Source organism: Alnus glutinosa, chromosome 9 (assembly GCF_958979055.1).
Source record: "Alnus glutinosa chromosome 9, dhAlnGlut1.1, whole genome shotgun sequence".
In the NCBI taxonomy this organism is placed as follows: domain Eukaryota; kingdom Viridiplantae; phylum Streptophyta; class Magnoliopsida; order Fagales; family Betulaceae; genus Alnus; species Alnus glutinosa.
In genome coordinates, this window is record NC_084894.1 from 28674668 (window position 1) to 28795161 (window position 120494).

Genomic DNA, 120494 nt, shown 5'->3' on the forward strand with positions numbered 1-120494 from the left:
GGAGAGAAAGCTGTAGGAAACGAAATAAATGAGAATGAAGTAGGAGGTATGGGAAACAAAAATGAAAGAGAAGCTGTGGGAAATGGAATAAACGAAAATGGAGGAGAAGCTATAAAAAACGAAATAATTGAAAATGAAGGGGAAGTGGTAGGAAACGAAATAAATGAAAATGAAGTAGGAGGTATGCCAAACGAAAATGGAGGAAAAGTTGTGGGAGACGAAAATGAAAGAGATGCTATGGTCGGAGTCGATGCCGAAAACGAAAATGGAGGAGATGAAATTGGCAAATGGAATTATTATGTGCCGAGTTTTGGGTTTTTAATTCACCTATATGACTTTCTTGAACGGGACGATCTGCCACCTTGGGATGAGCCTCGGAATGATGATGATGATTATTATGAACCAGAAATTCCTCTTCATTACGACAACTATAATGAATACCACGAGGCCATGAACGCATTGAACGTAGAATATGATGAAGACGTCGAGGATGAAAATGATGAAGACGTGATGGATGAAGATGAGGATGGAGCCGGAGTTGAAGATATTGGCGGAGATGAAAATGATGTTGGAGGCGAAGAGCTTGGCCAACCCAATTAGCAAGAAGCTCCAAGGACTCTACCCATAGAAGATCAAATTTCAGTGAAAAGAATATCGAATTTTGATGATGATGATGATGATGAGTAAATTGAGTAAATTGAGTATCTTACTTTGTTAATAAATTGGAACTTGTGTTCTCCTATGTTAATACATCTAGGTTGAACTAACGTAACATTTGTTCAACTTTGTATTTCTTACTTTGTTAATAAAGTTCGAGTTTGTCCAAAAAAATTAATTTTTATATAGAGAGTACAATACTCTATATAAAAATTAATTTTTATATATTATCACTATACTCTCTGTATAAAAATTAATTTTTTTTGGACAAACTCGAACTTTATTAACAAAGTAAGAAATACAAAGTTGAACAAATGTTACGTTAGTTCAACCTACATGTATTAACATAGGAGAACACAAGTTCCAATTTATTAACAAAGTAAGATACTCAATTTACTCATCATCATCATCAAAATTCGATATTCTTTTCACTGAAATTTGATCTTCTATGGGTAGAGTCCTTGGAGCTTCTTGCTGATTGGTTTGGCCAGGCTCTTTGCCTCCAACATCATTTTCATCTCCGCCAATATCTTCAACTCCGGCTCCACCCTCATCTTCATCCATCACGTCTTCATCATTTTCATCCTCAACGTCTTCATCATATTCTACGTTCAATGCGTTCATGGCCTCGTGGTATTCATTATAGTTGTCGTAATGAAGAGGAATTTCTGGTTCATAATAATCATCATCATCATCATCATCATTCCGAGGCTCATCCCAAGGCGGCAGATTGTCCCGTTCAAGAAAGTCATATAGGTGAATTAAAAACCCAAAACTCGGCACATAATAATTCCATTCGCCAATTTCATCTCCTCCATTTTCGTTTCCGGCATCGACTCCGACCATAGCATCTCCTTCATTTTCGTCTCCCACAACTTTTCCTCCATTTTCGTTTGGCATACCTCCTACTTCATTTTCATTTATTTCGTTTCCTACCACTTCCCCTTCATTTTTAATTATTTTGTTTTCTATAGCTTCTCCTCCATTTTCGTTTATTCCATTTCCCATAGCTTCTCCTTCATTTCCGTTTCCCATACCTCCAACTTCATTCTCATTTATTTCGTTTCCTACAGCTTTCCCTCCATTTTCGTTTAGGTCACCTCCTCCAACCATAGCTCTTGCTCTTCAACTTTCTCCTCAACTTCTATTTTTTCCTGCTCTCAAGTTTCTCTTCCACTTCGTTTCTCCTCCACTTTATTTTCGAATGCATGCAGACTATGCAGTATTTATAGAGGTTTGCTGGAGCGAATTGTGAAATCTTTATAAGCGTGACGTCAGTCGACTGACGTCACTGTGACTCCGCGTCATCTAATTTACACGCTGGCGGTCCACGTGAATTCCATTCATCGAATGATAGGACAACATGTTCCTTCGCGTCGACCACTCCCATTGGAAAACAAATCCCGGAATAATACAACAATAGTGTTTCCAGCGAGAGAAACATCTTCTTTTTTTTTTTACTAGGGAGAAGTATGTTAGATTAATAATTAGTTCTTTCCATTTTTTTATGGGTAGTCTAGCTGGGATATGCATGTTAGCTTCCTAACTAGGTTGAATGCGTATTCCCTGCAGATTATCTTTTTCTTCATCGCATAATTTATCTCTGTTGCTTCGCAACGGGAAAAGTTGTTTTCTAACTTTTCAACCTCATCCTCTTCACGTATTCCGTTACAGAGTATGCTTGGCACATGGAGCCTTCCCAACAGGAGGGTTAGCACTTCGTGCTATATATATTGCTAAAGTCACTTCTTTAGCTCTGCAGGCTATACAAATTCTATAAGGGATTCCTCACAAAAGCACCTTGTATCGGCAGTTCTTGACCAGTGAAGTTTCACGAATTAATTACTTAGGCTATAGACTTTATCGTGCTCTGCCCTTCGTATATGAATTGTGATGTGTACTGACTTGTCGTTCTTGTTAATGGAAGCTTTTTATCCCATGGGAGTTCTTGTTCGAAACCAGGGCAAAAGCTGCTACATATGTAATGCCTTCCGGTGAGAAACTGTGACAAGGTGTTTCCTTATAGATTGAAGAGGGCAAGGATAAATAAAAAATTAAAAAAGTACAATAAAATTATTTGCTACCAAAATGAGACCTAATTATCAGAAGTACATGACACAAGTTATTATCACTTTAACAACCCATCATCAAATGTGTCATTGACCAAGTGCACCATGATTTCATATATCTTGCCGAAGTGTAGAAAAATCAAGATGATCATCTCTCACAATACTAACTATTGAATAGAAAAATTCAGGAAAGAAGAATTTTCTTTTGGAAATGCAGTAATTATAATCTTGAATTCTCACCTGTAGGTATTAAGGCAAACAACACTAGTTTTCATAAGTGATCAAGTTCCCAGCTTGATCTTTTTGTATTGGTCCACAGCAGTGCATGTGTCCATTCATTTGTTCATGTGGTCAGAGTTAATAGTTTAACTCTTATAATCTTAAAACAAGATAAAGGATTACCCAAAACTAAAAGAAATAAAGGGGGGATATTGCATACCATGCAATAGTGTAGATAAGCTGCCACTAGGGACATAGTCATAGACAACAAGCTTCTCATCTTTTGAATAATAATAAGCATGGAGTGGCAGAACATTTGGGTGCTGCCCAACTCTACCCACAATTTCCATCTGCTGTTCAAAGTCCCTCTTCCCAACCACTACTTCCTTCAACCTTTTCACCACTACTGTCGTCGCCTCCTCCAAAACAGCCTTATATGCTGTGCCATAACTACCTTTTCCCAGCACTTCAGCTGAAGCCCTCAATAGATCCTCAAGATCAAAATTATAAGAGCAACCTTCAAAAAAAACAAGCTTGTTTTTCTCTGGCTCCTGCACCCCACTCCCAAACTCCTCTTTGGGCTTCTCTCTCCTCCCGCCACTTAAACCCTTTCCTTTTGATACACCAGTGCCCTCACTACGTTTCTTCTTTAGACAGCAGCAGAGAACAATAATTAGAGCTGACAGACACAGCAGCACAAACCCTCCGACTGAAATGGCAATTATAGCTCCCATAGACAGTTTCTTTTTGGAGCTTTGATTTGAAGGAACCAATGGTTGGGGTGGAGACAAAGCAAGAGACGGAGATGGTGGTGGGAGGATGAAGGAGCAAGATTTTAGAGGGGGTCCACATAAGAGAGAGTTTCCAACAAAGGATGAATTAGAAAATGTTTGAAGGGGTGATGGAATAGAGCCATTAAGATGATTGGAACTTAAATTCAAATGCTCGAGTCCAGGGAGATCAATTTCAGGTATGGATCCAGAAAGGGTGTTGTTTTGGAGGTTCAAACCAGTAAGCTGCGTCAAATTTTGTATTGTTTGAGTAATCTTTCCAGAAAAGGAATTAAATGACAGATCTAGTACATTGAGTTGAAGGGAAAAGGAGGTAGGAATCTCACCAGAGAAATTATTGTGTTGGAGGTAGAGGTAGTGGAGTGAAGGGAGGTAATGTCAGAAGAAAGATTACCATAGAGAAGGTTATATCGAAGGCTGAGAATCCTGAGGGTATCAAGCTTACCAAGGGTGCCTGGTGGGATGTGTCCCACAAGCCCTACCCCAGGGAGCCGGAGGGCAATTACACGGGTGCCATCCGGTGAGCAAGTGATGCCTACCCAAGATTTGCAGACTGCAGCAGTACGGCTCCAGCTGAGGTTGCGCCGATGGGGAACAGCAGCAGCAAAGTCAAGAAGTGCTTGCTTATCTGAGTTCAGGTCAGAAATAGCCAGGGGTAGAAGATTGATAATGATGAAGAGGAAAGTAAATGCCGCTGTGGAGGAGAACCTCATGGGGAGTTGTTTGGCACGGGGTTGCTGAAACTGGCTGTAGAAATGAGAATGTAACCTCTGCAGAACTTGATGACTTCTTGTTTCAGCACAAAGATCACAGAAAATGATTATGGAGCCAGCAAAAGAAAGCAAGAAAACCTGATCCCACCCAAGCATGAATCGTCTGCAAATACTATCACAAAGTTCACAACAGAAGAGGGAAAACTAACAAACACATCTCCTACATTGGTTGCAGTGCAGTAAACAACAGGAAGAAAAAAATAAATAAATAAATAACAAATGCAACCTCTAGCAAGGGTAAACTACTCTGTTTCTGTTTGCCAAATGCAAATTTTCATGAACAGCAGAAAAGGATGACAAGGAAGTCCCCCTTTCATTTCATTAAACTCATAAAAGACTTGTCCACTATAGTACAGAAATGTATATTCAAAATAGAAATGGAAGCCAATTTCACCCGTGTCCTTCTCTAAACAACCACATATGGTTAGAGTTCAGAGACATGTATATCCATATGCTAAGAGGCATTGATATAGCTCTGCGTCATATAAGAGCTCAAAATAAGTGAGCCTAGTGGTCAAAGTAGCTGTAATTCACAACAGAAACAGACTCAAATTTTCTATGTTATATAACAACAAAATGACTTTTCTTTGAACAAGGGTACTTGAGCCTGGTACTTAAATGACCATTGGAAGTTTTGGAAGCTTGGAAGATTTCTCACTAAAATATATTATCAACTGGAAATTTTCTCAAACTTTCTAATTAAAAAAGTTGAGCCAATTCTTTTCTTCTTTTTCTCTACATCCAGCACCATACACGAAAGTTCATAAACAACTGCAAAAAGTAATCGACACCCAAAAGCAGCAGGTAAAGACATTTTACTGATTAAAGCAAGGGAACCTTTTCCTTTTGTATTCTAATATCCGTATTGAAAAAAAAAAAGTATTCCAACTTATCATTCTACCAGACAGGGATTAGGAAATAGATTCAATACCAAACAGAAAAAACAGAAAATTATATGAGACAAAAGGGTGACAAGGCACACAATACGGCCATACGGGTGTTTGTCCAATGTAGAGCACCAACAGCATAATTTACTTTCTAAATTGTCAAACTTAATAAAAAATAATAATAAAAAGAATACCAAAATCTGGAGAAAAAGATTCAGGAGACAGTAAGCGTATAAAGAGATCAAGAATAAAATGTAAAGTAGCAGATTTTTCTTCAAATTTTTAGCTTAAAGAGGAAGCAATTCCTAATTCTTTGATAGCTGGAGTTGTTCAAAAACCCAAGTTGTATCCAAGAAAACTAATTTGACAAACTTCTGGAAGTATCTCGATGTCTTAACCAAAAACCAACCTACTTGAAATATAATGTACCAAGAAAACACGAAGTGTCATTCTTGAAGAACATTCACTAAACACAAGAACGTGTGCCATGAAGAAGTTCAAGAAGATAATCACACGTTTTAACAAAAGTTCCCATTACTCTAAAATGAGGGCAGGAGCGCACATTAACAAAGAAGGAAATCGAAATAATGCCAGGGATTCACAACCATTGTCTGCAATGACCCAGATCTAGAAAAGGCTCAATCAGTTGGTACGAAAATGCATGTATGAAAAAGAAAATATTAGACCCATTAAGTAGGAAACAAAAATGGTCCGAGCTAGTAAAGAAGGCGAACCTGAAGACATGACGGAGCAGCAGCTCTCAGCTAGCTCTTCACCAATGGCGTTGCTCAGAAGCGGGCATTAGAGCTTGAAAGAGGCCCAACGCTAATGGCATTTGCGCAAGAGTCAGGGTACCCTAGTGGGAGCCTCAGATCCAATTTAGCTGAAGCTCATGGATTTGGTCCCATAGGCTAAAACATGGCGAACGATACACACGTAAGGATTCTGAAGCAGACGGTTCAAAGAAAACAAGAAAATTTCTCAGAAGCAAACATTTAGAGGAATTTTTGTCGGAGAGAAAGAGATTAATAATATTATTATTGCATAAAAGGGAAAGAAAGGAAAGAAGAGTAAAGAAGAATAAAGGAGCAGAGAGAGAGACAGGGAGTCAGCTTAAAGCAATGACCTTTTTTGGTCTTGCAGTGGCAGAGAGAGAGAGTGATCCAGAGTCCAGACAGGCAACGATAATAAAACACTCTCTTTCTCCTGCCTACGAGCTACGACGATGAAGGGCGTGATCGGCAAACACATGTAGATAACATAGCAGCGGGTTGTTAGTTTTGAAATTAATAAAAAGTGATGATGTGATATAAAATAAAAAGAATTTATATAAAAATGTAAAAAAAAATTATACTGTAATGAATTTTTTTATTTGAATAATAATAAAAAATTATTGATGTGATATAAAAAGTGAGAATGTTTGGATGTTAATTGGTGGTAGAGAATATAAAAAAGTGATAAAAAAAAAAAATTACATAAACAGTAACAGCATTATGCTGTTCTGTTCCGTAACCTATCAAACAAGCCCAAAATTGGATCAAATTAACGTGTACAAGGAAAGGAAAATTAGTGTAAAAATATTTCTGAATATCGAATAAAAAAAAATAATGCATGCAATTGATTGATTGAGGTTGTGGTAACTATTTTTTTTTTTTTAATCACTTATCAAATATGGAATGATTTTGTTATGATATGGTCTTGACGTGGATAAAGAAGTAAGGCAAGAGTCTTGTAGTGAGTCTGGGTTTATTCAAGTATATATAATTAGGAGTCTTTCTCTATGAAGTATAGGTTATCAAATCATAGAAGATTTCAGCTCTTAGTAGAAGTATGTTTTCATTTACAAGTTATTTACAGTCTTATGTTATCACTTTCTAGTAGATTAGTTTGAATTTTATGTTACTGCTTTCTACTAGATTAGTTTGAGTGGATGTTTATCCCTACTTTGTTGAGTCATGATAGGAGTACATTGTTTTTCGAGCCGTGGGAGTTTGGAACTTAACTCTATATAGGTTATGTTCATCTATTTAAATAGATGAATTTATTAACAAAGGTAAACAGAATTAATCTCAAACCATGTGTTTGAAAAGATTTAGATTCTCTCAAATTATCCCGTTGCGTGTTCAAGAAATCATTCACATAACAAATTTTAAAGACTTGAATAGTAAGTTATTGGGAAATAATGAAATCGGAGAAGAAGAGAGGAATTCAAATTTGAATAAGACTTGAATAGGAAAATTGTAAGAAAAAATGGAAACTTATAAAGAGAGGGGTTTGTACTTGAATAAAATATTTGGGGAATGCTAGAACTCCTTCTAGTGTTCTTCTAGTGTCGATCTAAAATGATATAAATGTAATAAAAAAATTGCATTCATGTCATCCAAAAGGGCATAGATCTAATTTTTTTATTATATTCATGTCATTCCAGATAGACACCTGAAGAACACTAGAAAGAACTCTAACATTCCTCAAAATATTTAGACTCTTCAAAAGTAGGGCTGGCAAAATGGGTCACCCGACCCGACCCGTTAAGACCTGTGACCCGTTTAGCCTAGACACGAACACGACCCGTTTATGTTAACGGGTCGGAGCTCCAGACACGACAGGATACGCTAATTTTACTAGGGGTGTAAATCCAGAGCGGGTTCCCAGGTATTGGGTAAAAACCGGGAACCGGCTCCGGGCCCCAGGGTTTTCTGTTTTAAACACCCGGCCCCGGACCCGGGTACCCCGGTTACCCGGGGTGCCCGGTTTTACCCTGATACCCGGATAACCCGGGTATCCGGTCCGGGGTCTATATTTAAAAAAAAAAAAAAAAAAAATTACCACTTTTTAAAACTTTTTTATGCTTGTTCTGGCCTACCATTAACTGTTACGTTTTCTTTGATCTAGTATCCATCAAGAATGTTTAAAAATTATTTGAAGCTGATATATATATATATATATATATATGTTGTGTTTGAAAGAAAAAAATTAACCTGAATAGACATAAGTAATGGTTTGGGTGGTTTGTGTTGGGATTAAGGTGATCAAGAAATGTCGGTATCAATTCACAAGACGAGTAATTCTCTAGCAAAGTTTCCAATAATATTGCTGCGTTGTGCATCCATGTGTGTGTGTGTCTGTTTGTTTGTATGTATGGGGGTATATTAAGGTGGAGCCAACAGTGTATGTTGTGCTGGAAAGAGGAAATATAAACGTAGAAAGACAAATGCCAACTATTAGAAGCAGCAAAAGCATTTGCAGTGACAGAACATAATTGGCAAAGAAAGGGGTGCAAGCTGATACATATTTCAATAATAAATGAGGATAAATTACAGAATAAATATGATATTGAAGATCCGAAAGGAAAAACATGTACAAGCAAGTGCGTTCATAAATTAACATCATTTACACAAACTAAGATGACAAACACATGAGCATTACCCAAAAAAAGAGGTCTGAGTTTTTCAACCATGCATTATATCCAAGTTTGAAAGAACTCTAAACCGTTCCTACACATAACATCCTTGGGCGCCTCTCTCTCTCTAAACTATCGCTGCCTCTCTCTCTCTCCAGTTAATTGGGCGCCTAAACATCCTTCTTGTTCATATTTTCAAGCTCTCTAATCAAAACCATGATGTTTGCTCACATTATATAATTGATGGTTGGTACAAGAAAAAAGCAAAAGATAAAAACCCTGTCCTACCATCCTATTCATCTTTTTGTTATTCGATCCTATTCAACTTTGACTAGTAAAGAATATGAATTTTACTGAATTTTGTTCACCATATAACATAGAAATTGGGCAACATCAGATCCGACCTTATTGTTATCAGCCAATTCTGTTACAAGCCCAAACAATCTAGAAATTGAACAAAACTAACTTCCAAGAATTCCGGAGCCCTATGTATCCATAATCCAATGGTCAAAATGTCATAACATGCTTATGCTCCTGAGATAAAATTTTCCCAATAACTGAACTAGGCATGCAGGCAACACCAAAAGCAGTTACTATCTTGAGTAACGATCAACAAGTGCCTTAGCTTTCTTTGGTGCAAAGAACCGTGCATGCACATAACATTGGATGCACACTATCTTATATCTTACGGCAAAGTTGATCTACGCTTTACCCCTCAAAATTCAACTTTGCCGGACAATCATATCTGCCAACCAGCCCGTCTACCATTTCAAAAACCCTACAGTTCTTTCTCTGTTTCAAAACCCAAATCCAAATCCCTTAATCCCATCTAAATTTTGGCCACCAATATCAAAAACTAACAAAAATCAAAACACCCAGTCCCTAAACAAATCAAAACACCCGGTCCCTAAACAAACAGAGAAAGATGAAGAAGAATGAAGAATGAAGAACTAAGAACAAAGTCGGTTACCTGGTAGGCGACGAGTCGGTGAAGGAGAAGAGTGAGCCGGCGAAGTGACCGAACGCCGAACGCCGAACGAGAAGCCGTGAGTCCGTGAGAGTCCATTGTCCAGTGTCGAGTGAGAAGTGAGAAACGGCGGCTTGGGCTTAGGGGAAAACCGGAAAAGCTAGGGCAACAAAATTCTTCGTACAAAGACGAAAAACCCCCTTCTTATTTCAGTTCCTAAACCATGTAATTCAAGTGTAAGGGGTAATTTTATTTTATTTTAGTTGCAGAATTTGCCCGGAGCCAGGTACCCGGTTATACCCGGGATTTTGTAAATAAATACCCGGCTCCGGCTCCAGGTACCCCGGTTTCCCGGAGCCGGGTACCCGGGTTCCAACTGGATTTCCCGGTTTTCCGGAGCCGGTTAATGCCCAGATCCGGTTTCCCGACCGATTATACCCGGTCCGAATTTACACCCCTAAATTTTACGGGTCACCCGACACGACCCGTAAAACCCGTTTAACATAATGGATCGAATTGAGTCGACACGACCCGTTTGACCCGTCTATTGTAATGGTCCTAATGGAGTTGCTTCCAAGCGATTTTCGTAGATGCAGGCTATGCAGCAATGTTGAGTAGTGGGCAAAGTATCCTTCATGTGTTTTCCCAACAGGTTTTCCGACACTCATTATTTTAGGCCCATAAAATCAATAAGATACAAGAGAGATTAATATTTACAAATAATCAAATCATTTCATCATTTCATGTCAAAATGCTGTAAAAAAATTAAAAATAGAAATCAAGTTAATCAACTATTCTATTAACATACCGGATGTGACATGGCAATTTGGCGGAAGAGGGAGACACCGAGAGAGAGAGAGAGAGAGAGAGAGAGAGCAGCAGAGAGACGGGGAGAGGCTGCTCCTGGGCCTCCTGGCTGGAGAGTGGAGAGCGTTGGAGAGAGCCGAGAGACCGAGAGAGAGAGGGAGCGGCAGAGAGAGTCGAGAGACGGGGAGAAGCTGGAGAGTGGAGAGCGTTGGAGAGACCGAGACAGAGAGAGCGGCAGAGAGACGGGGAGAGGCTGGAGAGTGGAGAGCGTTGGCAGTCGGGCCAGTCGGCACTCGACATTTCGGTGGTCGGCACTCGAGTGGGTCAAGGCATCCAGCGGTCTAGACTCCAGCCGACTCCAGCGGGAGTTACAAGACTGCGGGAGGAAGAAGAAGGGGCGACGGTCGGCGACGACGAAGCAGGGAGCTGAAGAAGAAGAGAAGGGTGGCAGGTGGCAACCGAAGGAAAGAGGGAAATTTTGGGAAAAAAAAGCTAAGTTTTCACTTTTCAGATTCAGTTTTGATTTTTGAAGTTTCAACTATTGTGTAACTTGTGTTTTTAACTTTTCAATTCGGTAATTCCCAAACCCTGAATCCCATTTTCTAATTTTTATTTTTCATTTATTTTTCCTTTTTTTTTATTATTATTATTTAAAAAAAGAAAGAAAGAGAGAGACTTAATCGTGTCTGGCGGGTCTAATTTAAACGGGTCATAACCCAAACCCGTTTAAGGTAGACCAAAACTTGTTAATTTCGTGTCGTGTTCGTGTCGGATTATCGGATCGTGTCAAAATTGCCGGCCCTAGACTCTTGCATCTTTTTCACATTTAATTTTTTTTTTCCATCCTATTTTCAACGTTAGACTCCAATAATAAATGCACATGTAAAAGAGAAAGAAAGAAAAAACCATATATCTAATGTAATAATATTAATGCCTTTTATAATTACTTTTCTATCATAATTTGGGGCCTTAATTAAAAAATATTGAGGGTAAATAAGGGCTAATTTTTTTTTTCAAAAACAAATTTCCATTAATATTTCTTAATTGAGGGTCTTAATTAAATAATATTGAGGGTAAATAAGGCCATAATATTTTTTTTTGGAAATAAATCTCCATTAATGTTTATTAATTAAAAAATATTGAGGGTAAATAAGTTTTTTTTAGAAATAAATCTCTATTAATGTTTCTTAATTGGAGGCATTAATTAAAAAATATTGAGAGAAAATAAGGCCTTAATTTTGTGTTTTTTTTTTTTTGAAATAAATTTTCATTAATGTTTCTTAATTGGAGGTTTTAGTGTTTTATTAGAAAAAAAAAAAAAGAAAAAGAAAAAGGAGAGCTATTCGGCCGGCAGTATATATATATATATTATACATATTTTATACAGAAGACAGAAAAGGCAGTTTCTTCTTCTTTTCTTGATCGATTAAAACCGAAAAAGCAGAAATATGCCTCTCAATTGGGGCGTAATTAAAGAATCTTGATGGTAAATAATTTTTTTTTGGAAAAATAAATCTCTATTAATGTTTCTTAATTGGGGCTTTAATTAAATTATATTGAAGGTAAATAAAGCCTTAATTTTTTTTTTTGGAAATAAATCTCTATTAATGTTTCTTAATTGGGGCCTTAATTAAAAGAATATTGTGAGTAAATAAGGCCTTACTTTTTTAAAAAAAATAAATTTTTATTAATGTTTTTTAATTGGAGCCCTTAGTGTTTTATTAAAAAAAGAAAGAAAAAAAGAGCTATTCTGGCGGCAGCATTAACATACATATATATATATATATATAGAGAGAGAGAGAGAGAGAGAGAGAGAGAGAGAGAGAGAGCTCTTCGGCCCTAGTGTTTTAACAGAGAGGGAAAAAAAAAATAGTGAGCCGCAAATGCAGCTTGTATGGTGTACAGAAGACAGAAGAAGCAGTTTCTTCTTCTTTTCTTGATCGATTAAACTCTTCTCAAGTCTGTGTTGTTGTTCCAGTATCCATGGAACCGAAGAACCAGAAATATGCTGATGATAGATTCAGCAACCTTCCAGACGAAATCGTTCATCACATTCTTTTTTTCCTTAGGAGGATGAAGGACCTTGCGAGACTAAGCGTCGTATCAAAAAGATGTAAAGAGTTGTGCATATCAAACCCAAATTTGTTTTTGAGTAACATGAACGACAAATCAGTTGGATCTCACTTCAACAGCTTTGTGGATAGATTCATGGCTCTCCGCTGCTTGTATGGGGTGAGGACGGAGCGATTTCAGCTCCGTTGGTCTTTCTTCGATCAAGACGAAGGAAACCGGGTGGAGACGTGGTTGCAGCATGCAGTAAACTTGGGTGGTGTTGCAGTAATTCGCCTCAAATTCATTCACCCCCACCCCGCAAAACGCTTCGCCTTGCTACTTTGTGTTTTGCGTTGTAATTCTCTAAGGTTCCTCGAGGTCGATGCCGGGAATGCCTTTCTCACATTACCCTCTACATTATCAACGGATCCTTATTTTGCTACAAAGCTCCAGTTCTTACACTTAGCCTCCATTAAAATTGAAAAAGACTGCAATTTTGGAGAATTGATTTCATCTTTCAAGTCCCTCAAGGTATTGATGCTTAACGAAATACGCAGGGTAAAGAGCATGACTATCACCAGCTCGTCTATTGAAATTTTATTCATTAGAAGTATTGGTTGCCTCCTCTGCGATATTGACATTCAGCAGACAGACAAACTCTACAACCTTCAACTAATCTGGTTTACCAGATCTTCTACCAGTAATTCACTTAAAATCTCTGCTCCCAATCTCCAAAAATTTGGCTGGAGTGGATTTGTTGTCGATTACTACTGTATGAGGGATTCGCCACATCTGTTGCATGCCGTAATTGGTCTTCATCTACCTGCTCAACCGAGGGGGAATCAAGCTTCTACCAAGGATACCTTGGTTAAGCTTCTTCACAGCCTACGAAAGGCTAGACATCTAAAACTACTGGATTGTTTTGCTGAGGTAACGGCACAATTCCCTCTGTTATATTTCTCATTGTTCAATGGAATTAAATACTAACAATAATTGATTTTTCATTAGAATTTGGATAGTTAATACTATTATTGTTTGGATTTATTTAGAATTTGAATCTAGACCCATTTTAAATGTATACTTGTTTCATCCATATATATATATATATATAATCTTATGTATACTTGTTTCATATATAGCTACAAAACTAATAACTAAGCTTTATATATATATATATATACTCACATCATAACTTTTTAGATGTCCTTAGGAATTATAGTTCATAAAAAAATTTTGTCAAATGAACTAAGCTTTTTACAAATCCATGTGAATTGACAATTCTTAGTCTAAATTTTTGTGTGTGAACATGCCCTAAAGTTCTTTTTTTTTTTTTTTTCTTTTAATTATCAAAACCTACTTTACAATTCTCTTCAGTAAAACTATGAACAAATGCAGAGCATACTCTGCATCATAACAACTGCAGGACCGTATACAAACCCACCGAAAGCAGAATGAAAAAGAACGTACAAAACTTAAAGCATATCTAATCCAAAGACTATTCAATACAAACATTGTTCAGGTATTCCCCAATTTTCACAAAGGGCTTCATGTTCCCGAGTCCTTTTAAACTTCCCAATCTTTAACCTCACTTCCCATCTGATTTGAGCAACAACTCTCTCTTCAGAATAAACTGGATTCCCATGCCTAATATTATTTTGATGTTGCCAGATGTGATAAATTGTAGCTTCCCATCCAATTCTGCAGAGGGTAGACTTGAGGGTATTCTTCCAAGTTTTTATACCCTAATACATCATATCATCCCAGCAGGTATGAACCTCATCTACTAAGCAGGTAATAACCTTACATACCTGCCAGAAAAGCTTACTAAAACCACATTCGAAAAATAAGTGGTCTCTCCTCTCTACACAACTTCTGCAGAAGACAAAAAGTACATTGCCATTATAGCCCCATTTTTGCATCCCCTCTCCAGTACCAAGACTATCTCTAACACCAAGCCATGTAATAAAAGCATGTCGAGGGATAACAATTGGAGACCAAACCATCTTCCACCAACCCACATCCATACCCTTCCTTCTTATTGCATTCGAGATCTCAGCACAGGTATGGATTCCTTTTTTTTTTTTATGCAGTCCAAATTGGTTCATCCTTTACTCCTCCTATTGGCACCAACTGGAGAGAACTTTGGATAGAGACCAAATCCTCAGACCTTGCTGGTTTCCAGCACCAGTCCTGATCTCTTAAAACAGTTGAGAGTTTATGATCAAGCTTACTTCCTGCATCATAGATAACCCGTGAGCCATATGTTTGATAAAGTACCCCAGCTGGATGCCAATGATCAAGCCAAAGGTAGATGTCCTTGCCATCCCCCACTTTGAATTGAATAAATTGTCGAGCAATGTTCCTCAATTTCGAATATTTCCTCCAGCACCACGAGCAGTTTTGGAGATATTAACTAACCAGAAACTCCTCCCTCTAATATTTGAAAGTTCAATAATTGTTTTTCTTCAAGACTAATATTTTTGAAAGTTTTGAATGTTACAACTCTTGTTCATTACTTTAAGAAATTTTTATTTCTTCTTTTTCTTTGAAATTATAACAAATTTAATTTACTTTGGAGTGAGTTATTTTTGTGTACGTTAAGATATGCCATTTAGCAATTTTTTTTTTTTCGCTTTGCATTGATTTTACTTTTATGCTAAGATTTGCCTTGTGACGTTGTAGGCTTTACTTAAGCAGGGTTGCTTGCCATTTTCATTTGATAATGTTGAGCATTTAACTGTGGATAGAACTTCAAGTGGTGACCAAGTCCTACCATTGTCCTCCCTTCTCAGAGGAACACCTAATCTAAAGCTTCTCAATCTACATGTTCATCCTAGTGTAAGTAAAAGAGCATCATATATGCCTTTTCAAACTATTTTTATAAATTGTCCGTCTCTTTACTCAAATCAATTTCATGTTCTCTCGTTTTGTTCTTTAATCAGGTGATAAACTCAACACCATCGTCTTCGAGAGATCTTCCATTTAAGATGGAATATTGGCAATCTCAAAACTTCATGTTTACTCATCAACTGAAAACAGTAGCTGTGCAGCTTTTCGATAGAGAGAATGAAATAGAACTCATCAAATATTTGCTCAAGAACGCAGAAAAATTGGAAGAGATGGTCGTTTTGTATACATCTCAAGTGTCATCACATGTCATTTCTGAGTTAAGGAAGTACAAGAAGCCTTCAACAAAAGTGTTTCTACGTTCAAAATCATACAATAAATTGGGTCGTGTTTGTGCTATTCGTGGTAGAAGACTCGTGTAATTAAATTTCCTATGATGTTAAAGATATGAGAGATGGTTGACCTTTCTGATAATCAAATGGTGTGGTAAATGTTTTTTCAACCCTTTTGGAGTTTTTACTCTTTTGGCATTGTTTACGTAATCAATTGCTATTGAGATTAGGGGTATACACAAACGGTTATAACCGGTGATGATTGCATTTTATCAACCGCCTAGGCGGAGGCGATTATTTTTATAACCGCCGGTTAATGGTTATTGAGTAGATAACCAGCAGTTGTATAATTGCTTTTCAATTTGGGCTTTGGAGCGGTTATTAACTGCTTTTTCCGAACCCTATAACCGTCTCCGCCTAGGCGATTAACTGTTATTTATAACCGCTTTCAAAAGCGGTTATATGGTTTTAAATCGGTTATAACCGCTCTGTTTGTATACTCCTAATTGAGATATGAGCATCAAAACGTTCCCCCGGACAATTGAGATATTTTCCTTAAAAGCTATAGTCCGGTAGTCCCCTCCCTTCTCGAATCATAGAGTTGGCTAGCTTGTAGTTGAACATTAAGCAACAGCCAGCACCTTTTTTTTCCTGTGCAAATACATCAGCACAAACGAAGAAACTAGACAAAGAACAGACGGGAAACACAAGAAAACTAAACAAACAAAATAAAGAAAAGGTGGGGAGGGGGGAACTATGGGGTTTGAGTTGACTTAAGAGGGGCCACATCAATAGAAAAAGAGAAGAAATTGGAATGCTGTCACTGATCATAATTGAGGCCATACAAAGGAAACTCTGTGTCACGAGGCAAAGGTCCAGTCATCATTGATGATTCATTAGACAACATTCATTGGCATGACCAATCTTATTACTCAAGGTTCTTTAATCATATAAGTTCGACTCAACTCGTTATCTTGTTCGTATATATATTTATATATATACATATACACATATTCAAGTAACCTATATAAAATACTTTTTACTTACTAACTAATATAAATATAAGTATGTACATTACAAATAGTACATATAGTTTAAACGGACTCTTTGAAATGTTCTTAAGACTATATAATAAAAATGGTGTTCAACATAGTAATAGGATTTTGTGCCCCTCTTTTTCATTTTTGATGATATGAAAAGTAGTGTGATATTTGATACCATAAGCCTGATTTGTGCTGAAATAAGGAGGCCAGAAAGGCTAACCTAACTCTATTTGCCACATATGGCATTGGCTTGCATTCACTAATATTTTCTTATTTTTCTTTTCTTTTTCTTGAAATTTAAAATAAATAGCCAAAACTTTAATTTCTCTGTAGGAAAAATAGTAAATTTGTAACTTGCTTGGCGAAAATTAGTGCAATCCAAAGTAAGGGTTCAAAATTAGTGCAATCCAGATTATATAAAGCTACTTCAGAATGATTATGTCCCTTGAATTTCTTTATAATCAGGGACATAGGTCATCCCGAAGACCAAAGAGTAGGTTTTAACAGAAAATTGGTGCCTCAAAAAGATTTCTCTAAATTGAATTCTTACTGTAATAGTGACGTATAGGCATAGAATAAGCGCGAGTCACATTGTCAAAAGCTCTTTTGACTGTACCATTAGGTAAGTCTCGATAAAGTAGGTTGCATCTCTCGTTCTCCTTTTGTGTTGAAAACTATATAGATCAATTATAACCCAACTCATTTAATTAAACATGTCAAACTCCAAAACCCTAACCTGTTAGATTCACAAATCGCATCAAAAAATTCCAACCCTATAAGCTACCCACGGGCTGCTGTGAAAGCAGCAAGTAAATAGTGACAGAGGATGTGTTGCAATTCATTTTGAATTAATAGGGGGGCTACCGAATTACAACCCCTCCACTTCCACGATTCCTTAAATCCAAGTGTAAATTTTTGAGAAAACAGATGGGTTCTAAAATGAAATCACTTAAAATCATACATCAAACACTGTAATTTTGTGAAATCCTACAAGGTCTTTCGAACGGTCTTCCATTTCTCATCATTTGTAAAACTCAAAGTCAGTATCGGGCTTCTTCACATTGGTTCTGTAACCCTTCTCAAAGTCCTTTGGCAGTATCACATATCTGTTTTTGCGAACTGCATGCATTCCTGCCTCTTGACAAATAGCAGCAATCTGTGAACAGCCACAAGTCATTCAGTAAAAACAAAAAGGGACACCCAAAATAAAAATGTCATTGTTACAGCAACCACAACGCTTTTCCAAATTGGAAAAATATCTGCTTCTTGTCCGGTAAGATATCTGGGTTTTTTTTTTTTTTTTTTTTTTTTAAATTTATTTATTTATAATTAATGCCAATGAGCTTTAGCTCAAATGGTACTTCCTTCCTTTGTCGCAAGGTGGAGGCCGGAGGGAGAGGTCATGGGTTCAAGTCCCACAGGATGTGTAACTCACAAATTTTTTTTAAAAAAAAATAGAAATCTGGTTGCTTTCATAAGAAAATGAAATAAACGCAGGATACTGCCAATCACACTATATCCTAAGAGACCCCCCATTATAATCAAATAATATTTGAGATAAGATCAGAAAAGGGAAAACTAAAAAAACCTCAGCAGCACTAATTTTGTCTGGACGAGAAACATAATCCTCCAGGTCCACTTCATCACCGAGGTTCATTTTAGCAGTGCAAACCTGTAAAAACATAGACCAGCTTAAAATGAATTTAACTAGCTTAGAATCCTGAAAATCCACAAACCCATACAAATAAATAAGAAGAATCAGTCTACATAAATGACAATCTTGTCACTATACAATTTAAAATTATGGGGCAATTTTTTCTGGGTAAGTGGGATGTCACAGTGAAGAGAAGACATGGAATTACTACATATGACAAAAAAGACATTAGTAACATTACAACTATATGTTTGCAAGACTTACCTGAAAGACAAGCCTCTTTTGTCGTCTATCAGGCAAGGGAAATTCAATTTTTCGGTCAAGCCTTCCAGGACGTAGCAGTGCAGGGTCCAAAGTATCTGCTCTATTAGTTGCCATGATAACCTTAACGTTCACTGTCTGATCAAACCCATCCATCTAGAACCAGGAAATTACAAAACCAAACATAAGAGAAGCCGACAAGGTGGGGGGGGGAACACAAGGTTAGCAACCTAATGGTTGCCGTCTAGAGGCATTTCCTCACTAGACCCAAAACAACAATATGCCTATCGAATTCCCAGCAAGTCTTATGTAAGCCGGAATTCTTCATATTCCTATCACTTTGAAATTTACAATTCCTCCTTTGTTTTTTTTTTTTAAAAGAAAAAAAAAAATCATACCTGATTCAGGAGTTCCATGAGAATCCGCTGAACTTCTCTATCAGCACCAGTTTGAGCATCAAATCTAGCTGTAGCAATGGCATCAACCTCATCAATGAAGATAATTGCAGGGGCATTCTCTTTGGCAAGACGAAAAACATCACGTACCATTCGTGGGCCCTACAATGGGGGAAACAAAAGAACCCAGTGCACTCAATTGTCCATCCAGAATAATGCAACTAGAAGACAGCTTTTTTCTATCACTAAAACCACTAGTTTCTCCTAAATTCGATGGGAAGTTAAAAAAAATACACGCAAATGACTTAAGATATGTGATAAATCACACAAACGAAAGAAAACATACAGGTATACAAACACTAGAATGATACATCATGATTCAATAAAGTGAAATAAATCAACAAAATTGAGGGACATAAACTGACTTTTAAGACAAGGAACATCAAAGCATACCTCACCCAAATACTTCTGAACAAATTCAGAACCAACAACTCTAATAAAGGCTGCGGTTGTATGATTAGCAACAGCCTTGGCAAGCATAGTTTTGCCAGTTCCAGGGGGACCGTAAAGCAAAACACCACGAGGAGGATCTATGCCAATTTGTTTGTATAGCTCATGGTGAGTCAGGGGTAGTTCCACTGCCTCACGAATTTCCTGCTTTTGAATATCGCATCCTCCAATATCCTAACAAAGTCATTAAATTTGGGGAAAATGCCCCTACATTAAACTCCAACGGGGCCAAAGAAAAGGTAATGAAAATCATACAAATTGAAAGTAGAGATTTAATACTGCCTAATAATTGCAAACAAGCAATCTCATAATAGCATTTGAAATACAACTTTATAAGTTTAAGATTATTTTTTCCCTTTTTTGGTGGGGGGGTTGATCAAAGGCAATTTTAGTTACTAGATCAACACATTAGCACTTCCCAGGAGTGCAAAAAAGCCACAAGAAAACTTAATCCCGGGCAGTCACAAATACAAAGAGCAGTAAACAATAAGAAACAGTAAACAGGTCGGACCCTACTAACTTCAAGCACTGGTTTCAAGCCTTCCCAAAAAAATAAAACAGAAGAAGTTAATGGTACGTCTGTCACAGAAAGTGGCAACCTTGGGTAATTTTTTTTTTATATATATATAAATAATGCATATCATTAATAAGAGCAGAGGGCAGAACCATACTATAGTACACATGATGCATGCAAGGAAGACCCCATTAATGACTAAAAGAAGAACAGAAATCCACAAATTTAGAGAACTTAGAAACATGAGAAATATTATACGCCCTTGTCCATATATAGAGCAATTTGACCAAGATTTTCTTGAGTTCTTCCACTGACTTCTCACGATCTTCAAAACATCTTGTATTCCGCTCTCTCCATATGCTCCACATTAAGCACGAAGAAGATATCCTCCAAGCGGCTAAAACTGAATGATTTCCCAACTTACATTGCCAACAGTCTAACAACTCCAACCGGCATTGACTCATTCTACTCCGAAAAGGCTATAACCACAACCTTTGGTAGTTGCACTCATAGGTCTCTGGCTTTCACTGAAACCTCACTACCTCACTCTCTCGTTCTGTCTCATCTCTTTATCTAACCCCCCTGCGACCGCCCTTATCTCTCCCTCTCTCTGCAATGTGAGGATCATTAACATGTGCGAATCCACTATCTTTGTTTTTCTATTTTCAAGATCCTTGGGTTATGACATTTGCAGCAAGCGCTACAATTGTAACCAATCTTCACTTAACTTTGGAATAACCCGTGCATCTAATGATTGATAACTGCATAATAAGCCCCCCTCTCTTTCACAAAGGACTTCTTCTATATGTGGCTTGCTCTTTACGTGACAGAATCGCCAAATTACTTATAACCGATATGGAATCCCACACACTTAGAAAATCCGTTCGAAAAAAATACTTAAAACTTGAAGAAAAAAAAATGTTCCTCTGACAAAACCCTAAAAAAAAAACAAGCAAATCTACCATAGATTCCTAATTAATTCGATGTTTCTGTTAGAAGCGTCAAATTTCACAAATCCCTAAATCAAATTAAACCCTAATACATAAGAAACAAACCCCAATCAACCGCAAAGTAAAGCACAAAAAATTTCCGTCAAATTGAGCTTTGTGGAACTGAACTCACATTATAAGTGACATCAGGCTTCTCAGACTGGCTGAGCAGCGAGATGCTGGAGTCGGCTTCGGGGGGCAAAACATCGACGAGGGCATTGGAGTGGCGGTGCAGAGCAACCGAAGCGGAGGGCTTGAGAAGCTCCCGATTGATGGTGCTGAGGATCCGCACGTAGTAATTGGAGCCGGTGGTGGAGCCGACGATTCCATTGTTCTGGTCGACCATCTCCATGAACTGGCCGATAACGAGCGGCACCGACTGGATCCGCTTGACCTCCTCCTGGGCACGGAGGAGCTCGCGCTTCAGATTCTTCAGCTCATCCTTCACGTACTCCTCCTGGATGTCGATGAACTCCAGCTGCCGCTGCAGCGACTTCAGGCGGCTGTAGAGGTCGTCCTCGTCGGCGCTCTGCTCCGTCCAGCCACCGTGGATATCTGATCTGGTGCAGGGGAACGACGGCGGTGGTTCCAACGAAGGTTTTGGGTCCATTACCATAGCCGAGGCTGCCATTCTCAGACGCGATTTGCTGTGGTCTTTGTGTTTGTAGAAGAGAAGGAGATTGAAGTGTGGGGCAAGAAATTCCGAGGCCTTTATATTTAATTAGGGAGAGGCTGCGAGGTCCGAGAAATACGGTGTCGTTTAGAGGAGAAACTGCCTTTTTTTTTTTTTTGGTGAAATCTAAGCATTAGTTTGGTTTATGATTTCAAAAAATGTGATTTAAAATAATGATTTGAAAAAATAATGATTTAAAAAATGTAATTAAGTGTTTGGAAAAATTGTAATTTAGCCTTTAAAATCGTAATTAGCATTTAAAATTATGCGTTTTCAAAAAAACATTATCTTACCTGCGATTTGAAAAAACAGAAGATTTTTTACGTTTTCAAATCTCAATTTTTAAAAATGCATTTCTCAAACAATTTATGTTCTACGATTTAGTTTAAAGTCACATTTATTGTCTACGAAATCCAATCCCAAACGCACCCTAAATGCACCTTCTTTTGGATTTTTTTTTTTTGGTCACTCTAAGATAACTCCCAAGTAGGAGTGAAAATGCGAATGCGAAATTACCAATGCGGTTATTAGCAAGAGATATGTTATTTGCACACAATTTATACACAAAATGTACACACATTCCGACGTGGTTGTGTTTTTTTTAAAAAAAAAAGAAAAATGACAAAAGGCGTTGTGTACAAATTGTGTGCAAATAACATATATCTATTAGCAATATATGCATCCACAAAATACGGCTATTGCTTTTAAGTATCTGCATTAAGCGATTATTATTCATATCTACACGGTTATTACAGTTATAAAATGTGGTTATTACCTGTTATCCGCATATGAGGTTTGAACATTCAAATTTAATATCTACTTCTAGTAAATACAAAAAGGCATTTATTTATTGTTGAACACTAAAATTCATATCAAACTTGCTAATCATTTTGCAATGAAATTTTCATTTCATACATTATTTAACTTCCTGCATCATCTACTTATAGTTGGTAAAGAGAAAAAAAAAATATTGAAAAACTGCTATCCACATATGAGGTAATGCCAAAATGACGTCGTTTTGATAAATTTTATTAAATATATATAACATATGTTATATATAAAAGGCACGCAGATGTAATTAATAACAGCATTTGTGACGACCCATTTTTTTTTTTTAAACATACAAATGAGTCATCACAGTGGCATGACTACGTGTCACTAAGCCAACTCATAGTACACATTTCTTAACATGTACCTGATATATCAGAGTTACATAATACATGCAGCGGAATACAACATCTAACTGCGGAAGTCAACATCATAATCATAAATTGTCCATTACACAAAAGAGCATGTTAATGTCTGTCTGTTTAAGGCCTAAGCATAAGTTATGCATACAAAAGAATGGCTACATCTACGTGTTACAAGTCGCACTAGCCATATGCAAAATACACAAAAGGAGCCTAAGCATTAATTATGCATACAAAAGAATGGCTACATCTACGTGTTACAAGTCGCACTAGCCATATACAAAATACACAAAATGGACTATCCAAGTCCGACACTCCTACGACTCAAGTGACGTGCTTAGTCGTAGTACTCCACATAGTGTGCAACGGAGTCATCCTCCGCATCATCAGCACCTGCATCCAAAGAAGCTTCATCTATACGGTTGTGGTGGTAGCCACATCTGTATAGGTGAAGGTGTGAGTTCACCGCTTCAAAAGAAGTATCGAGGCCTCAGTAGTATGAAACTCACTAAGTATACTGTATGCACGAACATAAATGCATGCAGAGTTCAACAACGTTATCCACAAATCATTAAGTTCATACTACAACATATTATCAAGTACAAGTCACGGTGTTCATCAATCACCTATATATTATTATAGTTTCTATTAACAATATTCTACGCATACTATAAGCAATATTTTGCAATTTTTACCAACTCTGTAGCTAAGGGCTACAACTCTCGGCTTACGCATAGAACCCAAAAATACTAACTCACCTGTGCTAGAGCCATATACCCTTGGCTTACCTTGTACAACACCGCTTGTAAAGCCGCATACCTGCAGGGTAAAAAAATACACGAGTGCTAGAGCCACATACCCTAGACTTACCTCTAACACCACCGGTCAAGCCACATACCCGCAAGGCAAACATACACAAGTGCTAGAGCTACATACCCTAGACTTACCTTTAACAACACCGCCCGTAAAGCCACATACCCGCAGGGCAAACAAATACACGAGTGCTAGAGCCACATACCCTAGAGTTACCTCTAACACTGCCCGTAAAAGCCATATACCCGCAGGGCAAACAAATACATGAGTGCTAGAGCCACATACCTTAAACTTATCTTTAATAACACCGCCTGTAAAGCCACATACCCGTAGGGCAAACATAGACAAGTGTTAGAGCCACATACCCTAAACTTACCTTTAACACCGCTCATAAAGCTATATACTCGCAGGGCAAACATACACAAGTGCTAGAGCTACATACCCTAGACTTACCTTGTATACTAAGTACTCATATACTACCATTATTACAAGATATTCAATTCTCACGATCCACAACTCAATCACATTATTCTCATTCATCTTCCTTCCAACACATACCACATTCATAATATAATTTCATGTTACTCAATCCCCAACGATTCCAAATATATCAATTTCAATTATCTCAACATTAACTTATCATCGTATTCTCAATTCAATAATTCTCATTTCAATCACATATATATATCCAACATCATGTTATTCATTCCCTAATAATTCCCACATATCAATTTCAACCCAATATATCACAACTCAATCACGAATAATTTTTATCAACAATTCCATAATCGCATAAAACTAAGATTCATCAACATCTATTTATCCATACAATTTACAATTCAATATAACACAACTCAATCACAATTAATTTCTATCAACAATTCCATAATCATATACAACCAAGATTCATCATCATCCATTTATCCATACAATTCACAATCCAATACATATCTCAACTCAATCATAGATACTTTTATCAACAATTCCATAATCATAAACAACCAAGTACCAAAAATGTAAATCTACGTTCTTAGGATCCCTCACTAAGTAGAATACTCACCTTAGGTCGTTCGCACACCAATCCGACGACTCTAAGTTCGACTTGCAAAGCGCCACTAAAACACAATATAATGCACTAATTTAGCTTTATTTTTATTAATTGCACTAAGTAGCACTTTGAATCACTCAAAGGCTATGTCATAAATTACCCATAAGATTCTAGGGTTTCTAAACACATACCCATAATTTAAAAATACTAATCTAACCGCAATAATATTAACCATTGGGTATTCACTTAAGGTTAATCACATAAAACATTACTTAAATAATTATGCCCAAAAGTTAGGGTTAGAGAAATCTTATCCAAAATTCATCAAATTAAAATCCAAGGTTTGGGTAGCCTCAAGCAACCTCCTAGTAGTCCAATACCTAAAGAACAATAGGATTAAACTCACATTTTATGAGATTTTACCCAAAAACCAAAAAATATAAATTTAGCAATTTACCTCAAAACAATCGGTCAAAACGTAGATCCACACATGTAGATCATGTTTTCGGAGTTAGATTTGAGATTGAGAGCTTAGATCTTCGTAGATTTGAGAAAAGTCTTGAAACTCTCTTCCTCTCTTCTCTCTTCCTTTCTTCTTCTTCTTTTTTTTTTTTTTTTTTTTTTTTTTCTCTCTCTTAAGGTGAGGCGCCTCACCATTTTATTTTAATATAATTTTCTTTTTCTTTTTCTTCATGTGGGGCGCACACCTGCGCCCCACAGTTTCAGATGAAGGGCCCTTCATCCTTCTTATATATATATATATTAATTATTATTATTATTATTATTATTATTATTATTATTATTATTATTATTTATTTATTTTCTATTCCTTTTTTTTTCTTTGCATTTTTAATAACATTAAATTAACTGCTATCAATTATTTATTTAAATTTTGTATTTTAATTACTATAAAATATCTAGAACGTTACATCGCTCTCTCTTTATAAAAATTTCGTCATCGAAATTTGAATGTTAAGACATCTAACACATGTTAATCTAGCTTTTTTTAATTCAAAGATTAGAATAAAGATGATATGAATCCGATGTTCCTACCTAAGTTTACTCGAATAGGTGGGGATATTTCTCTCGCATATGCTGTTCGAGCTCCCATGAGGCTTCCTCAACTCCATGATTCTGCCATAGAACTTTCACAAGTGGGATGGTTTTGCTTCTCAACCGTTGTTCTTTGCGATCCAACACTTGCACAGGCATCTCCTCGTATGTCAGGTTTGGCTGAATATCGAGAGACTCGTAGTTTATCACGTGCAACGGATCACGAACACATCTTCGTAGCTGAGAGACATGGAATACGTCATGGACACCCGATAAATTTGGAGGCATTTCAATCTTGTAAGCAAGTGGGCTCACACGTTTCAGCACTTGGAACGGTCCAACATATCTTGGACTAAGCTTTCCCTTATTGCCAAATCGCCATACATTCCTCATTGGTGACACCTTGAGGTATACTAAGTTGCCAACCATGAACTCTAACTTGCGGCGATGCCTGTCCGCATAACTTTTCTGTCGGCTTTGGACTGTGAGCATCCTCTTCCGAATGAGTGTAATCTTCTCCTTCATGTCTTGCACCATTTCTGGGCCTAGCAACTGTCTCTCACCCACATCATCCCAATACAACGGCGACCGACATTTTCACCCATACAAAGCTTTGAACGGCATCATACCAATAGTAGCTTGAAAGCTGTTGTTGTAGGCAAATTCAACCAAGGGTAGATGGCGTATCCAATTTCCCTTGAAGTCCAACACACATAACCTGAGCATATCCTCGAGAGTTTGAATGGTTCTCTCGGATTGGCCATCGGTTTGTGGGTGGTAGGCGGTACTGAAGTTCAATTTAGTCCCCATCGCACTTTGCAATCTGTCCCAAAACCTCGAAGTGAACCGTGGGTCACAGTCTAACACAATAGAGACAGACACCCCATGTAGCTTCACTATCTCACGTACATACAACTCAGCTAGCTTATCCAATCTGTCTGTAACTTTGATAGGGAGGAAATGAGCACTCTTCGTCAATCTGTCAATAATCACCCATATAGCATCTTGCCCATTTGGTGCTTTTGGAAGACTAACAACGAAGTCCATGGCAATTTGATCCCACTTCCACATAGGTACATCAAGTGGCTGAAGTTCCCGAGCTGGTATTTGATGTTCAGCTTTCATAAGCTGGCAAGAAGGACATTGTGCAACATACTCAGCAATATCCCTCTTCATGCCATACCATAAAAACTTATTCTTCAGGTCTTGATACATCTTGTTATTGCCTGGGTGAATAGTGTACCGTGTCTGATGAGCCTCATCAAGAATGTCTCTTCTTAACTCTGCATCATTAGGAATGACTATTCTTCCATTACCAGTCTTCAATATCCCATCCTCAGCCAGGTAGTACCCAGATGCTTCACCATGCCTGGCCCCATCAATAGTGTCCTATAATTCAAGATCATTCTCTTGCGCCTTTCTAATTCTGTCATTACATAGAGGCTGAATCACGAGTGCCACCATAATCAGAGGTCCACCGGTCATTACCTCACTAATTCGCACAATGGCAAACTGCTGCGACATCTGTTCTATGAGCTCCTTCGGCTCGACCTCACCACCACAAGACTTCCTACTAAGAGCATCAGCCACAACATTAGCTTTAGTAGGATGGTAGAACATCTTGCTATCATAGTCCTTCAACACCTCCAGCCATCTGCGTTGCCTCATGTTCAAGTCTCTTTGTATGAAAATATATTTAAGGCTTTGATGATCAGTGTAGATTTCACACTTCTCACCATAGAGATAATGTCTCTAAATCTTCAAAACATACACAACTGCTGCCAACTCTAGGTCATGGGTAGGGTAGTTCTTCTCATGTTCTTTCAACTGTCTAGAGGCATAGGCCACAACCCGGCCTTGTTGTATAAGAATGCATCCCAACCCTTTCTTTGACGCATCTGTGTAAACAACATATCCCACAGATTCCATGGGTAGTGTAAGTATGGGTGCGGTCACAAGTCTTCGCTTTAACTCTTGGAAACTTTACACTCCACACTCCATATGAACGGGGCATTCTTCTTTGTGAGAGTGGTGAGTGGCCCTGACAGTGAGGAGAATTTCTCAATGAACCTTCTATAATACCCAGCCAGCCTCAAGAAACTACGGATCTCCCTAACATTTGTCAGTCTTTCCTATTCAACCACTACCTTCACCTTGGCTGGATCAACTGCTAGTCCATTCTTGTTAACAACATGACCCAAGAAGGACACTTCTTCAAGCCAGAACTCACACTTCTTAAGTTTGGCAAACAACTTCTTTACCCTCAGTTTTTCCATCACTGTCCTCAGATGTTCTTCGTGCTTGACACGATCAGCCTAATAAACTAAGATATCATCTATAAATACCACCACAAAAGAGTCCAAGTACTTTTGGAATACTCGGTTCATTAAGTCCATAAACACTGATGGAGCATTAGTCAACCCAAATGGCATTACCAAGAACTCATAATGACCATACCTTGTTCGGATTACTGTGTTTGGTACATCTTCTTCTTGCACTTTCAACTGGTGGTAGCCTGAAAGAAGGTCTATCTTCGAAAATACCGAAGCTCCCTTGAGTTGGTCAAACAAATCATCGATCCTGAGTAGGGGATACTTGTTCTTGACAGTCACCCTGTTCAGCTCACGATAATCTATGCATATTCGCATAGAGCCATCTTTCTTCTTTACAAACAACACTGGTGCTCCCCAAGGTGAAACACTAGGGCGAATGAAACCCCTATCCAACAACTCTTGGAGCTGCTCCTTCAATTCTCTCAATTCTGGAGGAGCCATGCGGTAGGGCGCTTTGTGAATAGGCTGAGTTCCTGGCACCAAATCAATAGAGAACTTTATTTCCCAATCCGGAGGCAACTCCACGACTTCAGAAAAAACATCTGGATAGTTACATACCACCGGAATATCTTCCAACTTAGGCTGAGTTTCGGGTTTGAATTGAACACAAGCCAAATAAGCTTGTGCACCCTCTCTGACACTTTTTATTGCTTGAATGACAGAAAGAAATGGCGGTGTAGCACGCTCTCAAGACCCACAGAACTTGAATTCATCATTATCCAAAAGTCGGAAGGTTACTTCCTTCTTGCGGCAATCAATGCTTACATTATACCGCGATAGCCAATCCATTCCCAGAATGACATCAAAACCTAACATGCTGAAAACTGCTTGTCTTGCTGGCAACTTCCTCCCTTCAAGATTATTGGACAATTGTCTACACATTTTCTACAAGTCACTGTGTCACCTACAGGGGTAGCTACACATATGCTTTCATCTAATAATTATGTACTTAATTGGCACAACTTCACATAAGCAGAGGAAATGAAAGAGTGGGTAGCACCTGAATCAAACAAGATGCAGGCTACACAACCAAATAAAGGAACTGTACCTGTAACTACATCAGTGGCATTTGCGCCAGTTGCCACATTGTCAGGTGTGAGAGAATACACCCTTGCTTAAGCGGGCTATCGAGGTTGATTATTGCTTGCTTGTGACCTTTGGCTTCGTGCAGCGGCATTGGTGCGCTGTCTTGCAAAGTGGCCAACCTTGCCACATCGGTAACATGTCGCCATAGACAAACACTCTCCACTATGAGCTTTTCCGCATCTACTACACTGTGACACGCTAACACTGACACGGCTGGTAGGGGCACTTCTTCTCCCAACCAATCCAGAACCACTATCACTTGCAAAATGCCTCTTGGGTGGAGGTGGAGATGGAAATGTTCCTGAAGATGTGGTTTGCTTCTTACTTGCATATTCGGCTGCTGCTTCACTGATCCCTTTCTCGGCCAGAGTGGCTGTGTGTACCATTTCAACATAGCTAGGGATTTTGAGGTAAATAATTTTCTCACGAATACGTGCTATCAAGCCGTCTCGGAACCTTTCAGCCTTGGTTTCTTCATCAGGGATGAGGTAGGCTGCATACCTCGATAACTTCTGGAACTCAGCTGCATATCGCTCAACCGTCATGTTTCCCTGCTTTAGATATTGAAATTCTAGTGCACATTGTTGTCTTTGTGCGCGAGGGAAGAAACGGTCATTGAATTCTCTTTTGAAACGTTCCCACGGGATGGGAACCCCTTGCCCTAGTTTTTCTACAATAGCCATCTTCGTGGCTTTCCACCAATACCGGGCTTCACCCTCTAAGCATCAGTGCACCCAACTACCTCAGCAAGATCCTCAAAGCTAGTGATCCAATTATCAGCTACCAAGGGCCCTTCGTTTCCATCAAATACAGGGGGGCGATGTTTGAAGAAAGTGGTCGACGAGCAACCAACCACATTACGCACACCCCGTACTTGTGCTGCAGCCATCACGGCTGCCCAAAACTGTGCTAGGTCAGGCATCAGAGGAGGAAGAGGAGGTGGTGGAGGTAGTGGTGGTGGTGTGTCATTGCCAGCTCGATCACCCACAGAGGATTCCTCTCCCTCATTATGCGATGGAGGTCTTAGTCTAGGTGGCATAGTTCTGCACAACAACATAGGAGTTTAGCCTACATGTGAGCATATAAATATTGCTATACAAACAAATGCAAGTCATAACAAATGCATTGCAATAGTCATGTAGTGCACACAAATAAGTCTTGGTTATAATTTTTTTTTTTTTTTGAATGTCCTAAGGCTCTTTTGTTTCACTTAGACTCTAGCAGACTAGCACCAATCTAAACTTCCGCTTTCCCTATGTCCTTAGACCTAACTGCTCTGATATCATTTGTTGTGACGACCTTTTTTTTTTTTAAACATACAAATGAGTCATCACAGTGGTATGACTACGTGTTACTAAGCCAACTCATAGTACACATTCCTTAACATATATCTGATATATCAGAGTTACATAATATATGCAACGTAATACAACATCTAACTGCGAAAGTCAACATCATAATTATAAATTGTCCATTACATAAAAGAGCCTGTTAATGTCTGTTTGTTTAAGACCTAAGCATAAGTTATGCATACAAAAGAATGGCTACACCTACGTGTTACAAGTCGCACTAGCCATATTCAAAATACACAAAAGAGACCTAAGCATTAGTTATGCATACAAAAAAATGGCTACATCTACGTGTTACAAGTCGCACTAGCCATATACAAAATACACAAAAGGGACTATCCGAGTCCGATACTCCTACAACTCAAGCGACGTGCTTAGTCATAGTACTCCACATAGTGTGCAACGGAGTCATCCTCCGCATCATCAGCACCTGCATCCAAAGAAGCTCCATCTATACGGTTGTGATGGTAGCCACATCCGTATAGGTGAAGGTGTGAGTTCACCGCTTCAAAAGAAGTATCGAGGCCTCAGTAGTATGAAACTCACTAAGTATACAGTATGCACGAACATAAATGCATGCAGAGTTCAACAGCGTTATCCACAAATCATTAAGTTCACACTACAACATAATATCAAGTACAAGTCACGCTGTTCATCAATCACCTATATATTATTACGGTTTCTATTAACAATATTCTACGCATACTATAAGCAATACTCTGCAATTTTTACCAACTCCGCAGCTAGGGGCTACAACTCTAGGCTTACGCATAGAACCCGAAAATACTAATTCACCTGTGCTAGAGCCATATATCCTTGGCTTTCATTGTACAACACCGCTGGTAAAACCGAATACCCACAGGGCAAACAAATACACGAGTGCTAGAGCCACATACCCTAGACTTACCTCTAACACCGTCCGTCAAGCCACATTCCCGCAGGGCAAACAAACACAAGTGCTAGAGCTACATGCCCTAGACTTACCTTTAATAACACCGCCCATAAAGCCACATACCCGCAGGGCAAACATACACAAGTGCTAGAGCCACATACCCTAGACTTACCTTTAACATCGCCCGTAAAGCTACATACCCTAGACTTACCTTGTATACTAAGTACTCATATACTACAATTATTACAAGATATTCAGTTCTCACGATCCACAACTCAATCACATTATTCTAATTCATCTTCCTTCCGACACATACCACATTCATAAATATAATTTCATGTTACTCAATCCCCAACGATTCCAAATATATCAATTTCAATTATCTCAACATTAACTTATCATCGTATTCTCAATTCAATAATTCTCAGTTCAATTATATATATATATATATATATATATATATATATATATATATATATATCCAACATCATGTTATCCATTCCCTAATAATTCCCACATATCAATTTCAATCTAATATATCACAACTCAATCACAAATAATTTTTATCAACAATTCCATATTAATTTATTTTTTATTAAGAGTGACACGTGTCATCTATTAGTACTGACGTGGCACAGTGACGAAATCCGTCTAATGTTTTGACTGCATGACCTAAATTGTTATTTTAGCTAACCCCGATGATCTCTAAATTATTTTTTATACAGTAAGGAACGATTTTTAATTTTGACCAACATAATAACTGATTTTGCATTTGTAACCATTTAAGAAAAATTAATTTTTTTCAAGTATACTTTGTCCATATTTCTATTCTCTTGGTATTCTTTTGCCAATTGATGTTACTTGGCAAAGCTGGGTTTATGTTTCATTATATTGTCAACTATTTGTTCACACACAAACACAAACGTTTGTTACATTTCTATATACGTCTTACAGTTTTTGAGTGTTTTGGGAAGAAGAAATTATTCTTTGGGTTGTTGAATGTTTTAGTGGAGATTAGTGCAGCATTAGGGCAGTTTTGGTGGACGACTAATATGGCATTTCCTGTACTATGTAATGTGTATGTTTTATTCGTACTTATTTTCTCTCCTTTTCTATAATCAAAATTCTCTTAAGATATAGAGCATTATTTGCTTCTTAATATTGACTATCATCATCTTTCTTTGTTGTGGCTCCATTTTAGTTCTTACAACATAATAAATGAACGCCAAGAAAAAACAACAAAGCATAAAAGACGAACAGCTTGCTTAGTCATTCGAAGAAATTCAAATGAATGGAAGAAATAACAAAATACTACGTAATTCAACTCTTAAGATCATTGGAATATTACAGTACTTTTGATAAATCAAAGTACAATTGATAGAGCTTTTTTTTTTTTTTTTTTTTTTTTTTTTTTTTGTAATAATAGTTAGATAAGTATATCATATATTATCATTGTACTCTCTATATAAAAATTAATTTTTTGGACAAACTCAAACTTTATTAACAAAGTAAGAAATAAAAAGTCGAACGAATGTTACATTAGTTCAAGATGTATTAACAAATGAGAACATGAGCTCCAATTTATTAACAAAGTAAGATACTCAATCTACTCATCATCATCATCATCAAAATTCGATATTCTTTTCATTGAAATTTGATCTACTATGGGTAGAGTCCTTGGAGCTTCTTGTTGATTCGGTTGGCCAGGCTCTTCGCCTCCAACATCATTTTCATCTCCGCCAATATCTTCAACTCCGGCTCCACCCTCATCTTCATCCATCACGTCTTCATCATTTTCATCCTTGACGTCTTCATCATCTTCATCCTCGACGTCTTCATCATATTCTACGTTCAATGCGTTCATGGCCTCGAGGTATTTATTATAGTTGTCGTAATGAAGAGGAATTTCTGGTTCATAATAATAATAATAATCATCATCATCATCATTTCGAGGCTCGTCCCAAGGCAGCAAATCATCTCGTTCAAGAAACTCATATGGGTGAATTAAAAACCCAAAACTCGGCACATAATAATCCCATTCGCCAATTTCATCTCCTCCATTTTCGTTTTCGGCATCACCTCCGACCATAGCATCTCCTTCATTTTTGTCTCCCACAACTTTTCCTCCATTTTCGTTTCACATACCTCATACTTCATTTTCATTTATTTCGTTTCCTACTGCTTCCCCTTCATTTTCAATTATTTTGTTTTCTATAGCTTCTCCTCCATTTTTGTTTATTCCATTTTCCACAGCTTCTCCTTCATTTTCATTTCCCATACCTCCTACTTCATTCTCATTTATTTCATTTCCTACAGCTTTCCCTCCATTTTCGTTTAGGGCACCTCCTCCAACCATAGCTCTTGCTCTTCAACTTTCTCCTCAACTTTCATTTTTTCTTGCTCTCAAGTTTCTCTTCCACTTCGTTTCTCCTCCACTTTATTTTCGAATGCATGCAGACTATGCAGTATTTATAGAGGTTTGCTGGAGCGAATTGTGAAATCTTTATAAGCGTGACATCAGTCAACTGGCGTCACCGTGACTCCGCGTCATCTAATTTACACGCTGGCGGTCCACATGAATTCCATTTAGCGAATGATAGGACAACACGTTCCTTCGCGTCAACCAGTCCCATCGAAAAACTAATCCCGGAATAATATGACAATAGTGTTTCCGGCGAGAGAAACGCTTTTTTTTTTTTTTACTTGGGAGAAGTATGCTAGATTAATAATTAGTTCTTTGCATTTTTTATGGGTAGTTTGACTGGGATATGCATGTTAGCTTTCTAACTAGGCTTAATGTGATTCTGCCACTAGTTTTCACTACCGCATGCAAGCCAAATCCTAATAAATGAATGACAAGGAAAAACAACAAAACATAATAGATGAACAACTTGCTTAACCGTTCAAATAAATTTAAATGAACAGAAAAAATAACAAAATATTATGTATTCAACTCTTAAGATTATTGAAATATTATGGTTGGGATAAATCTAAGTTTTATTGACAGAGCTTTTTTTTTTTGTTAATAATAATCAGATGAGTTTATCATATATCATCACTGTACTCTTTATATAAAAATTAATTTTTTTGGACAAACTTGAACTTTATTAACAAAGTAAGAAATACAAAGTCAAACAAATATTACATTAGTTCAATATGTATTAACAGATGAGAATATGAGCTCCAATTTATTAACAAAGTAAAATACTCAATTTACTCATCATCATCATAAGAATTCGGTATTTTTTTTTATCGGAATTTGATCTTCTATGAGTGGATTCCTTGGAGCTTCTTGCTGATCAGGTTGGTCAGGCTCTATGCCTCCGGCATCATTTTCATCCTTGCCAATATCTTTAACTCCTGCTCCGCCTTCATTTTCATAGCTGATCTCTTCATCAACATCAATTTCATTACTGCCAATATCTTCAACTTCAGCTCCACCCTCATTTTCATCCATCACGTCTTCATCATCTTCATCTTCGACATCTTCATCATATTCAACGTTCATATTGTCAACGTATTCGTTATAGTTGTCATATATTTATATCATTTCTCATTTTATTGATATCTCAATTTTAACAAGTTCTTGTTGAGATCTCAGTGGAGGCGTAGATCAATCACTTTACAAATTTTCTTATAAAATATTTATATCATTTTTCATTTTTTTGAGTTGAGATCTTAGTGGAGGCGTAGTATAATTACTTAAAAAATTTTCTTATAAAATAATTTTTTTAAAAACCAATTACAGGGGCCACAACCCCTGCTGGCCTTAACGTAACTCTACGATTAGTTTTCACTGCTGCATGCAAGCGAGATCCTAATAAATAAATGCCAAGGAAAAGCAACAAAGCATAATAGATGAAAAACTTTCTTAACCGTTTAAAGAAATTTAAATGACCAGAAAAAATAACAAAATAATACGTATCCAACTCTTAAGATCATTGAAATACTACGGTTTGGATAAATCTAAGTACTATTGATAGAGTTTTTTTTTTTTGGTAATAATAATCAGATAAGTCTATCATATATTATCACTGTACTCTCAGTATAAAAATTATTATTTTTGGACAAATTCAAACTTTATTAACAAAGTAAAAAGTATAAATTCGAACAAATGTTACATTAGTTTAAGATATATTAACAGAGGAGAACACGAGCTCCAATTTATTAACAAAGTAAGATACCCAATCTACTCATCATCATCATCAGAATTCGATATTCTTTTCATTAGAATTTGATCTTCTTTGGATGGAGAGTCCTTGGACCTTTTTGCTGATCGAGTTTGCCAAGCTCTTTGCCACAGGCATCATTTTCCTCTCTGCCAATATATTTAACTCCTGCTTCGCCCTTATTTTCATATCCGATGTCTTCATCAACATCATTTTCATTTATTTCGTTTCCCACACCTTCTGCTTCATTTTCGTTAATTTCATTTCCCATACCCTCTACTTCGTTGCTCCTCAGAATTTGTGAAATCTTATAAGCGTGACGTTAGTCAACTGACATAATGTTATCGTAAAAAATGATATATTTATATCATTTCCCGTTTTATTAATATCTCAATTTTCACAAGTTCTTATTGAGATCTCAATGGAGGCGTAGATCAATTACTTTACAAATTTTCTTATAAAATATTTATATCATTTCTCATTTTTTTGAATTGAGATCTTAGTAAAGGCGTAGATCAATTACTTAACAAATTTTTTTATAAAATAATTTTTTTTAAACAAATTACAGGGGCCACAACCCCTGTTAGCCTTAACGTAATTCTACCATTACTTTTTACTACTGCATGGAAGTGAGATCCTAATCAATTAATGCCAAGGAAAAACAACAAAGCATAATAGATGAACAACTTTCTTAAACGTTCAAAAAAAATTTAAATGAACAGAAAAAACAACAAAATAATACTTATTCAACTCTTAAGATCATTGGAATACTACGGTTCGGATAAATCTAAATACTATTGACAGAGCTTTTTTTTTTTTTTTTTTTTGTTAATTATAATCAGATAAGTCTATCATATATTATCACTGTACTCTCTATATAAAAATTAATTTTTTTGGACAAACTCAAACTTTATTAACAAAGTAAGAAATAAAAAGTCGAACAAATGTTACATTAGTTCAAGATGTATTAACAGATGAGAACACGAGCTCCAATTTATTAACAAAGTAAGATACTCAATCTACTCATCATCATCATCATCATCATCAAAATTCGATATTCTTTTCATTGAAATTTGATCTAGTATTGGTAGAGTCCTTGGAGCTTCTTGCTGATTTGGTTGGCCAGGCTTTTCGCCTCCAACATCATTTTCATCTCCGCCAATATCTTCAACTCCGGCTCCACCCTCATCTTCATCCATCACGTCTGCATCATTTTCATCCTTGACGTCTTCATCATCTTCATCCTCGACGTCTTCATCATATTCTACATTCAATGCGTTCATGGCCTCGAGGTATTCATTATAGTTGTCGTAATGAAGAGGAATTTCTGGTTCATAATAATAATAATAATAATCATCATCATCATTTCGAGGCTCGTCCCAAGGCAGCAAATCATCCTGTTCAAGAAAGTCATATGGGTGAATTAAAAACCCAAAACTCGGCACATAATAATCTCATTCGCCAATTTCATCTCCTATATTTTCGTTTTCGGCATCACCTCCGACCATAGCATCTCCTTCATTTTTGTCTCCTACAACTTTTCCTCCATTTTCGTTTCACATACCTCATACTTCATTTTCATTTATTTCGTTTCCTACCGCTTCCCCTTCATTTTCAATTATTTTGTTTTCTATAGCTTCTCCTCCATTTTCGTTTATTCCATTTCCCACAGCTTCTCCTTCATTTTCGTTTCCCATACCTCCTACTTCATTCTCATTTATTTCGTTTCCTACAGCTTTCCCTCCATTTTCGTTTAGGGCACCTCCTCCAACCATAGCTCTTGCTCTTCAACTTTCTCCTCAACTTTCATTTTTTCCTGCTCTCAAGTTTCTCTTCCACTTCATTTCTCCTCCACTTTATTTTCGAATGCATGCAGACTATGCAGTATTTATAGAGGTTTGCTGGAGCGAATTGTGAAATCTTTATAAGCGTGACGTCAGTCAACTGGCGTCACTGTGACTCCGCGTCATCTAATTTACACGCTGGCGGTCCACGTGAATTCCATTCAGCGAATGATAGGACAACACGTTCCTTTGCGTCGACCACTCCCATCGGAAAACTAATCCCGGAATAATATGACAATAGTGTTTCCGGCGAGAGAAACACTTTTTTTTTTTACTTGGGAGAAGTATGTTAGATTAATAATTAGTTCTTTGCATTTTTTATGCGTAGTCTGGCTGGGATATGCATGTTAGCTTCCTAATTAGGCTTAATGTGATTTTGCCACTAGTTTTCACTACCGCATGCAAGCCAAATCCTAATAAATGAATGACAAGGAAAAACAACAAAACGTAATAGATGAACAACTTGCTTAACCGTTCAAATAAATTTAAATGAACAGAAAAAACAACAAAATAATACTTATTCAACTCTTAAGATCATTGGAATATTACGGTTCGGATAAATCTAAGTACTATTGATAAAGCTTTTTTTTTTTTTGTTAATAATAATCAGATAAGTCTATCATATATTATCACTGTACTCTCAATATAAAAATTATTATTTTTTGACAAATTCGAACTTTATTAACAAAGTAAAAAGTATAAATTCGAACAAATATTACATTAGTTTAAGATATATTAATAGAGGAGAACACGAGCTCCAATTTATTAACAAAGTAAGATACCCAATCTACTCATCATCATCATCATCAGAATTTGATATTCTTTTCACTAGAATTTGATCTTCTTTGGATGGAGAGTTCTTGCACCTTCTTGCTGATCGAGTTCGCCAGGCTCCTTGCCACCGGCAACATTTTCCTCTTTGCCATTATATTTAACTCCTGCTTCGCCCTTATTTTCATATCCGATGTCTTCATCAACATCATTTTCATTTTTTTTCGTTTCCTACACCTTTTGCTTCATTTTCGTTTATTTCATTTCCTATACCCTCTACTTCTTTGCTCCTCAATTTTCGTTTCTACATATTTATTTTCGAATGCATGCAGTATTTATAGAGGTTTCCTGAAGCAAATTTGTGAAATCTTATAAGCGTGACGTTAGTCAACTGACATAATGTTATCGTAAAAAATGATATATTTTATCATTTCTCGTTTTATTGATATCTCAATTTTGACATGTTCTTGTTGAGATCTCAGTGGAGGCGTATATCAATTACTTTACAAATTTTCTTATAAAATAATTTGTTTTAAATTCTCATTTTTTTTGAGTTGAGATCTTAGTAGAAGCGTAGATCAATTACTTAACAAATTTTCTTATAAAATATATATTTTTTAAAACCAATTACAGGGGCCTCAACCACTGCTGGCCTTAACGTAACTCTACTATTAGTTTTCACTACTGCATGCAAGCGAGATCCTAATCAATGAATGCCAAAGAAAAACAACAAAGCATAATAGATGAACAACTTTCTTAACCGTTCAATGAAATTTAAATGAACAGAAAAAATAACAAAATAATGCGTATTCAACTCTTAAGATCATTGGAATACAACAAAGAATAATAGATGAACAACTTGCTTAGCCGTTCAATTAAATTTAAATGAAAAGAAAAAATAACAAAATACTATGTATTCTCAATGGAATACTATGGTTCGGATAAATCTAAGTACCATTCATAGTAAGAAATACAAAATTGAACAAATGTTACATTAGTTCAATATGTAATAACATAGGAGAACACGAGCTCCAATTTATTAACAAAGTAAGATACTTAATTTACTCATCATCATCTTTATCCCCGACGTCTTCATCATATTCAACGTTCATTTCGACATCTTCATTATAGTTGATGTAATTAATGATGTATTCATTATACTCCGGTCCATAATCATTACCATTGTTCAAACTCTCGTCCCAAGGCGCCCATTGCCCAATATCATATGGGTAATTTAACCAATAATTCGGGTAATACTAATACGACACTTCCTCAGGCTCTTCAAATACGACGTCTTTATCATCTTCATCCCCTACGTCTTCATCATCTTCATCTTCATCTTCGAAGTTTTCATCATCTTGAGCGTTCATGTCAACGTCTTCATCATTTTCAAGGTTCATGTCGACGTTTTCATTATAGTTGATGCAATTAATGAGGTATTCATTATCTTTTGGTACACAATCATCGCCATCATTCCAAGGCTCATCCCAGGTGCCCAATGCCCAATATTATCTCGGTTAAATAACCAATAATTTGGGTAATACCAATACGGCACTTCCTTAGGCTCTTTATCCACGACGTCTTCATCATTTTTATCCCTTACGTCTTCATCCCCGACGTCTTCATCATTTTCAACGTTCATTTCAATGTTTTCATCATATTCAACGTTCATGTCGACGTCTTCGTTGTAGTTGATGTAATTTATAAGGTATTCATTATCTTCTGGTCCATAATCATCACCATCGTTCCAAGGTTCGTCCCAAGGCCCAATATCATCTTGGTAACATAACCAATAATTCGGGTAATACCAATACGACACTCCTTCAGGCTCCTCATCCACAACGTCTTCATCATCTACATCCCTGACGTCATCTTTATTAGCTTTATTGCCGACGTCTTCATCATATTCAACGTTGTTGTCGACGTCTTCGTCATAGTTGATGTAATGATGTATTCATTATCTTTTGGTCCATAATCATCACCATCGTTCCAAGGTTCATCCCAAGGCGCACAAGTCACAATATCATATGATTAATATAACCAATTCGGGTAATACCAATACAACACTTCCTCAGGCTCTTCATATACAACGTCTTCATCATCTTCATTCCTGACGTTTTCATCATCTTCAACATTCATGTTGATGTTTTCGTTATAGTTGATGTAATTAATGAAGTATTCATTATCTTCCGGTCCATAATCATTACCATCGTTCCAAGGCTTGTCCCAATGCGCTCAAGGCCCAATATTATCTAGGAATATAACCAATAATTTGGGTAATACCAATATGACACTTCCTCAGGCTCTTCATCCATGACGTTTTCATCATCTTCATTCTCGGCTTCATCATCATCTTCATCCACTACGTCTTCATCATCTTCAACGTTCATGTTGACGTATTCATCATATTCAACGTTCATGTAGACGTCTTCATTATAGTTGATGTAATTAATAATGTATTCATTATCTTCCGGTCCATAATAATTACCATCGTCCCAAGGCGCCCAAGGCCTAACATCATCTGGGTAATATAACTAATAATTCTGGGTAATACTAATACGGCATTTCCTCAAGCTCTTCATATACGACGTCTTCATCATTTTCATCCCCTACGTCTTCATCATTTTCATCCCTGACGTTTTCATCATCTTTAGTGTTCATGTTGACGTCTTCATCATATTCAACGTTCATGTCGACATCTTCATTATAGTTGATGTAATTAATGACTTATTTATTATCTTCCAGTCCATAATCACCACCATCGTTCCAAGGCTCGCCCCAAGGCGCCTTAGGCCCAATATGATATGGGTGATATAACCAAAAATTCGGATAATACCAATACGGTATTTCCCCAGGCTCCTCATCCACAACATCTTCATCATCTTTATCTCCGATGTTGTCTTCATTATATTCATCCCCGACGCCTTCATCATATTCAACGTTCATATTGACGTTTCGTTATAGTTCATGTAATTAATGACTTATTCATTATCTTCCGGTCCATAATCATAACTATCATTCCAAGGCTCGTCCCAAGGTGCCTAAGACCCAATATGATATGGGTAATATAACCAATAATTCGGGTAATATTACGACACTTCCTTAGGCTCTTCCAAATTCCTGTCAATACCTTCAACTTTGGCTCCATCCTCATCTCATCCATTTTTGTTTTTGGCGTCGCCTCCAACCATAGCTTCTTTTTCATTTTCATTTCCCATAGCTTCTCCTCTATTTTTGTTTCTGTCGTCACCTTCGACCATTGCTTCACCTTCATTTTTGTTTCCCATAGCTTCTCCTCCATTTTCGTTTCCAATACCTTATCCTTCATTTTCCTTTCTTTCGTTTCCCACAGCTTCTCTTCCATTTTCGTTCCCCATAGCTTCTCCTCCATTTTCGTTTCAGGCGCCTCCTGCAACCATAGCTTCTCATCCACTTTGTTTGCTGCTCATCAACTTCTATTTCATGCAGATTTAGTTTTTCGAATGCACGCAGTATTTATAGAGGTATCCGATGGAGCGAATTCGTGAAGCGTTATAAGCATGACGTCAGTCTGACTCCCCTATCTGATGTCATTGTGACTCCGCAAGGACCACAAGGTAAAAGCTTATGAAATGAGTATTTGCTCCAATGAAGTGCTTTGCTTTCAGGCTGAATACGGACAAATATGGGCTTGACCCAACTTATTTGATGGGCCTAATTTCACAAATGCATATTCCAACTGACGTAATGGACTAATGGGGCATGGCCAAGTTCTCGTTGGGGTGGGAGAGAGAGAGAAGGAACATGTAAAGAAGTGACAAGAAATTTATGAGACTAGTATGGTTGTTGGGTACGAGTAGCAATTTTGTGTTCTTTAGATAGATTTCCTTACTATATAAATATTTTAATTTATAAGGAAAATGAGTTTCTTACTTATATATTTTAGATTATAGATGTTTTGGTTGACAGGACACGGACACCATCGTTCTAAGGCTCGTATAAAGGTGACTAATTATTAATCTGCTTCCTTTCATTCTGTAAGTATTCCCTTTCCATTAGAATACTCATACTGTAAACCAAATAAGACCTACAAATAATGGTGGCCTAATTTGATAATTTTATTTGGAAAAGCTTTGATCTTTTAATCAAATATTTCAATTATTTTATACTCACAAATTATTTAGAACTACTTTCACATTTTGAGTTCCATCATAACACCTTTTTTTTTAAAAAAATAAAAAATAAAAAAAATACATAAGCAAGTCTCTCCTAGGCTTATTTTATTTAACTGCACAAAATTCACCAACTTCTCCCAAAAGAAAGCCCAAAAAAACACACAAATCGTTTAATCTACAATTAATACAGATTAAATAATAAATAACACGCATAAGTTACAAGATGCACGTAATTTTAAGAGATGGAGAACCTTCTCCTCCTAGGCTTACTAAGATCCACTGCCCCTTCGTCAATATTTGAAGTGTCCTTTGACCCGTGCCGGAAGGGGTTCAACTTGCTAAGTTTCTTCGACACCGACGAGAAGAACGTGGGCCTCTTGGAGGAAGGCTCACCCTTGGCTGGCGTGGACGACGTCCCACGACCATTGTTTTTCTGAATGTCCGAAATGTAAAGCTTCATCTTCATCAGCTCCGAACGCAACGACTCGTTCTCTCTGATCAGTGACACGTCGGTCTGCAACTGGGTCCTCGTCGCAACAGCGTCTGGCGCGGCGCTAGAATCGTCTACGCCGCTCCTCAGCTTCAGCTGATCGTAGTAGAGCGCATGGAGGACGGTCTGTACGGGCAACCGTTTGTTCTGGGAGGCGTGCACCCTTGCCTCGTAGGACAGCTTCAATGGGTCCATCACACTGCACACCTTCTCCCGCTCTATCTCGTCCAGGTTCGGATGCGCCTACAAAAAAGAAAAAGCCAAAAATAGCAGCCGTGAGTGAGCACCGACGGACCGACCGACGTCGTTTAGTGGTTCACTAAACCTTTTTTGTTATTTTTACCTTCAAATAGATATCAACGGCCCGATAGAGATCATCGTCTACTTTTCTAGCGGCTTTCGGCACTAGATTAGCGATACCGTTGAACTTGGAAATGCTAAGATCCACGTAGGTGGCGATCTCGCCTAGATACGCGTCAACGGTCTTGGCGACTCTCTGCATCGCTGTGGAGCAATGCTCTCCGAAATCACCGGCGTTAAATACGGCCACGCTCTTCTCCTTCTCCGCGAATCCCGAGATAATTCTCCTCACGCTCTCCAGGTCGAACAGCCTCTCTCCGTCGTAGGTGAAAGAGAGCACCAGGAGGTCGTCGACGGTCACGTGCTCCAGGATCGCCGAGATCCGCTTCTCGAGCTCGTTCTTGCACTTGGTGTTCGAAGCCTGGAGGAATATCGCCGATCGGAGAAGGCAGCAGAGGAAGTTGATCGGAAGAGCGGCCTTCTCGGAGGGCAAGAGAGCTACAATCAACTCCAGGAGCTCGCGTTGCTGGATTCTGAGTGGAGAGTCGCCGTCGGAACCCGTGGACTTAGTGCCGTTGCCGGAGTGGTCCCGGACTAGATCTCGGAGCGATCTCTCCGTGTACGTTATCAGAGCGCTCGATACGATGAGCGCTTTTGCGCCGCGTTGTTTCATTGCGGTGATGATTTTGCCGAAGAAATCAATGTCTAAGATCGATAATTCCTCTGTCCACCAGTTCGGCGGTGACCGGCTCGGAAAGTTGGCCTCGCAACACGCCTAGCTAATTCAAATGTCAAAAAAATCAGACGCTCCCTTCAGAGATCAGAGATGAGAGAGAGAGAGAGAGGGAAACAGTGATTTACCTTGGAACTGGCAACGTCGACGGATCTTTGGACGAGACGGAGGTGTTCAGCCATGGGAAGAAGATCTTGACACGATTTCAAGACGACGATGGCGCCGGAGAGGCTGGTCAAGGCAACCTGTGAGAGGAAATCTTCGGTTCGGCCGGCAAGGTTGCTGTCGCAGTACTTATCGGTCATTTGGAGGTACTCGGCGGCGCAACGGAGAGCTGCTACGTTGTGCACTGTGATCTCGAAGTTGACACCGTAGCAGAATTTGGCTGCTTTCTCGAAGATCTCGGGACCTCCAGGGATGTCAGAGAGATCGATCCTCGTCAGATCAGGTTCTTTCGATTCCATTATCAGTTTTCTTATGTAGTTGCTCTTGGCCACCAGCATGAACTGCATGCATATATGCCAACTGAAATCAATCAATCATTCTTCCTTGTCTAAACCCCACTCACACACACAGGTTAAGAAAGATTTTCAGACCTTGTGAAGAGAGAAGTTTGCTTCACCAACTACAACTACAACATCAGTTGGAATATCTTGAGAGAAAACCCTGCAAAAGTGTAGCTGAACATAGTTACTTCTTGTTGTTAAAACTTAAAAGGAAAAACACTTTTAACTGAGTACGCATAGAGAATATCGATCAGTAGGATCAGATTCATAATCTTTCTTTATTTATTTTTGAGATTGAGTGAGTATATTACCATTGGCCGGTTCTTTCCATGGCCATGGAGAGCCTGCTGCTGTTGCCCTTCACAGAGGCAGCCATGTTTAATTAATGGCGTTTGGCTTTAGAAGAAGGAGATTCGGATGACCGTAGGTCCTCTTACGGTTTTTTATATACTGGTTTTTATTTATCTTTATTCCTTGACCACGTGTGATGTCACTTTTTATTGCCCTTTATCTCTATTACTTTTGCTTTTTGAGATCAATTTCCACGCTTCCGGTGATTGTTCATTGTTCCATGGACCATTCTGCCCCAATTCCACTTCCTGCCAAGCGAGAATTAATGACATTAGCTTTCCTGTCGGCTCCCCTTCGGCGGCAAATGAGTAACATGCACCGATTAATTCCATAAGTAAGATTAGAGTCCTTTTTGTGATTTCGTTGTGGCTTTTTAGTCCACCTAACCTAAGTCTCAATTATTATTTTTTTTTTTAAAAAATATATTTATAATTATTTCAAAATCTTAAATTTTTATTTTTATTTTAGTTTTCTTTTCCTCTTTCTTAAAATTTTAATTTCACACCTAAAATGTTTTTGTACTCGCTGCGAAAGTTTTAGCTATCAATAAATAATTCAATATAAGAAAAAATGTAAAATGGATTCATGCAGTTGTCTTAATTTATAAATCGTATTCTATAGTATAAAAAATAATTTAAAGGTCACTGTAGTAAGTGAAAATGATAATTTACTTCATAAAGTCAATTTTCATTCACAACTTAACAGAATCTGTTTAATTGCCACATCATGCTCAATAAAAACGCAATATGTGTTACTCTTTACTAAAAAGAATATAAATACATAAAACTTAAAAAATTATTAATTATTTTAAAAAAAAGGAAGGGATGGCTGTTGGGTGGCAACGAGCGACCCCAAAGGTGGCCGGCGCCACCTGTGGGGCAGCCACCCCCCTTTTTTTTTTTTAAATAATAATAATAATAATATTGTTTTTAGTTTTATATTTCAATATATATATATATATATATATATATATATATATATATATATATATATATATATATATATATATATATATATATATATATATTTATTAAATAATGACACATGTTTTGTTTTTATTGGGCTTGACGTGAAAACGAAACGGATTATAGTAAATTATGTACGAAAATTGACTCCGAAGAGTAAATTGTCATTTTCGTTTACTATAAAAACCTTTGAATTACTTTTTATACTACATAAATTGATTTTTAAATTAGGTCACATTAACCAATTTTACATTTTCTTCATTTTACTATATATAAAAATGTTAAGTCATTTAAAATCACATGACATTAGATAAATTACTTCATAGGCATTTCAAAACTCAAAAGCATACTAGGACGAGATTTTTATCTTGAAAGAAAAAGGAAGGGGCCGGGACGACGATGGGTTACAGAAGCTTCGGCTTGAATTGCACCCCACGCCCCATGTTATCAGCCGACAGCCGAGGATAAAAGGGGGAATTCATTTGACATTTTGCCACGAGTTTCATACTTATTACAACAATGGCAGACATTATTAATCCTCGGTGGCGGGGAGAGATGCGATTTGTCAGGGTCGTGGTCACGACTCACTGGTCAGGTCTGAAGATGAAGAGACGCCTCTGCCACACAAAACAAGTGGCTAGGATGTGTCGAGCAAAGCAAGACATCAAATTTGGTCAGCGTTGCACCACGTCATCTGCTAGTGTAAATTTACACGCTGGCGGTCCCACTCCCTCGACTGGCATTTTTGACTAAATATTGGATAATAAGGTGGCCCACGTGAATCTCCTTTCCATCCAATCAGTGAATGATAAGACAACACGTGGCATCATCCTTCTCGTCGACCCCTCCCATCGGAAAATAAAGAAGCATATTATTGAAACTTGAAAGCATAGACAATGATTGCCTTACAATATTGTGAGAATATTGTAATCGTTTACATTATATTACGCTATTTAAAAATTAAAAAAAATTGTGAGAATTATTATGTAGTATATATATATAACAAAATCTCTAAAATTTTATTTAGAACATAAATATATATTTATTGTTTCACTTGAAATAATAAAAAGATCTTGATACTTGTTATTACGGTAACCATATGGTGTTCACTAGGAGGAGAATCCGTAAAAGAGAAAGAAAGTTTGAGGAGTTCTTCGAGATTGAATCTTATAATATCACTTTGACGTTAAAGTCAATTTGATGAAGACGAGAGGAAAATTCAATAGAAGAAGGGTTGATAAGGCAAATTAAGCGTACTTGAGTGAATACCATCTTTTTCAATATATAAGTTATCATTGTTGCTCTTCCTCTTTAAGGTTTTAGAACCTCTTGCCAATAATTTGTTATTAACATAGAGATTCTTTCTCAAGTTTGTTGGGAGGGAACGCATGGCGTGAGCAGGCAATTGGTTGAGTTGGCAAAGTGAGGAATTAGTTGTTAGGTATTTCATATTGGTACTAATGTACTCGGATCCTTGCTGGTAGTTTGGGCCGTGGACCATTGAGCCTTCCAAGCCCTTTGATTGTGGGTCGCTAGCCTTCTATACTCTTAAATTGTGGCCGTCAATACCTAGGTCGTTAAATCCCTATCCAAAAAGCTCAAGGAAAAAAAAAATAAAAAATAAAAAATAAAAAAAATAACCAGATTGCCTAAGAGAGGAAAATACCTTTTTTTTTTGGTAGATTGCAAACGTTTGATGGATAGTTGTGATTTGCACTCTGTAAACGTTTGGACACAGAATTCATGTGATTGAGAATTCATCCTTTTACTCCTCCATGGCTCTTCTTTAGAGAGGACATGTAAGAGGAGCTCCTTTGTCCGAACATGAGAGGCTTGAGAGCTCTATCCGAAGGGCCATTTGCACCGGCAAAAGCTCTCCTGCTTAGACAAGAAAATCCCTACTTATTACTATGCCACTCTTTTTTGTGTAAAGAAACAATTTATTTCAAAAGCTTAAACTTATAATAATAGGTAAATTTAATCACTTAATCAATATTTTAACACTTTTCTTCCCGTGTGAGTTCAAACTACATTTTAATAGTTATGTCTAACACGTAAAATATTTAATTAAAATTGAAGATAAACGACGGAGTTAAGGTTCAAGTTCAAGACATTTGATTATGAAACTATGTTAAATCACTATTTTTCCCAAAATATAAGCTTATAAGAAGAGTCTTATTCAATACTTTAATACTTTGCTTTCGGACAGGATAAGAAGTGATCCAATCACAAACATTCACGGAATCCTCGTGAAAGCTAAGAAGTTCAAAAGGGCCGGGATGGATAGGTATGATTCTGAGGCCGATCGAATGTGTCCACAAGCGTGTGTTCCCTCCCATCTCAGACAAGATGGAATGAAATCGAACGCCAGCAGCTCGAAAAGCCCAGAAGTAACTTCATCGAGGGTGAGGGAGTTGCGTGAAAGTTGCGGAGATGGAATTTGGCGACAAATGCATCTGGACAGAGGTGATGGAGATAGATCATAGATGGTTTGGTTTCACATGCATGCCAATTCCGAGGGCTCCAACTGGTTGTTTGTTTGGTTGGTTGGAACGTGCAAGTTGGGGTTTGAACCAAGAAAGAATATTGGTCCCCCACTGAGTCCTGACCATGCTCGTTAGGGGAGAAGAATGTTTTGTCTCCTCTGTCCACGTCCACGCTTTACTGACCAAATTTGTGGACTGGAATTAAACTTAACATTATCCATTCGCAAGAAGGTACGGTCCAGTGCCATTTGGGCCGTTTGGGCATCGACAGCGTCTCTGTGACGTGACCCGGTGGAAGGTTGGCCCGCTTGGCCTGGTAGGCTTTCCAAATTGATCATCACTTCATCTCACCCATTTCACGGTTGATGACTAGCAAGCTTAAAATTAGGATCAGACAATTTTTAACATGATTCTCAAATTCAACATAAAATTAATGTGTTAAAGTTAAAAAATTTGACCCGTTTAATTAAAGGGGTTATATTATAATTAAATTTTATATAGTTTTAGAGAAATAATTCTTGTACAACTCTTAACACAACTTTTGTCCAACTTTACCTACATAGCTTTTTTTTTTAATTATTATTATTTTTTTTAATTTTTTCTCTTTAAAAAAAACGGTGAAACTACTGTAGATAAAAATGTTATGTCATTTTATTGAAAAAAAAAGATCATATAGGCAAAGTTGAACTATAATTTTTTTTTTTTTTTTTTTTTTAGTTTTATATTTATACATCAATATGACTCAAATTCTTATCCTTACTTAAAATACGTAGTTGATTGATTGATGGAACACAAGGGCCCAATATGATTGAAGCTTTTAAGTGGGCTTCGTGGGACTAGGCCCATTGAGAATATCGTTCTTTAATCTTTTTCCATATTTGGGCTAGCTGTCAAATCCCTTCAAAATTCAATATAAAAAATAAGGTAGTCGGGTACAGATAGTATGTCACATCTGCACAATTTGTTGGAGATAGTTACGGAGATGAGAGGGCCATGGAGTGGCGTATGATTTATCACAAAAGCAGGGTACACCATTTTCCCTGGCATAAATTGATTGATTGGATCCATAATTAATGGTCGATTTGGTTTAGTCAAAAGTATATAATTATGATAAGAAATAAGAAAGCTACTTCTCTTGGTATATATATATATATATCCAACGCTATCCATGCTTGGCTAGACTACATGGATCGGATTTTCCAACCTTAGCAGAAGCAGGGCAAAGAATCATTTCCCCATCTCCGTAAGCCGGCCACGAAACTCTCAATATTATTTTATTATGCCAATTGATGATATATGCACAAGAAATTCTAAACTTATCTGGTCTCAGTAACTCAACAAGACAACATTAAAAGAAAGACAAAAAAAACTAGAGATAAACAGATATCGGTTTCGTCGGCTTGCATTAATTAACCCTTGCCGTTGGAGCCATTGGTGGCTGCGAGTTACTATATACTAGCCGTTGGAGATTCAAGTTGTTACATTAAATTTTTTTTTTTTTTTTTTAGATAGACGGTTCTAAAAAAACCGTCAATAATTCTTTTTTTTTTTTTTTTTTTTGTTTGTAGTGTCTCCTCTTTTCTCTCTATTGCCGTGCAGCTTTTATAAGGGAAAAGAGAACTAATTCATATAGGTTTTGTACTCATTTTCCTATTCAACTTCTCATCTTTGTCTTTCTTTTCCTTTCACATTAGGGCATCTCCAGCAGGAGTGCTATTTTAACCAAAAGGTTAAATTTGACTATTTTTATCTCTTTTTCTTCCTCCAGCAGAATAGCTACTCTAGCTTTTTTCCTAACTTCATGAACAGTGAATAGTCACTATTGGCTATTCACTATTCATCTGTTTACACATTTTTTATTAATACTCTCTCTCTCTCTCTCTCTCTCTCTCTCTCTCTCTCCCTCTCTCTCTCTCTCTCTCCCTCCCTCCCTCCCTCTTCGTCTCTCTCTGCTCCGGCCCTCTCCATCCCTCCCTGTTGACGGACATAACTGGAGAGATGGATCCGGGAGATCTGGGAGGCCCAGCACCACAACCACGAAGATCCCTCCGTTGAAGGACATAACCGCCGGCATCAACAGGTACGCGATGGCCGAGTTCACCTCGAAGAGCACAGCCCCGCCGATCCTCGCCACCGACCACATCCCCCCTCCTCCGAGGGTCTTCCCCTGTAGCAAAGGGGCCTCGATCTGCGCCAGCAGCTTCCCGGATGAGACGAGCTTGAAGCGCACGCGCCAATCCTCCAAGTACTGGTAGAAGGCGGAGACGATGAGGAAGGTGAAGAGGATGAGGCAGGCGAGGAGGGAGATGAGGCAGTACTAGTCCACGATGACGTGCGCCAGAAGTCGAACAGTAATCGCTCGGCTCTGTTGGGATTGGGGAGACGGGTTGGGGGTTGGGGGAGATCGGAGAGTGAGAGGGAAATGAAAAAAAAAATAAAACAAAATAATTAAAAAATAATATTTAAAAAAAAGTAGAGAGTGAACTGTTGGAGAGAATATAGGATAAACAGTGGTTAAAGTAAAGATTGGTACTTTTTGAGTAGCTATTTTAACTTCAACTGCTGGAGATGGCCTTAGAACTCTATCTTCTTTTTGGTTCCTTTTACGCATGGGACAACTTCATGCAACAACGCATCATCTCCAGGCCGTGGACCCCACACATTGGTTCCTTCATTTTCCTTTCACATTAGAAGAGCCGTATCTTTTGCTCTTCTGCACCTGCTTCCATTTTTACCATTCTTTCCTTGTTAACCAGGCTTGTTAAATGAGGGTCTCTTTTGTCTTCTTTGTATTTGATCCCATGAATTGTTTTTCTTTGTTTTCACGCACACACTCTCTCTCTTTCCTATTTTTGTTTGCTTTCCTTTCATTTATTGGCTTGGCTTGGCTTGGCTTGTGCTTTGGTATCTTCTAGCTTTTAGTATTTTTCTTATCCTTTTCAATTCCTACAAAAAATGCAATTACTTCCATTAATACTTCTTTTAAGTTTAAGTTTAGTAATTAAACAATATTCTGTAATTAAATATATAATAAAAGAATTAAAACACAATAAGGCACGATAATGTTTACTTTAATAGATAAAATATGCACATTTAAGTTATTATCAGTAGGCAATATCAGGCTGAGTTAGAGTACAGTACTACAAGACAATAACAAAACTTTTGTACTCAAAAGCATCAGGGAGAGTGTCACCCTCATAGTGAGAGAGTTTGGAACCGGGTGCACAAGGAGAAGAAGCAGGCTTAGCATCGGCCATATGCATACGGTGAAGGAGATCAACCACATACTTGGATTGGCACAAGTGAAGGCCAACAGAATTGTGAGATACTTTAATACCCAGAAAGTAGAGGCCCGAGGTCTTTAACTAGAAATTCTTGTTGTAACCAGTGGATGAGGCCACTGAAAAGGTGAGTGTGAGTACCTGTAACAATTATATCATCAACATAGATTAGTATGAACAATTTGATACCACCTTGGGCAAGGATAAAGAGGGAAGTGTCAACAAGGGACACGGTGAAGCTGAGGTCGAAAAGAAAATTGGATAGCCGAGTATACCAAGCTCTATGAGCTTGTTTCAAGCCATAGAGGGTTTTGTTGAGCTTGCACACAAAGTTAGCATAAGAGGGATCAACGAAGCCCTGATTCTGCTCCACGTAGACTTCCTTATTCAAAGATCTTGAGTAATCATCTACAAAGAGTGCATAATATTTGTAACCACTCATGGATAGGACTGGACATGTCCAAATATCAGTGTGGATTAAATGGAGTGGAGATTCAAAAATCCGATTAGAAGAATGAAAAAGCAGTTTCTTGGACTTTCCCAATTGACAAGAAGTACAAAGAGAAGTTTTATTAATGTCCACAGTAGAGATAGGCAACTTATTTTCCTGAACTACCCGGTTTACAACTTCAGATGAGGGGTGACCTAGTCTAAAGTGCCACACTAAAGGGGTAGTTTTTATTCCTAGAGCAGTCGTAAAAGCCTTGCTGCCTCTGTGGGACTTCTTGCCTCGCCGGATGGGGTACATGCCATTCTCACTCTTCCCTTCTAGCAGGAGCGCTTGAATCTGCATTTCAAGAATATAATAGTGAGTGGAAGTCAATATGAAATAGCAATCATTGTCAAGGCAAAAGCGTTGGATGGAGATAAGATTAACTGCTGCCTTAGAACAGTGTAACACGTGTTTGAGAGAAAAATCAGAACAGGGTGAATGGAGAGTAGCAGAACCTGAATTGGCTATAGCAAGGGTGTAGCCATTTCCAACAGCAATGGTGTCAAAATTCTGAAATGGCTGCTGAAGGTGTAGGTTGTCCACATCATTAGTAATGTGTGCCTTTGCAGCACTATCAGCATACCATTCTTGGTCATCATAAAGGGATATTGCTATTTTGAGCAACCATGACATTAAGTTGAGGAGGAGGATGTCTGCCTTGAAAAGCATAGTCCATCCTATGGTAGCAGTCAATTGTATGATGGCTGAGTTTGCCTTAGATTTGGCAAGGAACCCGGGGACCTTGAGATGCTAGAAATCGAGATGGTGCTGGATACCAAGGTGGTGTAGAATATCTTGCTGGAGGTGGTACTGGATTATACCTCTGAGTAGGTGCTTGTGCCGTTGCCTTAGGTTGAGGGCTAGAATTGTGAGAAGAGAACTTGGGGAAGGATGGTGCACAAGGCTTGGGAGAGAAGGTGCGGGTGCTAGATTTGTGGTTGAAGAAGGCAAATGTAGAGGTATAGGCTGCTTTGGACTGTTGGTGATTAAGAAGAGTTTCATGGTTCAAGAATTCTTCTTGAAAGTCTTCTAAACTCAAGGTATTGTCACGGGTGATGATAGAGATGATTGTAATAAAACTGTTGAAGGTGGGATTCAAGTCATTCATAAGATAGGTAATCAAATCTTCATTAAGGATTGGCTTACCAGCTGCAACCAATTGGTCAGAGCAATCTTTTGCAGCCTAGATGTAGTCAGAGCAAGTCTTGGGACCTGGTGAAGGCTCTATTGCTGCTTCTTCAAATTTGCAATCAGAAATTTGGACTGATTTGCAAATTGGTTGGCCAGGGTTGCCCACACTTGTTGGGAAGTATCAAGTCCATAGATGGTAGAGAGAACCTTTTTTGATAAGGTTATGTTGATACAGCTAAGCATAGTCTGGTCCTTTCTTTGCCAAAGAACAAAATCAGGGTTGAGGATTGGCTTGTCACTGTCATTGGATAGGAATTTTGGAGGGCATGGTTCGAATCCATCGATGATGCCCATGGAATCAGTGCTGCGCAATATGGGAAGGAATTGGGTAAGCCAACTTAAATAGTTGGGTCCTTCTAGCTTTTCATGAAAGGTAAGATTTGGTGAGGGCATAACAGGTATAGTTGTGGGAATGATAGTTGTGGAGGTGGCAACAGTAAGGATAGCAGTTGAGGATGAATCGGCCATTGTAAGTATGAAGAAGGGAAGCAGAAAAACAGTATGAGGCGTATGCCTAAAAGTGCTCTAATAACATGAAAGAAATTGTAAATGGCGAAACTTTTGCTTAAGTTTTATTGAATACAATGTATAGTATATATACTGGTTTTACACGACAAAACATAAGGAAATACATCATTACACTTAAGGTAGAAATACAGAAAATAATCTATGTTAGGAAAGTCTTCTCCAAGCTTTCCTCAAACATGTTGTAATGTGAATGTGTGCGGGGCACGTCTGTAGTCTAGTTGTGAAGAGTAGGACACGTGTAGATTTGCTGTGCTGAGTCTTGGAAAGTTGCCTTTGATGTCATCATGACTCATGACTTTAGGTGAATTGTCTTTGGCTCCGTGCATGAATGAGTGATATGCGTGAAAGTATACTGCATGGAATCTTCTAGGATGTTGCCTTGATCTATTGCCTTCAACAGCATTGCTGATTGAGCGATGGAAACTTAGCATGATTCACGGCTAGTAGGATCTTGGCATGATTGGTGGCTGCAAGTTACTGTATACTAGCCGTTGGAGCTTCAGCAAATACAACTGATGTGGCAGCTGTATCATAAGGTTTAACAGGTTTTGCCTTTCTTATCGCCATTATTGTGGATTATTTAAACCCTCCCGACAACCACCCCGCTACGTCAAACCTGCCAAGCCCACCACGACAGCAAGGCTTCTTCTTCTTTTCTTTATATATATTTTTATGTTTATATATGCTAATTTTTTTGTATTCAGAAGAGTGACAACGACGCCGATTGCCTGCCTTAGCAGAGAATTTGTTATGAGCCTGGAGACTAAATAAATGAATTTTGATTGATATTTTGGGTAAAAGACAATAAAAGTAATAGTTTTGGCATTTTGATGAGTTAAATCCTCATTTTTCACTCTAACAGGCAGTTAAGAAATGAAATTTTGGGTAATTTTTCTGGTTTTCTTTAATTAATAATAAAGTTGCCTTAAATACAAGAGACATTCTAAGTTAAATAACTACCCACTAACCCACTACATAACTCATTAGGGCATTTCTAATAAGCTCTCAATTTCAAAAATTTTACCAAAATTTGTTAAAAAACTCTAAAAGTCTACTTTAATAAACTCTCTATTAAAGTCTACTTTAATAAACTCAAAAAATTTCTCCAAATTTTAGCTAAAAAATCTACTCTTATTATTTTAACTACTACTTTTAATAAACTTCCTACATTAAACTCTTCAAATATTTCTCTATTTCAACTAAATATTAATTTTTTATTAGTTTTAAGCAACCACTCTTGACAAAATTAGGAGAGAGAAAAAGTAAAAAGTGAAGTGAAAAGAGAGAAAAATGATTAAATATTCAATAGTTCATGAAATTTGTGAGCCAAATTTAGAGTGAAATTCTGACAAAAGTCAAAATAAAGAAATTATAGAGAGTTTGTTAGAGCATTCTTAGTAGTCTCACCAAATTTTACACATCAGTAGCTAAAAACCTCTTTTCTATATTATTGTGAGCCACCTTTTTAAAATTCCATTTAACTATTCACTATCACTATTCTATTTAAATATTATTTTTTTTTTTCAAATTTTTTTATTCTTTCTCTATTTAATCTTTTTATACAACAAGCTATCATACATCTCCATCTTGATATAAGATCATTACTAAGAAATTCACAGAAATTTTTATTTGCTTCTTGTTGTGAAATTTTAATGTACTCGCAAGTGCATGACTCGTTTGCAATATAACGTTTTGCAAGTATAAGGTCGAACCCACAGGAACTTGTATAATTGTAGGAAAACTAATTAAATCTAAACTAAATAAATCCTAATCTAGCTTAAGAAAAAATAAGGTTATTTAGAAATAAAAATAAATTCAAACATGCAATTAATCAAAACAAAATAAATAATAAAAACGGTAAACTTTAGAGATTAAAAGAAATGAGGCTGTGAAACCCACCTCACCTCTCTTCACTCTCTTCAAGTGTAGGGCAAGCTTTTCTTCTTACTTTTCTTCTTGCACTTTCTCTGCTCCTTCAGTACGGCGCTGTACTTTTTCTTTTCTTTTTTCTTTTTATTTTTTTCTCCCCTTTCTTATCTTCTCCAGATCGTTAACAAAAGTCTTCATATATTATTTAATGCATTAGACTTCTTCTTTTTTTGGGTCCCGCAGGTGCTGCAGTTCGGTTTCGGTGCCCGGCCGGTAGCCTGCACTGTGCACTGCCTCTTTATTTTCCACTTTGACCTTTCTCTTCTTCTTTTCTTCAATTTCTTTTGCTTTCTTTTGTTCTCCTTTTCTCCAGTTTTGTCTTCTCTCTTTTCTTTGGTCCCAAGGAGACTCCAACAGCCATGCTTTTCATTTTACTTTGATTTCATTTTCATTCTCTTACTTTGCTTTGTTTTTGTTTTTTTTTTTTTTTTTTTCCTTTTACCTCCTGAAATTATCATAAACATTAAAATAAGGCAAAATATTAAATTACAGTAAGACTAAGAGTTTAACAATAACAAATTAAGGAGTTTGAATGTGTAACATTCAAGACCTATCACTTCTCAACCAAATTCAAGAAAGAAATAAGTAAAAGATAAATGAAAGAACTACAAAGTTTATGTCATGGACAAAGAAACATTTATGTTCTTGAAATAAGGACATCATCGTGTGTGAGAGTTGGGAGATGGGAGAAGAAAGGAAAAAAATGTGCTATGATCATGTGAAAGAGAAAGGAGAAACAAAATTTGTGAGAAAGTTGGTGAGTGAATATTACTCATTAAAATTGATGAGTATTTTCACTCACTAAAACTTGTTGGTTAAAGTAGTGAGGCTGTTGGGAGTAATTTTTTTTAGTGTTTTCATTAAATTGGCTAACCAAAATAGCTAAAAAGATATTTTGGTGACATTACTAGGAATGCTTTTAAAATATACTTTTTGAGTTTTTTACCAAATTTTGGTGAAAATTTTGAAATAGAGAGATCATTAGGGATGCTCTAATTTCTCTATTTTAGCTTTTGCCAAATTTTACTCTAAATTTAAAAAGTTTGATGTAGGAAGTTTATTAAAGATAGTAGTTAACATAATAAAAATAAATTTTTTAGCTAAAATTTGAAAAAAATTTAGAAAGCTCACTATAAATGCTCTTACATTGAAACTTCCCGTTTACATGATAACTACAAGACTAAATAGCCATCCACTAGCCCCATTACATAACCTACCCAAAAATGGCCAAGGATAACTACCTACTAACCTGACCTGCTGACATAAACATTGATGGATTAAGACACATACCAAACACCTTTTGGGCTTGTTTGACAAAGTAATGTACAGGATAGAGTGGTAGGTTGTTAATTTTGAAATTAGTAAAAAGTGATGATGTGATATAAAGTAAAAAGAATTTGTATAGAAAAAAGGAAAAAATTTTGTATTGTAGTGAATTTTTTTATTTGAATAGTAATAAATAATTGATGTGATATAAAAAGTGAAAAAAAATTGAAATGTTTTAATGTTGATTGGTATTAGAAAATATGAAAAAGTAAAAAAAAAAAAAGTACATGAACAGTAACCCACATTACTGTGTTTTGTTCAAGTGTTTAACAAACAAGGCCATTAATAATTAATATTAGGCCCATAGCAGAATTCTCGAGTGTCCGTAATGCCAACCTAGTCAGAAAGATACCACCGTTTACGTGTACTCAGGGCTAGTTTGGCAAGCTATTCCCACTCTTTTTTTATAAGAAATGATAAAAAAAACTTCAAGCGCACAACAACCATTTGGACCCCACCTCATCTGCCTTGGGAAATGTGGTTGTTGTGCACCTGAAGTGCAACAATTACTCTCCTTTTTAATTGTCTTTTTTCTTGTCATGAACAGTAACTCTAGACATGCAGGCCACCTATTGAACCAAATCCTGCTGAAAATTTTCTCTCTAACTCGCTGTTGCCTTTCAATCTTCAACTTCACTTTTTGTTATTTTTTTATCTTTCGTTTTTTTGAGTCAAGGTCTTCTATCTGACTTAGTCTTCAACTTCACTTTTGCTTCCTTTTTTTTTTTTCTTCACTTTTTCGTCGCAATACAAGAGCCACGCCTTCACGCCCTTCACAATGGTCCATAATACCTTTGCAGTAAGCTCGACATATCTCCCCTCATTTCTCTCGTCACATCTTCTCCAGTAGGTGGCCAGTGGTAGTCCTGACCTACCGGGGCTTGCTGCGAAGGTATTATAGACCATGGTGAAGGGTGTGAAAGCGTTGCTCTTTTATTGCGACGAAAAAGTGAAGCAGGAAAAAAAAAGAAAAAAGAAAAAGAAAGTGAAGCAGCTCTTGCATTGAGACGAAGAACGGAAGAAGAAAAAAAAAAAAAGGAAGCAAAAGTGAAGGTGAAGACTAAGTCAGAGAGGAGACCTTGACTCAAAAAAATGGAAGAAAAAAAAATAAAAAAAAAAAAAACAAAAAGTGAAGTTGAAGACTGGAAGGCGAGTCAGAGAGAAAATTTTGAGCAGGATTCGGTTCTTGGATGGTTTCTCGCCCAAGCTGCCCCAAGGTAAATATTAAACAGTAGCGGCCATAACGTAGATGCTTCCATCATTCTAATAGAATTTCAGCTTTTCAGATGTTGTTCTAGTATGGGTTTCTCAGTTTTTCTCTCTTGTCAACCTTAATTTGCATGATTTGATCCAAGTTTGGATGGTTTGTTTTTCTTTAATTATTTTGTTGCCTAGTAGTTGGAGCTTTTTGCTATTCATACTTGAATGTGAATTATTTATTTGATAATTCATTTATTTCCCAGTGCTAAAAGCCAGTAATCATTTTATTTTTTGGAATTCAATTGCTTAAGTTCTTTTAGCTGTTTCCTGTTAACAGGTGGTTCCCAGTGTTGGGTACTAAAACAAATTTGAGTGTTCTGGCCTTCTGTTCTGTGCGTTATGTTGATGTATCATCCTTCAAGAGCTTGGACGTATGGACTGCTTATTGTGGCATGCTTGTCTTGGTCTTCACTGCTTATTGGAGCACAGTCGAGTACCGATCCCTTGGAAGGTCTTTTTTTTTTTTTTTTTTTTTTTTTAAGTTAATGATTCACAGCTTCTTTTGGTAATCAAACTCTTGAGGGGATGCTTGTTTAGAGGTCTGACACTCTGCATGGAGCCGTGCTTTATTTATTTATGTACCCTGTAAGCTGAAGTAGCTAAGTAAAAGTTCAACAACCGCTACACCGCCGAAAATGAAGGATTTCTCTTTTTTATTTCCTTTCCCTCCACCTTTCCCTTTCCCTCATCTTCTCTCTATTATACGCTTTCTTCTTCTACGCGCGCTGGTACCTCGTCCGCACGCGCCGCCTCCAAATCCGACGACACCGACGTGGCACCAATCTCGTCTTTTACATGGGCTCCGCCAACCCCGACTCGGACGCGACCGTCCCAGCTCCCACGCACGGCCTCGAAGCGTCCGTCCCTCAAGTCCACACCGGTCTTCGTCTCCTCTTCGATTTGTAACCAGACTGATAAAAGCGTCCAAAAATAAAAAATAAAAAACGGTGCGATTCACATGCTATAGAAAGCTCAAGAGAAAAGACGCATCCGCAAAGGGGGCTGATTACGGTTTTTGCACCGACACCTTTCCGAGCAGCTTCCCGGAGCTTACCCCACAGGTGGTGCCTCTCCGGCCGGTGTACATGGAGATCTTCACGGATAGTTTCCCGGCGACTATGTACTTCCCGGAGAGCCTCTCGATATCGGACTTGCTCAAGTGAAACGTGGCCGCTATTGTCTGGACGTGGCCGTCCGGGAACTGGTTCTCCGGCGGAATGAACGGAACAACGGTGGTTTGCAGAAACACAGCGACGACGACGGGTGCACGACGGAGCGAGCCGGCTTGGACGCGACAGGGATCGTAAGGGCCAGATTCCTGACGATGGGGCGCACGAAAGGGCAGGGATCCATAGCTCCTTTGTGAGTAAAAAATTGGTAGCTTCCTTCAGTCTAAAGCACATTGCGCACTGCCAACAGAAGCACCAAAGCCTGCCTTCCTTCTATTTTTCGCCCTTTTTGTTTCCAAGTGGTGAAACGGGAATGAACAGCTCAAAGGATATTAGACTGACGTCAGGGGGTTTTACCAAGAGCACCACTATTTTTCTTAAAATAGAAAAAATTTAAGAAATTAAACCATTTTTTTTTCTTATACAAAATTTCCTTTATCTTTTCCTATAGATTAAAATATTATTTTCTTTTACCTTTCATTTATTTATTTTTGCCTTTTCTTCATCTTGATTAATATACTCAAACCCATTGATCCAGGAGATAAAAAGAGCGATTTCGTGAAACCCATGCCCAATCTCCGTGGGTGTTACTGAGCCGTCCCTGGCAAAGCCAGAGGAGCCGATTTCCAGTGAAATTCGGCGGTTTAGTGACGGCGAAACAGAGGAGATCTGATCCTCCGATGGGTTGTTGCCGACGGTGACCAAAAGACGTGATTTTGTGGGTCGTCGGTGGGCTGTCGGAGGACGCAATTTTCGACGGATCGAGGCTAGCTTCCGACGACGACGTCAAGCACCAATTCCTCTACCCCCATCGCTCTGCCTTCCACATCAACGGTTCCGTGTCCGAGTCTGAAGCCGATTTTCAAGATCCAATTTTCAGGTACCTCATCCGCCCTCCTCCTCGGGATCGCCATCTTCCTCTACTTCTGGCGTCGGAGGAGCCGTGAGTTCGCCAACGACGAGTAGTGCGTGTTTTCTGGACGCGTGAAGAGAGAGCCAAAGAGGAGAGATGAGAGAGAGATCATTTTTTCATATTAAAATAATGCATTAGGAAGCTACAATGCTACCCAATGTATTGGGAAGCACTGTTGCTTCCCAAGAATGGTTATCTAAGATAGGGTAGTTGCTGTGGCTTGATTTTTTGTCACTTTTTTCAAATTTTCCTTATTTTAGGGAATAGAACTACTTATAGGGAATCTGCTACTAGTGCTCTAAAGGAAGAGAATTAGTTGCGAATAGGCTGGATTTTTTTGGGAGGGGTTGGAAGACAGCTAGTAACAGCCTGGCAGCCTACTGCCGGTGGGATCGAAGTTGATGCTATCTGCTAATTAATTCATCTTTTTGATTTGTATATGCTACTCATGGAAGGAGGGTCGAAAAATATGACAGTTAGAAAAATGGCCAACGATAAAAAGTGAATGTTGAAAAATTTGTGTTAGAACAATGACACCGTTTGAAAAAAAAAAAAAAAAAAAGAAACAAAAAAAAGTAACAAAAAAATAAAGCATATTTAGATAATATAAAATTAAAAATAAATTATCAAATGTATTGTGCCTTTTAAATTTATTTGCTAAATTAAATAAAGTGAGTTTTGATTAGGTATTCTAAATTGAGATATACATAAGTATTGGGAGTCCATATATCAAATATTTGAATAGTGATGCGTATGTTTTAGGGTTTTTTTTTTTTTTTTTTTTAAAAAATTTTTACTTTACTTATTTATTTATATTTTTTTCAGCGTTTGAGCTGTAGTTGTTATTTGAGTGTGCATTCTCAAACTTGGTTCTGCTAACAATATTGATATATATTTTTAAAATAACTTTTCTTTCGTTTAATGCGAAACCCTGATAGTAGAATTGGAAAAACATGAGAACCAGCAAAGCTTATGAACTTTTTAAATGTTTATGTTGATGAATTGATCATTGACATTTGTATTAATTTGCAGTGACAGCATTGCGGGCCATCAAGGCAAGTTTGATAAATCCAAAGAATCTGGGTAATTGGGATCGAGGAGACCCATGTACATCAAATTGGACAGGGGTTGTCTGCTACAGTGCTATATTTTCATATGATGGTTATCTACATGTTGACCGATTGTATGATTTTAACCTTTCTTTAGCATCTAATCTATTAGCCACAAGTATCCTGATTTTGCTAGAAAAGATCACCGACACGTCTTAATGAATTTGAAAATCTATCTCCATGATCTTTTCATTTGTCCAGAACTAATCATTTGTTATATTATTTATTGCCTACAGACTTGTTAATTAAATTAGGCCAAGCATTATATAGTATTTATGCTAGCCAAAAGTCCAAATATAAGATTATCAAACTTCGATAAAACTTGGCCTTAATTTCATGTGGGCGTTTTCGAAGAACTGGCATTGGTGCTTTAATAATTTTCCTTCGGATCTCTTCTCTGCAGGCAACTACTAAGAATGAATTTGTCAGGAATTTTATCACCGGAGCTTGGTCAATTGTTGAATATGAGAATATTGTAAGGCAAAGCATTTCTACAAGCCACTTTTTGTGCGACAAAAATCTTTATCTAGCTGCATCAAAGTTTTCAGTTGCCTCTTTTACTCGATATTCTGGTACATTGTTATTTTCCAGCCTGTGATGGCATTTGATTTACTTATCCTGCTGATATATGTTTCTCTATCTATTCTGTTGAAGGGACTTTAGGTGGAACCAAATAAGTGGGAATATACCGAAGGAGATAGGCAATATCCAATCTTTGGTACATTTGTAAGTTGATCAGCTTTTTCTGTTGGACAGGTTAGATAGTCAATATTTTTATTAGATGATTACATGCTTATACCATTAAGAAATGAAGACATGCGACTAGTTCATATATTTAATTTTAAAGCATTTGATTCTAAATTATATAGGAGTTAGTCCTCATGTGTGAAGTAATTTACTTTATACGTTGGCATTGTTCTGAATACTTGGTATTTTGATATTGAAGAATAATTTCATATTTAATATTATTTGTTTTCAGGTTTCTGAATGGAAACCAATTAACCGGTCCCTTACCTGAAGAGCTAGGTTATCTTCCAAATTTGGTCAGAATACATATTGACGAGAACTCCATATCAGGACCAATACCCACATCATTTTCAAACCTGAACCGAGCGAAGCACTTGTGAGCATGTTTTTGATGTTATCTTGTCTAAAAGCAATTCTGCAATGATCCCTTTTTCTTTTTTTTTTTCTTATTTTTTTTTTCTTTTGTCTTTTTATTTTATTTTTTTCTTTTGCCTCTTGTGAACAGTTACATGAACAACAATTCGATTAGCGGGCAAATCCCACCTGAGCTATCTAGATTACGAAATCTTTTTCACTTGTAAGTCGGTACTTAATCACATTCTCATATTTTATAATTAGTCATACATCAGTACAATCTCTGAGATTAGTGACTTTCATCAACTCTGTTACATGCAGCCTTCTTGATAATAACAATTTATCAGGGTATCTTCCACCAAACTTTTCCGAACTGCCAAATTTACGAATCCTGTATGGTTTCTACTTCCATGAACATAAGTACATTTATCACATAAATGTTATGATATTTAAAATACATGAATTGTTGTCTTTTGCTTTTGCTTCTTATCTCTAAAAAGTTAATAATTTCTAAATTTTCCTTTTTCTACGCTGTAATAGTACTTAAATACTCTTTTTGTCATGTTTCTTAATGATTTTATTTTTGTTTCTTTTTGCAGTCAGCTTGATAACAATAACTTTGATGGGGCTTCAATTCCACCTTCTTATAGCAACATGTCTAATTTGCTAAAGTTGTAAGTGCATATTGTGACGACCCGTTTTTTTTTTTTTTTTTATACAAAACGTAAAACGAGTCATCGCAGTGGCACGACTACGTGTCGCTCAGCCAACATATGGCACATGCCCCATAACATGTACCTGATAATCAGAGTATAACATACATCTATCTATGCAGCGGAAAACATAAATCTGAATAGCGGAAATTACAACTTTTACATCTATCACAAGTTAATTACAACAAAGAGCCATTTAACATCTATCTGTTTGAGTCTTATTAACACTATAACAATAATGGCTTAACAAATAATAAGTGACACAAACGTCACAAGCCATACCAAACCTATAAAATAGTGGACAACCCGTGGTCCGACCATTACAACTGTCGCGGCGAGCTTCAGTCATAATATCCCAAGCACACTGCTATCGACCCATCGACTATACCGAAGTACCTGCAGCCAAAGAAACATCATCTACACGGTTGTGGTGGTATCCACATCCGCATAGGTGAAATAATGAGTTCACCGCCTTAGTATACCTCATACTAAGACCTCAGTGGTATAAGACTAACTGAGTTTTCACAAAGAACCAACATCTATTTATTTTTAGTCGTGCGAGCACTATATTAGCCACAATTTACCAATAGCTAATGCAGCAAACACCGACTATTTAGAAAACATTTAAAACATACTATATAGCTGTGAACATATGTAGAAGTTCCAGACATCCCTCCTTGGAAGTTTCTACATATAGACCCCTCTATAATAATACTTTTCACCGGTCGCTTGGACATATGTGCACACGATCACTCCATCACAGATATCACGTATACACATAAGTCTTCAGCAAAGAACATGGCATCTTACCCTTCCATACTAGGATAACATTGTCAACGGCACACTCGCAACACCATCCCTAATCGTATTTCAGCTTCATGCCTTGAACGTCAGTAGATCATGAAAGCACTAGAGTTAAAACTCAATCATGCTAACACGTCTTTCCTGAAGAACAAGAACAGTCAACCTTCTTACTCATAGACATACCATTACTCGCGCCTGGACAGTCATGTATCCATGTACTTTCAAGTTCAATGTATGCTATTAACACATCTAGCAAAACTACTCATAACATAAAAACCTCTCTCACAAAACAATGCTATAATGCTATGCATGAACTGGGGCTGATACTGTTGTGCTGCTGATACTGATACTGCTGATACTGATACTGTTCTGCTGATATACTGAGACTGCTGGTATGTATGCTCTATACTACATGCTCAATGTTCCGTGCTTGACCAGTATATATTTCCTACTGTGTCACGCTGAAATTATGCAGTTGTTAAATCACGCCCTCTCAAAACAAAACAAATCCAGCATTTTACCCAACACTTTGAAATCATTCAAAACTTAGTTTCTTTATCAAATCTACGCAGTTTCAACATTTCATGTTCTCAAACAATTTGCATAATTTAGATCTCAACCGCAAAGCATACTCAAAACACTTTAAATCAATTAACACCTTTCCCTCATGCATCAATTCTTAAACATCATTGATAATATTTGAACATAATCGAAACTAATAAATCATCTCAAAGCATATACATTTCATCATATGGTTGGTTCGGTTTCATAAACCATATATATTTTTATCAATCCAATACATATAAAAATATATATTTTCTCAGTGAGTGGAATACCCACCTGGCTGCATTGGACTCCAACTCGAACACTCCTTGGACTCTAGTCACTTGGACTCTACATTGGAGAACCCATTGAAGTCTCCAATATAACACGATCCTGCAAACATTGGTAGCATTAGACTATGCTATTGGATCACATACTCTATGACATCCTAACTACCCGCGTGCTCACACGTCACATCACTCGCTCCTAAAGCTATCTAGATACTTTAAGCTATTATTAGATTAATCATTCATTGTTGTTGTACTACCTTAATATTACTAACAATTTTTATGGCTTATCATGCACTTACTAAGTTAACAATATTTATACTTAAGCCATATCCACGTATTTGTATACATATATACATACACATTTACAATGCTTAAGCCTAACCAATAATACACTAAAACACTTAGTGTACATGGATAGATGAATTACGTAATAAGTTGTCTTGTTATCGTTAGTAACTATTAAGTTTTATAGTTAGTTTATCCATTTGAGCTAGCTAAGTTTATTCAGCCCGTATACATATATATGTACACATATATGTATAAAAGGCTACCGAGCTATGCACCACTTCATAACGTACTTAGGTATTTTATATTACATAGACAAACGCATTAATTATCTACTTACACTAATAGATGAATTTGAAGCCTATTTATGTATTTCCATAATATCACTATTTTATATTTGTTGTCTTAAGGCTATTTGGATAATTTACCATTTTAAAGCATTCTCATCTAAGCATTACACTTAACACTTAATCCTTGCTAATTACTAGTTATCTATGAAACTCTTATACTTTCATTACATAGATACTTGAGTACTTAAACTATATAGCTCAATCTTATTCAACATGTTATCTTAATAACCCTTATTTCAATTTATGTGAATCTATGTATTTGATTTTAGCCCTCATCTCATTCGGCCTTACCAATATCATGTAATCCAATTTTAACTTCTATCCATAGTTAGTCCTATAACAAGTCTCTATATACACTAACTTCAACATTAAAACTTCAATTATTCTTTAACAACCAACTTAACCAATCTAAATAAATTCAACCATTAAACATCACTGTCAACAATTACCCAAATCAAGACTTTAACTAACATAAGCTACCATAAGTATTAAACTCATTCTCTAACAAATAACCACCAAGACCTAAACTTAATCAACCGATTCCTATCAAAACCCATCAAATCCATAAAACCAACTCCAAGGATACTCATTCGATAATCCTCAACAAAGTCTCTTAAAAATTAATCTCCATATAACACCTAAACAAACTTTCATCCTCATTTAACACAATCTTTAAATTATTAACATCAACAACTCCTTCATCAAAATCATCAACCCAAAATCAGATTTGGATTCCACCAAAACACTTATCCAAATCATCAAAAATTCCAGAACTTACCCAATCAAAACAACTCAAATCATTTGATGAACTCAAAGGACTAAAACACCAACTAAACTACAAAAACCGAAACCACATAAAAACCCAATCTTCACCAACACTTCCAAAATCCATCATAATATCGCTATTTAAAACACTAATAACACTAACCCGTAAGATTTACTTAAGATTAGACACAAGAAATCGCAATTAAAATACATAACCCAAAAGTTAGGGTTTAAGGAAACTTACCAAAATTCACCAAACCAAAACCCATGGTTTGGGTAGTCTTAAGCAAGTTCCAAGTAACCCATTACCTAAAGAAAATATTAGATTAAACTCACATTTCAATAATTTAACCCAAAATTACGAAATCATGAGTTTAGTGTTTTACCTTAAAACGATCGGTGGAAACGTAGATCCAAGTGCAAGGATCACGTTTCCGAAGACGGATCGAAGATCGGACCGTTAGATCTTCGTAGATCGCAAAAATGAGAAAATTTCTCCATCTTTTCTTTCTCTTCTTTCCTTCTCTCGGTTCTGAGAGGAAAAGAGGCATTGCCTCTTATTATTAATATATAAATATATATATATTTCATTGGAAAGGGCCAGATGGCCTTTCCTTCATTTTTCACGTGAAGGGCCACATGGCCCTTCACCTTTGTCTTTCAAAGTGGGGCGCAGGTTGCCCCACTATATATATATATATATATATATATATTTTATATTTTATATTTCTTAATTTCTTTTCTAATATATTTTTCTTTTCTATTTCGTTTTATTTTATTTTATTTGAACTTAAAAACATCACTTGTATTTTCTTTTCATGGCCACTATTTACAAGCCCATAGATTAAAAATAAAACACTCTATTTTATTTTACCCCACTAAATAGACTTATCTTTATTTAATCCTGATAAACTCATTTTATAAACTTTAGTCTCTAACAATTTTCTCTTGCATTTTAAATGCACCTAATTAAGTTTAATTAATTATTTACTCTTTCTATTATTTTACCTCAAGCTTATTTTATTTTGGTAATATAAATATCATCACCTAAAATATAATCATTAGTCTCACCATTTAATAAATACAATTTATTAAATGCTAAATTCCTATTATTTTTTCTGGGTCTTCACACATATTATTATTCAATTTTTGTAACTAGGTTTCAAACGTAATTAAAGGCAGAGCAAGTTGCTAGCCTTGATGTAATGACAGAAGAAGCTATTCCACCCCCCCTCCTAAAACGAAAAATAAAATAAAGAAGAAAGTATTGTCTAAATAAAAATAATATAAGATAGGTAGAGTGGTATTTTGTCAAGAACAACGTATAAATTGGTCAAATATCAATTGAAAAGGAAGAGAAATGGGAATGTTACTCAACTCAGATGTGGAGTGGCTTAAGCTAATTAAGGTGGCATGAAGGCATTCCATTGCAATTTTTGAAACATCAAGTCACTGCTACACCGAACAAGTCAGGGTTTTATATGATTTATCCTTTGTTATTTAATATTTCACATCACTTAATGTAATTTGTTCAGAGTCTTAAAGAGGCAATGTTATCTTAATCAGCTATCACAAACCTTTCATGTTCTTAGAAGCTTTATATTCTTGTGGGATGGCAACCAAGAAGGACCCGCAGTGACACTTCCATGTGAAAGATTGAATATTTGTGTTTTGGTTGACTTTGCCAGGAGCCTTAGGAACTGCAACTTGCGCGGACCAATTCCAGATTTTAGCCAAATACCAAACCTTTATTATTTGTAAGTTGCTTTATTTATTTATTTATTTTTCCTTTTTATAAAGAATTTTCTCTTTATTTTGTCAAAGACAATTCCGCTAGGTACTTATACGTTTTTTTTAAAAAATATTTTATTTTATATAAATTTCAGAGACCTCAGTTCAAATCAGCTAAATGGATCCATACCTCCAAATAGGCTTGCTGAGAATGTCACGACTATGTAAGATTCTCCATCTTCTGAATGACATGTCATCTTCATTTTTTGTATTTTATTTCCATATATTATAAGGACGTGTCTCAGTTTTCAAAGATATATAATTTACACCAGCAATTCCCTTTAATATTGAAATCTACTATTTGAATAATATGCTCAGCTATTTATCCAACAACAAGCTTGAGGGACCAGTTCCCTCCAACTTTTCAAGTCTTCCTCGTCTTCAGAGACTGTGAGTAGTCTCCCACTTACTCTTTCATCATATTGTGTTTATTTCTAGGTTCAATGCTACTGTAAATTGCTTCAAATTTATCTAAATCCAAGTTTCGAATGACTAGTTAATATCGGCCACTGTATTCAATGGTTAATACTATAAATGGCTTTATTTGGTAAATTATTTTCCATTGCAGGTCAATTGCGAACAATTCATTGAATGGCTCCATTCCATCCACCATTTGGCAAAATAAGAATTTGACTTCAAATGAAAGCCTTATAGTGTAAGACCGGGTTGACAATGTCACTGTTTCGTGTGCATGGCTTTCATTCTTCTAAGCTCTGGTTTTTGGCACTTTGATGTTGCAGGGAATTGCAGAATAATAAGCTTTCGAATGTTACAGGCACTACTAATCTACCTCAGAATGTCTCTGTCTGGTTTGGTTCTATACTTGCTCCCCAATTTATATGTCCCAATTTTTCATATGGAAGTTCAAGTGTAATGAAATGCATCTTCAAAATAACGTCCCAATGTCACGTTTTAATTGTTTATTTGCAGGCTTCGAGGGAACCCCTTATGCTCAAACTCCAACCTACTCCAGTTTTGTGAATCTGAAAGTGATTACGACTATAAAAGTCAGGGATCAATAAATGTCACTTTTAATTGTTCAGACTGCCCACCCTCTTTTGAATATTCCCCTACATCTCCTATACCTTGTTTATGTGCTGCCCCTCTGCTTGTTAGATATCGATTGAAAAGTCCTGGATTCACAGATTTTCGTCCGTACAAAGATGTGTTTGAGCAGTACCTGACATCTGCTCTTGGGTTATTTCCTTACCAGCTGTACCTCGATTCATTTACATGGGAAAAAGGACCTCGACTTGGAATGTTCTTGAAGCTCTTTCCTGATTATAGCAAAAATTCATTTCTATTCAATCAGAGTGAGGTTCAGCGAGTCATGAGCAAGTTCACATCATGGGGTATTGTTGATAGTGACTTATTTGGACCTTATGAACTTCTGGACTTCACTCTATCGGACGTTTATAAAGAAGGTTTGTCTCAAAACCTTATCTGATTTTGTTTGCGACAGAGCTTTGTTGAAGTTAGAATTAATGCTTTTTACCAATTGAAGAATCTACAACTTTTTATCTCTAATTTTTGTAACTTATACCTTGAAATCCTTTATACTTGATACATAAACTTAGGCATTTGCATGGCATTATTCTCCGTTATTGTGGTTGTGCATACCGGTTTTGTGTATGTATAAAGCATACCTTTTCTTGTCACCCTGAGTAACATGTGGCATGTGCCTTTGCGTGCAACATTTAAGCGGAGTTAGCCTTTTCTTGTGCTGCCAAATAGCGTTCAAGATAATTTTTAATTTTCTGGAAAATTAAGTTGTGTTTTATATTGACCAAGAAGATAACTTCAAATTCACACCATGTGGCCCTTATGACTTGATCCCACACGTAGATGAACTATGCCTCGATCAGTTATATCTTATTTTCTTGCATGTCCTCATATATGAAATGTATATTGTTGATTGTTTTGATTTTATGTATGCTCATAGTTTTCAATAATTAAAAAAAAGTTCTCATAGTATATATTATATGTATAAGTTGTGTTTTATAGTATGATGTACGTATCGCCTTGTGGGTTTTAGCGATCCAAATTTTCTAGACATCAAAAGAAGGAAGTCTTGGAGCAAGAATTTTGATTTTGAAATTTTAGTAGATTGGGGTTCACCACCAGTTTACGATGTTTAACCTGATCATCAAATTGGATGCGAAATGCGTCATAAACATGTATCGTACACTGTTTGGCTGTGATTGTAGTCAAAAGTATGACGGATATATACCACATGTTTGATAGATTGTTTTGTCAAAACAATATTGGTATTGAAGTTAAACTGGCCATCACTTTTAGATTGAATAACTTTTCTATCAGCATGATAATTAGTGAGATGCTAACTCAAACCTCACTCTTCAAGTACAATTCATGTTGAAAATTATCAACTTGTAAGGAAAGGTGTTATATAAAAGATTGTACTTAAATTATATGAAATATTTAAAATTATAATGCGTTAAATTCTTACTATGCAAGAGATCGAAGTGATCATATTTTGGAAGATTCATAGAAAGAGATCTATTTTTGATAAAATTCTTTGTTTTAATGAATAAGTAGATCAATTTCATTTAACAACTAAAGAACCAAGGTTACAACTAAGTCGCACAAAACCAATTGAAACATAACGCAAACCATAGCAACAAAGGCCCTGTTACAAAGACTCAGCGAAAACAAAACTTATAAAAGAGACAAAACTGGTATCAAACTAGCATGTTTACATTGAGGTTCCATTTTTGACAAAGGCTAAGGGTTTCCCTAGTTTTCTTGAAACTCCTTTTTCCTGATATCCTAGATCGAACTTCCCAAAAAATCAACTTTAAAATCGACTCCTCTGTTTTTGGTTGGCCATGATGCTTTATTTCATTCTTAGCTCTCCAAATCCCATAAACTGTGGAGCGCAACACCAATCTACAAAGAACATCCATCATGGATTTCGATTTCCAGTTTCTGCAACCCTCATTTATCAAAACTTGCCAAACAAGAGGGGGAGCCATCACATTGCATCTTTGTAAACAAGATATCCATATTCGAGAGCTAAAGCTACACTTAAAGAAAAGATGGTCTCGGCTTTCCAAACCATTTCTGCCAAAGACACATTGAGTATCACCTTGGTATCCCTATGTCACTAGTCTGTCCCCTGTAGAAAGACGATTTCTCATAAACAACCATAGGAGAAAAGCCTGTTTCGGTATAGCTTGTGGAAACCAAACCAGAGGCCACCATTTAACTTCTGGTTTCTTCTTCCTCAGGAAATTCCAGGTATCAGAACTTACATAAGCACCATTTCTAGCAATAGTCCATATAGGTTTATCAGAATCACCTAATTGTATCTCTGGGAGCCTGCTTTGTATGTCCACTAAATCATCAGATCTAGCAGGTTTCCAGCACCATTCTCCATTAAGCAATACAGAAGCAAGCTTAGCATCCACTCTACTTTGAGAATCGTAAATAACCCTATAACCATACTTCTCAAAAAGAGCTCCATACGGGTGCCAATTGTCCATCCACAACTGAATATGTTTACCATCACCTACTTCAAACTTAAGGAAAGCTTTGGAAGTATCACACATCTTCAGTAGCTTCCTCCAACTCCAAGAGCAATTTTGGGGAATGCATATACTTCGAAAGCTTCTCCCTTTCAGCAAATATTCTTGAGCCCAAGCAACCCAAAAAGAACCTGATCGTGCAAACAAACTCCATACATGTTCAACATAGCAAAGATGTTCCAAACTTCCAAGTTTTTCAGCCCCAAACCACCCTCTTTTTTTTGGAAAGCAAATCTCATCCCAAGCAACTTTTTCCTTAGCAAACTCTCCATCCTTTCCATTCCACAAGAATCTATTAAATTTTTGTGTAATATCCTTTATGATCTTTTTAGGTAGAATGAATAGCCTAGTCCAGAATACTTGAAAACTGTAAAGGATAGAAGTCAACAGCTGAAGTCTACTAGCAAAGGAGAGAGTCTTAGAAGTCCAAGAATCTATACGGCCTATGATCTTTCCTAAAAGCAACTTGCCAATATGCAGCAGAGAGTTTAGAAGAGATAAGTGGTACTCCAAGATATCTAACAGGAAAGTGTCATTCCTTAATCTGCAAATCCTCCAACAAGAGGTTCTTCATTCTGGAAGAAATTCTAGAGCAGAAAAAGGAGCTCTTTGAAGGGTTCGCCTTTAAATCTGAGAGACTTTCAAACTCCAAGAGAGTTGCTTTTATAATAGTGATAGAGGACAAACTAGCATTAGAGAAAATAAGAAGGTCATCAGTAAAACATAGATGAGTGAGCTTCAGTCGAGAGCATCTATGATGGAATTTAAAACCAGACACACCACCAGTCCAATCCTCCATGATTTTTCGAAAAATTTCGATGGCTATAACAAACAAATAAAGGGAGAGGGAGTCCCCTTGTCTCAAACCTTTTTCCCCTTTGAAATAACCAATCAAAGTACCATTAAGGGAAATAGAAAATCTTGGGGAAGAAATACATTTCTTAATCCAGTTTGTGAACTTCATAGGAAATCCAAAACAAGCCAAGCAATGAATTAAGAAATCCTAGTTCACTGAGTCGTAAGCCTTCATAAGGTCAATCTTCATAGTGCACCTTGGAATTCCTTCCTTCCGATGGTAGTTCCTAACTAGTTCTTAAGCTAAAAGAACATTTTCAAAAATGCTTCTACCAGTAATGAAAGCTGATTGATTTCGACTAATCAATGCATCTAGAACATGGAGCATCCTATTAGAGATGATTTTAGGGATTCATTTGTAGATGACATTACAACAAGCAATACGTCTAAAATCCCCCATGGTAGAGGGATTAGGCTTCTTCGGCACCAAAGTTAAGATGGTAGCATTTACCTCTTTGAGAAGCAAACCAGTATCAAAAAATCTTTTAATAGCAGCAACCACATCATCACCTACGACAGACTAAGAAGACTTGAAAAATTTAGCAGGATATCCATCAGGGCCATGGGCCTTGTTAGATTTCATATTGAAAATAGTAGCTCTGATCTCCTCAATAGTGACATCCTTATCCAACATAGAAGCTCTCTCAGCTGAAATAGATGGAGAAATGAGCTGTCTAAGCCTAGCAGCATTTTCCTTCGTGAAAACCATTTGTTTAGAGACCAAAAGCTTTTTATAAAAATCCTCCCCAGTTTCTTCTATCTTACATGTGTCCTCCACCCTATTCCCATGCTCATCCCATAAATGTGTAATGGTGTTTCTAGCATGCCGACCTTTAAGAAGGTGATGAAAGAAAACATTATTTTGATCCCTCAGTTGGAGCCACTGGTTTCGAGCTTTTTGTTTCAAAAAAGCCTCCTCAGCTTTTGTAATAGATACAAAAGCATGAAGGCATTCTCTCTCCTTCATCATACAATCAGTTCTACCACATGAAGCTAGAACATCTTGTTGAGCCATATCCAGGAAAACTCTAGCTTGAATTTTTACCATAGCAACTAGAATTTTTACCTTTCAAAATAGCCTTAAGGGATTGAAGTTTCATACAAAGTTTAAACATAGGAATCCCTCGAACCTCTTGTTTCCAAACCTTATTGAGCGAACACATATAATCCTTGTGATCCAGCCAGAAATTGTAAAACTTAAAAGGCTTGGGACCAAAACTCACCAAGGTACCTACTGATATTACAGCAAGAGAGTGATCAGAGATACCACCAGTAGGGAAGTCTACACTGATTTTGCCAAACTTGTAAATTCACTCTTCGTTTACCATTACTCTATCAAGCTTCCTAGCCAAAAAATCTGACCCTTCACTTTTGCTATTCCAGGTATAAAAGCAACTATTGAAATTCAGATCTATAACCTCCAATCTATTTAAACAATCCCCAAACTCTAACTCATACGAGTTCAGTCTGTCCGAACCCCACTTCTCAGCCAAGGTTCTCACCACATTGAAGTCACCACAGAGAATCCAAGGATTAGAAGCCACCCTCACCTTCATAGATAGTAGATTTTGCCATAACGGTCGCCTATCAATAGCTTTATTAGCACCATAAACAAAGGTTTGATACCAACAAGACTTCTCCTTAATAGAATGCACAACACAGCTGATACTCTGATTACTTTTATCAAGAATTGTATCATCAAAATCGGTTCTGTTCCAACACACCCAAATTCTTTTTTTTTTTTTCTTTTTTTTTTTCTTTTTTTTTTTTTTTATCTCTAGTCCTGAATCACCGCCTTCTTAAGTGAAGAATCCACAAATTAAGTGATAAAACTCACTTAGAAGAACCAACAAGTTTAAAGGTTAAATTGTTGTTAATTTTGTTAATGTTTTCTTTATCGATCCTACGTACTCCATGCACCTGGCCAACACCGAAATTGACCATATGGGTTTTACAATATTCCCACTTATGACCAAACGTCGCTTTGTGCCATCTTGCTTAGAACATAACAAATATCCCCCCCAAAAATAGGTTGTCATTCAGACGACAACTTCTCCAAGTGGGCTATTTTTTAATTATATATTCATGCCTTCAGCTCTTCTTTTGTTTTCTTTTAGGACGAAGGTGGGGTTGGTTTCACACCTAAACGGTTTCTTAGATTGTAAAACTATTTACAAATTATGATAAATTTAAAATTCAAAATACTTTATTGAGACGGATTTGTGGCTTTTGCAGGGAAGAAGAGTGACTCATCCCGAACTATGATTATAGTTGTGGTGGTTATTGTTTTTGTGGTCTTAGTAATCTGCATCTGCGTCTGTATCTATTTAAGAGTGAAAAAGCGAAAGAAGAAAGTTGAAAGTAAGTTAAAAATGGGTTTCTTGTCCTATTTATTGAGGATTTTGATTCTATAACATATAAAAATAAACAAAATCAGAAAATTAGTACTATATATATATATATATGCTACTTAATTTATAAGTTAGTTCTACGCAATATTGGGTATAAAAAATATTAAATTGATTTTCAAGGTACAAATTTTGCCAATATCTAATTTAAATGTATTAACTTGTTTCTCATGAGAAGCTGTGGATGAAATAATTAGTGTTGAATCATTGCAATTCAACTTTGCTACAATTAGAGTTGCTACAGAGAATTTTTCAGATGCAAATAAGCTTGGGCAAGGTGGATTTGGTGTTGTTTACAAGGTAATTTGGCAATATCGATATCATATATTTATATAATATATCTTTCTTTAATCTTGGATTCTTAAGGGTTACATATAATATATTCAATATGCTTTTCTTCAGGGTATGCTCTCGGATGGACAAGAAATAGCCGTGAAAAGGTTGTCTAGTGTTTCCAGACAAGGTGATCAAGAATTTAAGAATGAGGTCTTGCTAATGGCTAAGATTCAACACCGTAATTTAATCAGGCTCTTGGGTTTCTGCTTGGAAGGAAATGAAAGGCTTCTCATCTATGAGCTCATGCCTAATGCAAGCCTAGATCAATTCCTTTTTGGTATGGTTAAAATACTTCTGCTTAAATGTTGGATTCTACTCATAATGTGTTTTTAATTTAGATTGAATTTCTTCTTGAACATAATTGGATATCTCTATATAGATTGATAAACTTGAATGAATATGTAGATCCAATCAAACGTTTGCATCTAGATTGGGAGAGGCGTTACAAAATCATATTTGGCATTGCTCGAGGACTTCTTTATCTTCACGAAGATTCTCAATTTCGAATTATTCATCGTGATCTCAAAACTAGCAACATTCTATTAGATTCAAAGATGAATCCCAAAATTGCAGATTTCGGCATGGCAAGATTGTTTGTGCTAGATCAAACTGATGGAAATACAAGCAGAATCGTTGGAACTTAGTAAGTATCCTAACAAAATTGATACAAAATTAACAATTAGATTGCATACTTCGTATTATCTATCATATGAGTAACTTAAGTTTTGTTGGAAGACAGAAAGCCTATCAAATGTCTTATTCTCCTATAACTAGAATTAATTAAAAGAATTTGCGAAAGAGTAATGCTATTCTTCACATCAATTTCAAATTAGTTGACTTGACTTGTTTTAAATGGTTTCATTTTGTTTTTCTTAAGTAGCTAAACCTGAAAAACCAAGTAAAAAATTTGTAACATATCTATTGCCATTCAAATAACAATGTTATTACTGATGTCCTCATGCAGTGGATATATGGCTCCAGAATATGCAATGCATGGACACTTTTCAATAAAATCTGATGTCTTTAGCTTCGGTGTATTAGTTCTAGAGATGGTGTCTGGACAGAAAAATAGTTATTTCCTTATAGGGGAAAATTTCGAAAATCTTCTTAGTCATGTAAGTTCCCTTATCTTTGGGTAAATCTTCCTTTTGCCAATAATTGTGGCACTAGTGTTAATGCACATGAAATTGATAGTGGTATTATGTCTTGCCCATGTAATTATCTTGCAGGCATGGCGAAATTGGACGGAAGGCACAGCGTCAAATCTTATCGATCCCACATTGAGAGCTAGTTCAACATCTGAAATAATGCGATGTATCCACATAGGATTGCTATGCGTTCAAGAAAATGTAGTTGATAGACCAACCATGGCTTCCATCGTTCACATGCTTGATGGTCACCCTATCACTTTGTCAGTGCCCTCATGGCCTGCATTTTTTAGGCACACCATTGTTGAATCAAACATGTCATCAAACCAATCCTTCCAAGTGTCAACAAATGAGGCTTCAATCAGTGAGTTATGTCCTCGCTAGTGCTTGATGGAAGTAACAAGAATTCTTCGTTAAAGTCTTTGGAAAATTCACTTGAGGTCCATTCGGCTTAAAGGGCTATGCAATAGGAGTTGCGGATTTAAGGCCTGGACCCATGAGTCTATTTGATTGCCATTCACCATTACCTATACTGCCTATAACCCGCGTTATGAGTTAGTTTTTCATAAAAAGTATATGCACTCTTGTATGAAACTGCTAGAAAAACTTTTATAGTGTTAAATTTAGCTATTATCATTCATCTGACTATTTTGTTTGAGATGCTCTAAATAGGCTATTCACTGTTCACACAATAAAAGTTTTTTTAACATTATTTTCTCTCCTCTCTCTCTCTCTCTCTCTCTCTCTCTCTCTCTCCCTTCGGTCGCTCATCTTGATTCACCCAAACCAGAAGCTTAGGGTTGAATGCTCCGGCACGACTAGTAGAACAGAAAACTCGTCACTTCAGCCACAGCTCCAGCACTTAACGTGGGGTTCCTTCGCCAGTCCCAAGCATAAGCTTTTTTAAAGAAATCTTGGGTTTCCGAGAATTTTGAAATTACAGACTAAGAAAATTTGAGAACTTGTCATTGTAATCAAACTTATCAAAGGTGGAGGTGAGGGCAAGAAATGATCTCCCTCGTCTTCTTACTGACAAACACCTGTGGGGAACACAACAGATGCTGCATGGGCATAACCCACCAAAATTATCACCAACGAAAATCATCAATTCCCTACAAATCCGAAAACCAAACAGACTCCTATGTTTTGTCTTTCTCTCAGTTTCTCTCAGCATGGAAGACAAACAAAGGGGAAAGGAGATTTGGGCAACGAAAAAAATCAGAGGAGGGGGTAGCGTGGTGAGTTAGAGTGAGAGAGAGTAGCCGGGAAAATGAATTAAAAAAAAAAGATTGAAAAAAATATTTAAAGAAAATAGATAATGGAATAGATGATCTGCTAGAGTTTGTTTTGTCTCATTTGTCCACATCCACGCTTTACTGACCAAATTTGTGGACCGGAATTAAATGTAACGTTATCCATTCGCAAGAAGGTACGATCCAGTGCCATTTGGGCTGTTTGGGCATCGACAACGTCTCTGTGACGTGACCCGGTGGAAGGTTGATTGGCCTGGTGGGCTTTTCAAATTGTTCATCACTTCATCTCATCCATTTCACAGTTGATGACTAGCAAGCTCAAAATTAGGCCAGACAGTTTTTTACCAGATCTGTAAACTCAACACGAAATTATCGTGTTAAAATTGAAAAGTTTGACCCGGATTATGATTAACTTTTATATAATTTTAGAGAAATGATTGTTGTACAACTCTTATTCAACTTTATTTACCTAGCATTTTTTTTTTTCAATTTCTTTTTCAGAAAACAATGAAACCACTGTGAAGGAAAATGTTATGTCATTATATTCATACATCAATACAACTCAAATTTTTAACCTTACTTAAAATATGTAGTTGATTGATTTATGGAACGCCAAGGGCCCAATATGATTGAAGATGTTTAAGTGGGCTTCGTGGACCCCTCTGACTAAGGAACTAGGCCCATTGAGAATACCGTTCTTTATCCATTTTTGGGCTAACTTTCAAATCCCTTCAAAATTCAATATAAAAAACCAGGTAGTCAGGTACAGGTAGTGTGTCACATCTGCACAATGACTTGTAGATAGATACGGAGATGAGAGGGGCATGGCCCATGGAGATGGAGTGGGTATGATTTATAGAACATTAGCAGGGTATACCTTTTTCCCTGCCAAAAATTGATTGATCGGAGCGATAATTAATGGTCGATTTGGTTTTGTCAAAAGTATACAATTATGATAAGAAATAAGAAAGCTACTTCTTGATATTGAAATATAATAAGAAAGCTACTTCTTTAGCTAAACTACATGGATCGGATTTTCCAACCTCAGGGGCAAAGAATCATTTCCCCATCTCCGTAACCGTAAGCCGGCCACGAAACTCTCAATATTATTTTATTATTGCGGCTCCCGGAACTCAAGATTCAAGAAGACCACATTAAAAGAAAAGACAAAATAAATAAAAAAATAAATAATCAAATGTTGCCATGAGATATACTCTGAAACTAGAGATTGACAGATATCGGTTTCGTCGGCTTGCATTAAAAGTGGGGAAAAAAAAATCTTATTATGACGTGATTTTGAGGATGTGACAAACGAAGCTTCGAATTGTTAATTTTGATAATTAAAGGCTTGCGACAAATAAGAGTGTGGATAAACTTAGATTTGTGATTTTTAAAAATGTAATTTAAAATAATAATTTTTAAAAACGCAGATAAGCGTTTGACAAAATTACAATTTAGCCTTTAAAATCACAAATTACCCTTTAAAATTCTATGTTTTCAAAAAAGTATCATCTTACATGTGATTTGAAAAGGCAGATCTTCTGCGTACGATAGAATATATCCTTTTAGTGGAGGCATTCCTTAATTATTAGACTGATCCATCTTTGATATCACCTTAAGTCAGATCCATTGGCAACAAAACCTACAAGCCGGCCAGATGTACGTTGTTCATATTAGGCTGATCATGCTTGAGCTAATTTAGGCTTATCGGACCTAACTCAGTTGGGTTAGTAGGACCAAACTTATCATAAATAGACATGTATAAACCCTGAAGATGAGCTGCATCTATAGTATCTTAGCCCATACCACTTGTATTACTGAATCATGAGCTAAGAGAGTGAGGGGCCACACAATCAAATTATGTTAGCCTCAATTGACTATGTCCAAAAAAAAAAAAAAAACACAACTATAAAGAAAAAGTGGTTGGATTGTTAAGGGATACGCTCACTTTATCTTTTACCAAATACTTGTGCTTTCTTTGCTTACTTTCCTTCTCAAAGGCCATCAGTGATTTAGGAAAGGAGTGACCCTAAAGTTAAATAGTTGCACAATCATAAGTTGCACATTTAAATGCAACAACATACCATTTACTCTAATGTTTTAAAATCTGAGGAGTAGGTAGGGTGGTTGACAAATACCTAAACAAGTTTAGATGCGAAGTGTGAAAGAAAACCGTGGTCGTAGCTTTCACATATTCGCTGCATGCCAAATTGCGAATCGTAACACGCGACTGTTCGTCTGTTCGTCTGTTCGGAGGTGGAATTTCTGCTAAAGTCATGGAAGCTGCGTTTGATCTCATCTCATCTCATATATATATATATATATATATATATATATATATATATTTATGTATTCAAAGACCAGGTCTTGCTAGCGCTTGAGCGGATTACCCAACCTCCTAAGCATTTGAACATTTCAACTTCTTTTCCTCCGTCATCACATAAATATATGTTGAGAAGACTCTAATCCCATTGGCCTTTCCTTGTTAAAATACAAATTTGTACAAGAGTCTTGTCATTGTTGTACTCTTTACAGTTTGATCTCGGGGGCTTGTATTATCATGGCACTGTGTGATTTTTGTTTTAATCAAGCCCCTTCTCGTTGGGTACTTTTCCGGATTATCCAAATGTGGTTTTGCCTTTCTTGTCGCCATTATTGTGGTCTATTTAAACCCTCCCGGCAACCACCCCCCCTACAAAAGTCAAACCTGCCAAGCCCACCACCCACCACTACAGCGAGACTTCTTCTTTTCTTTGTATATATTTTTATATTTATATATGCAATTTTAATTTTTTTTATTCGGAAGAGTGACAACGACGCCGATCGCCTGCCTTGGCAGCGAATTCTCGAGCGTGCGTAATGGCGACCTGGTCAGAAAGATGCCACCGTTCACAACGTGTACTTAATTTCAAAACTACTCGTTTCTTGCCCAAGCTGCCCCAAGGTAAATATTTAACCGTAGCAGCCATAACGTAGATGCTTCCATCGTTCTAATAGAATTTCAACTTCTCAGATGTTGTTCTAGTATGGGTTTCTCAGTTTTTCTCTCTTGTCAACCTTAATTTGCATGATTTGATCCAAGTTTGGTTGGTTTGTTTTTCTTTATTTTGTTGCCTAGTAGTCGGAGCTTTTTGCTATACATACTTGAATGTGAATTCTTTATTTGATAATTCATATATTTCCCCAGTGCTAAAAGCTAGTAATCATTTTATTTTTTGGAATTCAATTGCTTAAGTTCTTTTAGCTGTTTCCTGTTAACAGGTGGTTCCCAGTGTTGGGTACTAAAACAAATTTGAGTGTTCTGGCCTTCTGTTCTGTGCGTTATCTTGATGTATCCGTCAAGAGCTTGGACGTATGGACTGCTTATTGTGGCATGCTTGTCTTGGTCTTCACTGCTTATTGGAGCACAGCGGATTACCAATCCCTCGGAAGGTAAATTTTTTTTTTTTTTTTTTTTGAAAATTAATGATTCACAGCTTCTTTTGGCAATCAAACTCTTGAGGGGATGCTTGTTTAGAGGTCTCACACTCTGCATGGAGCCGTGCTTTATTTATTTATGTGCCCTATAACAAGTGATGTTGTAGTTACTGCACATATCAAATATTTGATTAGTGAATCAGTGATGCATATGTTTGAGGGTTTTTTTTTTTTCCTTCCTCCAGCGTTTGATCTGTAGTTGTTATCTGAGTGTGCATGCTCAAACTTGGTTCTGCTAACAATATTGATATATATTTTTAATGCGGAAACCCTGATAGTAGAATTGGAAAAACATGAGAACCAGCAAAGCTTAAGAACTTTTTAAATGTTTATGTAGATGAATTGATCATTGACATTTGTATTAATTTGCAGTGACAGCATTGCGGGCCATCAAGGCAAGGTTGATAGATCCAAATAAGAATTTGAGTAATTGGGATCGAGGAGACCCATGTACATCAAATTGGACAGGGGTTGTCTGCCACAACGCTACATTTTCAGATGATGGTTATCTACATGTTGACCGATTGTATGATTTTAACCTTTCTTTAGCATCTAATCTATTAGCCACAAGTATCCTGATTTTGCTAGAAAAGATCACCAACACATCTTAATGAATTTGAAAATCTATCTCCATGATCTTTTCATGTGTTATATTATTTATTGCCTACAGGCTCGTTAATTAAATTAGGCCTAGCATTATATACTATTAATGCTAGCCAAAAGTCCAAATATAAGATTATCAAACTTTGATAATACTTGGCCTTAATTGCATGTGGGCGTTTCCTAAGAACTGGCATTGGTGCTTTAATAATTTTCCTTCGGATCTCTTCTCTGCAGGCAACTAATAAGAATGAATTTGTCAGGAAGTTTATCACCGGCGCTTGGCCAATTGTTGAATGCGACAATATTGTAAGGCAAAGCATTTCTAAAAGCCACTTTTTGTGCGACAAAAATCTTTATCTGCATCAAAGTTTTCAGTTGCCTCTTTTACTCGATATTCTGGTACATTGTTATTTTCCAGCCTGTGATGGCATTTGATTTACTTATCCTACTGATATATGTTTCTCTATCTATTCTGTTGAAGGGACTTTATGTGGAACAAAATAAGTGGGAGTATACCAAAGGAGATAGGCAATATCAAATCTTTGTTTCTTTTGTAAGTTGATCAGTTTTTTCTGTTGGACAGGTTAGATAGTCAATATTTTTATCGGATGAGTACATGCTTATACCATTAAGAAATGAAGACATGCGACTAGTTCATGTATTTTAAAGCATTTGATTCTAAATTATATAGGAGTTAGTCCTCGTGTGTGAAGTAATTTACTTTATACGTCGGCATTGTTCTGAATACTTGGTATTTTGATATTGCAGAACTGCAGCCTATTTGCTTTGTGTCTAATTCCATATTTAATATTTTTTGTTTTCAGGCTTCTGAATGGAAACCAATTAACAGGTCCCTTACCTGAAGAGCTAGGTTATCTTCCAAAGTTGGACAGAATACAAATTGACCAGAACAACATATCAGGACCAATACCCACATCATTTTCAAACCTGAACCTAACAAAGCACTTGTGAGCGTGTTTTTGATGTTATATTGTCTAAAATCAATTCTGCAATGATCCCTTTTACTTTGCTTTTTTTATTTTTAGTCCTTTTGTTTTATTTTTATCTTTTGCCTCTTGTGATTGTGAACAGTCACATGAACAACAATTCGATTAGCGGGCAAATCCCACCTGAGCTATCCAGATTACCAAATCTTTTTCACTTGTAAGTCGGTACTTGGTCACATTCTCATATTGTCATACATCAATACAATCTTTGAGATTAGTGACTTTCATCAACTCTGTCACATGCAGCCTTCTTGATAATAACAATTTATCAGGGATACTTCCACCAAGCTTCTCCGAATTGCCAAATTTACGAATCCTGTACGGTTTCTACTTCCATGAACATGAGTACATTTATCACATAAATGTTATGATATTTAAAATGCATGAATTGTTGTCTTTTGCTTTTTCTTCTTATCTCTAAAAAGTTAGTAATTTCTAAATTTTCCTTTTCCTACACTGTAATAGTACTTAAATACTCTTTTGTCAAGTTTCTTAATGCTTTTATTTTTGTTTCTTTTTGCAGTCAGCTTGACAACAATAACTTTGATGGGGCTTCAATTCCACCTTCTTATAGCAACATGTCTAATTTGCTGAAGTTGTAAGTGCACATTATTATTCAATTTCTGTAACTAGGTTTCAAACGTAAAGGCAGAGCAAGTTGCTAGCCTTGATGTAACGACAGAAGAAGCTATTTCCACAACCCCCCCCCCCCCCCCCCCCCCCCCCCCCCCCCCTCCTAAAATGTAAAAATAAAATAAGATAGGTAGAGTGGTATTTTGTCAAGAACAATGTATAAATTGGTCAAATATCAACTGAAAAGGAAGAGAAATGGGAATGTTACTCAACTCAGATGTGGGGTGGCTTAAGCTAATTAAGGTGGCATGAAGGCATTCCATTGCAATTTTTGAAACATCAAGTTACTGGTACACCAAACAAGTCAGGGTTTTATATGATTTATCCTTTGTTATTTAATATTTCACATCACTTAATGTAATATGTTCAGTCTTAAAGAGGCAATGTTATCTTAATTAGCTATCACAAACCTTTCATGTTCTTAGAAGCTTTATATCCTTGTGGGATGGCAACCAAGAAGGACACGCATTCACACTTCCATGTGAAGATTGAATATTTGTGTTTTGATTGACTTTGCCAGGAGCCTTAGGAACTGCAACTTGCAAGGACCGATTCCTGATTTTAGCCAAATACCAAACCTTTATTATTTGTAAGTTGCTTTATTTTGTTTTCCTTTTTATAAAGAATTTTCTCTTTATTTTGTCAAAGACAATTCCACTAGCTACTTATACTTTTTTCTTAAAATAATAAATTATTTTATATAAATTTCAGAGACCTCAGTTCAAATCAGCTAAATGGATCCATACCTGCAAATAGGCTTGCTGAGAATGTCACGACTATGTAAGATTCTCCATCTTCTGAATGACATGTCATCTTCATTTTTTGTATTTTATTTCTATATATTATAAGGATGCGTCTCAGTTTTCAAAGATAATTTACACCAGCAATTCCCTTGAATATTGAAATCTACTATTTGAATAATATGCTCAGCTATTTATCCAACAACAATCTTGAGGGACCAGTTCCCACCAGCTTTTCAAGTCTTCCTCGTCTTCAGAGACTGTGAGTAGTCTCCCACTTACTCTTTCGTCATATTGTGTTTATTTCAAGGGTTCAATGCTACTGTAAATTGCTTCGAATTTATCTAAATCCAAGTTTCGAATGACTAGTTACTATCGGCCACTGTTATTCAATGGTTAATACTATAAATGGCTTTATTTTGTAAATTATTTTCCATTGCAGGTCAATTGCGAACAATTCATTGAATGGCTCCATTCCATCCTCCATTTGGCAAAATAAGAATTTGACTTCAAATGAAAGCCTTATAGTGTAAGACCGGGTTGACAATGTCACTGTTTCGTGTGCAAGGCTTTCATTCTTCTAAGCTCTGGTTTGTGGCACTTTGATGTTGCAGGGAATTGCAGAATAATCAGCTTTCAAATGTTACAGGCCCTACTAATCTACCTCAGAATGTCTCTGTCTGGTCTGGTTCTATATTTGCTCCCCAATTTATATGTCCCAATTTTTCATATAGAAGTTCCAAGTGTAATGAAATGCATCTTCAAAATAACGTCCCAATGTCACGTTTTAACTGTTTATTTGCAGGCTTCAAGGGAACCCCTTATGCTCAAACTCCAACCTAGTCCAGTTTTGTGGATCTGAAAGTGATTACGACTATAAAAGTCAGGGATCAATAAATGTCACTTTTTCTTGTTCAGAATGCCCACCCCCTTATGAATATTCCCCTACATCTCCTAAACCTTGTTTATGTGCTGCCCCTCTGCTTGTTGGATATCGATTGAAAAGTCCTGGATTCACAGATTTTCGTCCGTTCAAAAATATGTTTGAGCAGTACATGACATCTGGTCTTGGGTTATTTCCTTACCAGCTGTACCTCGATTCATTTACATGGGTAAAAGGACCTCGACTTGGAATGTTCTTGAAGCTCTTTCCTGATGCTTATAGCAACGATTCAAATCAATTCAATCAGAGTGAGGTTCAGCGAGTCATGAACAAGTTCACATCATGGGGTATTCCTGATGATGACTTATTTGGACCTTATGAACTTATGGACTTCATTCTATCAGACGTTTATAAAGAAGGTTTGTCTCGAAACCTTATCTGATGTAGTTTGCGACAGAGCTTTGTTGAAGTTAGAATTAATGCTTATTTACCAATTGAAGAATCTACAACTTTTTATCTCTAATTTTTTTAACGCATAGCTTGAAATCCTTTATACTTGATACATAAACTTAGGCATGTGGCATTATTCTCTGTTATTGTGGTGTGCATATTGGTTTTGTGTATGTATAAAGTATGCCTTTTCTTGTCACCCTGAGTAACATGTGGGATGTGCCTGTGCGTGGAACATTTAAATGGAGTTAGCCGTTTCTTGTGCTGCCAAATAACGTTGAAGATAGGCTTGATCTAGGCAGTTCAGTGCTTTCACCTTATTGATGCTATCTTAAGTGGTATAACAGATACAGTTGCACTACCATGATCCAGCCCACAAGTGAATGACCGCAATGCTCAGTTCAAGACGGTTTTTAATTTTCTGGAAAATTAAATTGTGTTTTATATTGACCAAGAAGACAACTTCAAATTCACACCATACGGCACTTATGATTTGATCCCACACACAGATGAACTATGCCTCAGTTATATCTTATTTTCTTGCATGTATTCATAATGATATATGAGATGTATATTGTTCATTGTTTTGATTTTATGTATGCTCATAGTTTTCAATAATGTCAGAGCCTTCCAATTCTCCAAGGTCTACTTTAAGCAAAGGCGCATTGGCTGGCATAGTATTGGGGACCATTGCTGGTGCAGTTACATTGTCTGCAGTTGTTACTCTTCTGATACTGAGAGTGCATATGAAGAAGCACCCTGCAGTTTCTAGAAGACGTCGTTGTGAGTATCTTATGTTTATGATTTTAGGTCGTTTAGATAGATGCGTCATGATTTTTGACTGTGCTTGTAATTGTTTTCTATTCTATACCCTGGTTATGCCTGTTGATTGGGCGAAGCTCAGCCTGAGGTACAAAGGCCCAGCTTGGCCCCAAATGGTCAATATCTTAGCCCTGTCTGATCTAATTCTGTTGGGCAAGCTTCAGCCAAGTTTGACAGGCCTGTGCACAAAAACATCGTTGAAAGATGAGAAAGTTCAACGAAAAGTTCCACAAGACTTGGGTTGCATATTGGGCTCAAACCATAGCCAGTTATGCACCATGTTAACATTGTTGACTTATAAGATGATATATACGTGTATATATATACACACATATAAAATAAAATATTCTGGTAATAGATACATATATATTAGAAGTATTTGAACTAGGCTAAATTCAGCTGACTTGAGCACATCCTAAACCTAAATTTAACCTACAATCTCTAAACAAGCTCAGCCAGCCAAAGCTCAAATGAGGCTTGGCCAAGTATCTTCTGGGCTTCGAGCTATCTCAGCCAATTGAGTGTCCTGATCACGATATCGCTATAGATTTTAATGTTTTAGTTTTTAGTTATTTGTAAAAAACAGAAGATGTATAAATGCTTTCTATTATTTTGTACAATGATTAAGAGCTTCTACCTGAAATATCTAAAATTTGGAAGTTCGAATGGGAAGATAGACACATAATTGTATTGATTATTTTAAAACAAATAGGCACAACATCTTTATGTGTAACATTTATCACTATGCCTTTCATCATTAACATTGGACCTGTATTTAATATGCAGTGTCTAGGGCCTCAATGAAAATTGATGGTGTGAAAGATTTCACTTATGGAGAAATGGCTATGGCTACAAACAATTTTAACAGTTCCACTCAGATTGGCCAAGGAGGGTATGGAAAGGTTTATAAAGGCATTCTGGCTGATGGTACAGTTGTGGCCATAAAACGTGCACAAGAGGGATCCTTACAGGGTGAAAAGGAGTTCTTAACAGAGATAGAACTGTTATCAAGGTTACATCATCGAAACCTAGTGTCTTTGATTGGATATTGTGATGAAGAAGGTGAACAGGTGCCTTTTCTTATCCTAATTCAATATATGGAAAAAGAAAATAAATAGAAGATTGGATTATCCATCAATCGTATTGCTTAATAGATGAAGAGATGATTCCTATCAACTTAGGAAGTTGCTTCCATAAAGACCAAAGATTATGAATGCTGTAAGAGCAAGAAAATTGAAGATGTAATACCACATATATATCTACTTTTAATAATAGCGAACAATAGAAGAAATCAAACTCAATCTAGAGACATTACATATGAGGTGTAGATTTGTTTATTGGTAATGAAAAACATATAGTTCTTCATAAATTAAGGATTATTTGATTCTGAAATTGCATAAAAAACTTAAATGTCTCTTTTCACTGTGAACTTGGGAGAATAGAGTTCTTCATTTCCTTTATTATGAGCAGTACTTTTCTCCTGCAAAATCATTTGACTTTCATGCCACAGTATGGTTGTTCTTGCTCTCTATTACTCAATTTATCTTGAAAATTTTGCTTCAGAAAAGCTTCATGTGAGTATTGTTGTGTGCGCAGATGTTGGTTTATGAGTTTATGCCTCGTGGTACTCTAAGGGATCAGCTTTCTGGTACACCTTCTATTCATCCTTAAGTTTTCCCTTTTATTGATCTCATTGTAGTTTTTTTTCCCAAGTGTTCTTCATTGCATATGAATGCAAATAAAAAACTGTAATCTATACACTTCCCCAATTTCTACATTCCATTTTAATGAGTGTACTGGTGGTAATAATACAGCCAAGTCTAAAGAGCCTCTGAGTTTTGATATGAGATTGGGAATTTCCCTGGGATCAGCTAAGGGCATCCTCTACTTACATACAGAAGCTAATCCTCCGATATTTCACCGAGATATTAAGGCTAGCAACATATTATTGGATTCTAACTATACGGCAAAAGTTGCTGATTTTGGACTTTCGCGACTTGCCCCAGTTCCTATTGAAGGGGTTGTGCCTGCTCATGTATCAACCGTTGTGAAGGGGACTCCAGTAAGACTCTTGTAACTGATATTTGCCTACAAGAATTATAAATTTTACATGATTTTAAATTATAAGTTTATAGAACAGTTTTTATATATAATTTTTTTTCTTTCTATTCTTAAGATAAAAGAAATGAAGATGAAATGGACCTAACAGTATGTTGTAGGAGATGCAAGTAACTAATGTAATTCTCTATGTTAACCTTGCAGGGTTACCTAGATCCGGAATACTTCTTAACTCATCAATTGACCGACAAAAGTGATGTTTATAGTCTTGGTGTTGTATTTCTAGAACTCCTCACTGGGATGCAACCAATCTCACATGGCAAAAACATTGTTAGAGAGGTAAAACCTTTCCCTTGAATTCAGCAGGAGCCTCCCATGCATTGAGATGAGCCAAAATAGGAACTCTTTGCCTGCAGCCAATATCTTTATAACATTTAAGACCACTTTGTCATATTGTTCATCTATTTTTGATCCTTCAGATACATTGGCTGAACTTTTGTCTAATATGATAATCTCTTGTAATTTTTAATACTTGTCATCTATTTCAGGTTAATATTGCGTATCAATCTGGCATGATCTTTGGGGTTATTGATGGGCGAATGGGTTCTTATCCTTCTGACTGTGTGGTGAAATTCTTGAGTTTGGCCCTCAAGTGTTGCCAAGATGAGACAGATGCACGGCCTTCAATGGCAGAGGTGGTTCGAGAACTTGAAAATATATGGGTTATGATGCCCGAGTCTGACATCAGAAAGGCAGATCCCATGGTCACTGATGTTGCAAAGGATATGACTCCGCCGTCATCATCGTCTAATGTGAAGAATCCTTTTGTGTCAATGGATTTATCAGGCAGCAACCTTGATAGTGGAGTCATCCCAACGATCACGCCTAGATAGAAAACATTCGCGGGGGCGGGGGGGGGGGGGGGGGAGTTGGTTGATTTTGCCTTTTCCTGAAAACTTTGAACTGGGAAATTTTTCCTTATGATCTTGGTTTCTGATTTTGTGTATAATCTCTCACTCTCAGTTGTTACACTTTCTTTTTTGTGCAAACTTTATAGTTATAACAGTAGATTGTTTGACAGCGTTGATATACAAATTAAGATTCTACTTTAAAGTAAACGGAATTATTGATAGTGAAGTACGATTAATAGGAAGCATAAAACTAATAATAAAAGTTTACGGAGACTATGACTAGGAAGAAAAAGATTTGATTGAAGTGCTGTTCTTTACATATGGCTTCATATACACATTGAAATAGATGAGAACTGGTTCTAATTACAGTGCAGTCTTGTTGTGAAGGGATACATATATATATATATATATATATACACACATTTGAACGGTGCATTTGTTTATAAGTTGATAGTGTTGCTTGTTATAGGGTTTTCTTAAATATGTCTGCCTCAGATGGAGTTAGGATCATCGCTAGCCAAATCTGATTAGTGATGTCTTTTGAGTTAAAGTTAGAAATTATATTTTTATTTTACAATGCTGACGTGACAGTCTCAATCGAGATATTCCAAACAGTTAGTCATACATAATTAGAAAAAAAAAAAATTTAGTTGATGAGTGGATTGCTTATATTAAATGGATGAATTGTAAAAGTACTCAATAGTGCTAGTTCTTCGTTAGTTTCTTATTAGGTGTGGCTGATTATAACTTGAATAATCATTTTAAAATGATAGTGCAAATATAACTAAAGCATTTTCTAAGTTAAAAATAATATCATAGCATCTTAATAACATCATATGGCGCTCGGCTAGCGCTTTTGTGCGATTCATTACATATATAATTTTTTAGTTTATAATTAGAAGCTATTAATGAGAGAATTATTACACTACGAGTAATGTTATATATTACACCCTGGTTGCACTTGGCTAATATGATAGTTGTTTATTAGCCTTTAAATCAACTATTGTTAAAAAAAAAAATTAAAAAAAAATTAAAAAAAAAAAAGAGTAAAATGAAAAAGAAAAAAGAAGAGAGTAATGCTACATATCACATAAACATCCTACAAAGTTTATGTGGCAAGGTTTAATAACCATCAGCTTTTTTTAAAAAAATAAAAATAAAAATAAATAATGGATACTAGACCTTTATCATATCAACTTTAAAAAATTCAAATAAAATGAAAATGTAGTATTTTACAGGTTTTTAGGGATACATAAAATTAACAAGTTATGGTTAAGTTATAATTTTATACATATATTTCAGCATACATGCAAACACCAATTATAACTCCTACGATCAAAGTAAGATAAACATAAATTTATAAATTGATGCTCTGCAGACTAGAATCCGAGAAAAATGGTCGGAATTTGACCATACTGGCCGGATTATAGCCGTACTAGTCATGTTAAGGATAAAATCAACCCTAAAGACACATGGATTCAAAGACATCTTGGAGTTATGTCTCGGACATTTGTTCTGCCCAGCAAAGAAAGATCGTATAGGTATAAAGACGTCTCGGACATATAAAGACATCTTGGAGGGATAACGACGTCTCGGTCTTCACATTCCAGGCTACGGTATATCCCGGGATCTCCTAGTCTGAACGAAGCAAACATATCTCGCGTATTTGTGTCTCGGAGTAATAACGCTTCGGGGTAATAGCGCCTCGGGGTAATAACGCCTCGGTGTAATATCGATTCAGCGCGACAACATCTCGGCTTTACACAACCCTGTTATGGTGCGGCGATACCCCGAGATCTTCAAGTCGGAGCGAACATATCTCGGGTATCATCACCTCGGAGGTTGGCTGAAGTGTGCCGCAGTTGTCTTAGAATGCGATGATGATAGAATCCCAAAAGATCAGGGATAAACCACAATTCCATAATTAATGGGATAAGATAGTTATTGATACGGAATCAAGTTTAAAGAGGTACAAACGCAATCAACTTCGGACTCTACAATCCCATTCGAATTCCCTGAAGATACGGTTAAAGTTCAACTAAGCTAGGACTCCAACTCCTAATCCAACTAGGTGTCAAGAATTCTGGTAAGATTGCAAATCTGGTAAGACTGCAAGTCCAGCCTATAAATACGACAGCCGCACCAGGTATGAGATCACGGATTCTCTAAGCTTTTGAGATTAAGATTGAGAACACTTTGCAGAAAATTGATTTAAACTGACCTAGGCATCGGAGTGAGCGTAGTCGGCACCCCCGAAGAGCTGTTTGTTCTTTTTGCAGGATTGAGGTAATAGATCAGAACCCAGCAGCGAATCACCAGGCGACACGTCACCATACCGGAAACTGTACCAACAGTTTGGCGCCGTCTGTGGGAACGATAAGTTGTTCTTACGAAAAACAAATCCGCGATGGTGACTACGAGACGCTCCAAGTCGATTCAAAACGATGCACCGCCTACCAGCCGAGACGATGTTTGTGGAGAAGCAGAATCTGCTGGACCGGAGGCCAGAATAAACCAACTGAGTCAACAGTTGGCCCAGGCGCAGAAGAATGTGGAGGATTTGCTGGCTCAAAATGCTCTGCTCCAAGCTGCTCAGACGCCGCCGCCATTCAATCATGATGCAGCAGAAGGGACAAACCTTGGTGGCAACCCAGAAGGGTCAAGAGAGAAAGCAGGGCCGCGGAACGAAGATCATGGAGAGCCCATCAATCCGGTTCCACCAACAGAATCGGAAAGGAGGTTGCAGAAGATGGTCCAGGACCTAGGCGCAAAATATGACGTGCTGTCAAAAACAATTGATCAGAAGCGTGATGGGAAGGAGTCTCTCGTGGACAACCTCTTTCAGTACAAGGAGTCGATATTCACCGAAGAAGTATCCAACTTCGATCTACCCGGAAGATTCAAGGTACCTGATATCCCTGTTTTTTCAGGCAGTGAAGATCCGGTAGAGCACTTGGACAATTTCCGATCCCATGTCTCCTTGCACAAGACACCAGATGTTGTGGCATGCCGAGCTTTTCCTCTCACCTTGTCAGGAAAAGCCCGAGACTGGCTCAGGAATCTCACACCAAGGTCGATTGATTGTTTCGACGCCCTTGGAAGGAAATTCCTGGCCCAGTTCGTATCCGGGAGAGCTAGAAGAAAACCCCGAGGATACCTACTCTTTGTGCAGCAGGGGCCAAACGAGTCTCTAAAAGACTATCTATGGAGATTCAACCAGGAGAAGCTGGACACAGAGAGTGCGCAAGATGATTTCATCTATGGAGCAATCTTCCAAGGCTTGAAGAATGATGGGCCTCTGATGGCAGAACTGGCATTGAAACCACCGAAAGATCTTCATACCTTTATGGTAAAAATGGACAGGTACATCAATCAGGAAGAAACGCTCTGAGCCCTTCTCGATAACTCCCAGCAACAACAACAGCCATCCACCAAGAAGCCTAAGAAGAAGAAGAATCCTGAGCCTGTACAGGACACCGGTCCCGGAGAATACAAGAAGGTGAAAAAGAATTTCGGAGATTACAAGTGGACACCATTGAACGCCTTCCTCACCGAGGTGCTCATGGAACTCAAAAGAGATCCGAATTACCAGAGACCGAGACCCATTCCAGGAGATCCGCCCTCGCGTTTGGCTCACAAATACTGTGCCTTCCATGATTCATACGGTCATCTGACCGAGCAGTGTGTATCATTGAGGCAGTTGATCGAGAAGTTCATCGAGAATGGGAAACTAGTCCGATTTCTTGCCAATGAGAGGAATCATCAGGAGCGAGACCATTATCCGCGACCTCGGAGGGAAGAGGATCGGAATGAAAGGAGGAATTATCAACCGAGACAAGAAGACAGAAGAGGAAGAAGCCGAGAGCCAGCACCTCGACCTCGGAGGGATGAAGGAAGGGAGAGAAGTAGGAGCAGACCTCGGGTGGCGCAGCAAGGTAATCTCCCAATCATCCACACTATCTCGGGTGGATTTGGAGGAGGAGGTGAGTCCAACTCGGCTCGGAAGGCGTATGCCAGGCAGCTGGACGATTTTGAAGTATACTCGGTCCAGAAACCCCCAAAGTCTCGAAAATATAACCCTCTGGTTATAAGGTTTTCTGATGATGATTATGCTGGGGTCTCGCTTCCGCACACAGACGCCCTCGTGGTTACCTTGACCATAGCAAATTATTAGACTCGGCGGATCCTCGTTGACACAGGGAGCTCGACTGATATTCTGTTTAAATCAGCTTTCGATTACATGGGCGTTCCACGAGAAAAGCTGGTCCCGGTCTCATGCCAGTTACAGGGTTTTGCTGGAGAAAAGGTGTTGCCTCTCGGTTCTATTGATCTACCTGTGACGGCAGGGACCTATCCGAGGCAGAAAGTCATTATGGTGAAGTTCCTGATAGTTGACAAAGTCTCGGCCTACAATGCTATTATCGGACGGACAACTCTCAACGACTTCAAGGCTGTGACTTCAACACCGCATCTCAGCATGAAGTTCCCGACAGAAGAAGGAGTTGGAGAAGTGAAGGGAGACTAGAGGGAAGCCAGGCGATGCTACAAGCTGTCCTTAAAAGACACCCCGAGGCAGCACAGTCGGGGGGAGAAAACCAAGGAAGATGGAAAATAGCAATCACCGTTGGGGGAGCCTGTGGAAGCCTTGGAGGAGTTCGAGATAGGTGACTCGGGAAAGAAAGTTCACATAGGCTCACAACTCCCTCAACCTATGAAGGAAGATCTGGTGGCATTTTTTAGGCGCAACAAAGATGTATTTGCCTGGAGCCATGAAGATATGTCGGGGATTGATCCCTCGGTTATTGTCCATAAGCTAAATGTGGACCCAAATTATCGCCCTGTGAAACAGAGAATGAGGGCCTTTGCCGCAGAATGAAACACGGCTGTTGCGGAAGAAGTAGAGAAGTTGCTGAAAGTTGGATTCATCCGAGAGGTGAATTATCCCGAGTGGCTGGCCAATGTGGTGCTGGTGAAGAAGTCTAACGGCAAGTGGAGGATGTGCGTAGATTTCACCGACCTGAATAAAGCATGTCCAAAGGATAGCTTTCCTCTGCCTCGAATAGATTTATTGGTTGATTCGACGGCCGGACATGAGCTCTTAAGCTTCATGGATGCCTTCTCGGGATACAATCAGATCTACATGGAAGAAGCAGACCAAGAAAAAACTGCTTTCATCACAGACTGAGGACTTTACTGCTATAAGATGATGCCCTTCAGACTGAAGAATGCGGGAGCCACGTATCAGCGACTTGTGAACCGGATGTTTCAAAGTTAAATTGGCCGAAACATTGAAGTATACGTAGATGACCTGCTGGTTAAAAGTGTTCGGGAAAACAAACACATAGAAGACCTCCGAGAAACTTTTCGGACTCTAAGAAAATACAACATAAAGCTCAACCCCGCGAAGTGTGCCTTCGGAGTTTCTTCAGGCAAGTTTCTGGGGTTTATGGTGTCGTAGAGGGGCATTGAAGCTAATCCAGAGAAGGTCAGAGCTGTCCTCGAGATGGAGGCCCCGAGAACAACGAAACAACTCCAACGACTGATAGGAAGGATTGCAGCCCTGAACCGTTTCATATCACGGTCGACAGATAAGTGCCTTCCCTTCTTTAAAATTCTACGAAAAGCATTTATGTGGAGTGAGGAGTGTGAGGAGGCTTTCAGGAAGTTGAAGGAATACCTAGCCAACCCACCACTATTGAGCCGCCCAACCGAAGGGGAGATTCTTTATCTCTATCTGGCAGTCTCTCCCTCAGCAGTAAGCTCGGTGCTAGTCCGAGAAGATTCAGGAGTTCAGAAACCAGTTTACTTTACAAGTAAAGCACTGCATGGCGCGGAAGGAAGGTATTCTCGGATCGAGAAGTTGGCGTTCGCTTTGATTATTTCAGCCAAAAGATTGAGGCCATACTTTCAGGCTCACGCTATCAGAGTTCTAACCGAGTATCCGATGAAGAAGGTGTTGCAAAAACCTGACCTCTCGGGAAGATTAGTTGTGACGTCCCACATCGCCTGGGAATGAGGATGTGTTTATATGTATAAATGCACCCTTTATGACACAACGCGTTTTAAAGCCGTGATGGCCATGAACCTATTAGAATTCCGTAGTTAAGCGTGCTTCTGCGAGAGCAGTACCAGGATGGGTAACCTCCTGGGAAGTCTGATATGGGGAGCCAAAAGCGGACAGTATTGTGTCATTGGGGGTGGATCGTTACAAATGGTATCAAAGCCAGGTTTTGTAACGATCCACCCCCAATGACACAATATTGTCCGCTTTTGGCTCCCCATATCAGACTTCCCAGGAGGTTACCCATCCTGGTACTGCTCTCGCAGAAGCACGCTTAACTGCGGAGTTCTGATAGGTTCATGACCATCACGGCTTTAAAACGCGTTGTGTCATATAGGGGTGGATCGTTACAAATGGTATCAGAGCCAGGTTGCCCAGCCTGAGATGGTGGGAGCATGCACAAGCCCAATGAAGGACGCTAGCGGGGACGCTGGGTCCAAAGAGGAAGTGATTCTGACGTCCCGCATCGCCTGGGAATGAGGATGTGTTTATATGTATAGATGCACCCTTTATGACACAACGCGTTTTAAAGCCGTGATGGCCATGAACCTATTAGAACTCCGCAGTTAAGCGTGCTTCTACGAGAGCAGTACCAGGATGGGTGACCTCCTGGGAAGTCTGATATGGGGAGCCAAAAGCGGACAGTATTGTGTCATTGGGGGTGGATCGTTACATTAGTCAACTGGGCGGTGGAACTCGGACAATTTGATATCGAGTTTCATCCTCGGACGGCTATCAAAGGACAGGTTCTGGCAGATTTCCTGGTATAATTCTGCAACATTCCTGAAGCAGAAAAACTTCCTAAGGAGTCAACCTGTGTTGTTTTTGTAGATGGCTCTTCCACACAGGGCAGAAGCGGAGTAGGAGTCCTCCTCAGGAATCCCAAAGGACAAGAGTTCGGTTTTGCTGTAAAACTGGACTTTGTTACGACGAACAATGAAGCTGAGTACGAAGCGGTGATAGCGGGTTTGGCATTATCCCGAGAGATGGGGGCAACTAATGTCGAAATCCGGAGTGACTCTCAGGTGGTCGTAGGCCAAGTCCAAGGGCAATTCGAAGCACAAGAAGATAGAATGACCAGGTATTTGGAAGAGGTACAGCGATTCCAATCCTATTTCGAAAGGTTCGTCATCACAAAGATACCTTGGGAGGAAAACATCCGAGCCGATGGGTTCTCAAAGATTGCATCGGGAACAGAAGAAGAGATTGAAGCATCAAGAAGGCAAATTATTGTTCTGACTGAGCCTTTGATAGCCCCGAGGACCAAGGTTATGGAAGTAGACTCAGCACCAGATGAGCCAGAATGGGCAAGGGACATCATCCAGTTCCTCAGAAATGGGTTGCTGCCTGAAGATAAGGTCGCGGCTCGGAGGGTGAAGATACAAGCAGCACGGTTCTGCCTTCTCGAGGAGACACTGTACAAAAGAGGATATTTCGAACCCCTGCTCAAATGCCTCTCCAAGGCCGAGTCGAATTATGTTCTCAGGGAAATCCATGAAGGTGTGTGCGGAGACCACTCAGGAGGAAGGATGCTGGCACAAAACACCATCCGAGCGGGCTACTATTGGCCTACGATCAAGAAAGATTCAACTCTTCTCATCAGAACCTGTGACAAATGCCAGAGGTTCACAAGAATCATGAAAGCAAGTCCCGAGAAGCTCACCCCCCTCACTTCTCCATGGCCATTTGTGAAATGGGGGTGGATATAGTTGGCCCAATGCCGGTAGGGAAAGGTGGACGGAAGTTCTTGGTTGTAGCTGTAGACTACTTTACTAAATGGGCGGAAGCAGAATCATTAGCAGCTATAACTACAGCGAATGTTATAACTTTCCTCTGGAAGTCAGTGGTGTGCCGGTTTGAGATTCCTCATGCTTTCATCACAGATAATGGGAAGCAGTTTGACTGTAAACCATTTCGGAAGTGGTGTTCAGAGCTCCGTATCCGAAACCATTATGCTTCGATACTATACTCAAAGGCGAACGGTCAGGTAGAGGCGACGAACAAGACCCTGGTAAAGACTCTGAAGAAAAAGCTTGATAAGAAGAAATGAGCATGGGTTGAATATGTTCCAGAGGTGCTGTGGTCGTACCGAACCACCAGAAGAACTCCAACGGGCGAGACACCATTCTCACTTACGTATGGAACCGAGGCGATGATACCTATGGAAGTAGGATCTCCAAGCTTCCGTGTAGCTCACTACAATCCAGGACTCAACGACGAAAATGCTAACGTACACCTGGATCTTTTGCAGGAGAAAAGAGACGACGCTCATGTCACATGAGCGGCATATCAGAATCGAACGGCTCGGTATTTTAACAAACAGGTGGTGCCCAGAAAGTTCCAGCTCGGAGATTGGGTACTCAGGAAGGTGAGCTTAATGACGAAAGATCCAGTGGAAGGCAAAATGGGACCCGGATGGGAAGGTCCCTATAAGGTAATAGGATGCCATCAAAAGGGAGTTTATCGCTTAATGACCGAGACAGGGAAGATACTTCCGAGATCATGGAATGCCGAGCACCTGAAGAAATATTTTATGTAATTTATTGCTTTTTCCAGCTTTTTTCAAACAATTTCATATTCAATAAAGAATTTCTACTTCTAGTATATATTGACAATTGCAGAAATCCGAGAATCAATCTGAATTATACTTTACTTAGAAAAGAACTCACTTGCATCCTTTCCTCGAACAACCCGAGAGGGTCATGGAAAGGTTGCAATAGAAAGAAATTCCTCGATTAGGGGTTAAAAGAAAAGCCTCTCGGTTAGTCCAACACCGAGAGCAGAAAAAGAAAAGTCTCTCGGTCTATCCAACACCGAGAGCAGGAAAAGTCTCTCGGTTAGTCCAACACCGAGAGCAGAAAAAGAAAAGTCTCTTGGTCTATCCAACACCGAGAGCAGGAAAAGCCTCTCGGTTAGTCCAACACCGAGAGCAGAAAAAGAAAAGTCGCTCGGTCTATCCAACACCGAGAGTAGAAAAAGAAAAGTCTCTCGGTTAGTCCAACACCGAGAGCAGGAAAAGTCTCTCGGTTAGTCCAACACCGAGAGCAGAAAAAGAAAAGTCTCTCGGTCTATCCAACACCGAGAGCAGGAAAAGCCTCTCGGTTAGTCCAACACCGAGAGCAGAAAAAGAAAAGTCTCTCGGTCTATCCAACACCGAGAGTAGAAAAAGAAAAGTCTCTAGGTTAGTCCAACACCGAGAGCAGGAAAAGTCTCTCGGTTAGTCCAACACCGAGAGCAGAAAAAGAAAAGTCTCTCGGTCTATCCAACACCGAGAGCAGGAAAAGCCTCTCGGTTAGTCCAACACCGAGAGCAGAAAAAGAAAAAGTCTCTCGGTCTATCCAACACCGAGAGCAGGAAAAGCCTCTCGGTTAGTCCAACACCGAGAGCAGAAAAAGAAAAGTCTCTCGGTCTATCCAACACCGAGAGCAGGAAAAGTCTCTCGGTTAGTCTAACACCGAGAGTAGGAAAAGCCTCTCGGTTAGTCCAACACCGAGAGCAGAAAAAGAAAAGTCTCTCGGTCTATCCAACACCGAGAGCAGGAAAAGCCTCTCGGTTAATCCAACACCGAGAGCAGGAAAAGTCTCTCGGTTAGTCCAACACCGAGAGCAGGAAAAGTCTCTCGGTTAGTCCAACACCGAGAGCAGAAAAAGAAAAGTCTCTTGGTCTATCCAACACCGAGAGCAAGAAAAGCCTCTCGGTTAGTCCAACAAAGGATACGACGGCAGGATTGTAGGTTTTCGGAAGGACAAGAACATCCAAGATAGAATCTGTCCGAATCCTTTCCTCGAACGACCCGAAAGGGTTATGGAAAGGATACCACGACAAAGTTAGAAGATCCAAAGGAAAAGAGCATTCAAGATAGTCTATTCCTCAGATGACTTGAAAAGATTGCAGAAAAGAATATCAAAGTAAAAGGCTCCTCCAAATGCTATGATCAGAAAAAAGAGATTTAAAAGGTGAAAGTTTCATTCAAAAGATTTCATTTCATATTTGAAGTCCATTACAGGTTGATAAAAAAGAAAGAAAAAGAAAAATTCAGGCATTAGCCCGAGAAGCTTTCAGCTTGCGGCACCATCAAGGGGATCTTCTCGAGGATCTGGCGCGTCATCACCCCAACTCGGAACATCAGGCATGAAGTCCTTACCGAACTCTTCCATCTCTAAGATGGCTTCTTCAGGAAAACCAACAAGCATCGGCCCAACCGTCTCGGGGTCGAATTTATATTGGGGATTCGTTATCAAGGTTCAAAAATTTTCGAAACCCCAATGGCAACCCCGAGCCCAACTCTGATCCCGAAGGTGTGGTGCATAGCTCAACTGCTTTAGATAACACTTGAGCTTTGCCCGATCTGTATCATATCTAGCCCTGAGCCTAATTAAGAGACTCTCCGAGTGATCCTGCGCCTTAACAGCTTTATTTCTCTCGGCCTCAAGTTTTTCAACCTCATCTTTCAGTTTGTCCTTTTCGGCTTTGGCATTCATAGCATTTTTGCACGCTTCGGAGCATTCGTTTTGCACGGCTGACAAGTGAAGGGACAACTGATCTGCACGATCCAGCTCGGTAGAAAGGCTTGCAACAAAACGTGTGTACCGCTCATTGGCCTCCAGAATTTCTTTCTTCAAACGAGCATTGGCAGAACGCATCTCGGATATAGTCGAGTCCCGAGATGTGAGTTCTTCGTCCTTAAATTGAAGGAGGGCCTTCAGTGCCGCAACTTCATTCTCCAAGCCCGATATGCGAGCTTGCACTTCGGGAGCAGGAGCAGGTGGGGGCGCCGGACGATTTTCGTACTTCTGCCAGAGGGCGGTCATCTTCACAAGAAGCTAAAGAGAAAAGTAAGCAAAGTCAGAATCAAGATGCGGATAGAATGAAAAAGCCTGGTTTCAGAAACTTACCTGATAATGAGAGATGAGAATGCCTTGAGCAATCTTCTCGGGAGAAGACACCCCTGCATTTCCCAGATACCCCTCGGGAATCAGGTTCTTTATAGCTTCCATTGGATGACCCAGAAGGCCTCTGCCCAAAACCTCGAAACCAGCTGAGACCCTAGAAGAGGAGCTAGGACCCACAAGAGGTACAACCCCTGTACTTGGAGCCACTTCAGACCCATCAGATCTTAATCTAGAAGGGCTGGCCTCAACACGAGACCCACTCCTAGTAGAAGACTCGGGAAGCACACTTGCTTTAGGAATGACGTTCTCGGAGTCGATCCGAGACTCCTTAGGCACTCCGAGATTGGGAGTCACTTCGGGTTGACTTACACCCTGAACTTCAGAAGCAGAGCTCGGCATCTCTTGATCAACCACTTCCCGAGAAGTTCTAGGTTCTTCAATATTTTCAACCTCAGGTACTCCGCTACGAGTTTCAAGTTGTACAGCTGCAGAACATGGAGCTTGGGGGGTGGTATGCCCTGTCTCATGATTTTCCTCGGGAGGTGGTGGAGTCTCTGGACGTTCCGAGGAAGGAGTTCGAGGAGTAGCTTCGGCTTCAAACTCCTCAACAAGAGGCTCAGCTCGGGTGGTGCTAGCTTCCTCATCCCTCTCTTCAAGAGATTCATCACATGAAGCAATAGGCTCTTGACGCACTTCCTCGGCATCAGAAGGTCTTATAAACGCCTTGCCCCACATCCGCTCGGCCTCCAAGAGCTTTTCAGCAATTCGGTCCTGGGCTGTGAACTTCCGCTTCCTGGCCGGATGTTTTACTCTGCGTGTGACTTGTATGTCTCGGGCCTCAGGAACAGTCTCATCTCCTTCTCCAGATCTCTCGGGTTCCGGGGCATCCGCTGTCGAAGTTCCGAGAGGAGGTTCCGCAAAAGAAGTTTCTGCACCCTGTTCACCTTGATATGAGGCCTCGGAGCCAGACTCATCCCTTAAAACAAAGGAAGGAGCAGCACTAGCTTCTGGTGAAGGAGAAACTTCTGGAATGAAACCCCGAAAACTTGCAGATCCCTCTTCAACGTTCATTCCAGATGACGGAATCGAGGGGGGAGTTCTCTTTGCACCCAAGGCAGCCAGAGGAATGTTCTGTTTCTTCCGCAAAGGGACATCCTTGGAAACTTCTTCGGAACTTTTGAATGGCCTCTTCTTAGTAACAGGCCTTGGAGAGGGATGGGCGTCATTCCTCTTCTTAATAGCCCCTCTCTTGGTAATTAGCTGTTTGTCTCTCGGAATGACGTATCCGAGAAATTGCCTTAAATTCTCCTCGGTGACAAGGTTATCAAAATCAACTTTTTCAAACTTGTCAGCCTTGACCCTAGCAGCAGACCACCCACTTATCTCCTTGCACATCCTCCAGGTCGGATACACTGAGTGAAGGGGGGTCGCTTCGGTCAGGTCGTAGCAATTGCCAGGTCCGAGGCATCCTACGGTTTTCAGGCAGAAGAGTGCCTTCAGGGCATTCCCACTCCCCAGAAACTCTGAAAAACTGCATTTCCCAGAATTTGTTGTTCGTTAGCCCACTCTTGAGCTTGATGAAGACAGGTGGGTGACGAACACAGAGTTCAATCATCCCCTCTGAAGTTTGCCTCGGTCTGTAGATGTTGAAGAATTGCAAGATATCCATCTCCTTCTTCAACACGAGCCTCCAAAGGATGTAAGAAGCGAATAGATACCTCCAGGCATTGGGCATAATCTGACTGGGTGCAACCATCAGGAAAAGGACAAAATCCCGAGCAATCTCCGGAAACGGTAATCGTAGCCCAGCGAGAAACATCCTCTCATACAAGGTAACGTCGCCGCCGTTGATAATCCGAGCTCCAGGCGCTTGATAGAACATCCTCACTATTGGAGGAATCTCGTAGTTCAGACGAAGGACACCCTCATGCTTCGCAAAAAGGGCGGTTTCCACCCTACTCTCCAGGGGAGAGAGATCCACGAAGCCGTCGGACCTTTTCGTCCGAGCCCGAGACGTAGCAGGAACAGCCGAAGCAGCTTTTTTAGGAGCCATAGAAGGAAGAAGAAAAGAAGAAGTAGAGGATACAGAGAAAGAAAAGAGTTTAGGAAGAAGGCGACAATGGAGGATCAAGAGAGAGAATAGGTGAATGTCAAAGAATGAACAGTTAAAGTGTTCAAAACCTTAAATACCCCCTCCCCTACGTGTCTAAAATATCAAAAGGCGCCATCATTTCAAAATTCCCGAAGTTGAAAAGGCACGCCTTCCGTATTCCAGAATTAAATGCGCTACCTCGACAATACCATTTCATGATGACAAAGAGCGGCGGTACAGAGCTGACGTCGTCATTGGAAAAAGAAGCGGTAAGATTTAAATGTTTGAACTGTTGAAAAGACGCGCCCTTCACAGTAGCAGGTATAGGTTGGCAGACGGAAAGTAATTCTCTTATTTCAATTTATTTATGAAATCAGAGAATTAGGGGGGTAACTGTTAGGGATAAAATCAACCCTAGAGACACGTGGATTCAAAGACATCTCGGAGTTATGTCTCGGACATTTGTTTCGCCCAGCAAAGAAAGATCGTCTAGGTATAAAGATGTCTCGGACATATAAAGACGTCTCGGACATATAAAGACATCTCGGAGGTATAACGACGTCTCGGTCTTCACATTCCAGGCTACGGTATATCCCGGGATCTCCTAGTCTGAACAGAGCAAACATATCTCGGGTATTTGTGTTTCGGAGTAATAACGCTTCGGGGTAATAGCGCTTCGGGGTAATAGCGCCTCGGGGTAATAACGCCTCGGTGTAATATCGATTCAGCGCGACAACATCTCGGCCTTACACAACCCTGTTATGGTGCGGCGATACCCCGAGATCTCCAAGTCGGAGCGAACATATCTCGGGTATCATCACCTCGGAGGTTGGCTGAAGTGTGCCGCAGTTGTCTTAGAATGCGATGATGATAGAATCCCAAAAGATCAGGGATAAACCACAATTCCATAATTAATGGGATAAGATAGTTATTGATACAGAATCAAGTTTAAAGAGGTACAAACGCAATCAACTTCGGACTCTACAATCCCATTCGAATTCCCTGAAGATACGGTTAAAGTTCAACTAAGCTAGGACTCCAACTCCTAATCCAACTAGGTGTCAAGAATTCTGGTAAGATTGCAAATCTGGTAAGACTGCAAGTCCAGCCTATAAATACGACAGCCGCACTAGGTATGAGATCACAGATTCTCTAAGCTCTTGAGATTAAGATTGAGAACACTCTGCAGAAAATTGATTTAAACTGACTTAGGCATCGGAGTGGGCGTAATCGGCACCCCCGACGAGCTGTTTGTTCTTTTTGCAGGATTGAGGTAGTAGATCAGAACCCAGCAGCGAATCACCAGGCGACACGTCACCATACCGAAAACTGTACCAACAAGTCAGATTCAGGTCCGTTGGAATCCGGTGACGTGGTCGGATTCCGGCAATCGGATATTCGAAGATCTTTGGCGGTAGAGTTGAGTTACCAATAAACTTCAGTGCCCGGTGATGGCAAATTTTTATAAAAATACGTGTAAGAATGAAGAGTTTAAATCTAAAAAAATTAAAAATACTTTTACTATTAAATTGAAAATAATTTTCAATGACCATTTATTTTCTCATCCACCAAACATTAAAAAATATTTCACACCGAAACGTACTAAGGACGAAAGGACCTTGTTTTTCTTTTCACGTGCTTATGAACATACATTTTTTTTTTTGTATATAAACGGACAAGTTAAAAATAGAGAAAGATATCTATATATAAAAAAAAAAAATAGAGAAAGAGGTACCCAGGTCCCACTTTAATGAAGTAAAGGAAGCGACCGAATAAGTTTCCTGACTTTTGAGTCTTTGACAGGTAGAAAAAAAAAAAAAAAAAAATTAAATCTTTTCTCAAAATCGTGCGCCATTTTCGCTAATTAGATATTTGTGATGGATGACCGAAAGAAGAAAGAAAGGCAATTCAATGGCGAATCTCAGACTCGGTATCCAAATGCTTCGGTCTTCATTTTGAAAGTCCCCAATCCATGCAGTTGACATTTTCTACGGTGCAGCCGACCACCCTCCCAGAAAATCAACATGGCCAAGCCCACAAGCCACAATACTACAATAGTACGAGAATTTCTTTTTCATCTCAAAATGGCTCCAAAGTTGCTGACGATTCTTTGTTTCATCATGTATTTCATTATTTTTATCCACCGGGGGTGATAAAGATGGCTCTCATCTACATCAGCCACAAAATTCATGAGCGGTCGTGACGGAGTCATGCTCAGAAAGACAACACCGCTCACAGGGTAGTCAATTTTAAATTCTTCTTTGTTACCCAAGTTTATATTCCACCCTAGTGTAAGCTTCGATCATTCTAATACTATTTCAACTATTCAATGCTCCCCTACTAAGTACTAAGGATTTCTTCGTTTTTCTTCTCCATGGTTTGCTCATAGTTGGAGCTTTTTCCTCTACTTGGTTTGAATTCTTGATCACTCATTTTATTTGCAAATTGTTATAAGCTAAAGCTAGTATTGCTTTTTCTTCAGATCAATTGAATTGCTTTGGAATTCAGTTGCGTAAGTTCTGATAGTTGTTTCCTGTTATCAGCTGGGGTACTCAGATACTACAACAATACCCAGTGTTGGGTACTCGGAAAAGTTTGAGACTTCTGATGTTCTTTGCGTTATTTAATTGGGATGCATCAGTCAAGAGCTTGGACGTATGGATTATTTATTGTTTCATGGTTGTGCTGGTTGTCTTCACTACTTATCGGAGCACAGAATCCCATTACCCACCCTATAGAAGGTGATTTTGATTCAGTTTGCCCCCTTTTTAATTATTTGTTGATGATTCACAAGCTTCTTTTGGCAACCACTCTCAAGGGGATACTTTTTTAGAGGTCACACGCAGCACATGGAGGCCTGTTTTATTTATTCATGAATCCTATAACAAGTGATTTTGTAGTTAATTCAAATATTCACTTCCCTCTATTGGGATGTGAATAGTGTTGCATATAGTTGAGCTCAAACTTGGGTCTGCTAACATTGTTGATGTATATTTTTAAAGTAACTTTGCTTTCCTTTAATGTGGAAACCTGATACTAGAACTAGAGATACACAAGGACCAGTAAAGCTTATGAACTTTTTAAATGTTCATGTTGATGAAATTATGGTTTACATTTGTATTAATTTGCAGTGACAGCATTGCGGGCCATCAAGACAAGTTTGATAGATCCAAATAAGAATCTGAGTAATTGGGATCGAGGAGACCCATGTACATCAAATTGGACAGGGGTTGTCTGCCACAATGCTACATTTTCAGATGATGGTTATCTACATGTTGACCGATTGTATGATTTTAACCTTCCTTGATTTTTATTTCTATTGGGTAGCATAATCAGGATGAATCATGTTGCACACTTCCTTTAACTTATAATAATTTTTCTTTCTTTATGTTTTTTTGTACCCTTGCATGATGATATGTATAGTATTCCACTTCTATACTACTCATATTAGTTGTGCCAGGGTAAAGACTTCCTTTATTCTGTATTCATTTAAGATTAAAGACAGTGGTGGCTATATTATTTCATTAGGATAAGGTCTGTCACCGTCAGCCACATGTTTCTGAATTTTGCTGGAAAAGATCAGCAACATGTCTTAAATCAATTTGAAAATATATATTCATGATCTTTTCTTTTGTCCAGAAAATTCATTTGGAATGCTTTATCATATAATTTATTGCCTACAGACTCAATCATCATCTCATGCGTAGCATTATATAAGATTTATGCTAGTCCAAAGTTCAGATATAACTCATATAAGACTATCAAGCTTTAATAAAACTGGGTATTAATTACTTATCAAACAAAAAAAAAAAAACTGGGTATTAATCGCATGTGGGGCGCTTCCATGAAGAAGAAGAACTCGCATTAGGTGCTTTAATAATTTTCCTATGGACCTCTTTTCTGCAGGCTACTACTAGAAATGAATTTGTCAGGAAGCTTATCACCAGAGCTTGGCCGCTTATCGTATATGAGAATATTGTAAGGAAAAGCATACCTGAAAGCTACTTTTTGTGCTGCCACCATCTTTATCTGGATCGAAGTTTTTGGATACCACTTTCCTCAATCTTTTGAAACATTGTTACTCTCCTCCCCACATTGGCATTTGGTTTACTCATCCTACTGATATATTTTTCTTTCTACTCCATTAAAGGGATTTTATGTGGAACAAGATAAGTGGGAGTATACCAAAGGAGATAGGCAATATTACGTCGTTGGAACTCTTGTAAGTTGAACAGCCTTTTTTTTCTGGATAGGTTTGATACTCAGTATTGTTATCGCATGAGATACTGTTATGAAGTACGAATTTTCTACTACTGCATGCATTTTCAAGGTTTTGATTTCTAAATAATGCAAGAGATAGTACTTGTGTTTGAACTAATTTACTTTAAATGTTTGGCAGTGTTCTGAATACTTGGTATTTTAATGTGATATTCCGTGTTTTCAGGCTTTTGTGTGGAAACCAATTAACAGGCCCCTTACCTGAAGAGCTTGGTTCTCTCTCAAACTTGAACAGAATGCAAATTGACGAGAATCGCATATCAGGACCGATACCTATATCATTTTCAAACTTGAACAACGTGAAGCATATGTGAGTGTTTTTTCCGATGCTACATTCTCTAACATCAGTTCTAAGATTACTAATGTTTGTATTTCTCCTTTTTTTCATCTTTTTCTTTTTTTTCTTTTCCCCTTGTGAGCAGTCACATGAACAACAATTCAATTAGTGGGCAAGTTCCGCCTGAACTATCTAAATTACCAAGACTTGTTCACTTGTAAGTTGGTGATTGGTCATATTGATATTTCATAATGTTATCCATCAGTACAATCTGTGAATTAGTGATCATATTCAATTCTGCACCTGCAGCCTTGTTGATAATAACAACTTATCAGGTTACCTTCCACTGGAGTTCTCCAAACTACCAAATTTACGGATACTGTATGGGTTCTTCTTTCCTAGAACCTAAATACATATATGGTTATCACATAAATGATGTTACCTCTGTAGTCTTTTTTCTTTGCTTCTCAACTTGAACTAGGTTGTGATTTCTAAATTTTACTCAAGTACTCTTATGTTAACTTTCTTAATGTGTTCAGTATCTTTGTTTTGCAGTCAACTTGATAACAATCACTTTGATGGGACTACAATTCCCTCTTCTTACAGCAACATGTCTAAATTGCTGAAGTTGTAAGTGGATATTATTATCCTATGTTTGTAACTAGGAATTTCAAAAGTAAAGGAAGAGCAGGGTGCCAGCCTTGATGTGTGAGGCAGAGGTCTTATTTATTTTATTTTTGGCCAAATAATAGAGAAGGCTCTCTTTTTTTCTTTTTTTAATTTTTTTTTCTTCTTTTTCTTTTCCTCCGAAACTGCAAAACTAAAACAAAGTAGAAAATACTAGCAAATTGAAAATAACATAAGAAAGGCAGAAAGGTACTTTGTTGGTAAGAATACATAAATTACTCTAAAACGTCGATTAAAAAGGAATAGAAATGGGAATGTTCATTAACTTAGATGTGGAGGCTATTTAGCCAAGTATGGTGGCATGGAGGCATTTCATTGCTTTTTTAAAACATCATGTCCACTTCTACAAGTCAAGATTTTCTATGATTTATTCTTTGCTGTTATGCGAGTTGTATAGAAGCTATATTATCTTAAAAATAATGCTACAAACCACATGTTTATTTCATAAATATTCCACAATGCTGATGTGGCAGTCCTAACCAACCCTTTGATTTTTTTTTAACAAGGACTGATCCAAGAGCCGGTTGGGATTGCCATGTTAGCATTGTAGGATATTTATGGGATAAAAATGTGGTTTCTAGCATTACTCTTATCTTAATTGGCTATCACAAACCTTTCATGTTCTTGGAAGCTTTTCTGGCAAGATGGCAACCAAGAAGTATGCACGTTCACATGTTCATATCAAGATTTATAGTATTTTTTTTTTTTTTTTGGTTGTGTTGTTCCAGGAGCCTTAGGAACTGTAACTTGCATGGACCTATTCCTGATTTGAGCCAAATACCAAACCTTTTATATCTGTAAGTTGATTTGTTTTGTTTTCCTTGTCATGTCATTATATGATAATGAAGTATAAGCTTTTAAATCAGAAAAATAAATGCACCAGGATAAATAAAATTTTCTTTTACATTGTTGAAGACATCTCAGTTACCTACTTGTACTTAGATTATGTTTTACTTTATATAAATTCCAGAGATCTCAGTTCAAATCAGCTAAATGGATCCATACCTCCAAATTGGCTTTTTAAGAATATCACAACCATGTAAGATTCTCCATCTTTTAAATGACATGTCCTATGCATTATTATCGTTTTCTTTTAAATTTAATTTCCAGATAATACAAAAGTCTTTCAGTTTTCAAATATAATTTACGCCAACAATTACCTTGACTTTGAAAATCTTTTATTTGAACAATATGATCAGCTATTTATCCAACAACAATCTTACTGGAGCGATTCCTGGCAACTTTTCGGGTCTTCCTCATCTTCAGAAACTGTGAGCAGTCCCCCACTTGCTCTTTCATCATTTTGTGTTTATTTCTACGGTTCAATGTTATTGTAAATCATCTCATGTTTATCTCAAGTTGAGTTCCACTTATCTCAACCATTAGATTTTAAAGTTACTATTTAATATTGGCCAATAAATTAAACTGTTAATATAATAAATGGCTTTATTTGGTAAATTATTCTCCATGTCAGGTCAATTGCGAACAATGCATTGAGTGGTTCAGTTCCATCTACCATTTGGGAAAATAGGAATTTGAAGGGAATGGAAAGCCTTAAAGTGTAAGACCTGAATGAAAATGTCATTGTTCCCTTTGTTAAACTGTCTTTATCTGGTAGTGTGAGTGTGCATGGTGCTTTCACACTTCCAAGCATCTTGTTCGTGTACTGGTACAATATAAGTTGATTTCTTTCTTTCTGAGATTGCAGCATGCTCTTTGTGAAAGTCGGAGTTATAACCTCCTGGGTTGACTTAATAAGTTTGCAATGATCTCATACCAGATTTTCTAAGTGATTTTGTGGCTCTTTGATATTACAGGGAGTTGCAGAATAATAAGCTTTCCAATATTACAGGCAACACTAGTGTACCTCCAAATGTTACTGTCTGGTTTGCTTCTATACTTGCTTTCCAATTTATACTTACCAATTTGTTTCATAATAGAACTTCATGTATGATGAAATGCATCTTCAAATTAACATGACTTCTTGGTAAAAGAGTATGGATGCGCTCCTTTTAGTTTAATCATGAGGTGTTAGAGTCACAGCAAATTGATATAACGATCATCTCACCCGTTTGATTGTTTACTTTCAGGCTTCAAGGGAATCCCTTATGCTCAAATACCAACCTAGACCAGTTTTGTGGATCTGAAAATGAGGATGAAAATAACAGCACTACCATTTTTAATTGTCCAGAGTGCCCACCCCCTTATGAATATTCCCCTACATCTCCTGAACGTTGTTTCTGTTCTGCCCCTCTGAGTGTTGGATATCGGTTGAAAAGTCCCGGATTCATAGATTTTCTTCCCTACAAAGATGATTTTGAGAACTTCTTGACATCTACTCTTCATTTATTTCGTTATCAGCTGTACATTGATTCCTTGGCATGGGAAGAAGGACCTCGACTGAGAATGCACCTGAAAATATTTCCTGCATATGATGTTGACAGCAAGAATTCTCATATCTTCAACGGGAGCGAGGCTCGGCGAATTAGGAGCATGTTCATATCATGGGAAATTATTGATCCTGACATAATTGGACCTTATGAAGTCCTTAGCTTCACTTTACTGGACGATTCTAATGATGGTTTGTCTCAGAACCCTTATTTGATGTATTTTGCGAGTGAGCCTTGTTGAGGTTGGAATTAATGCTTATTTACCATTTAAAGAATGTTCAACTTTTTCTCTAATTCATTTGACCTGTACCTTCAATTCCTTTATACTTGAAAGATAATCTTAGGATGTGGCATCATTTTCAGTTTTATTGTGGTGGTGCTTACTTGTGTTTTGTGTTTATGTTCATATAAAGCTTTCCTATTCTTCTCACTCTGAGTAACATGTGGTGTGTGTTTGTGAGTGGCACATCTAACTGGAGGTAACCCCCCCGCTTCCGATAGACCTGATTTTTAGGAAGTTCAATGCTTTCACCATACTGAGAGCTATGTTAAGTGGTATGGCAGACATGGTTGCACTAATGTGATCCAGCACATAAGTGAATGACTGCAGTGCTCATTTCAGCATGATTCTAAGTTTACTGGATAATTAAGTCGTGTTATATATTGACCAAGAAGGGAGCTTAAGTTCACACCAAATGTCACTCATGGCTTGACCCCCATGCATAGATGAACTATGCTTTGGTCATATTTTACCTTCTTTCATGTATTCAAATGTGAGGTGGATATTCTTAAGATAGTCATGATTTTGTTTATGCTCATAGTTAAGATAGTCATGACTTTGCTTATGCTCATAGTTCTCACTAATGTCACAGGGATTCCCACCCCTCCAAAGCTTGCTTTAAGCACGGGCGCATTGGCTGGCATAGTATTGGGGGCCATTGCAGGTGCAGTTACATTGTCTGCAATTGTTTCTCTCCTGATACTACGAGTGCAGATGAGGAAGTACCGTGCAGTTTCTAGAAGACGTCAGTGTGAGTATCTTATGTCTATGATTTTAGGATGTTTAGGTAGATATTTGATGATTTTTATTATGCCTATAGTTGTGTCTATTCTACATCTTGATTAGGCCTGTCAATCAGGTTGGCTGATGCTTGTCCAAGCCACCCCGAGGTAGAAAGGCTCAGCCTGGCCCAAAATGGTCACTTGCTTAGCCCTATCTCAGCTAAAATTGTTGGGCAAGTTTCCGCCAAGTTTGACTGGCCGTTAATGGAAACATCATTAAGAGATGAGACACTTCAATGAAAAAGGTTGCATATTGGCTCAAACCATCTCTAAGTTGAAGAACAACCAATTAGCCACTATGTTAACATTGCGGTTGACTTCTATATGTGTCTTTATATATACACATAAAGACATACATACCGATAGACAGACAATACATACATGGACACTTAAAATAAAACATTCTGATAATCTATGCCTATATGTTAGAACTATAGGGCTAGACTAAATTCGGCTGAGTTGTGCACAGCCTGAACTCAGCCTAAACTTGAATGCAGCCGCAATCTCTCAACAAGCTCAGCCAGCCAGAGCTCAAAGAAAGCTTGGCCAAATATCTTCTGGGCTTTGGGCTATCTCAGCCCAATTGAGTGTCCTAATCGTGATGGCACTATGGATTTTACTGTTTTACTGTTAGTAATTGGTCTGTAAGAAAAGATATCTCAATGGTTGATATTATTTCCTATAATAATCAAGAGCTTGACCCACTATTTTCTTTCTTTGTCTAAAATTGGTAAGCAGAATTGTATGCCTGTGCCTATTGATATGGATGTCTAGTTTTTAAGTTTTCCGGCCGTTGTTTGTTTATTGGATTACCAAAAGAGATGTAGGATACATGTTTCCCCTCCCGTTTTACTGAAAGCTGTTATAAAAGGAAATTGAAATTAGTAGAGTTGAATAATGGAGTTGGATTACACCTCATTATATATTAGGGTAGTTAATATCCTCCACTCACAATATGAAGAACAAAATGCTATAATAAAGATCTTCTGAATGTAGCCCCAGTTTCACCTTATTTTTAGAAGTCGTCCTTTGTTGTTATTTTTCATATGTACCACAAAATTAAAGCCCTGTTTGGTAAAATTTTCAATTTTCAGTTTTCGCTATTTAAACACTTCAACAATTCTTAGACAATAGTTATCAAAACAATTTTTTTTTCAGATGTGGCCCCTACAAAAAACACTTCATTTTTCGTTTTTTTTTTTAGTTTTTTTTTTTAAATTTTTTTAATTCTTGAAAGCATGTTTAGAAACTGGTCTGGAATCTAGTTTTAAAAATCAAAGAATAGAAACCGATGTCAGATTTATGTCTAGTAGCCACACTTTAAGAAGATATTGCACCCAGGTGACTTCAGTAGTAACCAATGCCAACAAATGGGATTCGACTGCGAGACAGTGGTTCTTTCTTTGGGAGCCGAGAAATGAGATTGCAACTGAGGAAAATGCAACCACCTGTCGTAGATTGGCGGTCATCAAGGTCTCCAGACCAGGCAGCATCTAAAAATGCAATTATACGAGTCGAAGATTGAGTAGAAAAAGTGAGACCAAACCCAAGGGTACCTTTAAGATATCAAAGAATGCGTTTAACAACTACCATATGAGTTGTGATAGGAGAATACAACAATTGGCCGACCGGATTGGCAGCAAAGGTAATATTAGGGCGAGTAATAGTTAAGTACTGTAAAGATCCCACCAAGCTGTGATATAAGGAGGCCTCATCAAAGAATCACCTGGAAAAGCAGAGAGCTTACTATTTGGACTTCAAACATGTCTTTCATGCTCGGACCAAGTACATTGAAATAGACTATCATTTCGTCTATGAGCTCTTGCCTAGGAGCGAGGACTTAGGTTAGAGGTAACAACATGAGTTCAGTTTTGTCTGGGTGGCCACTGCGTGGTTGTGGCTATCGGATCTTCATGGCGCCACCTTGTGACCGCCGAATCTGTTTGGCAGCCACTACATGGTGCCACCGCGTGGCTGCAGAATCTGTGTGGCACCACCACGTGGTTATCAGATTTGTTTGGCGGCCACGGAAGACACTAGAGCCACCATGGTGACTGTCAGATTTGTCTGGCAAAGGGGGGAAGACCCACTCCTTCCTTACTCCTCATGAGGAGTCCATAAGATCCTCTTCCCCCTCCCTCCCCCCCGCTGCAAGGGTGGACACCAGAAGGGTGGGGGAGAGGATCTTATGGACTCTTTGTAAGGAGTAAGGAAGTGTCGTAAAGGTCCTGGCTCGAGGTCTGCAGTTAAGGAGTTGCAGTCTGGATACTCTAGAAACAGAGGAAGACACTCATGAAGTGGACGAAGGGTGAAGAACTACTGGAAGGAGCTAGGGGAACCTAGCCCATGAAGCAGATTGGAAAGGAAACACCTTATGATACATTGACTAAGGCTTCTTCCAGGGTAGTTGATGCATTGGAAAATTTGTATGGCAAGTCCAGAGATATTTCATCCAGAAAGTTCATTCAATAAGTGTGAGGAGGGCAGTTTTGGTGAAAGAAAATGAGGAATGGAAGGATAAAATGGTTGCTCTACCCATGAATCAACGGGGAGGACAAAAGGGCAAAGGAACATCGAGGTGATACTAGGAAAGATGGTCCGAAGAATCTCGATAGTTATTCCAGATTGATTTTTTATTTTTTTAATAGTGGATGTCAAGATGAGTGTATTTCACAAAAGAGAGAGACTCAGGATCGCACTTTTGGCCCTCACAATCCATTTATGTATATAATTACAAATACAATATTCTAGAATATGGACACCTCATAATATGAAAACTCATTGGGGACACCTCACCATAGGACAACTCATAGGGAATCCTCACCACCTTCTATAATAGGGAAACTTGTCCCTTTCTTTCTAACATCCCCCCCACAAGGTGGAGCTTATATATCATATGAGTCTAGCTTGTAACAAATGAACTCTTCTCTATGCAAAGACTTTGTAAATATTATTTGTAGGCTGAAATACCGTCAAATTGGTTGAAAAAAATGAAGAACCATCGAAAACGCCACAAAATCGGCCATAAAACCACCAAATTGATCAAAAACAAATTGAATCGGTCGAAATATCACCAAACCAGTTGAAAAACAGTATGAACTGGTCGAAATATCACCAAACTGGACGAAAATCAAGCTAAACCGGCTGAAATATCATTAGACCTACCAAAAATGAGGCTAAAACGGCTGAAAGCAGAACAAAAGTGGCAGAAAAACGTCTGAACCAGCCGAAATAAACCTGTATCGGCCAAAAAACAACTAAAACCAACAAAAAATGAGTAGAACCAGCCGGCACCAGTCAAAACAGAATGGAAGTACCGACCAGCCAAAACAGGGATGGAAACTTCCAAACCAGCCAAAAGATTGTCCGAAACCACCGAAATCTCACTAGCAAACAGCAAAATCCAGCTGAAACACACTGGTTGAAACTTGCCGGAAAACACTAACGCCGATTGAGATTTGCCGTAAAACACCAATGCCGACTGAGATTTGCTAGAAAACGACAACACTAGTTGAGAGTCGTCAAAAAACACTGACGACGGCTGAAATGTTGCGGTTGAGACCTTATTTTGGGTCGACTTGGATTCGGGTCGACCCTATTAGAATTTTGGTTCATCTGATTAGAATATGGGTAGAGCCCGAGTTGGCTTGACCAAAAATTGGGTTGGGCTTGAGCCCAATTGCTTATGATGGTCCAAGCTTTTAACTTGGGCTTGACTCAAACCTGGGTTGGTCTGGACTCAACCCAAGAATAAAATTGAAATAACGTTATGCTGGAGAAGGGATTAAACCAAACTTAGATATCCTTATCGCGGATAGGGATACTGTGCACTGACAACCAAACACCCATTTTCTTCTTCAAAACACAAAGATTTGCCATTGGCAGCATATGACAGCAACACCCACCTCAAAAACACATACAGACACCAATGACGACTACAACGGCGTCAACAAACTAGGATAACAATGACGAAAACAATAGCCAACTTTTGGCCACCACTGCAACCACTGTAACTAGCATCAACAGACGCTTACTGTTGGCAACCACAAAAGGTCGGCTCCCCGCCTTTCACATTACTGTTAACCAAAACCAAGCAACACAACACACCACTGGCAATCAAAAAATCAAAACACAGTCAACGACAATACACTCACAGCCACCACAGAAACCACTGGCCATACCTATAGACATGGCCGACCACCACTACAACACAAAAACGACCAATTAAAAACAATTGAAGGCCACTATAATTGCGAACACGCATAACAACACCACCACATTGATGAAGTTGATGGTGATGACATCTCAGAATATGCTATACATTTACGTATGCTTTGAGAATGGCCTACATCTCGCCTTCCAAGTATTGGAAGAAAAATGTATATGTGACTTTTGGAACTTAGCCGTACTGCTCACCGCAAACAAGAATTTCTCTACTACCTATTTATCCATAAAAGGCTTGAGCGCATCACTTTCCAATTGCACCTACTTATTGCTTGAAAGTCACCCTCGACTTACAGTTGTCCCACTAACTAATAGAGCTGCCAAAGCAAATACTACATTAGCTGCATCCTTTGCTAATAGAGCACCAAACTCTGATAAAATTGATGCTTCGCTTGTGTGCTCTATTATTGCCTCTTTTTTTAATTGAAAAACCAAGTAATACCGTTTTGATAATATTACTAAATGACTCTTTTCGTTAAATGAAGAGGAAAGTCTTCACTTAGTAGTCGGCATTATATAAGCAACTTGTTGAGTCTACAAAGCTTTGCCTTTTGTAGTTGGCCCAGCCTCTAGCAAGCTCTTTTTTTTTTTTTTTTTTTTTTTTTTTTTTTTTTTTTTTTTTTTTTTTTTTCTTTTATGTTTTGTAAAATTGTTTTCAAAATAGGGTTTAAACCTTTCTTGGTTTCTTTCTTTTCAGAATCACTTTTCAAACATAATTATCCAAACAAGTTTTTAGATGTGATCCCTATAGACAATACTTCTTTAGATGTGGCCCCCAAAGATAATACTTTTAGGTTTTAATTTTTTCCGAAAACACTTTTTAAAACACAAAACAGGAAACAGTTTTCGAAAACTTTTCCAATCGGATCCGAGGTATATGAACTCTTATATATAGAAAGTCAAGGATTTCCCTTAGTCTTAAACATGAAATTGATCAATAATTACTTTAATATCGTTAAAATTTGTATCTTGTTGAATCATAAAAAAATATTTTAAAGAATCCGTGTCAATCAGCTTCAATATCAGCCTGTAACATGCTTATAGATTTTATTGTGTACATTGTCATCATGCCTGTATTTAGACTTGTTTTCGAAATATCAGAAATTTGGAAGTCTTAATGGAAAGATAGATGCATAATTGTTTTGATTATTTTAAAACCAAAGGGCACAGTATCTTTATTTGAAGCGTTTGTCATTATGCTTTCATTATTAACATTGAGCCTGTATTCAATATGCAGCGTCCAAGGCCTCCATGAAAATTGATGGTGTGAAGGCTTTCACTTTTAGAGAAATGGCTATGGCTACAGAAAATTTTAACAGCTCCACTGAGGTTGGCCAAGGAGGATATGGAAAGGTTTATAAAGGCATTCTGGCTGATGGTATAGTTGTTGCCATAAAACGTGCACAAGAGGGATCCTTGCAGGGTGAAAAGGAGTTCTTAACAGAGATAGAACTGTTGTCAAGGTTACATCACAGAAACCTTGTGTCTTTGATTGGATATTGTGATGAAGGTGGTGAACAGGTGCTTTTTCTTATCCTAACTGAATATATGTGAACAAAAAATAAATAGAAGATTGGATTATCTATCAATCTTGTTGCTGAATCCATGAGAACATGCTCAGAACCAAAAAAAAAAAAAAAAAAGAATCCACAAGGACGCGATTCCTATCAACTTCGGAAGTTTCTACAGTAAAAACCAGAGATTATGAAAGGTGTACGAGTGAAAAAAAATGAAAGATATAATACCACATATATAGCCACTTTTGAATAACTGCAAACAATAGAAGAAATCATACCCAATCTAGAGATGTTACATATGAGGTGCAGGTTTATTTGTTAATAATAGAAAAGCATATAGTTCTTCTTAAGTGTTTTATTTAAAAAAAAAAAAATTGCATAAACATCTCCTTTCAATAAACTCGGGAGAATACATTTCTTCCTTCTCTTTTTCTTGAGTAGTAGTATTCTTTCTCCTGCAATATTGTTAGGCTTTCAAGATAAGGCGTAGTTTTTCTTGGTCTTTGTTGCTGAATATTTATTTGAATTTTTGCTTTGGAAAAGGTTCAAGTGAGTATTGTTGTGCATGCAGATGTTGGTCTATGAGTATATGTCAAATGGTACTCTATGGAATCACCTTTCCGGTACACCTTATATTTGTCTTTTAAGTTTTCCATTTATTAATTTCACTACATTTTTTTTTTTCCTGTACTCTACGGAATCACCTTTCTAGTACTTATATTCATCCTTTAAGTTTTCCTTTTATTGATCTCAATAAATGTTTTTTCTCTCTCTCTCTCTCTCTCTCTCTATTGTTAAAGTATTGATTAAGTGATTAAATTTACCTTTTCCTATCATAGTATCAGAGTCAAAGGTCCTGAGTTTGAACCTTGACTCTGTTATTTACCTCCCGTTTCAATTAAATATTCTACGTGTTGGGCATCACCTATCAAAAGGAAGTTTGAGCCCACACGTGAGGGGGAGTGTTAAAGTATTGATTAAGTGATTAAATTTACCTCTTCCTATTAGCTTAAGCTTTTAGGATAAGTGGTAATCTAACATCTATCCCTCCCCCTCTCTCTATTCCTGTCTTTTTTCTTTTTTCTTTTGAAGGAGGTAAACGTAATAATTTTTCTTTACAAATTCTATATTACGTTCTAATGAGCTTTTTGGTGGTTCACGTATGCAATAATACAGCCAAGTGTAAAGCACCTCTTAGTTTTGCTATGAGATTGAGAATTGCCTTGGGATCAGCTAAGGGCATCCTCTACCTACATACGGAAGCTAACCCTCCAATATTTCATCGAGATATCAAGGCCAGCAACATATTATTGGACTGTAAGTTTACGGCAAAAGTTGCCGATTTTGGACTTTCGCGACTTGCCCCAATTCCAAATATTGAAGGGATTGAGCCTGCTCATATATCCACAATTGTGAAGGGGACACCGGTAAAACTCTTATAATTGATATTTACCTAAAAAAATTATAAACTTCACGAGTTTCAATTTACAGTTTATATTTGTATTTTTTTATATTTTAAAAATAAGAAAAATAAAACACAAACTTGATGAAATAGACTTATAAAATGTCGTAAGAGAGATTATTGATGTCTATTTCTTTACCCTCTCATTCTTTGTCTTAACTTTGCAGGGTTACCTAGATCCGGAGTACTTCTTAACTCATAAACTCACAAACAAAAGTGATGTTTATAGTCTTGGTGTTGTATTTCTAGAACTCTTAACTGGGATGCGGCCAATCACACGTGGCAAAAACATTGTTAGAGAGGTAAAACTTTATAGAGCTGTTTAGATTCAATTTCTTTTTCTTTGGGAGGGGGGAAATACTGGAAAGGATTTTCATTCTTTTACTCTCTCTCTCTCTCCCTCCCTCCTGCCATATGTCATTTTAGACTATGCGTTAATAGTCAAGATTCAAGAGAGATCCCCTCAAGTTTCAGTTATAATTTCAATTTTCAATAAATAGGTGCAGACAGTTAATGTTTTCTTTATAATCTTCAACTCTACTCTTGAGTGAGACCTAGCCACGCAATCCACTCATTGACCTCTTATGTATCAGATTCAAGTAAAAGCATACTTTGTAAATAAAAAAGTGTCCCCATTAAATCAAGCTAAAGTTGGAACTCCTTGCATACATTTAGTATTTATCTTTTATAAATTTAAGATCATTTTGTATTATTTTAATTATTTAGATACACTGGCTGGAATGTTGTCCAATAAAGTAGTCTCCTGTAATTTGCTTTAGTTTTCGTCCATTTCAGGTTAATGCCGCATATCAATCTGGTAAGATCTTTTCGGTTATTGATGAGGGAATAGGATCTTGTCCTTCTGAATGTTTGGTGATATTCGCAACTTTGGCCCTCAAGTGTTGCCACGATGAGACAGATGCACGACCTTCAATGGCAGAGGTGGTCCGAGAACTTGAACGTATATGGCTTATGATGCCCGAGTCCGACATCAAAATAGCAGACCCCATGGTCATTGATGCTGAAAAAGTAGTGACTCCACCACCATCATCCTCTACACTGAAGAATTCTTCTATGTGGTCAGATGCATCTGGGAGCAACCTTGTTAGTGGAGAGATTTCAAGCATCACGCCTAGATAGAAAACATTTTCGTTGTGAACTTGGTTTTCGTTTTGTTTGTAGTCTTCTCACTCTTTGTTTTGGAAAGGTTATTGTAGATGGTATGATAATGTTGCTATAGAAACCGATATTGAACTTTGAAGTAAACAGAGCTATTGATAGTAAAGTACAATTGATAGGATATATAAGTTTATGGAGTATATGTTGTCTGATTTGACACAGAAAGGGTGTTGAAAATCCTGAAGGTACGAGTCTATGGCGAAAAGGGTTTGGTTGAAGCACTAGTTTTGATCCTTTGAAATTTGGCTTCATATACACATTGGAAATGATCGCCGGTGATTCTTTTTAACAATGCAATCTTGTTGTGAAGGGGTATACACATAATGTTCAGGGGCCATCATTACTTGCCAACAACAATTCTAGATCTAGGTATTTTGAATTCTCCACCTGAGGGACAAGTTCTCCGGTTGTTAATGCTTTTTATTTGAAAGGTGTTAAAATGTGGTATAAAGGTGAAAATAATTTTGAGTATTTTGTATTTTGAGTTGTTTATTAATGTTTTTGTTTTGAAAACAAAAAATAAAGGGGAGAATGTCCAAACTTATAAGGTTCAAATAAAAAGATCTTCTACAATCACAAAAAGAAGAAATATTTCTAGATTTATATATCTAATCGAACTTCGGGAGAATGTGATTTTTTTTTTTTTTTTTTTTTTTTTGTAAAGCAATTCGTGAAGATCACATTTTACCTGACTTTTCATTTCTAATATGGAGCTCCTAATGAGAAAATTCTTATATTCTTAACATGAAAATTCTTGTAATTGTTTTTTATTCTATATCCTAATTATGCTTGTTGATAGGGTGAAGCTCAGCTCGAGGTACAAAGGCCTTAGCCTGGCCCCAAATGGTCAATATCAGCCCCATCTGAGCTAATTCTGTTGGGCAAGCTTCAGCCAAGTTTGACAGGCCTGTGCACGAAAGCATCGTTGAAAGATGAGAAAGTTCAACGAAAAGTTCCACAAGACTTGGGTTGCATATTGGCTCAAACCATCTCTAAGTTGAAGAACAGCCAGTTATCCACTATGTTAACA

General features: G+C 37.8%; 8 protein-coding genes, 1 long non-coding RNA gene and 1 pseudogene across 16 annotated transcripts; 4 read left to right on the forward strand and 6 right to left on the reverse strand.

The window, feature by feature from the left end:
* Window positions 1–1050: 1050 nt before the first annotated feature.
* Window positions 1051–1770, reverse strand: LOC133876959 (uncharacterized). Its single transcript, XM_062315179.1, has one exon. The coding sequence runs from the start codon at window positions 1768–1770 to the stop codon at window positions 1051–1053; it is 720 nt and encodes a 239-aa protein (XP_062171163.1).
* A 599-nt stretch (window positions 1771–2369) lies between these two features.
* LOC133877510 (probable inactive receptor kinase At5g58300) lies at window positions 2370–9922 on the reverse strand (annotated as a pseudogene).
* A 2512-nt stretch (window positions 9923–12434) lies between these two features.
* On the forward strand, window positions 12435–15965 carry LOC133878374 (F-box/LRR-repeat protein At3g59190-like). The gene is made up of 3 exons (XM_062316924.1): window positions 12435–13552; window positions 15305–15460; window positions 15565–15965. The coding sequence occupies exons 1-3, from the start codon at window positions 12554–12556 to the stop codon at window positions 15889–15891; spliced, it is 1482 nt and encodes a 493-aa protein (XP_062172908.1). The 5' UTR covers window positions 12435–12553; the 3' UTR covers window positions 15892–15965.
* A 1706-nt stretch (window positions 15966–17671) lies between these two features.
* Window positions 17672–21864, reverse strand: LOC133877899 (26S proteasome regulatory subunit 6B homolog). Of its 2 annotated transcripts, XM_062316350.1 has the most exons (6): window positions 21301–21863; window positions 19608–19838; window positions 19158–19316; window positions 18763–18915; window positions 18433–18516; window positions 17672–18000 (listed from the first exon to the last, which is right to left on the reverse strand). In XM_062316350.1, the coding sequence occupies exons 1-6, from the start codon at window positions 21796–21798 to the stop codon at window positions 17866–17868; spliced, it is 1260 nt and encodes a 419-aa protein (XP_062172334.1). In that variant the 5' UTR covers window positions 21799–21863; the 3' UTR covers window positions 17672–17865. The 2 variants fall into 2 exon arrangements, with proteins under 2 accessions (XP_062172334.1, XP_062172335.1); XM_062316351.1 differs by lacking the exon at window positions 19608–19838 and having other exon boundaries at window positions 21301–21864.
* A 12966-nt stretch (window positions 21865–34830) lies between these two features.
* Window positions 34831–36044, reverse strand: LOC133876960 (ATP-dependent RNA helicase DRS1-like). The gene is made up of 2 exons (XM_062315181.1): window positions 35870–36044; window positions 34831–35090 (listed from the first exon to the last, which is right to left on the reverse strand). Exons 1-2 carry the CDS (start codon window positions 36042–36044, stop codon window positions 34831–34833), a joined length of 435 nt encoding a protein of 144 aa, XP_062171165.1.
* Window positions 36045–42622: 6578 nt separating this feature from the next.
* On the reverse strand, window positions 42623–45023 carry LOC133877837 (root phototropism protein 2). The gene is made up of 5 exons (XM_062316265.1): window positions 44883–45023; window positions 44662–44731; window positions 44194–44571; window positions 43376–44107; window positions 42623–43275 (listed from the first exon to the last, which is right to left on the reverse strand). Exons 1-5 carry the CDS (start codon window positions 44945–44947, stop codon window positions 42778–42780), a joined length of 1743 nt encoding a protein of 580 aa, XP_062172249.1. The 5' UTR covers window positions 44948–45023; the 3' UTR covers window positions 42623–42777.
* A 12826-nt stretch (window positions 45024–57849) lies between these two features.
* On the forward strand, window positions 57850–77215 carry LOC133876980 (probable LRR receptor-like serine/threonine-protein kinase At1g06840). Of its 4 annotated transcripts, none has more exons than XM_062315210.1 (21): window positions 57850–58338; window positions 58659–58832; window positions 61496–61646; window positions 61976–62047; window positions 62227–62298; window positions 62552–62695; window positions 62825–62896; window positions 62995–63066; window positions 63273–63347; window positions 68112–68180; window positions 68310–68378; window positions 68533–68604; window positions 68783–68869; window positions 68955–69023; window positions 69145–69638; window positions 74850–74975; window positions 75201–75322; window positions 75425–75635; window positions 75764–76001; window positions 76323–76473; window positions 76588–77215. In XM_062315210.1, the coding sequence occupies exons 2-21, from the start codon at window positions 58721–58723 to the stop codon at window positions 76888–76890; spliced, it is 2781 nt and encodes a 926-aa protein (XP_062171194.1). In that variant the 5' UTR covers window positions 57850–58338; window positions 58659–58720; the 3' UTR covers window positions 76891–77215. The 4 variants fall into 4 exon arrangements, with proteins under 4 accessions (XP_062171194.1, XP_062171196.1, XP_062171195.1 ...); XM_062315211.1 differs by lacking the exon at window positions 57850–58338 and adding an exon at window positions 58405–58484; XM_062315212.1 differs by lacking the exon at window positions 74850–74975 and having other exon boundaries at window positions 57854–58338.
* LOC133876982 (uncharacterized) lies at window positions 63524–66980 on the reverse strand. The gene is made up of 4 exons (XR_009901627.1): window positions 66810–66980; window positions 66668–66732; window positions 65031–65126; window positions 63524–63803 (listed from the first exon to the last, which is right to left on the reverse strand). It is a non-coding gene; the product is annotated as an uncharacterized LOC133876982 (long non-coding RNA).
* Window positions 77216–80552: 3337 nt separating the features above from the next.
* On the forward strand, window positions 80553–89527 carry LOC133876979 (probable LRR receptor-like serine/threonine-protein kinase At1g06840). 2 transcript variants are annotated; one of them, XM_062315208.1, is made up of 21 exons: window positions 80553–80703; window positions 81021–81191; window positions 81609–81762; window positions 82074–82145; window positions 82321–82392; window positions 82664–82807; window positions 82932–83003; window positions 83093–83164; window positions 83370–83444; window positions 84000–84068; window positions 84191–84259; window positions 84410–84481; window positions 84662–84748; window positions 84834–84902; window positions 85025–85521; window positions 86177–86335; window positions 87161–87444; window positions 87971–88022; window positions 88189–88436; window positions 88637–88771; window positions 88981–89527. In XM_062315208.1, exons 2-21 carry the CDS (start codon window positions 81089–81091, stop codon window positions 89323–89325), a joined length of 2850 nt encoding a protein of 949 aa, XP_062171192.1. In that variant the 5' UTR covers window positions 80553–80703; window positions 81021–81088; the 3' UTR covers window positions 89326–89527. The 2 variants fall into 2 exon arrangements, with proteins under 2 accessions (XP_062171192.1, XP_062171193.1); XM_062315209.1 differs by having other exon boundaries at window positions 80691–80783.
* A 14738-nt stretch (window positions 89528–104265) lies between these two features.
* Window positions 104266–119604, forward strand: LOC133876978 (probable LRR receptor-like serine/threonine-protein kinase At1g06840). Of its 3 annotated transcripts, none has more exons than XM_062315207.1 (21): window positions 104266–104679; window positions 104932–105129; window positions 105520–105673; window positions 106295–106366; window positions 106539–106610; window positions 106833–106976; window positions 107089–107160; window positions 107253–107324; window positions 107499–107573; window positions 108359–108427; window positions 108601–108669; window positions 108830–108901; window positions 109105–109191; window positions 109448–109516; window positions 109721–110211; window positions 110893–111051; window positions 116544–116827; window positions 117395–117446; window positions 118000–118250; window positions 118453–118587; window positions 119081–119604. In XM_062315207.1, exons 2-21 carry the CDS (start codon window positions 105021–105023, stop codon window positions 119423–119425), a joined length of 2853 nt encoding a protein of 950 aa, XP_062171191.1. In that variant the 5' UTR covers window positions 104266–104679; window positions 104932–105020; the 3' UTR covers window positions 119426–119604. The 3 variants fall into 3 exon arrangements, with proteins under 3 accessions (XP_062171191.1, XP_062171188.1, XP_062171189.1); XM_062315204.1 differs by having other exon boundaries at window positions 104266–104627; XM_062315205.1 differs by having other exon boundaries at window positions 104658–104799.
* The last annotated feature ends 890 nt before the right edge of the window (window positions 119605–120494 follow it).

What these genes read in the sequence shown, in the direction of transcription:
- LOC133876959 (XM_062315179.1), bottom strand. Translation starts at nt 1,770, where the DNA reads ATGGTTGGAGGAGGTGACCTAAACGAAAATGGAGGGAAAGCTGTAGGA.
- LOC133878374 (XM_062316924.1), top strand. Translation starts at nt 12,554, where the DNA reads ATGGAACCGAAGAACCAGAAATATGCTGATGATAGATTCAGCAACCTT. An exon ending in TACTGGATTGTTTTGCTGAG is followed by an intron (nt 13,553 to 15,304) that starts GTAACGGCACAA and finishes GTGACGTTGTAG; the next exon opens with GCTTTACTTAAGCAGGGTTG. An exon ending in ATCTACATGTTCATCCTAGT is followed by an intron (nt 15,461 to 15,564) that starts GTAAGTAAAAGA and finishes TTCTTTAATCAG; the next exon opens with GTGATAAACTCAACACCATC.
- LOC133877899 (XM_062316350.1), bottom strand. Translation starts at nt 21,798, where the DNA reads ATGGCAGCCTCGGCTATGGTAATGGACCCAAAACCTTCGTTGGAACCA. An exon ending in AAAAGAGGCTTGTCTTTCAG is followed by an intron (nt 18,517 to 18,762) that starts GTAAGTCTTGCA and finishes ATGTTTTTACAG; the next exon opens with GTTTGCACTGCTAAAATGAA. An exon ending in ACAAAATTAGTGCTGCTGAG is followed by an intron (nt 18,001 to 18,432) that starts GTTTTTTTAGTT and finishes GGCTGTTCACAG; the next exon opens with ATTGCTGCTATTTGTCAAGA.
- LOC133876960 (XM_062315181.1), bottom strand. Translation starts at nt 36,044, where the DNA reads ATGGGAAATGAAATTAACGAAAATGAAGCAGAAGGTGTGGGAAACGAA. An exon ending in CAAACTCGATCAGCAAAAAG is followed by an intron (nt 35,091 to 35,869) that starts GTCCAAGGACTC and finishes AATATGATGAAG; the next exon opens with ATGTCGAAGATGAAGATGAT.
- LOC133877837 (XM_062316265.1), bottom strand. Translation starts at nt 44,947, where the DNA reads ATGGCTGCCTCTGTGAAGGGCAACAGCAGCAGGCTCTCCATGGCCATG. An exon ending in CAAACTTCTCTCTTCACAAG is followed by an intron (nt 44,572 to 44,661) that starts GTCTGAAAATCT and finishes ATATGCATGCAG; the next exon opens with TTCATGCTGGTGGCCAAGAG. An exon ending in TCGACGTTGCCAGTTCCAAG is followed by an intron (nt 44,108 to 44,193) that starts GTAAATCACTGT and finishes TGAATTAGCTAG; the next exon opens with GCGTGTTGCGAGGCCAACTT.
- LOC133876980 (XM_062315210.1), top strand. Translation starts at nt 58,721, where the DNA reads ATGTTGATGTATCATCCTTCAAGAGCTTGGACGTATGGACTGCTTATT. An exon ending in ATCCAATCTTTGGTACATTT is followed by an intron (nt 62,299 to 62,551) that starts GTAAGTTGATCA and finishes ATTTGTTTTCAG; the next exon opens with GTTTCTGAATGGAAACCAAT. An exon ending in TCGAAAATCTTCTTAGTCAT is followed by an intron (nt 76,474 to 76,587) that starts GTAAGTTCCCTT and finishes ATTATCTTGCAG; the next exon opens with GCATGGCGAAATTGGACGGA.
- LOC133876979 (XM_062315208.1), top strand. Translation starts at nt 81,089, where the DNA reads ATGTATCCGTCAAGAGCTTGGACGTATGGACTGCTTATTGTGGCATGC. An exon ending in TTGTTGAATGCGACAATATT is followed by an intron (nt 82,146 to 82,320) that starts GTAAGGCAAAGC and finishes ATTCTGTTGAAG; the next exon opens with GGACTTTATGTGGAACAAAA. An exon ending in CCTCAGAATGTCTCTGTCTG is followed by an intron (nt 84,903 to 85,024) that starts GTCTGGTTCTAT and finishes GTTTATTTGCAG; the next exon opens with GCTTCAAGGGAACCCCTTAT.
- LOC133876978 (XM_062315207.1), top strand. Translation starts at nt 105,021, where the DNA reads ATGCATCAGTCAAGAGCTTGGACGTATGGATTATTTATTGTTTCATGG. An exon ending in GTGATGAAGGTGGTGAACAG is followed by an intron (nt 116,828 to 117,394) that starts GTGCTTTTTCTT and finishes TTGTGCATGCAG; the next exon opens with ATGTTGGTCTATGAGTATAT. An exon ending in CAATTGTGAAGGGGACACCG is followed by an intron (nt 118,251 to 118,452) that starts GTAAAACTCTTA and finishes TTAACTTTGCAG; the next exon opens with GGTTACCTAGATCCGGAGTA.